Below are 142,604 nucleotides of genomic sequence, written 5' to 3'. Positions count from 1 at the left end.
TAGGCTCCAGCAGCCCCCGTGACCCTTGTGAGGAGTAAGTGGTAAAGAAAATGGATGGATGGATAATATATTTAAAAAAATATATAAATAATAATGATAATATCACACGACGTACCATCACAAAAACTACAAGTCGACTACTGAGCACATCAAATCCCATGCAGCACAGATAGGCCAATCAATGAAGTGTGATCACCTGCAGGCAATGATGGCGTTTCATCACAAATCATGAGTCGGGTGTGTGTCTTGACCTCCACCAAACCAGACTCAGCTAACCCGGGGTTCGATCGAAACCAGCTTAAGAATCCCTGCTTTAGAACCCGCCACTGCTCACCCCGCCATCCAACCCCAGGGCCAATATGGCGAGTACATATTTCAAGTCATGGGCAGACAAAGTCAGGAGGGGGTTATTATTATGTAAATGAGCTGAACTGTGATATTACAGTACAGTACTATTTGTGTACAAGTGATTTTAAAGTACATTTCTCCATAGTATGTATGCGACCTACCATAGCAAAAGTGACGCACGCGTATTTCAGAAATGACATTTTGGCATAATTAAAAAACTGTTTATTCCACAATGTTTATTTCATGAAACTCAGACTTTTAATCGATAAAAAAGGGTTGACCTTTCACCTACTGAATGAAGCATTACTGCATCCGCCTGAGTGAGTTTGGGCTCATTTTACTATGGCGGTCACATATCTCCCCTTAAAAATGCTCATTATAATAAAAAGAAATAACGTTCCATCTGACTTCAAGATCCAGAGGAAAATTTGTTTGGGCGTTTTTTATTCCCACAAGGTTGCATTGGTTGAGGCCTGTGAGCACACTGACAGGCGAAGAGCACAGAAAAGAGGAAGCATGTGCTGTAAGGCGGAGCTTGGAGAGGCCATGTGAGTGTCACCTGACTGCCCCTTCCTCTCCTTTCTGCTCTCAGGCACAGGACTTGACCTGCGGTCAAATTTATGTTCAAGGAGTCCGGTCTATTTGACAAGAAGAAGAAAATCCAGGCGAGACCTAAGATGGGTTTGCAAGTGACACACTTCGGCACTATTTGGATGTGGGTCACATAAATTAAAATGTTACATTAGAGGTTTATAAAATAAATAGATAAATGTGATTTATCGTAAATATGTTCTACTGGTGCTGTAAAGAACATTAAGTTGTAAATATGGTACATTAGGGTTAGATAGAACTTGCTTTTCTCAACTGGCAGGTAAATGAGCTCATGTTGAGTAGAAGCAACTGTGGATAAAACCAAACTGTTTCAGGGTTTAGGGTCGCCCCCCCCCAAAAAAAAATCTTGACTACAACATGTTATATGTGACCTCACAGCTTAGCTTCAGAAAACAGGTGCGCTGTGATTGGTCGTTGCCTGAGCCCTGAGTAACTATGATGTCATCTTCAGTTGACACAGCAAGTGTCAAAATGGCTGCCGTCTGATATTGATTAAAACGGCTGGATTTTGCTTCTTAATTAACTCATATTCCACAAATGTTTTATTAATCAGAATGTCATGTTTAGACTAGTGAGGTCACATATAACATACTGCTATCAAGAAATGTTTAAGGTTGACTTAAATAAATGTGGACCATCAGCAGTGTATGGAGTCTATGGACCATTAATATGATGTAAATATGCTCCAATGGAGTTGTATTGAATGTTACATGTATATATAGTACATAAAAAGGGTATAGACATTAATATGTAAATATTGTCCATTGTGATGTAAATATGGCACAATAGAAATACACATAATATACATTAGGGGTGTGCTAAAAAAAAATAGATATATCGCAATATATCGTTGCGGGCCTCATTACAATACACGTATCGATACGCAGGCATCAGAATCGATATTGCTCGTTAACGTTAAATAGGCAGTTAACGTTTTCCTTTGCAGCTGGCATTGTACCTAAAAAATAAAAACCAGCAGCGTCTTTGAAGTTAATTGCCTTCAATTAATGCAAAAATAGCTCACCGGTGACCGGACACTGTGTCTTGCTAAGATAAATGAAAGCAGAGGAAGAATATCAACATTTATTTACTTATAAACTTAACATGGCACATGTGTCTTAATGGACCAATTTTCCTATATTTTGTTTTAAAAAACGAAATAGAATTTGTTACATGAAAAAAATGCTGTTTTTATTTCCCCAAATATTTCTAATAAGCACATTTTAGAGCTGTAATTTTAATACTTTGATATTTTTGCTCATATCGCCTCATGCCTATTAATACATTTTCCCGGTGTGTCTGTGAAAACTGCTCCTTGCTCTGCAGTGCATACACATTTAGGCCAGGCATGTCGCTTGGTGGTAAGCCAGAAGAGCTACAAACAAAAACATTTTTGTCAACCAGCATAATAAACATATCCTTTAGGTATACATATGACTGTTATTATAAAATGCAACAAAATTAATGTAAAATATCGGGATGCTTATCGCCTTGAAGATCAAGTATTGGGATACATATGTATCGCGATACGTATTGTATCATGACACCTGTATCGTGATACGTACCATATCGTGAGGTTTGCAGCAACACCCAGCCCTAATATACATTGAATATGAGGTGGTATGGTTCAGTGCAGGTGTCTTGAACATGATGTAATAGTACATATACGAGAGGATTATATAAGATTAAATATGGTATTTTTTATAGCAGTAACAATCACATCGATCAGTGGACCTTAACCTTCATTTAAATCAATGGTAGGTGAAAAACTGGTCCTAGACCATTAAACCTATGTTTAACATAGAATGAATTTTTTCATTATTGTACAGTTGATGTTGGCACTTGTGTAGTGCTCACATTCATTTTCCGCAGGCAACATGGATATTGGATACGGGTCACTTGAAAAATACTGTGCATTTAAAAAAAAAAAAAAAAAAGGTTGTACACTTAGACCTACATTGTAAATCCACTAAAAGTAAGTCACTGATTAAGTGCGCCTTTGACCGAACCCTGCCAGATAAAGGCAGCCAACCTTTGTGACGGGGAGGGGACACAATTGGCCTGCGCATGTCCTCACTCTCACCAACAAGTCAAATCGGACTACATGAAGACGAAAGCTTCTTTTTTTACAGGCACGTGGTGGCACTACAACAGCCTCCCAAACATCAGCACCGGCCTTGCCACACACTGCACTTATTATCAGTATTTCCAAACAGCGTCAGGAGTTGTACAACTGTTTGGAATAAAAAAAGTTTTTTTTTTTTTTAAAAAAAACAGTCTGTACAGGTGCTGGGCCAAAAAAAACATGGTGACCCACATCCGCTTTTGTCCCACTGGGATGTGGCAATTCATAGTAGATAGATTTTCAATGGATTTTCTTTTTAACATACACGGTACACAAGTCATCAACCGCGACAAAGTAAAGTTCTACTTAAGTCCGGTAGGTGTCGCTAGCGCGCACTTAAAACTACCAACACATGTCAAAAAACACTGCTTACATTTTGAAAGCAACATTCCCAACTAACTAAAGAACTAACGTACTGGGACGCTGTTACACTTACGCTCCACACACAGCCAAGCTTTCTCCCCATCTGCTGGAACTTGCGGGTCACTGCCCCACTTGGCCCTAATGCAAGTGGACTGTAATTGGTACACGTGAAAATCCCTTCCTAGCACTGTGCACGCAGACATTGAATGGCTTTGTCCTTCCCGAGTGTGTAGCTACATTGTTGTGACTTTCAGCTTGTCCTAAACAGAGGTCACCACAGCGAGTCCCCATGAAAGCTGGTCGAAATATTCAAATCAGCTAAGGCTGTCACTATGGAATATTTTTACAATCGATTGTTCAATTGATTGACCAATTAATCTAATAACATTTTGGATTTTTTAGGTTTATATTTGTATGAATTAGTGCCGTCACTATCGAATATTTTTAGAATCAATTAATCGATCGATTATTCAACCGATTCATTGGATTCCTAATTAAAATTATGTTACCGGTTCAGTCATTGCTTTCCAAAGTAAAAACAGATGTTTGCAAGTGTCTTATTTTGATTAAAGACAGAAGACAATCATTCTTCTTTCATGAAGGACTACAGAAATCAGTGAACAATTACTATGGATATATATTAAAATAGTTGTCAATTAAATTGATAAATTGGTAATCGATTACTCAATTAATTTTGACAGCTCTAGTATGAATGGAGAAAATAATTAATAAATGTACTATGGGGGGAAAACTGTTGTCTATTAATTTGCTAATCGATTAGCTGTTGATGAATCAATTAATTTTAAACCCCTTTGGAACCAGCCACTACCAATCTATTAAAAACCTTCTTGGTTATCTTTGTAAAGAAGACTACATTGGAATGTATTGGGTTGTGCAGGTGTACCTTACAAGGTGTCTGGTGTGTGTATTTACAGTAAATGGGGGAGGGGTGTCTTTACATAATGTAGGCCAGCTCAGACTTTGCAAATGTCATACACACACACACACGCACACTTGTATAATTTTTCCAGAGGACAAACGCTCGACCCGTCGCTTGTCTTGCCACACCAAGAACAAATACGCGGCTGTCATATTCTTACATGGCACGACAACGGTGCACAAAGCAGGGCTTTTCTTTTGCCACACAAGGACTACAGACGATGATGCCTTTTCATTAGAAGAAAAAAAAAAACAACACACACACAGGATATTGAAAATTGTGTAACCTATGTAGAAACAAGAGTCAAACTCACTATTGTGCGCAGTCGATAAGCTGGTACTCGTTGGACCTCTCGAAGCACGCCTTTACCCCTTCATCGTCCCACAGCTTCTTTGCGTGATCAAAGAACTCCTATGGGGGGGAAAAAATAGAGAGGAAGTGGCAGTGAGTGAGGCATGATGGGAAATAGATGGAGTCTTCTGTGGCAATATCATTCCGAAATGTTTTAGAGAGGCTATATTTATTAGCTACATACTGTAATGACATAGCTACATAGTGCATCACAATCTACGGGAACTCTATTTGTCTTTCAAGACATCTTCTCCACATTCTGTAGCACAAAATTCTCCATTACAGAGGAGGCAGATTTGTCAGAACAATGGGCTATATGCCACGGAAGAGGCGGGACGTGATTTTGCACATCAGTTTATTTCCGTTCCGGGTCGCGAACGCGCAACCGAGGGGCACAAAGTCGGAAGCAAAAGTATTTTTGACGCAGCCCACACGTCGCAAACCGAACCGGAAACAAACTGATGTGCAAAAAAACAGTCCCGCCTCTTCCGTGGCATATACCCCATTAAGTAATAGAGCAACACTTGGCACATAGACACAAATGCACACAACATTGTGGAGCGGCCACATGTCAGCGTCTACTACAGCCCCACAGTGGAAAAAGATGCCATCGTGACATGATGAAAGAGCGTCTATTATGAAGCACGCAGACTCAGTGGAACTAATTAAGTCACCATGAAAGATAAATTCGGAAGCACACAACATTGTGGAAGGACCACATGGTCTACTCGAACCCGAATCGCTGTGAAAGACGGCGTTGTAAAATAAGGCAAGATTCATTACTGAGGAAACAGACTGGGTAAAACCGAGTCGAGTATCTCCTCAGAACATAAACATGGCCATGCACAACATAATGGAGCGAATACATGTCAACGTCTACTGCGTTAACTCAACCTTTACGCCGCTGATTCACCCAATTAGAATACACTGGCGTGCACACCTTGTCACACTGTCTCACCTCCTTGCATCACAAATTTCCGCTTGCAAGTCAAAACAGCAACAAAAAAAAAGGACCCAAGAACAATTTGTAACTGAAAAATTTGGGTGGGTCACTTAAATTTGGGCTGCTTACGATCGACTATATTAGAATTGATTAATTAATATCGACCCTGATCATAAGCTGTGTGATGGATGGATGGATGGAGTGTGGCGACGTCTCCTCTTGGAAAGCATCCTAATACAACCGATATGTCACCGATATGTCACTTTATCGTAAATGCAGTGTAAATAGCGTCTCCTTTCTAAAAAGCAAAAAGCCCAAACATAGAGAGCCTTCCTGTTGTTGGAGACGATGCAGTAAATAACGTCGTCGTCTTTTAGTCATCATCCTGCTGCGGGACAATGGGGCGCATTATGAGAGGCGATCCCCCCTTATCAATGACTTTGAGACATTTCCCAGGACTCTCTGTTGTGTGTTTGCCTTTGCGCAAGACGATTGGGCGAGCGAATGGCCCCTCGTCCTCCTGTGCTCCTCCCTCTGCCAGAACCACCACATGACCGTGTGCGCTTCTCGCTGGCTATGTGCTGCTCGCGCTGTGCAAAGAGGCTCAAAGTAGCTCCCAACCGGAGGCAGATAAATGATCACATGCTCTGGGAGACGTCCTCTCGGCAGATCCGGTGATTGAGTTCAGCGGGGAAGACAACCAATAACTGTTCACTGCACACTTATCAGAGAGCAGACCTCTGCCAAGGCAGTGAACATAAATTGTGAGTAGCCTGGTTCTGAAATATCATCAGAAGTGGCTATTGTTCCACTCCAGGCCTGTAGGTGGAGGAAATGTGCAGTTTCACAAAGCGGTGGACACCTTAAAAAGGAAGAAAACTCAGGCGCCATCTTCTTCAAATATGTTCATAACTTTTTCACAAGTCAAACTGTTTTGTTTTTTTCAGTTACAATTGTGCCCGCAAAGATTCAACAAGGGTGTATATTTACTAGGGATGTTCGATCCCACTTCTTTTCAGACCGATACCGATACTCAGACCCTCAGTACTCACAGATACCGATACCAACTGCCGATACCAGTAGTACATTTTGACAAATACAAAAAATCACTAAAAGATATTTCTAAACAAATATATTTCCTTTAATTTTGACCAAAAAACACACAGCACAGTCACTCTTCAATAGTCTTACTCTTAACGCTCAAAAATAAAACACAAAAATGCTCTTTTAGTTTAAGATTCACAATTTTGAAGTATTTCCAAACCGGTGAAGTTTTGGTGAAAAACTGCTGCACGCTAGCGCCACTTACAGGCAAGGAGGACTCACTTAACGTCTTCCCCCTCTGCCATCGCTCGCTTGTACTCGTCTGCGTCGCGAGTACTCGAGTACTTGAAAAAAGTATTTACTCACATGAAGATGTGGGAGGTACACTTTATTTTTGGAATAATAATACAAACAGAAAACAACATCTACAAGATAAAGCAGCACTAGCGTATTTGCACAGACTCACTGCTCACAGCCCTTTTTGCTAAAAAGTAGCGGTAGCAACTCCTGCGCTGTCCGAGCGCCACCAACTCGGGCTTTGAAGCCACACCGCAACACATCACAGGCTTGGGACCCCTGCTGCCAAATCGGCGACTTTGAGACTCCGAGGAGTGACGTTTTACTAACGTACACTCACGCAGCCAAACGTATCCCATGTGAGTGTTCGCAAAGGTACTGAATGTTGATTTCTCGTCAGGGTCCTTTCAGGGTCGCAAACAGTTTTCATGGATTTTCTTGTTCAAAATTTCCTTGTGATAAGAAAAACTGTCGGTGAACATTAAAACTGGTGCCGAACATCTGGTGAACATTGTGACCTTGAACGAAGCCTGAGGTAAAATCAATATCCGCTACCGCTATTGTTATCTTAATACGAGTGTTACTCCAATACATTTTTTGACCCGCGATACCGATTCTGATACCCAGTATTGCAGTAGTGCCGTTTTGCAGAGTCATGTTTGCCTTTGTGCTGTGCGACTGGTTGGCGACCACTCCAGAGTGTCCCAGACCGCTCGTCCCAAGTTAGCTGGGATTGGCTCCAGCTCAACCATGACACTAATGAGGATAAGATGGTGGATGGATGGTGGATGGATGGATGGATGGACGGATGGAACTTGAAAGTGCTCCTTTTAAAAAACACCTATGTGAAACACAGAAATTATTTGAGGAAATAAATTGTTGTCGCTAACACGTTAGCTTCACTTGCTGAGGGCTCCCACTCATGACCAACATGAACTTGCTAGTCTTTTTCACGACTTTCTTTTTTTTTTTTTTTTTACCAGCACGGTTGCTGCGTTCAACCGCACAAAAGGAACGGTAGCGTGTTTGCTTTCTTTTCAGCTGCTCTGAATAAGATTTCCTGATTACATTGCGCCGCTTCTTGCCAAATCTCACAACGAAGGAGGGGCTCAAAGTCCGAGGACGGGCCGGATGCCGGGTGTGGGGTGCAAGAAGCAAGGGCGCCGATGGTGGAAGTGGTTTTGGGGTTGTCGGGGGATTGTTGGAGGCTGCGTGTGCTCCTCGGGGCTCTTTTCCAGGGAGAGACGTGTGACACTGGGCCTTTGAATAAATGCAGTGTGTGCTGCAGTGCCCTACAGAGCAACTGATAACACTCAAAAGAACAGGAGGGAATTTGCTTCAACACTTTTTTTTTTTTTTTTTTTTTTTTAACCCTTTCCTGTGATGGGTATTATCGAGCCTGGGTGACTGATCGTTGACCGTGATGGGCTTGTGTGATTTATTATTGAAAATTAATTTCAATGGCGTGTACACAAAATACAAATAGGTGCGTCGAGTGTGTAATTAAAAGGTAAGCATAGCTGTAGCGGTCTTGAAGTGGGGTTCTCCAATGAAAATTGAAATGAATCTTTATGGGGGTGATATCAGGGTGCGCGCTCCCAGTTCCCCACGTCGCCAATGACGAGGTGAAATGTGCAGAAAGTGGCGAGGTAAATATTCCCCATGCTCGCCAATTTGTCTGTCAATATTGCACTGGGGGAAATATCGCTATACCAGGCATAAGTGTCCTTACGCAAAACAAAACAAAAAACATGGCCGTATGAAAATTGCATGCAATAACCCCACAATCCTTAATGCGGCCAGTGATGCACACGATTGGTTACAGTATAATCAACGGCATCGCTCCAAGGCCAATGACAGCATTGTTTCCATCTGCTGGTAGCAAGCATGCTGATGCTAGCGAGCATTAGCAACATTAACAAGCAAGCAGTTCTGTCGCGACCTGAAAAAAAAAAAAAAGATTGCGTCTGTTACTGCACCAAAACGTAACTATATTGCCCCTGAGTCACGTAAAACAACTTTGAATTACCCCCTGGGCTCGCTCACATGTTGGGGGGGGGAGAGGGATCACACGAAAGAGTGCAGACGCACTCTTTAACCATGTAATCCAGATGCAAATTGTTAAATCTTCCTGGTTTGACGTTTTTGTTTTGTTTTGTTTTTTTGTAAAGTGTGTAAAAAGAAGGATAACCAGATGCTTTCACGAGTGGGAAGTCAGATAGAGCTGCGGAGGGACCGGGTAATTCTAATGCAAGGCTGACACATGCACGACTTTTGGCCACGATCTTGTCGTGGCAAGTCGTGCCATTTTGGGGCACGAACTGGGAGGTTCCCGCACTGTTCAAGCATAGTTCACGACGAGTTCACGAATGCGTGACCATTCGTGTCCCCATTGACACGAACTGGCACGACGGGTTCACGCATCCTTCCCGTATTGTCGCGACGAGTTCGCGAACAGTTTGCGCATAGTTCACGACCCGGTCGCGAAATTTTGTCATGACAAAAATTTTGAACATTTCAAAATTTCCCCCCCCGACATGGCACGCAGTCACGACGGGTTTACGCAAACTTCACTCCCCTTTATGACTAGTTCGTGCACTCGGCACGACTCGAGTCGTGCCAATCCGTGCCACAAAATCGTTCAAGTGTCAGCCTTGCATACGTTAGAAGAACATCACAGGTACGTGGACTGTTTTTTGTAACCCATTTCATGTTATTTTCATGTTTCTTCAAGTGCCCACATTTACCCATGTAGTCAAGTCAAGTGATTTATGTGACGTAACTGATTGTCATTTTGCAGAGGTTGAGGTTTTATTCCTAAAATACACTTGTATTATTACCGTCGGCCACTGCATCCCTATGCACAGTTCAAACATCAACACTTTACTTGAATGTAGAAAAATAAAAGTGTTTTTAAGTAATGAATGATTACATTTGGATATATTGAGAATATTGAATGAAAATCACACTCCAGTAAATGTAAAAAAATAAATAAATAAATCCTAAACATAAATTAACCTGTAATATTTTGGAAGGGAAAAAAAAACGTGCAAAGAATTTAGATCAGTTTAGTGCAGAATTGCTGATGTATTTCGGGAAACTTGTTCATCCTGTCAATTGTTGTTGATTTTTTGCGTGGGCTAAAACGGTGACGAGCTGATGCAACCACGGAACAGGATATAAGTGCCCTCATTTCTTTCATCTGTCACCATTTGGCAGTTGCCACTTTTATTGAAAAGAACTTTACCCATTTCTACCACTACAATATGCAATTAGCCATCAAGCTATGCCTAGAACACCCCCCAAAATCCATCTTCCCAGAAGGGATGTGTGTTTATTCGTTGGGCTACAATGTCTCTGCCGCGTGCATGCATGAGTGGTGCACGTAGTGAGATAGCGGCAAAATAGGTGGCACTGCCACCACAAACGTGATGTCTTGGCTAGCTGCACTGAAATGTGGCTAGGAGATTTTTATACTGTTTAGCCGCCTTGGCTAAAAGATTTCATGACCCAGCGCCAATCCTGTGATGTGGTTAAAATTAGCCAGTGATGGCTTCATACAAAAAAACATTCATTTGTAGTCTGGATCCGGAGGGGTGAACACTTGCCCTGGAGTGAGTCTCAGAGTCTCCAATAGCCACCAATGACACCACAAAAAAGCCGTTCGATAGTTGCTAGTCAATTTTGTGGAAAATAATTGCTCACAGGGTCAGAGAAGTCGCTAAATATAGCAACAAAGTCGCCAAGTTGGCAACATGGAATCACCTCGCATTGCCACTATGCTTTAGCTCCGCCCCCAGTCATCACGCTAATGGAAGCTGTACTACGCATTTTCAGGAGATCGAATCCCAAAAATTGAGTGGTCTCAACCAGTAACGCGTGAATCTTAATTATACTGTAATTCTTTATCCTTTGTGTATTTTGACGGAAGAATATCAGAGAGGGTCTTCTCCGGGTACTCCGGTCTCCTCCCACTTTCCAAAGACATGCATGGCAGGTTAATTGGGCGCTCCGAATTGTCCCTAGGTGTGCGTGTGAGTGTGGATGGTTGTTTGTCTCTGTGTGCCCTGCGATTGACTGGCAACCAGTTCAGGGTGTACCCTGCCTACTCCCCGAAGCCGGCAGGGATAGGCTCCAGCACACCCCGTGACCCTTGTGAGGAATAAGCGGTCAAGAAACTGGATGGATGGAATATCAGAGAGGCCCTTTATTAATTAAGACTCGTAGTACTCCTGATCGGCCAATTTCAAGTACCAGATTAGCAACATATGTCAATCAATACTTTTGAATGCAAATCACAAAAAACCTGCAGCTCATACTTTGCAACAAGCCCGTGTACAGTGTAGCATCCCAAATTAGGATAGCATGTTTTTTGTTTTTTGTTTTTTTGTAAATTTGAGTCATCAGTTAATTGAAAAACATTGACCGATTAATCAATTATTAAAATAATCATTAGTGAGCAGCTCCAAAATTGAAAAATTTGCGGCTAATCCATGTGATCAGAATTGGTATCATGCATGTGTTTATTGTATTGGAATCTGCAGCATAAAACCCTTTTAAATCATGGAAGAAAAAAAAAAAAAAAAGAAAAAAAAAACCATACATCTGGCACCATAAAACAAACTTAGAGGAGCGAGCGGCCTTTCCCGTCATAAGGAAATTCCTTTGGGTCAAGTTATTAAAAGATCAACAACAATAACCGCAAACTCCTCCAGCTAATGTTCACCAATATAATAAAAGATTGTCATGGGAAGTTATTACTGCCATATGATTTTGCGATATTCTGGAAGAAAATAAACTGCAATGCACCACCAAATCTAGGAAAGAAAACTTGTAGAGCATATACAAACATCTGGGATATGGAAATCAAGAAAAGATTAAGCTAAATTTTGTCAATCATCTGTGCACGCTGCTTTCAAAAATTTCCGACATTTGTTTACTAAAACTAAGTTGGAAAATATGGCCGTCTTTTCGCTACTTACAGGTTAAATTATTTTTACCCATGAATTTTAAAGCAAAAAAAAAAAAAAACAACCTAGAAGAGCACATTCATTTTTGGTGATTCGCTTGTGAAATTAGTTATATGCTTGCATTCCTGAACAGAAATATAAACTTGGTAGTTTAATGCTGCGCGTGATTGATTTGTGACTTCACGGAGAAGCCCAGTTTCCTCTTCCCTGTTCAAAATGGCAAAACTGTGCCAGCGCACTAGAACTGAATCTGGATCGGAGGAAATCCAATTCATTTTTTATCTCTTCTTCTTACAATGCCATAAAGTGTATCAGAATGGGCCACGTTGGAATTATGTCACTTGCCAGGTGTGGTGTAAAAATTAGCACTACTTGCACTACAAGTAACTGCACCTGCACACAAAGTAGAGCAGTGGGCGTGGCTAGTGTGAAGTTGAAGCTCACCTGCCACACGGCACTGTAACTTTAGCTCTGGGGCAAACAAACACAAGACAAACGCTAACCTTTTTTTTTTTTTGAACCAGCTGCATAGCCCTCAGCGGGCCTTCGCTCAATATTGACGACGGGTTAACGGCCAAAAGGTTGATGTGGGGCTTCCATATGGAAATGCACTGGGCTAGTAGCAAGGCTAGCATAGCAGCAGTGCTCATAATTGTTTGCATTTGCATCAGCGAGCACATGTAACTAAATATTCTAGTCGTTTCCATAAAAAAAAAAAAAAAAAAAAAAAAAAAAAAAAAAAAAAAAAAAACTTATCCAAAAGTCAACATTGTGTTTGCTATGACATGTATTAAAAACTTTAACTTTACCATATTTTATTTCATCCACTTAAAGCCGTACAAACTTGAAAAGACAACAAACATCCTTTTCTCATCCAAAAAAAATAAAGTATTGATTTTAGAGCCACTGACGTTCACACGTGGACATTAAAGAAGTGAGCCCATTTCAACGCTGTTGCTAACCAAATGGGTAGCACCAAAGCGCATAGTATCTCAGATGAAATTGATAGCTAAGAATAAATTAGTGACTTTTAGGAACTGGTAACTTTTTAACTTATTATTAGGCTTAAAAAAAAAAAAAAAAAAAAAAAAAATACACAACATCAAACCGGTAACTTCTCGTCTGGTAACTTTCCAGCATGAATAAGTCATGCTACCAAGGTAATAAGAAATTTGTAAAAATTTTACTTTGGAAAACAATGACCATACAGGTAACATGTAACAGGTAAGATCAAGCCTTCCTTTTTCCAAAACTGTATGAGTACAAATTACAAAATAAACACCAATCACTGCAAAATAAAGTAATCAGGGGGGTCCAGAATGAATTTGATAACTTCATTATGTTTCATGTACAATTAATACCTTTAAAAACTATTTTTTCCACTTGTTGTCAACTGAAGATGACATCACCTGTACTGAGGAAGTAGGTAGCAACCAATCGTGCCTCAGTTTGCTGACCAAACCCAGAAAACAGGTGAGCCATGATTGGTACAGCAAGTGGCAAAATTAATTTTTAAAAGTATTAATTGTATAAGAATAATAATGAAATTACCAAATTCATTCTGGACAAAATATTAACTTTTTACTACTGAAAATGGCTCAATGAGTCAAGTATCTCTTGAAACATTTCTTGACAATAATATGTTCTATGTGACCTCACTCGTCTAAACATGACGTTGTGATTAATATTACATTTACGGAAATTAGTTATGAAGCAAAATTCAGCCATTTTTATCCATCTCAGGAGGCGGCCATTTTGCTACTTGCTGGCGGCTGAAGATGACAATGTTGCTCAATGCTCAGGCAACGACCAATCACAGCTCACCTGTTTTCTGAAGCTGCGCCGTGATTGGTTGTTACCTGAGACCGGAGCAACATTGATGTCATCTTCAGTTGACAGCAAGTGGCAAAACGGCCACCCTTCGAGATGGACAAAAACAGCTGGATTTTGCTGCTGAACTCATATTGCACTAATGCAATATTAACCATTATACCATATTTAGACCAGTGGGGTTGCATAGAACATTTTATTGTTTAAAAAAAAAAAAATGGGTGGACTTCTCCATTAAGCAACCGTCTAACTGAATGGCTAATAAATAAACAAACTGATTAGCAGACTAACTCAGATAAATTGAAGTGTGGACTACCATTTATCCATAATAGTATGTATGTGACATAAATTGTAACATACTGTCAATAATATTCATGATGAAATGCAAACAAATGCACAAAACAGGCTCCTCCTCCAATCTATAGTCGAGTAAATAAAGGCCCCAAGTAACTGTGGAAATACTGCATTTACATTTCATTGTATTTTTGTTTTTCCAATAGTATTTGCAATGTTTCATATTACTGTACACACACAGTAATTCATTTTTGTTTCTTTTTAAGTGGACGTCAAAGAATAAAGACTTGTCTAGGGAGCGAAAAGAAAGACATACTCAGTTTTGTGCTCAAGTAGCCCAAGGAAGAACACTCAAGTTTGCAGTCGACCTCGTGAAAGAAAGGAAATTGCTGGCGGGGGAAAAGTTTTATGGTCGGATGAGGCAAAGGTTGAGAGTGCGGCCGGCGGCAACATGGTGGTGGCCGCCTTCGCGTTCAGCTGCTGCTGTTTGGGCTTTCACACTGTCGCAAATGCGGGTAACCCGCCGTGAAAGAGAAACATACAAACACACTGGTGAGATGGCTTCATAATGTTTTGCAAGTGGGACTGCAAGTCCATACAAGGAAGGTACTTATTGCAACAGTAAGATCCACCCGTTTATTTGCTAGCGGGCTACTTCCTGGTTCATGGAGGTTGACCTGACCTGACTTAGTGCCACTGACCATTTTGATGGCCTGGCATTATATTAAATAAAAACAAAAGATTCAAATAACACTCTCCATGAGCTACGTCTCAACGGGACCGATCATATGCCGTGTTCCGGCAAGTGTTACGATAGTAATGACACAGTGCCGTAAAGTATCTTGGTGGTAAAACTTCCATGACGAATAACGGTCTCAATAGCACACAGCTATATTATTGTGGGAATGCTGAAAGCATTCTTTATTATACTTATTATTAGGGGTGTGAATTGCCTAGTACCTGACGATTCGATTCGTATCACGATTCACAGGTCACGATTCGATTCGATACCGATTAATCCCGATACGAATTTATAAGTCGATTGTTGCGATTTTTTTTCATTCAAATTGAGAAAATACTAATCAGTAAGCTTGTAGAGTGTAAGATTTATATGAAAATGTATTATTTATCTGAAATTTCAGTCTTATACAGGTTGTAATCTGTTTCATGTTTGAACAGCATTAAAATAAAATATTAAGGCTTAATGTTCCATTCATATAACATTCTTCCATGCTCAAGGTGTGAATCCTAACCCGAAGTCAGACGTTTTGTTGAATATTTTTCCATTAAAAATGGAAGTTTAAAAATCGATTCACACACACAAAAAAAAAAAAAAAAAAAAAAGGCAATGATGATAAGACGTTGAATCGGTAAGACTACCGAATGAACAATTCTGAGCTCTTAAAAAAAAAAAAAAAAAAAAAAAAAAAAAAAATCGATTTTTTTTTATTGAATCGATTCGAGAATCGCGCGATGTTCAACTTGTTGAAAAAAATTGGTGTAATTGATGTGAATGAGGAGTACAGGCATTGCTTATAAATAGATGAATTAAAAAAAAACTGTACTAACAGTAATTTATGGTAGGTGACTTGCTGACTACTGAAGGAGAATGGGTGGATGGCTTTGTATTTGTTATTTAACTACAAGTTACTAAATGAATAGTAATACTAGTACTACTACTACTACTACTACTACTACTAGTAATTAATAGTTCATTACTTTGTATTTTTCATGGAATTTATCTTTTTATTTCCTTCATTAGCATTCTGCAATTAGCATTCAGCTATTAGCATTCAGCTATTAGCATTCAGCTATTAGCATTCAGCTTTCAGCCTTCCCACGCAATTTCTTCAGAAATCTAGTTTGATATAATAATCTGGCGACAAAGCATCAGTTTTCATCGCAGCGCTTCTTGTTCTATTCCGTGCTTCCGCTGCCGCTGGTGTGAATCCATTTAGGCTTGTGGCGATCGGGCTCACTAAAGCTAATCGACGAGAGACTAGCTAGAGTCCCAGGGATGGGCAATCTCGGCCCTCGAGGGCCGGTGTCCCTGCAGGTTTTCGATGTTTCCGTTTTCCAACACAAGCTGATTCCAATCAACGGGATCGTTATCAGTCTTGTGCAGAGCTTGCTGATGAGCTGATCATATATCAGCTGTGTTGGAAAACGGAAACATCGAAAACCTGCAGGGACACCGGCCCTCGAGGGCCGAGATTGCCCATCCCTAGACCCAAGTCACGTCAGTCACGTTTTTTCTTGAATCGTCACAACATCCCGTTTCCGCTAGTCCGAAACAAATGTGCACTTGTAGTGGCTCGGTCAGGCCAGCGTCTGAAGGTGGGCAGTGGCTCGACATTTCGGTACAGTGGCACCGGGCCATCGGGCTACCGTTCTGGCAAGCTGATTAACTGTCTAACTAAATGTCTAACTCCACTAACTATATGACTATCTAAACCTAATGGAAGGTGAACAGACAAACAAACTTCCTGATTAACTGACATACTAAATATGTGACTCACTAACAAAAAACACTCCAACCTACTCACTAACTGAATGACAGACAAACTGACTGACTAGCTTCATACGTAACTAAAATGACTATATAATTAACAGATTAAGCATCTGACTTAATAACCGACTGACAGATTGACTATTTGATGAAATAATTACAACACAACCATCCTATCCAACTTCTCTAGCTCTATAACAAAGAATAAATAAAAAAAAATAAAAGCATTGTGGGACATGGCCGTCCATTTCCCGCCAGCTTCCAGATAGCGTAACTCGCTTTAACAGCAAAAGAGATGGAGCCATTCAACACTGTTGAGAAACCAACGTTTTAAAGAAATGCTGCCGACTTTTGAGAGGCAGGACAAATTGCGTAAAATATCGTTACAGTTCCCAAGCATCCATTCCAGTTTTGTACGCAGGTGACAGACTAGAGGACATTCTGAAGGACAGAAGAGACATCTAATTTCACTCTGCCGGTACGGATATGTGAATGTACGTTTATTTTATGTACTAACATTTATTTAAGTGCAATTTTTGTGAACAAAACTTTTATTTGTTGTTCTAAATTTCAATTCCAGTGTTCAATATTCTTGAGAATTAAGTCAATTGCTCTTAGAAAGGATGTTGTTGGATTATTATGCTCTAATACCATTATATCAGTGGCATAAAAAAATGTATAACCTGATAGTAAAAAAAAAAAAAAAAAAAAAGTGTTATCGTGATAGGCCTATTCATGACATCGTGGCAGCGTACGTTGAGGTAGAACTACGCAATCCGTTACGCAAAATTTGGATCATGAAAACTTCAAGCGGATACCGTTTACAGCGAGCGAAAGTGCTAACCAAATGTGGCAAATGGAGAATTCCATCAAAGATGTTGAAGTTGATAATAGTTTCTTTAGCCCACAATTCTGCTGCTGACAACAACAAACACAACAACAAGGAAACGTTCGAACCCCCAGCGGTCTTATTCTCAAGATCGGCGCTCATCTGCAGCCACGCTGCATATCCGGCGTCCTAAGGAGGGGGCGGGGGCTTGGGGGCTTTCGCACACGTGACCACGTGTGCGCAACGGTGAAACTGAAACTTCAAACTGCGTTTGGGAAGAACCGAGAAGCATCTTACCTGTGAGTAGTCAAAGTCAGAGAGAGGTGCTATGCTCTTGATGTATTCGATCCTGAATTGGTCCTCTGGGTTGGCTAGCGGGACAGGGGGTATTAAAGTGCTCATCGCCGACACTATCGTCTGTACAGAGATTGGGAGCGAGAGAGAGGAAAAAACACAAGTAGCACGAAAAATTAGTTATTGTGACTGATACAGCATTGTTTAATGTTGCATATGTAAAGGAGGTATCAGCCAGCTATAGACTACCTGAGACAGTGATTCTCAGTGTGGTAAAAGTACCACTGTTGGTACATAGGCTCCCTCTAGTGGTACATGAAAGAATCACTGAATTAAATATTGTGCGTCTTGCAAGTGATTGAAACTTTTTATTAATCTAGTTCAGTACATTTAATTCAGTTTTACTAGCAAGTACAATCCATTTGCATTTAATCATTTAGAAAGATTTGCATTTTCACATTTATTTATGTACAATTTTACACGTACAAGTGCCACTGGTGGTTCAAGGGCTCCCTCTAGTGGTACGTGAAAGAATCACTGGATTAAATGTTCAATTTCTATGTGTTGCAGTCGTTTAAACTTTTTATTAATCCACTGCAGTACATTTAATTCAGTTTTACTTTAAGTAGAATGCATTGGCATTTAATCATTTAGAATTTTTTGAAAAATGTATTTACGTACAATTTCACTTTGCTTATTTACATTTTAATCGATTATCAATTCATTTTGTATTTGTATCTTTTGAGGTGGTACAGATGGGTTTTCTTACAATATATTGCACCATTCTTGCTATGAAAACTATGTTTTATAATGTATTACATACAGCTCAATTCTGCTTAAACATTAGCATACAATATGCTTTGTGTTTTTAATTAGTCAAACAAACACCTAGCTGCGAAATGTTAGTAAACTAGAGATTCAATCTCAGTTTGTACACCTAATGTGCTTCTGAAAAGTTTGCCTTGCTTCTGATCCATCACTGCCAGATGTAATTTTTTTTTCCTATCATAAATATTTTCCCTTCTTTCATGACCTATATAATCGGATGGTTCTCTTCCCATGTATCAAACAATCGCTGTGCAGGGGGTGCTTGGATTACGGAGTGACCTAACCCAAATTTGTACCAAGTCGGAATACGTAGCCTATCGCTAACCTGCGCTATCATAGGAGTATATTCTTTTATCATTGTTAGGGCTGTGCGCGAATTGGTGGTAAATTGAACAGCGTTGCGAACTGGCTGCTCAAAATGAATGGTGAATCAGAATTTTCAAGTCAGAATGGGTCATAGCATATTGTTATCAGAGATGAGCGTTGCGATGGCACTCACGTCTCCATACAAGTTAGACCCCCCCCCGACCTGAGGGACAAACTAGCTTAGCACTAGGTAGGATGAGACTAGAGCAAAACAACGGGGATGGATTTAAAATGAGACCAAGGAGGAAAAAAAAACAAAAAACAAAAAACAAAAAAACCCGTCCTGGATTCAACTTCTGTCAATGGCCAGTGTACAGCACGGGATCCGGAAGATTCAAGTTATGTTAAACTAAGAAGGGAAACCTTGATCTACTGAATCACCACACAGTGCAAGATGAATCAATTTGAACGTCTGACATTAACACAAATGGAAAATGGAGACTTTGGATGCAAGTGTGAGCTCTCAAAGTTGCATACGAAAAACTCTTCTATGCCATAAATAAAAAACAACCCAAAACAGCGGTAACTTCGCATGCCTTCTTGAACCACGCCCGCGACTGCACAAACTAGTTCATTGCTCGCCTTTAACTCATTTCAACCAAAAAACATATAAGTACGTTTTTTAGTTCTTTGTCCTTCACTCCCCAAAACATCTCCCTAAGTTTATGGGGTTTTTTTTTTTAACTAGAGCATACAAAAGGCTTTGCTGCAGCTTCAGGCCTTAAGAGGTCACTTAAAGCAATGGTAGTTATTACTAAAAAATAAAAAATTAAATAAAAAAAATGGTTAGCAGGTGGCAGCAGAGTATAAGAGATCAGCCATGGCCATGTTGCAATAAGCTCTTTTTGCCATTGTTTTTAACAGGTGTGTGAATAATGATGAAACTTAGCTATACTCTAATGCTAATTGCTGCGATACAGAAACAAATGTACTTTTTTTCGTGATGAAAGAAGAGACTTATCTTTCTTTTGGTAGGTTCACTGTTTTTATAGCAATAGAACACAATCTGTGGGCCTTGAAAAATCCGTCAAAATCCAGTAAAACAGTCGAGAGCGAAGGGGGTTGCTTCAGTGAAAATTGCTGGGAGTGAATGAGCTAAAAACCTTTCAAACGTTGCATGTTGTGCCATCCTAAACCAAGGACCCCCTATAATAAAATGGGGCGAAATGAAACTGCACGGCCAACTCACCACTATGGCATCCTTGACGTTTTTCCGGATGTCCTGGATTTTCTGTTTCTTTTCCCTGCATGGGAAGACAACGAGAGAGCAGGTTATGAAAAGCGTGACGCACGGCAGGCCACAAAAGATTGGTCATCTGAGCATTTTGGGACCAGATAGCAAGATGGGTTGAACTGGACAAAAGATAGTAACTGTTGGGAGCGGTCGCTGGAGGTACTTCTTTTACAATTTGCCTCTGTTTTTGTTGATGCCTGGCATGCGTCCCATGACGGGTGTGACAAAGAGGATCGTTCTGTAGTGCGCCAAAACTCTGCGGACATCTGTGAGTTTGTGAGTTAGCAGGCTACTTCCTGGTTCCTGGAGGGCACCCGAAGACGCCAGGACGGAGCCAGTTTGCATTCAAGGGGAGGTCAGCAGCTCCACTCACAGTGGAAATTGAACCGTGCACACCATCTACTAGCCAGATTCTTGAAAACAAATTGAATTATCCTTAAAAATGACCACGTTAAATCCGGTCTTAAAGATGACAGATTGATAGATTTTCTTTGGAAAGCTTTGTAAATAATATGTTGATTCGATTTATAAACAACATCATGGTCATATTTAGTAAATGAGGCGTTAAATTGCATTTAGGTGGTCTGAAAATGTGACTTTGTTCAAACCTGCAGCTGTACAAAACGGCTCAATCAGTAATAGATTTTGATCAACTAACAAACTCACTGTTGATATTTGTGCAAGAAAGAGGTGAAAAAAATACAGCACAGCACAGGACACCACAGTCCCAAACTTAAAAGTCCCAAAAGGCACATCGTTTTCTGGTTATCAGCAGACTGATGATGGAAACAATGGAACTTGGGAAAAAAAATATTGGAGAAATATGACCTAAAATGTGACCATACATTATTTAAAATGATAATTTTGAAGGCAAAAAGGAGTGGGACGGCACCAACTGATGTCTCTTGCACAATGTTTTCATATTATCAGTATCAGTAAAGTGATAACAAAACAATTGAACTAGTAAAAGAAAAAAGCTAATTGCCAAAATGTGACTTAAAATTATTATTTATGATGACAAAGGGGCCTGGGACAGACAGCATCGGCTGATCTCCTTAGCGCATCGTTTTTAGGTTATCAGTATCATTAAAATGAGGACAAACATGATAACTAGGGGGGAAAAAACAACTTCTTAACATGGAAATATGAATTACAATGTGACCTGTACTGTGTATTTCAAATCACCATTTATGATGAAAGTGCCATTATGTGATCTCCTTTGCATGTTTTTTAGTCAGTACAAGCAAAAAAAAATAAATAAAATTAGGATAACCACATAACTAGAAAAAATAAACTTATCATGGCAATACAACTTAAAACGTGAGTTTTACTGGATTTAAAGTATTACTTGAGATGACAAGAGGTCTCCTTTGTGTGTAATTTGAGTTTATCAGTAGTTATGAAAATAATGGCTTAAATTTCAATACAACCTGTACTTTATTTATAATTAGAGACATTGATACCACTTTTGTTTAGACCGATACAATACTCAACACTCTTGAGTAGTCAGTGATACCGAGTGCTGATAACACTCATACTTTTAAATCCAAAACATTATCAAGAAAAACAACAGGGCTATACATCCCAATATAATTTTTTTCCTTAAAATTGCATGAAATTAACGGCAATTTTCTATTATTCTAATTTCTCTTCTAGCTTCTGATCACAAAATGTCCACAAGAGGGCATCGGCCTTCCATCGCGAGTACGACAATTTTATATAACATTTAAAATATCAGTATATGGCAGCAAATGTGCCTGGGTTCCAATTTCCTGGGGCAAACAAACTCAAAATCACAACAAACGACCCACGTCCGGCTTCCGGGTGTTCGCATTTAATCGCTTTGCGCTGAAATTGCTGTTTTGCGATTGCAAACCGAGCACTGGCCCGATCAATGGTGTGCGCCAGGCCCTCGCAGCAAAAACAAATCATCGATAGGCACCCCCACCCTCCTCACATCGATGGCAACCTTTAACCCCCCCCCCACACCCGCGCCCGTGGACTAGGAAGCAGTGAATTATTTGACATGTGCGTGACATGGCCGTGCCAATCCTCGCATATGCATGGCGCCATGCGTGGCGAGAGAGGCGAGAGAAATTCAGAGAGAGCGAGCGAGAGAGGAGAGGAGAGAGAGAGGAGGGGAGGGGATAGATGGGATGTAACTGCCCAACAGGCGCTGCAGTGCTTGGGGAAGGAAGAACCGCTGGGCTGGCGCTTCGCATGGTGTGGCCTCCTCCTCGGGCTGGCGGGTGATGATGGGTCATGAAAATGAGCCTCATCCATCCATCCATCATCCATCCATTCAACACTTACTCTGCATTGAAGCCGTTGACGTGGAGAATCTTCATCTGCTTCACTATGGTGCTCTTTCCCGACTCCCCAGCACCTTTGAATAAACACATAAATAAATACACATTAGGGGTGGTTTGGTGGGGGCTACACATTTTCTGAGCCTTGCATCAATCCCCCCCCCCCCCCCCCCCCTCTCTCTCTCCACCTTCCCATGACATGCTAGCAAGGCGCTGCTGTCATAGACGTGTTGGCTAATAAACGAGGAGCAAAATGGGGGTAGCGGGGGTTTACTAGCTCACATTTCATCATCCCAAGACGACTCTTACCGAGTAATAAGAGCCTGTGCGTGGCTTTGTACGCTTGTCGCTCCTTCTGCAACTGTTTCTCGATCTTTTTATTCGCCTCTCGCTGAGCCTTCTCGTCGATGCGCTGGTCTTCAGTCTTGCTGTTGCCCAAACAACCCATCTTCCGTCGCCCCCGAAAAAAAAAAGCCCTTCCTTCGCCGACAAAAACAAAATACAACGCCAGGGACGTTCCTTTAAAATGGTGACGGAATGGTCAAGTGTTTTTTCTTAATGATAATAATAAATTAAAAGAAGAAGAAAGAAAGAAAGAAACCAATCTCTCGAGAGGCTTCTCGGGAAGGGAGGAATCCGTCCCCCGTTATGATTCCGCTTTTAGCCGCAGCCGAGCGTCATCCAATACGCCTGGTATTGACGGAGCAGCCGCGAAAAGGGGGTTAAAGACCGAAATATGGTTTTGGGGAGGGGGGGGGGGAACTAAAAATAAATAAAAGAGAGAGAGAGGGGAGGCCTTTGTAATGTCCGTGAATGTAGCCAAACGTTGCTATCTCCGGCCCCTCTCTCTCTTTTCTCCCTCTCTCTGTCTCTCTCGCTCTGTCTCCCTCCTCTATCTATCAAGATTTGTGTCTCCTCAACTCAGCACTGCCTCTCGCTGTGGCACCAGGAAGTAGCCGTGGCCCGCAGAGGTGGAAAAGCAACGCGCGTGCTAAAGCGTTCCATTAAATAGCCCGCAGCGACACGGCGCTTCCAAAACCCGCGCGTCCGAGGCGACAGGAGCCATTCCCCGACTTTTTAGTCCCTCGCTGTGCTTGCTGCCACACCAGTCGGCGGAGGGGTGGAAACCTGGACGCCTGTAACCGCTGCCTGACAAGAGGGGATGGGCACAGCGGCCTTGACCTGAACTAGCAACGAGCTGTAGTGCCGGGATTTACCATCCTCCGCTGCCTTTAAAAAATACCATCACGGTAGTCCATGAACGCACCTCGCCTCTCAGTAATCAACCCTACATTGTCGACTGCTTCTAAAAAAAAACGACAGTCGTGGTCGTCATTGAACGCCTCTAGCTTTTTCTCCAGACCGTTACGCCCGCCCTCTGCTTTGATTAAAAACTACAAACATGGCGACTCGCGAGCACCTAAACTCAACCGCAGCTGAAAGCCTGAAACACATTGTTGAACGTTATAAAAATAAATAATAAAAACAATATTAACTTTTCTTTGTAAATTGTTGTGACTGTACCGTTTTCAATTGTCCACATTAATTAATATTAGCTTCTAGGGGTTATGCAGGCAGTAATACTAAACACTTGAAAAATTTTTAACATTCTGCAAAATGGACACACGCTCGCGCGCGCGCACACGCACGGTCCCAAATCCCAACCCCAGTAAAGTCACCAAGCGAAGCTGTGCAACACTACCCTCGAGTGGTAAGATGTGGTAGTGCACACTGCTCGGCGTTGCAACCACCATCACGTGTGATGTTAACGAATCTCGCGAGACTATAACTCTGAGCATTGCGCAAAAGGATTCATTTATTTGAAGACCCCAAAAAATAAAAGGAGGAAAATTTGATAAATAACCGGGGGGAGGGGGAATCTATAGTTTTTGTGTCAAGCTACTTATTTCTTTAAATGCAAGGATAAGTGATACCGAAAATGGCTGGCTATGATAAACTTGAACAAACCAAAATGTCCCCGAACAAATTATTGTAAACAAGAACAAAGCTGCACGTGACATGAGTGTGTGACAGGAAGATAAAATGGATGGATGCCTTGTGTTGTGCTACATATGAAACCCTGAGGGAATGAGCATATAATATCCACAATACATTGAGAAAAATGTATTAATTACACATCCAATTAAACCATAAGTCACATTTTTCAGTCAGTAGGTTAGTCTGTTCATGTTGAAACGTCTTTTCTTTTTCTTTTTTAATATCTATTTGGGGATTTTTCATCTAATATTAATGTTATTTAGTTTCATTGTGTAGTTTCTAATACGTGAATAATATTAATTTAGGATTTTTCAACGTTGATAAAAAACACAAAAATGGTCACAAAAATAACTTGAATCTGACAAAAGTGAAAATAAATAAAATGAACCAATGAAAACCAGACATTGCTATTTAATTGCATTTTAACAGACAATTTAATTTAAACAAACTGGAAACAAGCCCAGACAAAAATGATGTCACCCCTAGAAAGTTTTTTTTAAAGGATGAAAATTAAAGGCTCAGTATGCCGGTTTCACTCAGGAAAAGGCACTTTTAAATACAGGATGTACACACTTTAACTTTCTCTCAGTCCACACATCTGTGTTTATGTTCATCTTTGGTGGTGATTTCGTCCTAAACCCCCCAAAGCCTGTATTTTGTCATTTTGTGTTTGTTTTGTAAACAGTGGGACGTTTCTGTGGCAAGACAGTGTTTACACTCCTCCAGCCAATCGCAGAGCAGGGGGGTGGCGTGTCGCAAACGGGGCCAGGCGAACGCGTCGGCTGTGTGACGTCACTCCCGCGGCAATTTGAAAGCACGCACGGATTATTGTTTTTTTTCACTCACTCACTCACTCACTCACTCACTCACAGACAGAAGCTTACGTGTGTGAATGAGAAAAATACAGGCTGGGGGGGTGGGGGTTTAGGACAAAATCACCACCAAAGATTAACATAAACACAGATGTGTAGACTGAGAGAAAGTTAGTGTGTACATCCTGAATTTAAAAAGTGCATTTTCCTGAGTGAATCCAGCCGACTGCGCCTTTAACTTCACAAGGACACGTGAAAACTTAGGTGTGTCCTCTAATTAGCATCACAGGTGTCTTCAAATTTGCAATCAGTCAGTCGGCCTATTTAAAGGGTAGCAAGTCGTCCCTGTGCTGTGGTGTGTACTATACTATGCACCATAGGAAGTAAATAGAGAATTGTCACAGATTAGAAACAAAACTACAGGCAAGCATGTTAAAGGTGAATCCCATGATACCATCTGCAAGCAGCGAGCTTTCCCAGTGACCTAAGATGCACATATTCAGAAATGTCAGAAACGTGTCAGCAGGAGGTAAATGGTTGACACAATGAAGACCACGAATGGCAACAAAAGCGCTAAGAACAGCCAAAAAGATATTCAAGGACAACTCCAAGGTCAAGCGACATCAGTGTCAGATCACATCATCTGTCATTGCTTGAGCAAAGTGGACTTTATGGGAGATGGCCAAGCAGGACACCTTGGTTGAAAATTAATCATATTAAAAAAAAAAAAAAAAATAGATCATGACAATGTTGTGCATATCTGTAAATTGAAGCAGAAATCATTTGTCAATTAAAATAATTTTGAATCGAAAATCGTTTAAATCAAGAATCGAAAATCGATTCTGAATCGAATCGTAGACCCAAAAATCATAATCGAATCGTAAGACAGTCAGATTCCCAGCCCTAATATATATATATATATATATATATATATATATATTTTAGGGGTGTGAATTGCCTAGTACCTGACGATTCGATTCGTATCACGATTCACAGGTCACGATTAGATTCGATGCCGATTAATCCCGATACGAATTTATAAGTCGATTGTTGCGATTTTTTTTCATTCAAATTTAGAAAATACTAATCAGTAAACTTGTAGAGTGTATGTAGATTTGTATGAAAATGTATTATTTATTTATCTGAAATTTCAGTCTTATACAGGTTGTAATCTGTTTCATGTTTGAACAGCATTAAAATAAAATATTAAGGCTTAATGTTCCATTCATATAACATTCTTCCACGCTTAAGGTGTGAACCCTAACCCGAAGTAAGACGTTTTGTTGAATATTTTTCCATTAAAAATGGAAGTTTAAAAATCGATTCAGCCGCCTATTGAATCGATTCGAGAATTGCACGATGTAGTATCGCGATATATCAGAAAGCTTGGTCTTCATCGCAGGTTATGGGTCTTTTATTGCCGTAAAAGGTTTCGCAACATATTATGTCATTTTGGTTAATTTTCATTAGATCTTTATTTATTATTACTATATTCAGATTGAAGTTATGTATGCGACCACTGTGGGGTACGAACAATTTTGTCGATGTGATTATTTTTTAGTTTTTGTGAGGTTTTCATCAAGTAATTATGTATGAAGATGTGTTTTTTGGGGGTATTTTACAATAAATATTTATGTCTCATAGTTTGTTATTTTTTCGGAAGTTATAATCTGATGTAATTTTGGTGTATATTTTTTTAAAATATATTTTTGTCTAATTATTAGGACCCAATTGTATCTGTAAAAATTATTTTTTCTCCTAATTAAATCAAAAAGTATAAGAAACCTCATCAAATTCTGCACACTCACCGGGCCTGGTGAAAAATGTAATATTTTAAAGTTTTCATAAACGACTCAACTCATTCAACTTTATTGATAAAGCGCTTTAAGAACAGACATTGCTGTATACAAAGTGCTGTACATAAACATAAATATCAGTTTTGCAGTAAGCAAGAACAAAGCAAACATTTTGAAGTGCAATACAAGTTTTTTTTGTGGGTCATCTAATCCAAAAATGTTATATTTTTCATCTAATACTTTCATATTTTTTGTAAATGTCTGTGTCATTTCTCCAATGTATTTTCATTTATAATAAAATATTTTTTCCATTTAATTCTAATATTTTCCTTTTTTTTCTTTATCTAATATTGTTCCACGTTAAGCAGAATTAAACAGAATAATCCACCCATTTTCAGCCATCCAAGGAGGCTAACATTTTATGCAGCATCGCCCCCTGCTGTCAACTCAAAGAGTGGTCAAAGTGCTCTTAGTAGGCTCGCATTGTGAGCCTCGCCGTCATGTGGCCAAACCCAGAAAACAGGTGACGCCAATTTCAATAAACGGGGGCGGGCTAACATAAAACTACTACTAAACTTGGATGGCTGTAAACGGCGGATTAATTCTGCTTAATTCGTGGGTGGCACATAAAACATACTGCAAAGAAAATTTTGGAATTTGTACTCGTCTTCCGCTTGAAAGCAGCTCATTTTGTCTGGAGGGTTATTAAACTACATAAACATGTGCAAACAGTGGAAGTTCCTTTTTAATTTTGGCTGCAAGTTTCATTTGACGTGACCTATAAAACGAGAGCGTCTTGTCGATGACATCATGTGAAGTTATGCAATCCGACAATATCGCACGGTGAGAGAGCTGCTTCTTATCTGCGACTGCTGTCCGTTCATATAATAGCCTCCACCATAAAAAGCTTTAAATAAAAAAAAAATAAAAAAAATGAGGCTGATTAGTCGCATGAATTTACAACACACGCTCCAGTGCAAATACACAATAAAGACATAAAGATAAAGACGGTAGTCACACAGTCCAGCGTCCTTCCGGGATTGTTCCCTTGAACCCTCATGCTTCGTGACAGGTCGACTTGACACAATTTAAAAGAGAGGAAAAAAAAATAATAATAAAAAAAAATAAAAGACTGGTGGGGTACACATTAAAACAAACAAGTATTCACAGTCACACATTCATACCTAGCAGCAGTTTTACAGATACAACTACGAAAAAAAACCCATAAAAAAAAAATAAAAATAGAGTATTTTAGCTGTTTATTGCCACTCCCAGATAAAGTTTACTGTCAAATTAAATTTAAAACCAATAATAAACCTTCTGTGTCCAGAACAACCACAGAGCTGAGCCGTTCAGTCCGCTAGCTTAATGCTAATCTAGCTAGCATCTATGAACTAGTAGTGTGACCAGACGTCGTTGCTGCATACGAGGATGGTCGGAAGTCGGAAATATCCGAGTTCAAACCAGGAAGTGCGTCGGGGAACTCGGAAATTGCACTTGCGAAGTCGGGAAAAAAAACAAGGACCGACTTCACCGGCGGACTGCAATGTGACGTCACTCTGAATGGCAAAACACAATTTACTCGAGTATAAAACTAGATAGCTTTTTCTTCATTCATAAATATTCACCATAACTTCATGTAACGCAACGTACGTGACAGTATTGCCGCTATATCCCTGCATGAAATTATACAGTAAACTACTTAACTGTATGGAATGTTTTTGAAATAAGATTGAAACAATAAATGAAGCAAAATTGCAAAAAGTTAATTTTTCTGGAGGTCAAATTGAGTTTTGAGGACCAAAATAAAAAACAATTTATCACTAACCGCCATTTTGGTTGTTTACGTTCACCTCGAACGCTTTGAGGTCGGAACTGGGAAGTTTCAACTCTGTTATTTCCGACTTCCGACCATCCTCGAACGCAGCATGTGTTTTGGCTTGGACAGTTCCGTTATCAGGGTCCCGCATTCAAGCGGATATCGCCAACCTCATTGTTTTGTCCCGATATTCTGCAAGTCTTGTCCTAGCGTCTCGTGTTTTTGCCATGTGCATGTCAATCACACGGCTGACAATAGCAATTCATATGCTAAACGCATTAAAATGGAAGTGAAAATCCTTCCTGTTTACTCCCAAATTCACATTTGCGTTCTCATTCGAATCACCATCTAAGCAGTAACAGCCGTTGAACGGAACTAGAACTACTTCCTGCTTTTGCATCTAAGAATCATGGGTAATGTAGTCCTGCTATCGACTGCGGTCGCTACTTGCCGGTCAGACAACGCAAGCTGAGCTTTCTAGCGGTATAATCCAATGTTACAATGTGTTGACCGACGTGAGGTAAACGGCACAGACAGCTTCCAATAGCTTCCAATCGCAAAAAAAACAAACAAAAAACAAGTATAATATTGCGTGTGTTGCCTTCTTTAACGCTGTCGTCAAAGATAACATTTAGCTAGATAGCATTAGCCATATTGAAATCAGATGATAAACCCATCAAAGAAATTGGGCTTTTTTTTGTGTTGGAAAAATTTGGGAGGGGTTTTTGCAATAGTGAATCTGCAAAAACATATTTTAAATTAAGAGTAAAAAAATAAAAAATAAATAGCTTCATTATTGTTCAACATATCTCCATGACCATATTTGTAAAACATCCACCTTAAATGTTCCGAAATTAAGAAAGTTTCTTCAGAATTACAGGATTTTTGAAGCATTTCAAGTATTCCATGGGCACTTGTAACTTTGCTATACATTCTATATTCTTTATCCTCTGCGTAGAATGACTACAATTAGTGCAGTACTGATGAACTGAGAGTAGATGAGACGTCTCAATGAACAGATTGTCTTATACTGCCCCTATAGGTGACAAAGGCGGGCACAGCAGAAGAAGAAGAAGTACAAGTTATTAAATTGATGCAGTGTGACAAAAATTGTTTAATTCTTGTTTTTATTGTTTTGTTGTATTTTTGTTTTTAGTTGTCAGTTTTTATATTTGTGTTTTTCATCTGATATCTATGTATTTTGTTGCATTTTAAAAAATTATTTTCTCTTGTTTGAACTTTGTATAATATTTGGGGATTTTGTGTGCCATTTCCTTCAGATGATGGATTGATGGATGGATGGATTAGATAGATAGATAGATAGATAGATAGATAGATAGATAGATAGATAGATACTGTTTTTGTTAGACCCCTACTTTACAACAATTCCATTCATGCTAACAACGCTACTGCTAAATGCTAACAGCGGGAAGATGATTCATGCACCGGCCCGGCCCGGCCCACCGGGGAGCCACAATAATGTGGCTTCCTGTCCGAGATATAAAAGCCACTTCCTGTTCCTATCATCCCCGTCGGTTAACCACAAAAGGAATTATGCAATTTCACAGACAAAAGTGCTGTGGCTTTCGTGCTATTTTGGCAGCAAAATAATCACATTTTTGTATCATATTGAGGAAAAAAACCCATCTTAATTTATTTGAAAAAATATCATAATCATACTTTTTATTACTTAATTTCATTTAAATTCGATTTTCCTTCGAGATTAACCATGAGTCCCAATTTTACAAGAACGAAATCCAGAAAGAAGTCATGATGATGTCATAACATTTTGAGTTTAAACAAAAATCACAATTTTAGGACAACTATGTCGTCAGGGAAAAAATATTTTTTGAGGAAATCCGAGATAGGTTACAAATTTCTTGTGCTTGGGGTGGGGGTCGAAAAAATGAATTGCAATATATTATGTCATATTTTAAAAGACGCTTGTCACGTATGAGGCCATACTAAACAAATTAAATTCACATGGCATTATGGGGAAAAAAATGATGGAAATCATTCACTGGAGACATAACAAGAAATCATACAAATTACAAAAAAAAAAAAAAAAAAAAATATATATATGGTTCCAACATATTGATGTAATGTGGGACAAATTAGAAAAAAAAATATTTTTTGTTTGTTTTTTTTTCCTTTCAATTTAGCTTGATTTAATTACTTTTCAGAGGGTTTTTATTAGTTTTACTTTTTCCGAAAATGCTTTGCTTTATCTTAGTTTTTATAAGTTTCAGTATTTAGTGTTTTTTAATTGCCTTTTTATTATTAGATTTAAAAAAAAACACTATTTTCAGTTGCAAAAATTTATCAGAAATATTATTTTATGACCATTATAAAAACACTGCGATTGGCTGGCAAGCAGTCCAGGGTGTCCCCCGCCGACTGCCCAAAGCCAGCTGAGATAGGCTCCAGCACCCCCCGCGAGGAATAAACGGTCAAGAAAATGGATGGATGGACATTATAAAAAACAACCATCCATGCATACACTTTTGCAGCCATTATAAGAATCCAATTCCTGCAAGCAAACAATACAAATTGAGAAGAAAAAATGTTTGATGATGGAGGATGCAATACACAACGTGACGCTCATGTGTGCGGCGATGACGCAGTTGGTCAGTCAAGAGTGAGAGTGCGACTAATAAGCAATGAGCTCCGCTTCTTTACTCAGTGGCCGACGCATAAGACAGTAAACTACTACACTGGACCATATAACCTGGCTGCGTATGAATAATAAGTTGGAATATTTAAGACAAAGTCTTAGCTTTTTTTCTTTTCTTTTTTTTTTCTAGGGGGGGAATCACAGTTGGACAAAAATAAAGTCTAACATTGCAACAATACAAATATTTCCAGGAAAAAAAAATATGAGAATAAATTTCATTTTTATGAAAATAGAGTTGTGATTGTATAACGATAATGTCGAGAATAATGATGTTCTTTTATAAGAATAAAGTTGAAATTTCATGAGTTATAATACAGTATGAAAATAAACTTGCAATTTTTGCGGAAAAATAAGTCAATTTTCTGAGTAGAAAGTTGCAATTTTTATAAGGGAATAAAGTTGTCATTTTATAATAAAGAAGTTCTAATAAGTCTAAGTCATAATTCTATGAGAAGAAAGTCAAAATTAGTCATTAAAAAGCTGTTATGGGGAGGTAATTTATGAGAAGAACAACAAAATATTTGTGGAAATTGTAACTTTAAGAGGATAATGTAATATCAGTCATATAGCATAATTGCAAAGGTAATTTTTTTTTTGTCTTATACTGTTACAAAATGAATACAAAAACAATAGTCACCCTTGCATCATTAATGCGCAAATTGTTTTAACTTTGTTTTAAAATAACACAATGCTTGTTAAAAATAAACATCTCGTTTTCCAAAATCGTTCAAATAGGACATATGCGTATAAATATGAAAAATGTTCAGTTTATAGAAAATGATGCAGTTTTCTCAAGGATTCAATTGCAACATTGTGAGCCTCATTATTGTCTAAGTTGTTTTTAATTTAGAAAACAGACAAAAATGCTTGATTAAAAACTGTTTCCCCCCCTCTTTAGTGTTCTAAACTCGTGTAAATATGACGGGCAGTTATGCTATAAAGATGTAAATGATATGACAAAGTAATGGAGTTTTGAGAAAATTAAGCAGTTTTACGAGGATTAAATGATTCACTATTAAAACATGTCTTAAAGTACATCTCCGTTCTTTGGCTTTTGACTCAGCATCGTTTCAGTGTTTTATGGTGTCTGCTGTATTTTGTGCTATCAATTTATTGATACTTATTTTATTACTTATTTAATCATTCACTTACCTACTTCTTGTGTTAATTTATTATTAATTTTATTTAATAATAATAATACATGTATTTATTTATAAAGCACTTTTTCATTTACCTACTTATATTTAATAAATTATTTTGTTTTACTGTAAAACTGTTTTTTTTATTCCTGCATGGTTGTTTTAAAGTGCTTTATTAATAAAGTTGAGTCTTAGTAGTAGTGAGACAAAGTTTTTAACTCAACTTAGACAACAGCAAAATGCTTGACCCCAAAAAAAAAAAAAAAAACATTTTATTGTCAGAAACCCTTCAAATGCAACACAGGCAATTATCCTATCATGATTATGATATGAGAAGTTGTAGAGTTTTGAACTTTTGAGACTATAGTTATCCTTATGTCATTATTGCCTAGGTAATTTTTAACTCACTGTTACAAAACCAATAAAAAAAAAAAAACAGCAATATGGTTGCTAAAAATGTTACCCTCCTTTTATGAAGTCAAAATACTGCAGTGCAATTTTGCGTGACTATAAAGTGTCGTCAACACAAAAATACAGATGATAGTCTAAATATTAAGTACACAATTATTTGACCATAGTGTGTGTCAGTATATTGTAGTACGTATATTCCAGTGTGTGATGTCATACTGTAAGTGGCAGGCCCAACGTTCATGATGACAGCCCGCGTGTGGCACAAGGCCTCCCCGGCGAACTAGTGACATCACCCGGCTACAGGCTACGTTGTCTGGCCGCTGTCACAAAACAGAAAGAAGCCGAGGTGGAGGTGGAGGAGGGCCGGTGGTCTTACCGAGAAGCAGGAGCCGGTGCGTCTGCTTGTATTCCCGCTTGAGCTCCTTGAGGGCCCGGTCGATGCTCTTGCTGACTTTCCTCGCCTCCTTCTCGGCCTCCTTCTCCTCCAGGAGGAGCTTGTCCCAATTTTTCTGCTTGTTGCCGCTATTGTTGCTTTTGTGCGGCAGCTGCAGGCGGCGTCCTCCTCGCTCCTTGGCCGCCGCCGCTGTCGTCGCCGCCGCCGCGGACGACGACGTCCCTTTGCCGCCTCCGTTCTGGATGAGGACGCCGTCCCCGGCCGAGCCGTGCTCCCGACCGGGCTCGCATCCACCACCACCGCCGTCCTCCGCGGAGCGAGCTCCGTGGGCGCGGGTCGGCGCGGAAACGGCGGCCGCCTCCGGATGCGGCTCCGAGTCCGAGGCGGCGTTGGAGATGGAGCCGCTCAGCTCGCCGAAGAGCCGCGGCCGCAGACTATAGCACAGCCCCATGCTGAACCAGATATGTGCCAAAGGGGATCGCTCATAAAGGAATGATATGCGCCAGCGGCCCTAGCGAGCCATCGTCACACACATGCGCGTACACACACGGCCGTAAAGTCCGTCGGTCGCTAAGATGTCGCTCCGGAGACGAGGCGGAAATGAAGACCACCGGGTGGGCGCCGACATTCGCTACATGACATCGTGCCTTCGAGGCACCCCTGTATGGTGTTTGTGTGTGCGCGCGCGCGAGTCTCCCCTCCTCCGGTGGGCTCGCTCGGTCTACGATCACCTGATCGTGTCCGTGGACACTGCGGGTGCACACCAGCGTTTACCGTAAAGTGGACGCCAAGGACGCAAAACGTGATTTGCGGTGCGTTTGTGGGCGACATTACGGTAATGGTCATTCCGAACATCCGGGCATTTCTGTTATTTTCGTAATGCAACGCAACGTAAATGCTAAACAAACGGCGGATTGTATTGCTTTTGCCCGTGACAAATCATGCAAATTGTTATAGCCGCCAAACGACATTTCATCACACTTTGAAAAAATATATAATCAAATTACAACGATCCGAAGTACAATCCTTTTCAATGGACGGAGAGGGTCATTTTACCAGGAAAGACCGCCATTTTGAGTTGTGACGTAAACTTGGAATTCGAAAACACCACACAAAAGTTTCTTTTTTCCCTCCTCAAGATGGTAATATGCATTAGCATATTACATTATAAATATTAACATGAATATTATCAGAATTGATGTAAATCCTTATTTTCTCCTTCATAAAATGTTGACCTTTTTGCACCTTCCAAATTGATATTACATTTTTCTCATAAAATAACACAAAAACTGTCTTAAAAACAAAATGTGATATCCTTCCTGCTCAGTTTTTTCTCATCTAAAACATTTTTTTTTTAAATGTTGAATTCTGTACCTTTGTAGTATTACTGTTTTGTATTTCTACCTTGATTTAAACTGTGCTATATTACATTTATCCAATAAACATGACCATTTATGTGAGTATGTATATATATATATATATATATATATATATATATATATATATATATATATATATATATATATATATATATATATATATATATATATATTAGGGGTGTTAAAAAAATCGATTCGGCGATATATCGCGATACTACATCGCGCGATTCTCGAATCGATTCAATAAAAAAAAATCTATTTTTTGTTTTTATTTTATTTATTTTTTAAGAGCTCAGAATTGTTCATTCGGTAGTCTTACCGATTCAACGTCTATCATCATTGCCTTTTTTTTTTTTTTGTGTGTGTGTGTGTGTGAATCGATTTTTAAACTTCCATTTTTAATGGAAAAATATTCAACAAAACGTCTGACTTCGGGTTAGGATTCACACCTTGAGCATGGAAGAATGTTATATGAACGGAACATTAAGCCTTAATATTTTATTTTAATGCTGTTTAAACATGAAACAGATTACAACCTCTATAAGACTGAAATTTCAGATAAATAAATAATACATTTTCATATAAATCTTACACTCTACAAGCGTACTGATTAGTATTTTCTAAATTTGAATGAAAAAAAATCGCAACAATCGACTTATAAATTCGTATCGGGATTAATCGGTGTCGAATCGAATCGTGACCTGTGAATCGTGATACGAATCGAATCGTCAGGTACTAGGCAATTCACACCCCTAATATATATATATAAATATATATATATATATATATATATATATATATAAAACACACACACAATATTGGGCTTTTGTACATAACAGCAACGCATATAAACAACCTAAACTCTTTAACAACACTTAATATTGAGGCACTTGCTTGCTAATGCACATATTGAGTTCCTCCACATATTGACTCGCTTCACAATCATATTTCAATTAGCGTAGATTTTAAACATAGAAGTGCCAAAACATCCCTAATGAAAATTAAACTGCACTATAAAACTAGCCATCAGAGGGTGCTAGAACTGCACAAATGGAAATCAACCTGACTTTTGTTAACAGATGTCGCTTTTAAATATCATGAACATGACGACGGCGAGATTGTGGCAGTTTAAATGTCACGATATTTCCGTTATCGTTGTATCCCTACTTATTCGATGACTTAAAATTGTTTAAAGAAAATGACAAATAAACAATCCATCCATTTTCTGAACAGCTTGCTCCTCACAAGGGTCGTGGGGGTGCTGGAGCCTATCCCAGCAGACTATGGGTAGTAGGCGGGGTATACCCTGAACTGGTTGCCAGCCAATCGCAGGGCACACAGAGACGGACAACCATCCACACTCACAAGCACGCCTCGGGACAATTCGGAGTGCCCAATTAACCAGGTTTGCCATGCATGTCTTTGTAATGTGGGAGGAGACCGGAGTACCCGGAGAAGACCCACACAGGCACAGGCAGGCTTAGGGTTAAATAAATAAAAAAGAAAAGAAAAAGAAAAAAAAAATCACCTCATAAAATTGAGAAATTTTCTTTAAATTTTAACACATTTTAATTGCAATATTACTATATTCTTGTCAAATTGATGAGTCCAACTTTATCATATCACATCTTCTCTAAAGTTTCACTTGATTCTGATAATTACTTCTCTCACAATTCTTACTTCTATTTCCCTCTTTACAGCAATATTGGTAAAATGTCAAGAAAAGTTCCTTATTTAACAAGAATATCATTTTAAGGAAAGCGAAAATATCACAATGTTGAACAATTTTGAGAAAGCTGTTTAGCAGAGAGATTAAATTTTCCAAAGATAGTTGAATTATTGCATCAATAGTGGTCAAATGGTGAGTCAGTCGTAAAACATTAAGTAACTCAATAAGACAATATTTTAAAACACATTGAACATTTTTAGCTTGACCACCTTTATATGTAGTCTACAAAAATAAAATAAGTATTGCTAAAATAGTTATTGTTTGTCTAATTTTTAAATAACCATTTGTGAAGTGTCCAGCCAAAGGAGCCACAAATCAAAGAATTTTTTTTTTTTTTTTTCTTTTTTAAATGTTTTATTTTGTTTCTTCCTGTCGGCCACCGACCTTTCCCTTCTTCCTCCTCTTCTTTGGTTTGCTTTCATCTTCCAGAATGACTTCTTCATGTGCGAGAATGCGCACTCGCTTCGTCTTCAAAAGTGCCTCAGCCACCTCTGCAGGAAAGAAATGGAAAAAAAAAATAGATTAATGGAACAAAATTTGGCAAGATTATGAAGAGAACAGACGTTTTCAGAAAATTGTCATTTTACAACAACGTCTTCATGAGAATGAATGTTTTAAGAATTTTTAAGACTAGATAAAGTTACATTTTTAGTTAAAGGTGCACAGGCATGATTTGAAAAATAAAATTCTAATCATTAAGAGAAGGAATCATAACGCATTTGGTTTACCTTTTCTAAATATACACACAATTCTCATTTCATAAGATTGCATTTTAAAAAATATGTCATATGATGTGAATAAGATTGCCACATCACTCCCATAGCAAAATGATTTTTCCTCTTTTCAAGTGTAGCTCTTATACTACTTTGGGAAAAAAAAAAAAATCCAAACAAACTAGTCCCGTGCGAATCAAGAATGCACTTTGCTGGCTCCACCTCGTGACGTCGTCGAGGCCTTGTCTCCTTTTTCATCATCTTCTGTGGTTTGCTGTGGCGTGGAAGGTTTCCACACGGCCAGACACGTCAGCCTGGCCGTGGTGTTGACTTCCCCCAGGAGGGTGGGACACTCCAGCTCCTGTCAAGGTGACATGTTTGCTTAACAGGCACGAGCGCTCAGTGACGGTGCACTTTGGAGGCTGACTGACGTCATTCAGACGGAGCTTCCACATTTTGATGAAGCCGTCGTTGGAGGCCGTGACCAACACGCGGTCGTCGTCCATCTCGAAACTCTCCACCGCTTTCACCCTGCAAAAGGAAAGCAACGCGCCTTTGCATTTACGCCATTGTTAAATATGTTTCTCTACTCCAACGGACCCCCGCACGCTCGTGGTTCGGCCGCCGTGGATTATCGACTCGCTTCACAAGCATATTTCAATTAGCGTAGATTTTAAACATAGAAGTGCCAAAACATCCCTAATGAAAATTAAACTGCACTAGAAAACTAGCCACCAGAGGGTGCTAGAACTGCACAAATGGAAATCAACCTGACTTTTGTTAAAGGGGACTTATTTAGTCCTTTTTGGCAGTCAAACATTAATATTTTGCCTATAATATATTTGATATTTTCCATTATTTTTCATGTACAATTAGTACCTTCAAAAACACATTTTACAACTTGCTGTCGACTGAAAATGACATCACTAGGGCTCAGGTAACCAATCACAGCTCAGCTTGTGAATGTCACATGACTAAACCTAGAAAACAGTTGAGCTGTGATTGGTTACCGGAGCCCCTGTGATGTCATTTTCAGTCAACAGCAAGTTGCAAAATGCGTTTTTAACTCATTCACTGCCTTTGACAAGTATACTTGTCAATTGTATTTTTTAGAGCGGTGCTAAATGGGGGCGAATCTGCGCATGCTCCACTGTAAATATCAAACTTGGAAACAACTTTACTGATGCCCAACCACCGGTAGATGACATCATTGCCCCATTTTATAGGAAATAAACACAGTTTCAGAGTCCATGGGAGAAATGGCTGTATTTTGGCAAACCTACATTTTTCTGCTGTCAATTATAAAAGAACGGGACGGGACAAAAAGTAGGGAGTCTATTCTGTTATTTGGTAGATTCGGTTTATATATAATTATTGAATGGAATATCACGTGAGTATTGGAAATGTAAAAATTTTCTATAATGACTGGCAGTGAATGAGTTGGTACTAATTGTACATGGAAAAATAATGAAAATATCAAATTTATTATAGGCAAAATATTCATGTTTGACTGACAAAAATGGCTAAATAAGTAAAGTTTCTCTTTAACAGATGTTGCTTTTAAATATCGTGAACATGACAACGGCGATATTGTGGTAGTTTTAATATCATGATATTGCCGTTATCGTTGCATCCCTACTTATTTGATGACTTAAAACTGTTTGAAAATTAAATAAATAAATAAATAATCCATCCATTTTATCCTTCACATATTTTGTCAATAGTTAAAAAAAAAAAAAAAAACTTTTTTTTCCTTTGGGTGTGTGGTTGTTTTTTTGATTTCCCAAAAAATTTACCAAAAAAAAAAAAAAAAAAATATTTTTATTGCCCAACTTTCGCAATGCATTTCAATTGCCGTCAATTGTACACAAATTTTTCGCTATCCAGAGGTTTCCACATATCTTGCCCATATCTATATTATTGTTATATATTTGGTAATAGTGCAAATGAAAAATTGTGGCCTCCTCAATTATTTAAGATGCCCATCTCTGCTTTAGGCTCTACTTCCGCAAGTTCCCATGGTCATTACTTTATCAAAAGCCAGACTCCTTCTTGGCTGGAATTTTTTTTGTCCTTGGGCTATTTTGACAAAAGCATGTCACATAGATGTTTTTAAGAGTGCAAATTGCAATTCACTTGTTTTCATTTTGTACCTGGTTTCATGAGCCTTGAACTCGCACACCCATTTCTCCTTGGCGACATCACACAGTCGCACTATTTCGTCATCACCGGCAACAGCCAGGATGGAGTTCTGGAAGAAAATAAACACCCAAAAGAATAAAAATTTATAGAAAACAAAAAGTGCAATTGGGAGAAGAAAAAAAACAGACGTTTAAGAAGTTGATGGCCGAGATCCTCTTGGGGTTCTTGAGCGTGCTGGTCAGCGAAGCCGTTTGTAGGTCATACAGGTCAAGTTTGTCGTGACTGACCACCACGTATTTATTGCCGTCCGGAGACCACCGTACAATGTGTGCATCTAAACACAAACATTTTCACCTCAAATGTGTGGCAGGAATAAAATGTTACATTTTATGGGGGGGAAAACTGACTTTGTTTGATGTTTTTGATGAAGGCTGATCGTCCAGTAATGAGATTCCATGTACTATTAAAGATAAAAATCAAACATTACATCAGCGGTTTTGACATCGATTGCATGGATGTAATTATGTATGTGTGTCTCACCGCAGAGTTTTATCGGTGCCCACCGTCAGTGCGAGTTTACCAGACGGGTGTACAGACAGTGACGTCACATGACCTCTGGAGAAAGAAGAAAACATACGTGAGAATAAACTTTCTGCGAAAACAGGTGCGAGAAGAAAATCAGAACTTTAAACGAGTATTCCTTATTTTTTTCCACAATTTCCTACATTATTAGGAATAAAGTTGGACTACAAATAAAATCTCAAATTATAAGAATCTACAAATGTTTTCATAATATTGCCGCTTATTTGTATGAAATGGTTATTTTTTCATGACATTGCAAGTTTTTTCTCATAATTTTATGACTACATATGCAACAAATTAATTTTCTTCAAATATTGTCTTTCATTACAAATTTTTTCATAAGAATAATTTAGAAGGACTTTTTTGCATTAGTGCCACTATTTGCATGAACTGACAATTGTTCTATAAAATGTCACTCACAGTACGATTTGATTATGGTGAAATGTTGAGTTTTCTTCAGAAAAACACGACTTTACAACATCAAAACATTTCGTAATATTCAATTTTACACATAAAGATGCTTTATATCTCATACTACTAGAAGAGTCATCAATGTCACAATGAATTAACACTTTGAAAACAGTCATATATTTGTTAGGATTTTTTTTTTAATACCCCAACTTTATTCACTTGATTTGTTTTCTTGAAATGTTTTGGTTCAGAAGGTGAAATTACATATAACAATGTAAATTATTAAAGATGAAAATGCAATTAAGTCAAAGTTACATTAAAAACATTTTAGTCACCATTTTTTTAAATTGCAACTTTATTCAACTAAGTTTTTCTCAGAAAATTTTTTTAAAAAACATTTTAAAAAAATTAATAAAATTATAAAAACATTAGATAGTAATAAAACATTTTCTTTCTAAACGAACGTACTTAGAAGAATAACGCTTTGATATTATGCATTTTCTCTAAAAAGACTTCAAACACATTGAAAAAATTTTGGATATATTATTACATACAAAAATGGTGTTTGTTAAAAAAAAAACATAGCTACAAGAATAAAGTTATATAGTGCAAATATTCGTTAAATCTATTTTTTTGTAACTTTTTCTTTTACTATTATTCAACATACAAAATGAAAGTCATACAAATAAACAAGAAGACTTTCAAGCAAAGAAGCACTCAACATTACGAGAAATTTCTAAATACAAAAAAATAATAAAATACGAAAGGAAAAAAAAAAAAAGGGGGGGGGGTGTTATCGAGAAATAATAAAAAAATTGCCTAATCAAAAATATACCTTGAAAGACATCCTTACAGACAATCTGCAGCATTGCTCAGATATGCGTGCCATTTCTGCCATTAAATCTATTTTTAATATTGCAATTTTTGTCATTCGAGTTTCTTGGAAATGAAACATTTTAAACAGTAAGAAAAAAATTGCAAAGTTTTTTTCACAAAATGTCATTAAAGGCACATGAATAAAGCCTGATATTACACAAATATATTCGAAAAATATATTTTTGTCATAAAGTTTAAAAATAATATAGCTGTTCAAAAAGTGTCAATTGAAAGAATAAATATTTGAGATTTTGAAATTCGACTTTTGAAATATTGAGACTTTATTCAAAATAATTTTTCTCTTGGGGGGGGAATTATTAACATGACTTTTGGAAAATATTACGATTACTTGAATGACTTATTTAAATTAATATTTTGTTCACAGTATTATAACACCTAGTCTTCCAACATTTCCCCCCTCAAGACTGTATATTTCCTTTTCCTTGACAACCACCCCTATCATGACTCAACACTGACTTGTGTGCTTTGATGGACTTGAGGCACTCCCACTTCTTGGTGCTCCACACACACAAGAGTCCGTCTTCTCCTCCGCTCAGCAAATGTGTCGCACCGTAAAACTCCAGGCAGGTGATGGAGCCTGAAGAATACACGTGGTCAGGAGACAACGTCATCACGGCAACCGGCGACACCGTCACCACTCACCGTCGTGGTGCAGCAGAGCGCCATGTTCCACCTTCTTGTCCATGTCGTACAGGAGCATGGTCTCGTCTTTGCTACCAGTCACCACAAACCTGTTGCTGGCCGCCACTGCTGACACCGACGCCATGTGAGCGTGATGCGTGAAGTCTGGCTTCGCCGTCCACTCCTAAAAGATCAACACCACAAAGTATACATTTGTTTACATATATATAAACGTATATAATAAATTCAGGTAAATACTATTATATTGTATTGTACAGTATGGCGGCTTACTACGAACTGATTCTTGCCAAGATTGAACATTTTGAATTGATGTGATTTTTTTCCTTCAAAAATACAAGTTTTATTGTAAAATTACCAATTATTCATATCTTAATACTACAAACACTAACCATGGTTTCAGTTGAAAGCATAATACAGTCTTGAAACCTTTTTCTGACATACTATATGCTCCACGAAAAAACAAAACTTGCCTTAAACGTTGATTTGAAACAATAAGCAGCCATGAAATCACTTACATTAAAACCCCAACCAAGGAGGTTTAAAGCCATACTTTGAAAACCGAAAATTGTCTCGCTTGAAACCCTTTTTTGAAAGACCAACGCTGGCTCCTTGAGACCACACTGAGTAGGGTTTAAAGGAGGGTCTACTTTGAAAACCCAAAACCTGTCTTGAAACCCAATTTTAAACCCCAATTCCTATCTTGAAATCATAACCTCGCTTAGTACGACAACATTTTAAAGTGTACTCAGTGGCTAGCAGCCGACATTGTTTTCTTTAAGATAACGTGAAAATCCACTCACGTTCTGGTCAGTTCGAACACGGTAACCAAACACAATTTGCTCGTAGCAGCCAGCTATTAGCTCCACGAAGGCGGCCATGACGCCAAGCTAGCTAGTGTCTTGTCGCGTCTTTTCGTCTTCGTCTCAAGCTCTGCCACCTTCTCAAAATAATAGTAAATGTTCCAGGACTGTTAAAAACAAAATACACGTGGAAAACAAGCGCAGTAGAGCAACTTGACGACCGACTAAGGACACATTGTCGCCCTGTGCGTGCTAACAGACACACGTGAGGAACCAAAACAATCCAAGTGGACCCGAAGAACTTCAACTGCGCGTGCGCGTCTGTCGTCCTCTTCGTCGTCGTCGTGGTACACCAAAATGTCTCACTGGCGCCACCCAAAGGTAAGGATGACTCAAAGTTAACACCATCGCACGTAACATCTGAAATGGACGAAAGTGTATGGAATAAGTAAATCTACATGTACCCTCAGAAACTGAATCGGGTACATAAACAAGGGTTTTCAAAAAAAAAGTGCAATCAAGAGATGCGTGGAGAGAAGCAAAAGAAAATCAAGCACGTCATTCGCGTTCAGGAGTAAACTCATGCTGCATTCAATGACCAATGACCACTCACACAGTTGGACATTCCAAACATACATAGACAAAACCCATTCAGTGTATCAAACAGAAATCAATACCACGTGATCATAATGCAGAGGGTACAATTTACAATTTATTTCCCAGATCAAAAATCTCTGTTATAGGTCGCTTGCACATCGTAATGCATCATGGGAGTTTTTCCTTCGGGCGCCATATTGGGTGTCCGCCGGTTCACAAGGTACACTCGCGAGTTACACGGTAGAGCTTATCAACCTGATGTAATTTTCGCAGTATTTTCACGATTTACCGGAAGATCAAAAACAACGATACAGGCAGAAGGTGTCTCTGTGTGGCGGGATTGATCCTAATTACGTCCTGACCAAGGGTGATTTTTTTTTGACGGAGAAAGCTTGCTGGCCAAATGTGACATCTCTGGACATCTTTCCCTACCTCGTGTTGACAACATGCTCCATAACACGCCAACAAATCCCTGGAGGCTTACAATTATTTTGTAAGCGGGTGGATACAGAGTGTAAACTTTAACATCGCATCAGAAGAAACGGTTGCTGTTGCACGTAAGTAAACCACATGGTGTTGGTAATTCTGCACACAAAAATGTTGATTTGTTCTCAGGCTTCCTGTTATCATTGTGTTTACATGCACAGCTGGGTTTACCTGATGTGGTTTTTCTAACAATTTTATAACAGGCAAATATGGCAGAGCGTATAAGAATAAAAAGTAACTATGCACAGCCTCCCAGTGGCTTAATTAAATTTAATGCTACCCTTTCACTAGTTACATGTTACTTAATCAACTTATTCTAAATGGTTAAGGTTAACCACTCTCAGAGGACGTATTTTTAGTTTCAGTTTCCAGTACAATAAAACGTGTTCATGGTAACTACTGAGCATACTGACAGCTTTTCTTATGATCTCACGGTTAAGGAGGCTGTCACAACACCAAATTTCTGTCTGGTGCCAGATGGCAACAATTCCCATCACTTGTCACGACAACACCAATAGTATTACCAGGTATGTATGGCTTTACTTTTTGTAGTTTCTTATTTAATTCTATGTTTCATATTTTCATTACAATGTTTGTAATATTTTCAGATTCAGGCACAGATGAGTTTAACTGGACGGACTTCTGCGACTTTGTGGTGTGGACAAAGTGTGATTGAGCGAGTCCACCCAGATCGCTCGTTTTGGCCAGCTGGAAAAGCCAGAGTTTTTTTTTCCCAAAATCCCCTCCTTACCTGAACTGCTCGGGAGAGCATTTACTAGATCAGCAGTGGACTTCCAGTGTTCCTGCTCAGCCGCTGTCACCTACCACTTGCTCATGTACTTCAAAGATGCGGAATAAAGTAGTTTTTTGTGCTGCAGCAGATTGTAAAATCAAATGATATCACTTGAAGTGTGCCAATCTAGACTGCCAAAAGGACAGTGGTTTTGTGGCAAGTGTGAAACAAGGATTATTGGGAAAACTGTAACACAGTACTGGTACTTGTCTTACATTAAACAAATTTAAAAGAGAGCAACTTTTTCCTCTGTACATAGCATAATGAAAGTCATTGCGTACCCCATCAACATTACATCATACCGTCATCTCAGGATGGTAGGCACCTGTGCTAAAATAAACAACATTAATTAACAGTTCAATTTTTAACCCTGAAATTACTACATCTAATCATTATTCACTTCATTTTTTGTGCTTTTAGAAATAATAGAGATTTATGCCATTACTTTAAGAGGGACCATATTGCACATTGAGTCAAATCCTGTCATTTGTCTTATGTATAGCTTTGTAAACAAACCCAACAATAGAATTTGTATAAACGCTGCCTTTATTAGCGCCAAACAAACAGTCGCATGTTGTCCTCCTCCAATGCTTTGATGCTCGCCTTCGTTTCCATCATGTCATTGGCAATCAAGTCGGTGTGGCATGAGATCCCTAAAGAAAAAAATAAAGAAAAAAATAACAAAAAAATACGGTACCAGTAATAGGTTTAATATAGTAAAGTAGTATAGTTTTTTTGTCAGTGTAAAAGAAATGTACACATTTTGTTGCATTTTTTAATGTATGAACATTGCTACAGGCAAATACTTATTTCTATAAACACTTCCAAATGTCTCTAAAATATAAGGTGCGTGTACACACACAAACAAACACATACATTCACTCATGCATACAATATATCATGTAATGAATTCTGAGTGGCATACCAGAGTCAATGATGTCAGCAGTACTTGAGGGTACAGGTTACTGGAGCCATCTGGCTGCATAACTGCAACAATCTCTGCCACTTCGAGTCGTCTTTTCTTTGCTTGTCTCTCCTGTGCACGTTCATATCTTGGCACCGACTGGGCTGAGACATAGATGTTGTAACTTGGGACCCAACTTTAATGTTGGAGCCCAGTCGGGATGATTGGACAGAAAAACGGGCGCAGGGCGACCTGTTAAAATAAACAAATATATAAACAAATAAAATATGGAAAGACTGGTTATTTTACCGCAGTAGGGTGGCCGTGAATAAGTTCTTTAGCATGATGTGTAGGTTACCGGGGGTCTGTTTTCTTGCATCACCCCCTTCTGTCTCTTTTTTTTCCAAGTTTACATTTTGCCACCAAAAAACATGTTATCGGCATTAAAAGCCCAAGACTAATCAATCCAATTTCAGCAGTAAACACTTTGCACTGGCACTACTTGGGTGAAAATGTTCGATGTTAGCTTTCGGCTAACGTCCGCTAGCCAGCTTGTACTACCGAACTTGCTTGCTCATGAATCCAAAACATAAGCAACTTGCCCATATATGGGCGGTCGAAACGTTATTAATCCTCATGCATTAAATAAAGGTAAACAAGCTTACCGCTCACAAAGTGATCGCTGCACACACGAGCCCAAAGTAACGACTTCCCTCCGGAGTCCGCACTCCTCTGTCTCCAGGCCCTGGTTCCTAATTATTTTCGGAATTCGGAAAAAAGACCGACCATTTTCCCCCTTGGCTTTGTTCGAACAGCCAACGATGCAGCAACAATGTACCATTTTAAACGCAGAAAACAAACGTGATAGATACGTGTTAGACCGAATCGCTACGTAAATGGAGGCCACCCAGCATGGCGACTACGAGAAATCCGAGGCGGAAGTGACGACATGTGCAAGCGACCTATAGACGCACCAAAATCAGAACAGCCGCAACACTAAAATTATCATAGAGCGAGAGGCGATGGAAATGTGCGTGACATCAGCCAATTAGAGTGCAGTTTTCCTTCTCTTCTGGGGTTTGCAAGTTGAAGACGTCAACAAAAAGTAAAAGAAACAAGAAGTAAACCACAACCGAACGCACAGCTAAACAAGTCATGCCTTGACGTCATCTTCCCAAGATGAAACAGTTTCGACAAGATCGTTCTTGTTCTTCTTTGTTGCTTTTGGGGCGGTACCTCGTGGAGTAAATGAACATGTTGTGCGAGGTAAGTACTCAAAAAAAGTTACCACAACAATCCAGGTGAATCATTAGGACAAGCTATAGTGGAGCAACATGTGGAAAGCATGCCAGTGCGAGAGGGGTTTGCACAGCACAGGTTGTTGACGTACCATTAGCAGTTTAGCCGCTACAGCCGTGCAGCCACCAGACCAAATTAAGCAGCAATCGATTCTGTCATCTTTTGATCACCACAAGTTACAACCCGTGTGAATTGTGAAAGATTGCCGGTATGAGAAAACTTGTTTGAACAGCCCCCGGCGCAGAAAAAAAGGTTGCAAACTATTATCATTGAATGAGAAATGTCCCCCACCCCAACCTGTAAAATAAATAAATAAATAATCCCCTGAGGCACATGAGTAGCGGCGCACTAATCTGAATCATTTAGATTTGAATTTGAATCGCTAAACCTGAATAATTGTATATTGTAAAAACTATATCTGAATTACATAAATTGCATTTGTGCTGTTCATTTTGAATAACGATTTAAAAACTGAATTTGTATTATATAAATTGAATTTGTATTTTTTTTTTTAAGTTTGAATCACTAATTTGAAACACTGACTCTACGGAAGTAAATCTGTGCCATCAGAAACTGATTACTTCCATATTATTTAAATAAGGCAAATTCAAAACAATAAACCTTTGTGTGTGTGCGTGTGTGAACATTACTAAGTTAACACAACCGCATTAATAAACTGATCACGAGTTTGGATCCGCCCTGTCAAGGTGGGCGGTGGACGGTAAATTTGTCCCTCTCGTCATTGGCTGCATCCCTATGACGTAACATGATTGACAGATAAACTAACTGCGCACAAAACGGTACTTTTTCCGCTCCAGTCAAAGGATGTGAGTCAAGTCTGTCTCCTCTGGACGCAAAAAATGGCAAGACGGTGAGTAAAATAATTAGACTTACCAATTTTTAAATGTATTTCTGTCATGTGTTCTGTAGTTGGAGGTTGTCTGTCAACACTCGAAGTGAACGTTACTGACACTCTAAATACTTGTCGAAGGTATTTACTCAAAACAAGCCTGCGGGCTGGAAGGAGAAACTCGCTCTGGTGTGCTTATTCTTGCAGTGGGAAAGAGTTTCATTTCAATGTTTGTTTGTTTTTTTGCACTTTTTCTTGCAGTGTGTGGGGGGTGGGGCACATGCAGCTGCTTTGTGCAATGCATTGCATTGAGCGTGTGTTATTTGTTGAAGGTCTGCATGATTAGTGCAACACAAACAAGAGACAGTTTAAAAAAAATAAAAAATAAAAAAAACTCCGCCCCCTCGAAATGTTGAAGGAAGCGGTTATGTAAAAAAAGGAAACTGCGACATTTGGATATATTTGTTGGGTAATGCTTCAGCTAGAAACAAGAAAATAAACACTGTATCCAACCAAGGAAAAAACACATTTATGAAGTAAAAAAAACAACAACAACAACAACAAAACAACTTTTTACGTGGCTAAAGTTGTAACATTTTATACCGGTAAGAAACTCCGCCCACCCCCTACGTCATTTTTCGCAAAACATAGAACAAAATGTTAAAGCGATACTTTACTTATTTAGCCATTTTTAGCGGTCAAATATTAATATTTTGTCTATAATTAATTTGATACTTTCATTATTTTTCATGTACAATTAGTACCTTTAAAAACACATTTCGCAACTTGCTGTCGACTGAAAATGACATCACAAGGGCTCAAGTAACCAATCACAGCTCAGCTTCTGAATGTCACATGACCAAAACCTAGAAAACAGGTCACGAAAGTTTAAAAGTAGTATTTCCAAGGAACAAAATAGTTGAATGCAAATAAAGTCGTATTTTATTCAATTTGTTATTTAGAAATTTCACTCAACTTTTTCATGTATTTTTTAAAGTCCACTTTCACCGTTTTCAGTAAAGTGGCCAATCAGGAGTTGTCTGAGGTGTTAAATGAACTGTGGCATTTGGATGTCAACCGCCTCAAGCCGGGGACTGATTACATCATTGACCCTCAGGTGAGACAATCTTCTGTATACGGCAAGTGGATTCTTAGCAGCATTTTCTTAACTTTATTTTGTGTACACAACTTTCTATAGGGCCGTCACAGTAAATTCCTTATCTTATTCTGTGGTTATATCATCCCTACTTCACAGGGGCGCGCAGGCTACGTGGCAAAGGGCAGCCATTATGCCAGGGATCGTGCCCGTGCTCCGCTCTTCGTGTACGTCGACGAGGACAAACTGAAGAGCATCGAGACATATGCACGTACGGCTTAAAAAAAAATAAAAAATATGCAGGAAAGCCTGTAATGGGGGAATTCCAGTTGCAACGCAGCAGACACGTAAAATTTAGCAGTAACACATTTAATAATAATGCATGTATTTGTGGAGACAAGGGTCAAGTTGTATTTTGCAATTTTTAAAATGTGCATAATTTCACAAGCTACTTCATGTCAAAGATTAGATTAGCCCTTAATATGAAAAGAAAAATGGACTGAGCTGTCACCATCTTATAAATGCAATTCTGCCATCTAGTGGCAGAAATGTGACCAAGACAAATTAATATCACACTTATTTTTTTTTATAGTCCATCTTTTTAATTTGATGAATTATGAAATTATTTTATCAGTGACTAAAAGATGGGGCCATAATTTCTATTAGTTTAACATTTTTCCACTTTATGATAAGAGCATGAAACTTAGAAAATATATTTTACTGCACATTTAGAACACATAAAAATGCGATTAATTGTGAGTTAACTATTGAAGTAATTCGATTAATTGCGATTAAAATTTTAATTACCTCCATCTATCCATCCATCCTCTACCGCTTATCCGAGGTCGGGTCGCGGGGGCAGTAGCTTTAGGAGGGAAGCCCAGACTTCCCTCTCCCCAGCCACTTCAACCAGCTCCACCGGCAGGATCCCAAGGTGTTCCCAGGCCAGCCGAGAGACAGTCTCTCCAGAGTGTCCTGGGTCATCCCTGGGGCCTCCTGCCAGTGGGACATGCCCGGAACACCTCTCCAGGGAGGCGTCCAAACCAGATGCCCGAGCCACCTCAGCTGGCTCCTCTCAATGTGGAGGAGCGGCTCGACTTTGAGACCCTCCCGGATTTGAGCCCGGACACCCTGCGGAGGAAACTCATTTCGGCCGCTTATCTCCGGGCTCAGCTCTTTCTTCACCACGGCGGACCGATACAGAGTCCGCATCACTGCAGACACTGCACCGATCCGCCTGTCAGTCTCCCGCTCCATCCTGCCCTCACTCGTGAACAAGACCCCAAGATATTCTGTTTGTAGCATATGCTATGTTAGCATCGGTTTTCACGTTCTCTGTGAATGGCAGACTTCATCAACTTGCTGGACAACTACGAGATGTCGACAGGCGTGTCAGAGTCGGTGACCTACGAGGAGCTTCACGAGAACCGCAAGTTCCTGGATGCCATCCTGGAGACGGACGTCATGAAGGTACAAAAGGTGGACAAGAATGCTGATAGAGACGTTAGCATGTTGTTTTGCCCTCACAGCACGCTCACAAGTACCTGGTCAAGAAGAGACGGTCACCAACAGATGTGGGGCGCTTCAAGAAGCAGCTCTACAACATCTGGTTCCGCCTGTACCACCGTGACAGGAGAGGAGGGTGAGTTTTTGGCCCCAGCACACACATTATTTCAGAATGAGACACTCTGACAAAACCTACCAAAATAAAGTGAGTACCAGCACAAACAGATGGACTCAAATACAGAGCGATACTATCAACATATCAGCATTTCATAGCTATTCCATTGTTCACAGTAAATTGGTTAAAGCTGGTTCTGGATGAGTCCCATCAAGGGAAGAAAAAAAACGTATAACATATATAAGAAACATATAATAAGAAAAATATCGATGAGTACTCAAAAGAGGGGAAAAAAGTACACTGTAAAAAAAAACAAACTATTACCAAAGAATTTTACTTTTTTTTCTTTTCTATATTTTAAAAATATTTAATTTCCAAAATTAAACTGATTTTACATGTCAAATGTAAAATAACATGAAATTACTAACTGTAAAGACGCTATTTGTTCTTTTACAAAAAAAAAAAATCAATTTGAAATACATATATTGGTTGTTAAAATACATTCACAAATGTATCGTAATTTCACAAATATTTATTTCATGGAATAAAACGCCAAATTCAACTTTAAAACCCTAAAAAAATGAAAAACATTTATATGTACTGAGAAATTAACAGTAAAAATTTAACTTGACCATAATTTGTGAAATAAAAATAAGTGAAAATAACTACAATGTCTGTAATGTCCTATACATGGTAGCATTTCTTGTATAATTTACTTTGCAAGCACATCTAATGAGATATATACATTAAAAAAAAAAAAAAAGAAAAAAAAAAGTTGAAAATAGCCCTGCAATTGGCTGGCAACCGGTTCAGGGTGTACCCCACCTACTGCCCATAGCCAGCTGGGATAGGCTCCAGCACCCCCCCATGATCCTTGTGAGGAGCAAGCGTTTCTGAAAATGGATGGATGGAAGGTTGAAAATACTGTGAAATAACAGAAAATGACGTTCTCGTGTATAAAAAAAAAAAAAAAAAAGAAAAGAAAAAAAAACCCCCCCGGTAATTTTCCAGCAGCTGGGGCGTCAGAAAAATACTGTGAAATAACAGAAAATGATTTTCTCGTGTAAAAAAAAATAAAAAAAATCCAGAACTAAAATAAATAAAAATACAGTTTTTAACTGTCTTGCCAAGATTGTATGTAATATAACAGGGGAAAGCTTGAGATGGTGAATAATACGCAAAGCAAACAATTGAACTTACGGGTGCGGTAGTGTTAATGCCTCAGCAAAGTATACATTTCATGAAGTCTAAAATTATAAACACCAGTGGCAGCATGGCTCAGTGGTAGAGCAGTCTGGTATCCCTGAGGTCATGGGTTCAACCCCCTTGGTGAACATGTTGAAGTTTCTTTGAGCAAAATACTCAACACTTAATGCTATGTCAAAATGTTTTTCATGTTATTGGCCATATTTTGACAGATTAATCACATTTTTTCGTTATATACTGTTTTATTCCCCACAATGTTAAAAATTACAGTTAACTATAAAATGGAAAAAAAAAATGTTTTTACGAGAAGTAGGAATCTGTTATTTCACAGTATATCCTGGCGCCCCAGCTGCCGGAAAATTACTGTTTTTTGTTTTTTAAACAAGAAAGTAATTTTCCGTTATTTCACAGTATTTTTTGGCGCCCCAGCTGCCGGAAAATTACTGTTTTTTTTGTTTTTTAAACGAGAAAGTAATTTTCCATTATTTCCTGACGCCCTAGCTGCCGGGAAAATTACTGTTTTTTTGTTTTGTTTGTTTTTTTAATAAAACAAGAATGTAATTTTCTGTTATTTTACAGTATTTTTCTGGCCTCCCAGCTGCCGGAAAATTAGTTTTTTGTTGTTTTTTTAATTAAAATAAAACAAGAATCAGAATGCAATTTTCTGTTTTTTCACAGTATTTTTCTGGCCTCCCAGCTGCCAGAAAATTAGTTTTTTTTTTTTTAAATAAAACAATGTAATTTTCTGTTATTTTAGAGTATTTTTCCTGGTGCCCCAGCCGCTGCAAAATTACCCGTTTTTTTTTTGTTTTTTTTAACAGTGTAGTATCAAACTATTCCCCTACTTGTGATAATCTGCTGCTGTCCAAGTGATCTAGTGAGGCGCCATGTGGTTCCACGCAGGAAGGATTCGTGCGGGTTCGAGCACGTGTTCGTAGGCGAGACCAAGCAGGGCCAGGAAATAACAGGCCTTCACAATTGGGTGCAGTTCTACCTACAAGAGAAGCACGGCCACATCGACTACAAAGGTTACAAAGCCAGGGATAACAAAAACACCGTAAGACATCCATGCAGTCGTCACAGCGACCAAGCGCTTCCGTCCACTTACAGGAAGTTCTGTTTGTCTTTTTTTCTGTAGCCCGACGAGGACGACCACGTGCTCAACCTGCAGTTCAGCTGGAAGGGACTGGTCAAGCCGGTGGGCGGGTCGTTCGTGGGGGTCAGTCCCGAGTTGGAGGTGGCGCTGTTCACCATCCTCTTCCTGTCGTCCCGCCACAAGAGCACCACGCTGGAGGTGAAGGTGGACGAGTACGTGTTGGAGCTGGTCGTCCACAGGCACGGACGCTCCATCGGGTCGTCCTACCCCAAGCTCCTCAGCAGCAACCACCGCGATTTGTAACTTGTTTTGGTTGCAAAATGTATTATGTTCAGTTTTTTTCTTTTTTACATTTTTTTATTTTTACAATCATATAGTGCCTTGCAAAAGTATTAGCACCGCTGTGAACTTTTGTCACATTTGACAATTCAAACAAAGCCGTGGGTTCAGCTTGTGAATGTCACATGACCAAACTCCAAAAACGGGTGAGCCGTGATGCTCGTTATCTGAGCCCTTTAGGCACTGTGATGACAATTTCAGTTGACAGCAAGTAACAAAATGGCCACCTTCCGAGGTGGATAAAAATGGGTGGATTTTTCTGCTTAATTCATATTTCACAAACGCACTATTAATCAGAATGCTGTGTTTAGACTAGTGGGGTATAGTACATATTTTATATATTACATAGTACATATAGTGTACGCATAGTACATAGTTTGTAAAAAAAAAAAAAAAAAAAAAAATTGAAATTACGTTTAGATACTCAGGGAACAATAAAACAGGAAGTAAAATCCTAAAATAAAAACAGCAGCACAAGTAGATGACTCAAATGCATAAAAACAAGTTACATCAGACCAAAAATAATAATTTACAAAAATACTTAATATTGGCTCCAGCTCAGAGGGAATGGGGAGAAAAGTAGAAAAACAAACAAACTTACTTTCCAAAATAAAAGCATCAGCACACAAGCAGATAGATGAAAATAATTGTTTACAAAAAGATGATACCAGCTCCAGTAGTGAGAGCCCTATCCAGGGAAGACAGGAAGTAAAAACTGTACATACCAAAATAAAAGCAGTTGGACTCAATCTCATAAAAACAAGTCACGCGCGATCAAAAACATTTTACAAAAGTGGGTTAATAATAGCTATTCCTATCAACGGGACCAAAATGGATAACAGAAGCCCCACTTAAAATAAAACAGGAAGTAGTAACCTTACCTATCAAAATAAAGGCAGTTATAGTATAAGCAGATGGACTGAGACAAGTCACAGGAGAGAAACATTTTTTTTTTTTCCTTTTACAAAAAAATTAATATCGGCTCCAAAAGAGTCCCATTAAATAAGTAAATACAGAAAGTATAAAACTACCAAAATAATAGTAGTGAAGCCACAAACTGGACTCTTATGTTCCAAGTAAGTTGAAGTATTTCAAAAAGCATTTCATGCAATGTACGGCCTGATAAAGAACAGTACAGTAACCAACCACCCCCGCCAAATCCCCCAAGTCAAGTCAAACATGACCAATTCAAAAAGCACAGAATAAAAGAAAAGACAAAAGGAACAGAGTAAAATCAGATTTATTTAGGATTTTCAAGATGACTAACTGACATCTCTGACCTTTGTAAACAAACGTGAACATTCTTTTTTTATATATATAAAATAAAGAGCATTGCAATGTTCATGCACGCTTTTGACTGTTGCAGCAGATATCTGACAGGCTCAATTTGCCAATATGGTTTCTACTTGCATTGTACACCAAGTGCCTCACAGCAGCAGGGCCCCTTACACACTGCCTTTTTTTTTTTTTTTTTTTTTTTTATTGTTCTGAATCATGGGTGTAACTGGTGCTAGTGTGTGAGAATTCTCGTTTGTGCGTTTTGAGGCATAAACGACATGGATTTAACTCCTACAGTGGGACCTCCTACAAGGCAATAATTTCAAGCTTCACTGTCATAAAAGTGGGAAAACACAATAGATATGTAACAGAATAAAAGTACCGGTAATTAGTCACATGCTATTTTCTTGGTAAATTGTTTGAAATTATGTCATTAATTGTATTCTAATATTTCAACTTTTCATTGATCATCCTTTAATCCAGTCATATTGTTAGCCTAATCACATAATTGTCTAAGTCATTTAACTTACTGTCACAGTAGCAATAATAAAAAAAAAAACAAAAAAAAAAAAGAACAATGTGCTGGGTAAAAACTGTTCAATTTGTTGTGTTTTTTCCCCCCTCGTTTCCCCTAAATGTTCACATATGAGTAAGGCAACTATGCTCCATATTAGGCTAAAGATATTCCAAAACCAATTTACTTTGTTCTCCCCCAAAAACATTCCACAGAAAATACAGTATCAAGTCAAAGAGAAAACAAATATTTTAATAAATTTACTGGTAGTCGAAATAAAAAAATTTTTAAAAAACTTTTTGCTGCAACGATTTATAAATGGCATTCATGTGTGTACCCATGTCTAACAGCTTCCCTGCCATCATGCTCAGCTAAAAGCTAATTATGTTCAGTTCATTTTTTATTTATTTATTTTGAATTGTACCTCTGCTCATCAAACTTTTTTTTTTAGTTTTTTGTTCTTTTCATGGTGACATATCTGTACCAAAATCACAATTTTTCTTAACCTTTTACAGATAAGACAAGGATTTCTGATCACTACAATCTCTTTTTAAACAACATAGGAGGTTCCACTGTCAGTTTTCTGCAGAGTTTGCTTACTTATTATTGTTTGTATTTGAAGAAATGCTGCGTGCTAATATATTACGATGAGCCTTGGCTATAAATATCTTGAGATTTTTTTTTTTTTACAGCAACAACGATTACTTTGGTATATTAGTGCATAGACAGCACTTGAGCTTCTCCAGTCTTAAACATGAGCGGAAGTCCCACACTCAGCCAGCAGATGTCGCTAAATGCCTTATGACTGACCTGGCCAAGCAGCTTGGGTGTCTTTCCAATGTGCAAATCCAAACGTCTCCAAAGAGGTCCAAGGGGTATCAGGGGGAAACGCCTCCTGAGTACAATCGAACGCTTTCCATCCGCAAGTCCATGAAGCGTTGTCAAACTAAGTAGCGTAGCTTCATGGCAGATGTGGTGGTGTTCTTACGTCTGTCTAGACGAGAAGCTTTGAGAGAGAGAAAAAGGACGAGATGAGAAGCGGCGTGGATGGAAATTGGCGGCGGTATAATGAACGCGTACCTGCGACCTCTCCACTACCAGCCAGCGCTCGGTGCTCGCCTGCATGTCCTGCCCGTTTAGAGGCTCCCGGAGGCGGACGCGGACTTCCACGCGACCACCGGTAGGCTTGCGGCCATCCATCACCTGGCAGGGAAGAGGCCATTTACATTAAAAGGAGACATACGATATTTTTTTTTTCCACAATTAAAAACAGTTCCTACGTATTTTAACAACTTCTTGGCGCAGTCAAGTAGGTGCCACGATTTTTAATTTTTTTTTTTTTTCTTTTTATGTTAGATCGCCTTACCTCGACAATCTCCCTGATTTCACTGTGGGACTCCAGCTGTTCCAGCTTCACGTGCGCCGTCCCAATGGGCTTATCGCTTCGCAGGAAGCCACTTTGCATCACACACAGGAAATGTTAGGCGGACAAGTCCATCATCAAAATAAAAGTTACCGTCACATCTGCTGATCCTACTTTTATTTTTGTAGGTTTCGACCGCCAGTTTTCTGCCGTAGAACCTTTCTGGAGATAAAATTGGGCAACTTTTATGGACAAAAGGGCCTTCATTTCAGTCTTCAAGACTGGTGTGTGCATATGGCTCCATTTGTTTAAGATTTTTATGCTTTTACATTGGTGGGCATCTCCTTCCTGTCATGTACTTGAGTTAATATTGTTACCATCCAGCAGAAATGCCCTATGTCCAAACATGGTCAAATTTATATTTACACAAATTGATACTACCATCCCCACTTACTCTGTAATTTATAACGCGGTATTAAGCAATTCAGAGTGGTGAGAATAGCGTGTGAAGATAATAGTGGATCACAAAACTCACGATTCGGATCAGATCACGGATCGGATTGTTTTCTGGGGCAGAAAAAGAAAAAGAAAAAAAAAAAGAGACAAATATTACTTTGTCTTCATTTATTTTGTAAAAACGTTTTTTCCCATTATTTAAAAAAAAAAAAAAAAAAAAAAAAAATCAATTCAAAATGTCCCATATAGACGTTTATGATTTAGGAACACAACTTTTAGTGCAATAATGTTTTTTTTATGAATGGGCAAAAGTGTTTTATAAAATAAATGAAGACAAAGTTATATTTACTGGTATCTTTTATTTATTTATTTATTTATTTATTTTTAAAGACCTCAAAGTGCAATTTAAGGCACATTCCCTTCCTTTAAACATAGAGTTGAATTACAAAGTAGCCTTGGTCCAGAATATTGAAAAATAAATCTAATAAGCCAAGTACCATCTGTCAAACTCATTTACAGCCACTAACCAGGCACGCATTGATAATGCTAACAGCTAGCGACTAGCCACTTACGTTGGAGACTTCTGCTGTATCATACAATGACGATGTAATTAAATAGCGGATTCTTGGCGTCCTGAATTAGCGATTTAGTTTGGGATAGCGTTGTGTTGATGTTGGTCGCAACTACAATGTCAGTCAACTTTGATAAAGAAATCCTAAACATCTAAAAGGGATAAGCAAGCTAGCCATCATGCCACGATGTGGGCCAACTTCAAAGTAAAAGTACTCTAAGGCTATTTCAATTGCCGTCAATGTATTATTTGGCAAACTTTATTTTGAAGTTAGCCTGATCGTAGGCGGTGTTACGTTGAGCATGTTCCAGTTTCCTTTATAATGCGCACCTTTTTTGTTGTTGTTTTGTTTTTTACCAACCAATTCCCAGTTAATACGAGATCCGAACCATGGGGCTTGAGCCGAACCGACTAGGGATCAATGCTGATCCGTTGCACCACTAGAAGCTATATATTGATGCTCTTGAATGCACAGGACTCACCCTTTGTGCAGCAGCTCGAGCTTGAGGCCTTTGGACGTCACCACCCTCCTGAAGCCGCGGTGGTTGCGGTTGATTGACAGGCTGAAGCTCTGGTTATATTCTGGTCCAAAACAATGACGTTGCAGCAGGTGTGGGTAGTGTCGCAATATGAAGAGAAATCACATGTGAGCAGTCTCACCTGGACAGTTTGTGTTCTTGATGACGTTCGTTTTGTGTCTCTGGGGTTGCTCCTGGGGGGCACAAACGGCAAACAAATGTGAAACAAGTGAGAAAACTGCTAGGAGGAGCTAATGAAGATCCGAGACGGCTCACCGTGCTGGGGTAAGGGAAGTCGAACTTGACGTAAGCGTCGAGGTCGTTTGTTTGGATGCCTGCAGAGAGAGGTTTCACACGCTTCATCAACAACTTACATATAAAGTGCGTGTGCGCGTGCGTACGTGCATATACCACTGGGAGCAGGAAGATTCATCCCTTTCACAATAACCACCACCATCTCGGTGCTGCTGAGATCGGGGAACATCCTGTAAGAAATGAACATGCACAGCTATCAATAATTCTAAGTCTAAGTATCAGCTATCAATAAGTAGCAGCTATTCATATGTATAAATGGAATGTTTGCTCACCTGACCGTGTGGAAGGTTCTGTCCTCAAAGTGATGTTTGGGGGGAGGCAGACCCTTGGCTTGAGACATCTTTAGTAGCTCCATACTCTTTTTACATGACTCGGCCATCTTCTCGAATCTGACGCAGTCAAAAAACAACAAAAACAAAAAACAAACAAAAAAACAAAAAAAAAAAAAAAAAAAAAACGAAGGCATTTTTATCCAGTGGAAGTATTGTGAGCATGCTAATTCTTATTCCTTACTTGGTGGTCTCCGTAATGTTCCCCAGGTGGGTGAATTGCTTGGAGTAAGTCAAACATTTCTAACAGGAAATATAAAAAGCGATTCAGAATGGTGCCAGAACTAGCAATAGAAGGGTCGGTGTCATAACTGCTGTACCTCGCGCTGCTCTTTGAGTATCTTGGCCAACTGTGCGTAGAGCTGCTCTGCTTTCTCCGAAATCCCCACGTCGCTGTGGTGCACCAGGACAAAGTCTTCGTCCTCGTCACCGGGGGGCGACGGCACCTGTCCGCCATCATTGTCGTTTACATCTGAAGTCTATTACTTGCGTTATTATTAGTAGCTTCTCACCGTACTAACGTCCACGGCTTTCCCACTTCGCGCCGCCTCCACCATGGCCTCCAGACCCTTGGCGGTGCGCAGAAAGCTCTTGGCCTGCTCCATGTCGTTCTTCTGCTTGGCGTGCAGCGCCGCTTTCATGTACTGCTTGCGACGGCCCTCAATGAACTCCAGCTGCTGTGACGCTAGAGGATCAAGAAATAGAGTAGTAGCAGGAGTATAATTGAAGCAGAAACAGAAAAGATACAAACAGAAAAAATATGTCAGTCAGGTCAAGTTTATTTATATAGCCCTTAATCACAAAATAGTCTCTAAGGCAAACTCGGTCCTCGAGGGCCGGAGTCCTGCAGGTTTTGGATGTTTCCCTTCCTCAACCCAGCTGATATGTGATCAGCTCATCAGGCTCTGCATGAGCCCAATAACGATCCTGTTGATTGGAATCAGCTTGTTGGAAGAGGGAACTCTCCAAAACATGCAGGACTCCGGCCCTCGAGGACGGAGTTTGCCCGCCCCTGCTCTAAGGACATCACCCACCCGCAGCGGACAAATTTTTAACGACATCCCCCGATCTTGGGGAAAAAAAAAAAAATCAAAAACAACATATGATAAATAAGAAAAAAATAGAGTAGTCAAAGAAGTAGTAGCAGGAGAGTAGAGGAAAAAGTAGTTGTTGAAGAACATACCCCAAATAGAAATAACTGAAGTACACGTGCAGGCGGAAGAAAAAAAAAAAAAAAGTAACACAAGTAGTGGAAAACAGCTGAAGATGCAGCAGAAATAGCAAAGAAGAAGGGTAGATGTAGAGGTGGAAGAAAAGGGAGCAGAGGAAGTACAGGGAGTAGAAAAAGTAGCAGAAGAGGTAGAAACAGAAGAACCGTAAGTAAACAAAGTAGTAGAAGAATTAAAAGTGGAAGAAATAGATGTAAAAGAAGCAAATGCACATACAATCAAAAGATAGAAGTAAAAGTACAAGTAAAATTGGTTTAAGATAGAAGGAGACAAACTAGAAGTAGCAGTACAACAAGACTGAAAAGAAGGTTTTAAGAAGTCGAGGTAGTAGAAGTCGTAGGAAAAGAATAAAGAAGAAATTTTGAAGTAAAAGTAGAAGTAATCGTAGAAGTAGTGGAAGCAGCTTAATCATCAGAAAGGATGCTGTGTGTCCCAGCACGTAGTAGGACTGACCTGCAGGTGAGAGATCTCTGGTGGATCTTCTTTCAGGTGAAGCAGACGGAGATCTTCTCCGACCTTGTGACACAGCCGGGACACTTAGTGTGCTCTTTGGCTACAAAACATACACCTGACATTAGGCTCAATTACACATGATGCTGCAAAATTACATCGTCAGAGCTGTAATAGAACATATTGCATTGTCAACTTTTGCCTTTTACACAGAATCCAGTCAATTTTCACAAACTGTGTGCACTTTTGCTTTCAATTGCTTTCAAAACAAGAGGGCAGAGAGAAGTGAGTGTTACCGTTTTAAACGTCATACTTCATTGCTGGCATTTTTTAGCCTTTTTTTTTTTCCTGTGATGCAGTTCTCATTAAATGGTCTTGTAGACAATACCCTACCTCATATGTAGGATGAGACACCTGACACTCACTCCTCCTCCCTGTTGTGTTGAAATCCATTATCATAACTATTTTAAGCACCAGTCGTGTGGTGTCAGTATTTGAAAGTGCACACAATGGTGTTAACAACCTGTTTGGCTGGCTTGTATGTAAAAGTCACAGGGAGACAAAATCAAATTTTGATCTCTGTGTAAAAAAACAAACAAACAAAAAAAACAGGCTACCTCCACTTCCTTCTCCTCTTCTTCCTCATCTGCACTCACAGCAGCAGCATCATCAGTAGCAGAGAGCTTGGAGGCGGCCTCCAGCGCGGCGACCAATCCTTGCTCGGCCGTCGTGGCCTTCTGGCCCGGGATGGGAGGAAAGCCTGTTCAAAAACATACCAGAAAAAGAAAAAAAATCCCTGGTCATTTCTTAACTGCTACAAAAAGACATTTCGGACTCGTCACCGAAGAAGGTCACCTGGTGGAACGGGAAGCTCGTCAAAGTTGACCGGTTTTCCTGCTTTGTGAGATCTGATGGCGCTCTGGTATTGCTGGCGGAGAAGTAAGTTTACGAAAAGCATATGTAAATTTTTGCTAAGAAACTCAGAAGCATGTGTTTGTTATTTGCACCTTAGCGATGCGGTCATGCATGCGGGACTTGCGCTCATCCCCGGTGGCTTTGGCTTGAGCCGACGCCTCCAGGTACTTGGCTCGCCTCTGCTCCATTGCCTCCAGTGCATCCCTGGGAGCCGGTGGGGCTTGCGGGCGGAATGACAACAGTCAGTATGGACATTTGAGATTCAAGTTGTTGTATTACTATAATGTGTAATCAAGGCACCTGCAGCTGCTGCGGCCGGTTGAGGGACTTGGGCGTTTTGCTTGACTGACGTTGTGCTTCCACCTGTGCCATGTGACAAGAAAGCAGGAACTAAAGCATCTTAAATATGATTTTGATTTGATATGATTTTACTATAATAATGATGCGTAAACCAACCTGGAGGTGGAGGTAGACCACTCAGGTCGACCGCTTTTCCTTGTTTCAAGGCCTCGATCACGGAATCAAACTTCTGCATTAAAACGAGCAAAAAGGACATTCGTTTCAGCCATCATATCATCATACCAACAAACTAATTACATTTGGAAAGCCCTTGTTAACAACTTTGATTTGAGACACGAGTTGTTTGTCGGAATTTTTATTTTTATTTTTTTACCTTGGAAGTCGTGAAAAATAGTGAGAGAAGTGCCGATTTCATGCTTAGTTCTGACTTTAATTTAAAAACAAAAAAAAAAAAAACATTTTTGGTAATTGTGTCAAATGAAACCTCATTTGACACAATTACCAAAAATGTTTTTTAACTGGACAAAAAAAGTGACAGATGAGGCAAGCCCTCACAGAGATGTTTCAACTGAGGCGTGACTCGATGCAGTTTGTCACAAATGCAGTTTTTTCCTTGACATTGTTCATAACAATCAAAACCTCTTACTTTGGGTGGAGGTAACAACAATGTGCAGCAAGCTCACTGGATAAATTCAACTGCGAATGTGTCTTATTCGTATGCACCTTGCTGGTCCTGAAGTAGACCATGGCTTGCTCCGCCTCTCCCGCCTTCTTGGATGCCAGGGCGGCCATTTTGTATTCTCGCTGCCTTTGCAGCAACAGTGTCGCAACTCGCTCGTTCGCTGCGAATGCAATGAAAAGCAGGTGTCACTTTTTGTGTCGTCAATTAGATGCTAGTAGTCGTGACCGGATTTCAGTTACAGCTACATTTCTAGCTCAACAGTTACTCATCACAGTTTTTCTCTTTGTCATCACTGGTACCATTCTGAGTTGGTGGTGTCACCACAAAATAAGAATAAAGGCACTTCCTGGTGGACTTGAGCTTTTCCATGCACATTGAGTTCAAGTCGTCCTGGTTTACTCACCCCTGGTTTGGAACTTCCTTACTAGCTTTTATTTTTGAGAAGTCCAGAAACATTTGGGGTTTGGGTGCAACTCTTAACACATATTGGACACTTTTTAGGTCTGGTTCATACCAAGAACTAGTTTTTAGTAATTTACGAGGTCAAAATTCTGTTCTAGCTTATTGTTTTCTTGCTTTATTTGAATCAACCTGACACTGACCATTTGTATTAGCAGTTGGTGAGGTGGCTGCCTGCTCCTGTGAAGGATCCGCCTGCTCCTGTGAAGGATCCGCCTGCTCCTGTGAAGGATCCGCCTGCTCCTGTGAAGGATCCGCCAGCTCCTGTGAAGGATCCGCCAGCTCCTGTGAAGGATCCGCCAGCTCCTGTGAAGGATCCGCCAGCTCCTGTGAAGGATCCGTCAGCTCCTGTGAAGGATCCGCCAGCTCCTGTGAAGGATCCGCCAGCTCCTGAGAGGGTTCAACAGCAAGCGTTGGCATGGAGGCGGACGCGTGCTGTTCTTCTTCTTTGCCATCAGATGTGACGATCTCAGGAGGCGAGGGGAGAGCCGGGGTGGCGCTAGGGTCTGCACTCGGCACAGCGCTCGGTTCGGCACGCTGGGTTCCCGTGGCGACGGGCGGAGGAATCTCCGCCTCGCTAACCTGACGGCCTTTCTTGACTGCAACCAGCATGGTCTCCAGTGTCTGTTAGGGCAGTATATGTGAAACATTTTAGTCATAACTTACCAATGGGACTATATGATGTTATATTGGAATGGTGGTCACCTTGAGCCCGCGTTCGATCCGCCGGGCTTTGGCGCCCTCGCCCGCCGTCTTGGCGTTGTACAGTGCAGTCTTGTACATGGCGAGCCTCTCCTCTAATGTGTGCTGCAAGCTGCCAGGTACGGTAGCCACTGCAGGCATGCTCATTTCCTGTCAAAATAAGTGGAGGAAAGTTATTTTTTTGGGGGGTGGAGAGCACCAGTGGTGATTAGGAGGAAGTGTGGTTATCAAGACTGCCTAGCAGTCCTGAATTTTAAACAACACCGTATATCAAGTCTTGCAATTTCACTTACAATTTGAAGCAGGCCTTTATTGTCCTCAAGTTTTATTTGTATACAGATAATATGTTCATCGGGTTGAGTAATTTCCATTTTCAAACCAACCCTGCCACTTGCCGCTCCTTGCAAGTATTATGTTTATTACTTTGATGATACCTTACTGTAGCAACGGTTGAAATGATGAAAAGTTTACTGTTAGTCTGGAGTTTTCTTTTAATCCGTTTTTGAGTAATACAAAAAACATTTTACACCAATGAGCTAGAAAATAAAACAAACATAATGGCGTCAGTCATACATCTTTAGCAGTTATTGCCATACAAGTGAGGCATGATTAATTAACTCAAAACTTAATCACAAACAAATCAATTGACAGTTAAGTATAAATCTTTACCTTATCGCCACTTTCAACCGGGTAAAGTTCAAACTGAGCACGTCACATATCAGTGAATGTCGTGCAAGACACAAGATGCTGCATCCAAAATCCTATATTAGCGTTGGAATTAATGGTATCAGCATGTTACTTGTGAGTACTCACCGATACCACTGTTTTAATGCAGTTTCGGCGCCTCTGCCGATAACAGTATTGGTATCGGAACAACACTATTTATTGATATAACTCATTTTCTTTTCATACGTTAGGAAGAATATACCGGTATGCATGCATTGCAAATAATTGAAATAATGCATTTTGTTTTAATGAAAGCACTCTCATAACAAGACACAGTGACCAATCAGTGCCGAGCTGGTTAAAAATAGTCACATCCAAATTACGCAGTCACCCATCCTCCCTGTCTTTGCTTTCCACCAGGCTGCTCTCAAACAATACGCCCCAGCAGGTACAAGCTACTCAGGGCAGTAACTAATCCCCGCCTCCGTGGCGGAAAATAAAATGGAATTCCATAGTAGAATTTAGAATCTGTACTTTCCTGCGCCTACTCTGTGATGAGGAATACATAAAAATTATAGTTGGAAAGTGACCGCCTCGGCGCCTAGACAGTACATGTTCCCTTTTCATTTTATGGACAACACACACACATCAAACTTTGTGCTTGCGTTACGCACAACAAACCACCGGATAAGAATCCTCGGGTGAATGAACAACAGGTATGAGTTTCATGTGAATGGGGACACAACACTTACCACAATTGTTAAATGATTCAATTTTTTATTTTCACCTCCATTAATATTGTTGCTTGCATTACGTACCAGGTGGTGCTTTGTTTTTGAAGCACATAATGTGATGTGGTTACCAGGCAGCGGGAAATAGTGGACTTGATATAAGATAAAAATGTTTGACTACCTACAGTACTTCTGCTTTAAGTTAAATAAGACTGACAAAACATGACCAGCTTTATTAATAGGTAAGCTACTGATGCACATCAGAGCTTTTGAGATTCCTCATTGCCTCAATGTCTGAAAGAAAGTACCGGGAGCAAAAAATGGCGATATTGTCACTGGTCACTTTTTTTATATTTAATATTGTATACTATTTATTTTGGTTTTTTTCAATATACACAAAAAAAATCATCAGTTATCAGTATTGGTGGCCGTAAAAACGGCACCCCAACTTAAAAGGTTACAACTACTGCAATTTGGTGCTAATTTCATTAGCCCACCAATGGCATTTTATATTCTTTCAGCTTTAAGCTAGCATACTTCCATGAATTGTTCTTTGGTTAAATCATTATAATTAGCTGCTTGTTGTTAAGATTGATACTTACCATTTAGCGCCCGTTCTTATGTTTAAAAAAAATAAAATAAAATAATTCAGCATTCAAGTTGCTACTAAGTCGAAGTACCACTGCACCTAAAATACCTGAAGGGTTAAATTAAAGCTTTTCAAAGTCAAGTCAACAGTGTGTACCTGACGCGAAGTTTCAACAGCCGCCACCGCAGATGAAGAAGAAACAACATCAGCCGCCCCGCCACCCTCGCCCACCACTTCCTCTAGCTCAGCCTGTCAGGGAAAAAAAGCAGACAATGCAATGAGAAAACAAGGTTCGAGATAACTTAAGTGACTTCCGAGCAACCCCCCAAAAAAAAGGCCAACCAGGAGGTCTTCATCGTCCTCCAAATTGTCATCATCTTCATCATCATTGTCCACGTCTCGCATACACTCATCTGCCATTTTGGCGATGTCTTCCATGGGCAGGGGGCCTGTAACCCAAAACATGTGAAATCACAAGTACTATTCGGAGTGTAAATCACACAACAACAACAATGCTGCGATACTGCCTCAAAGAAATAAGGGTAAACTCAAAAGGAACACAAACAAACAATACAAATATCATAGTGGTATTAATATGTACTCTACCATGAGACATTTTTTGCATAAACTTGTATGCCATACAAAAATCTGATGTGGATGTATCAATCAGGGCTGAACAATTAACCAAATTCAAATTGACATCACATTGTAGTAGAATGCAATTTTCAAATCGCAAAGGTTGTAATTTGGGGGGGAAACAACAACTTGTGCTTCATTTCATTCCCTCAGTAGTATATTTTAATTCATTTATTCATTAATTTATTTATATAGATTCTAGAAATATTCAGTCCTTGAGAAGTGAAACACATGTTTACATATAATTGTTTCATGAAACATAATGTTGAATTTATAAAGCCACAGCCTTGTTTGCATTATTGTTGTAATTTATGACTTACCGACTCATGTTCAAACCACACTGGTTTGGTAAAAGTTTGCGATACTGGTGCAATGTGCTGGAATTTACATATGATCCGATTTATGAACTAATTGTAACTGCTATCAGTGACTCGTCTAGCAAAATAATCATTTGTGACAGCACAAGTTGAGAACTGTTATAGCATACACCATACATGGGCCGTGCTCGACATTAAAATACAACTATAAGCTGTCTTGCTTCAGCCTACTCCTTTTGGGATTCAACACAATGTACTAATTTTTGTTTGTTTGAAATGTAATGTATCATGCCCAGACAAACTACTACTAACACAATGCCAGTTCTGTAGTTCTCACTTTTTCCCTTGTGCTTGGCTCTTCCCTCAGCAGAAGAGGCCGCTTTGCCTCCGGTGATGGCAGCCAGTTCAGCCTCCAAGTCGGGGTCGCCCAAACCCTCTTCGGCACCCATCGTCATCATGTCCTCGGGGTCCATGCCGATGAACAGGCCCATCTAAGCAGGAGTGAAAGAGATGTGCTGCAGAAGCTTTTGCAAAAGGGCCTGTGCGTCACTCTTGTTGTTGTTGATACCTGCTTGGCAGCGGCGGCGCCCCTGCCTCTTGGGAGGGGCTCTCTCCTCTTCTTGCCGAACATGTTTGTTCGTTGAAAGTTGCTCGTCAACGATATGGCGCTGAAACAAACTGAAAGACGCAACGTGTTAAAGTGTATGTAAACTATTCTTCCGCCAGCACAGCCTCGCTGTTTTACAATTAAAATCATGTGAGCGGCTGTCAGGTGCCTCTCCCCAAGCACACACACACACATACATTGAGTGATGACGTTAGCCCAGCGGCTAGCTGTTAGCTTACTTAATAGCCTGCGCCTGGACACGTGTATTCGTGACCTAAGTAAAGGTAGCGGATAGCGAGAATAACTAACACTTCGATAACAGTCGAATTATGCACTTTACCTGGTCGTCCACCATTTTATCAGCACTAACTGTACTTTCTTCTGAGACGAACTTGTTCTTCGTCGGCGTTTCAAGTATGACAAGTTAGAGGGTGACTTTGGCGCACTGCTGCCCCCTGCAGTTCGTTACTCTTATTGCACATTAGCGCCCTCTTTTTTTATTTTTTTATTTTTATTTTTTATGATCGTTTGTTTTGTTTTCATACCCGGAAGGTTTTAAGTGGCGCACAGTGTATTGTATGCGCCGGCCTTGTTGGGGCAGCGTTAATAATGCTAATTAAAAAACGAACTTTATAAAGTCAACTTTTAGTGAGACACACACACACCACCACCATCCCCAAACCACCAGGGGGCCCCACCCCCTGTTTGCGGACTGCTTCATAAACATTCACCTCTCTGAACGTGTGAGATATCGGCTCAGCTCACATTCTTCACATTGATCATCATGCTAGGCAAGAGGAAACCACGCACAAAGACGAAGGCAATTGCGAAGGTCTTGGACGTTCATGCCGAGGAAGAACTCACCACAAATTCCGAAGATGACTCCTCTTCCGAAATTTCTGATGAAGGTGAGAAAAAGAAGTGGTCAAACTATGCTTGGACATCGGCCGACAACACGTTGGCTGTTGCTTCTTTTAGGTGCTTTGCTTTACAGCGCATGTAGATTAGTTTCTTATAGTAAAAGAGAGGTGCTAAAGCAATTCGTGAAAAAGAAATCTGAAGACTGCACCATAAATACTCTAAAAGATTTTCTGTTATATTTTACGAGTTGCACGTGTAAAAAACTGCAGGAATTTTTTATTCCTATTTTTTCCATGTATGTATGAAGGCAACATTTCTTTTTTTTATTCTAAATGAAACGAAGTTTAATTTACAAAGTAATTAAACCAAATGTGTTATTGTGACTATAATGCATATATGTGGCAATATAGATAAGCACAGGTTCCAGAAAAATTACAAGACCACGTTCGTCAAGCGAAAAAGCAAAAAGTCTGGACAGGCAGATGTCAGCCCACAAATCAAGAGACGCGGCAGAGTAACACACAAGGTAGGAGTCGTAAAAACATGAATTGAATATTTACTTCTTTTTTTTTTTCCAAAAACATTTTTTCTTGTACTATGTGCATACATTCATATTTTTTGTGTTGCAGTTCCCTTCTTCCAAGGCGCTCCCTGCAGCACAATCACATCAGCAGCCATCGTCAACTGCCTCTGAAAGTAAGTTGGATGATTCCATCCCATCCACCAGCGCTGTTCCTGGGCACAAGAGAGCGGACGAGGGCAGCAGGCAGTGTAGCCAGGCCAGCTGGGATGCCACGACCATCCATGGAGATGCTGATGAGATGCTTTTAAAGGTGACACACTTGTACCTTTTCTTTCTTTTTTCAGTATCTACAAACCTGCATTTGTCTGTGAATTAATCCACCGTTGGAATGTGGTATCGTTTTGGGATGCAAACTACCGTCGTTAGGGTAACTAAAAACAAATTATAAAATAAAAAAAAGTGCGGAAAATCCCTCATTAATATTCCATTCAGTTGTAAAAAAGGTAGTAGAGCTAGGAGAGCTGTTTTTGTTTATTGGGAGAAAAATCAATGAGTTTCTTGGGAATGTCTGAAAGGACAGTATTGTATTGGTGGTGTCATAAGCCCCCTTCTCTGTTTCAAATATGTACGAGTGATTTTTCCATACAAGTACTTGTTCACCAGCCTCTCGTCTGCAACCCAAAAGAATGATACCACATTTTGGTGGTGGGCAAATCGGCTACTTATCGGAAAAGTAAACATTAAACATTTCTTGACAATAATATGTTATATGTGACCTCACTAGTCTAAACATGACATTCTGAATAAAATTACATTTGTAGAATCCGAGTTATGAAGCAAAATCCAGCCGTTTTTATGGATCTCAGGGGGCGGCCACTTTTCAACTTGCTGTCGACTGAAGATGACATCACAGTTGTACAGGTCTCAGGCAACGACCAATCACAGCTCACCTGTTTTCTGAAGCTGAGCTGTGATTGGTTGTAACTTATTACCCGAAATCTGAGCAACTGTGACGTTATCTTCAGTGGCGAAATGGCCGCCTTCTGATATTGATTAAAAACTGCTGGATTTTGTTGCTTAACTCATTCCACGAACGCAACATTAACCAAAATACTGTCATTGGAAGGTTTGGGCTGCATAGAACATATTAAGATTTTTTTGGGGGGTGGAGGGTTGACTTCCCCTTTAATTGAGAACAACCACCGATGCAAACTGTTATTTTCCGTGTTGTAGATTTTGGCCAGAGGTAATCAAGCTATTGAGCGGATCCCGGGACAAAACGCGAGCCACGAGGAAGAAGTTAAGAGCTTCGCCCAGTATCTGGCAACTCTCATGATGAAGATTCCACAAGGCCAAGCTTGGAAATCCTACAGCAAGCAGCTTCTGGCCCTTACTATGGACTTTGGTAGTAGGCATGGCCTTGAGCAGCAGAAACCCAGCCAGCAGCTCAACTGCTCAGGAAGTGAATCCCTGCCGAGCCTGGCCACGGGCCTGACCAATATGCCAAATTCACAAACCACCAACACCACTCACAGAGACTGAATAGTTTGTGCCCATTTTTTTTTCAACTTTATTCATTGTCTATAAAATATCCATCTGATATCATCTGCGTTGTCAACAATGCATGTAAATTGCAAGTGAACGTTTTCAAACTTTTTTTTTTTGGGAGGGGGGGCGAGAAACTTGATGCTACGTTGAATGTATCATTCATCAGCTAACTATTTACATTTATTTCATTCTGTGGCCAATCCGCACGAGCGACAACCAAGCTTGAGCGCCATCTAGTGGACCACAACGGTATAGTGGCGATTGCGTTTTAAAAGCGCATTCCTTTTATTAGCCTGCAAATCGCGCAAAATAATGTATGCTAATGTGAATTAAAAACCTCTACTGCTCTTTTTTTTTTTTTTTTTTTTTTTAAACACCAGTTTCTTGGGGGCAAAAGACCCTACATTCACCTCTGCCTACACAGCTGACATGATGGTGCGAAGACCAATAATGACACAGAAAAAAAAATGTCACGTCAGCAGCAAATGGAAAATCTGCGGGAACAATCCTATTGGTGTAAATTTTCAGCTACATCAAAATTTGGGAGAAATATTATTCAAATATAACATCCGGAAAATAGATTAAGGCAATGAAGAGAAATTAAGTTTTTTGCTTGTTTTGTGCCACGACGAAAGTCCTAATTGTGGATTGTTGAAGGTTTCAAGATGCTCAAAAAAACATTTTTTTCATGTGCGGGAGGTTTCCCATTAGTCCAAGTTAAAAATTCTCTAGATGCTCAAAATCATTTTTTGGTGAGGGGCACCGGGAAACCTTCCACCACACACACGCAGATGCAGGACAGACTGCATGAATAATCTTGGGACTTGGATGTGCAAACTTAAGCTTATCTCTGATCTTATCTGTGGAAACTGAGCCTGGGTCCGGAAAATTAATTCCAATATTTGATCTTGTCAAAATGTCACGTCAAGACAAAAAGAGAAGAAATGTACCACGTCTGGTCAAGTATTAACATTTATATTATGCCAGTATTTGTTGCTCATAACGATATCTTGTTGCTGTTTATAACCATGTTATTTGCACAATGACAAATTAATAAATACTGAATATATCATAAAATGTCACCTTTTCAGTAGTGTTGTTCCGATACCGTTTTTTGGCCCCCGATTCCGATACCCAGCTTTGCAGCATCGGCCGATACCTTTTTTTTTTTTTTTTTTTTCCCCTCAACATGAAAAAGCTGTCCTGCCATTGGTTCAGAGCATTCAAGGGCCATTAGGACATCTTAGGTCGGCATGCAGTGAGCATGTCACATACCAGTGACTGTCGTGCACGAGCAAGACACAAGATGCTGCATCCAAAATCCTATATTAGCGTTGGAATTAATGGTATCGGCATGTTACTTGTGAGTAGTCACCGATACCACTGCTTTAATGCAGTATCGGCGCCTCTGCCGATACCAGTATCGGTATCGGAACAACACTACTTTTCAGTGACAGCTCCTTGTGTCCAGACGAGTGTTGTGGCACATTACATCGCCAGATCACGATTGTCTCCCAGCAACTGTCACATTTTGTGTACAGAAAACACAAAAGAACACATTTACATATTAGATTAAAAAGCATGCTGCAATTTTACCAAATGAGAGCGAAACTGAATCTGACACATTTGTGTATTTTAGGTGCATATTTTTGCTATATTTGCTGAATCAGGTCACCACAATAGATTCTATGATGTATTTCCCCGTGCTTTTGTGTCATACTGCAGAGTTCTTCCACTGACCATTCACTTTTGATCATATTAATGACTAATAAGGTCACGTGGTATAGTAATGGCACTAAAAGTTTGTGAAAGATGTTTCAAAACAACCCCTTTTGATGGTAAGCTGAAAATTGAAACCTGAGAATCCATCTTTTCCTCTCTTCAAACCTGCAAACATCTATGTGTGTCCCAAAATACAACCACACATTAGTCTTTGTCACTTTTAGCATAAGCAAAGAGGTAAACATGGCTCCTTCAAAAAAAAAAAAAAAAAACAAGTCGACCCCAGCGCCATTCTCTCTGCGCGGGAGTCACGAGGCTCAAGAGAGAGGACGCAATGACACACCTCCACTTGTACTGTGCCTCATTTGCATTTGTCCTTGATGGGTGCTTTTGCCTGCGCTCCAGTTGGAGCTGAGGGAAGGCCCAGCCACAGACAGAGGAGAATGATGAGGTGACACACGTGAAGGGCTATGGAGCTGCTGCAAGTCGAGGGGTAGGTGTTCCACGAAAGCTCAACGAGACCCAGGATGAGGACCCTAAAAGTCGAGCAGAACTGTGTGACATCATATCATTTCTCTGTCGTGTTGAATTACTTGTATTGTGCCTTACCTGAGCAGATGAGCCATCTTTTTAACTCCCCCACTCCACAACAGGTAGGGCAGCGTGTGGAAGTACCACACGTAGAACTGGTAATGCAATGAGCGACTGAAGCACATGCCGATGAAGTTGGAGGTAAACAGGATGAGCACGATTTGTGATTGGTTGTTAAGGTATGACCAAACTTCTTCAACTGAGGAAAATGTGATGAAAAAAAACCCCAATGTAATAGCAGGGCCACTTTACATGATGTTTAGGAAACGGCAGTTGGGTATATTTAAAAAACGAAAATCTAAATATCAGCTAGGTATTATACAATATTCAGAAAATCTTCATGGATAGACAAGGACTGAAAAAGAGTCAAAATATTAAGGACTTTAAGTATAGATACAAATGGTCATTTATGGTCATGTATGTGGCTCTGGAAAGCCGATTTATTTATTCTGAAATATTATTACTATTTGTGTATGCACAGTCTGTATATGTATGCAATTGTTGTTGTTTTTTTTTTATTTAAGTTTCTGAGTGAAACAAGTTGTTAGCGGTAATTGTAAGGAGGGGGTAGGACAAGATAAGCTTTGGCTTCCTTCTGCCCCTTCTCGAACCCAACACTTTGTATGAGCTTTTTTTTATTTTTATTTTCATCTTACTGAGGGGTGCGCAACATAAAATCATTGCAAAAATACTGACCTAGAGATGTTTCAATTCTAAAAATACTCAGTAAATGTACCTTAATGCAACGTTTAACGCACTTGAGCATAAGTTAATCCTGACCAACTTTTATGAAAGAAAATAAAATATTTGTACAAAATATCAAGTACTATATAATAGCAGTAACATTTAAAGCAAGAGGCTATCGACAAAGTTGACCGACTTTACATGAAGACGCTCAAGAGTATGTGGGCAGAAGAAAATAAAACACTAGCTTATGTCATTCTTGCTGTTGGCTGACTGAAAAAATAGGGCAAGAATACACTGATCGAAATGATTCTTTTGTTGTAGTCCGTTTTAGTTCAAGTCCAGAGAGTTACATCACCAAAACAGCATGATGATGTCAGTTCAGTTGAGAAAAACAGACTTGAATTTTAAATAGTTCTGTCTTTTCCTGTGTTTCATTTTGTCCTGACCCGATGACGTTCCCCTCCACAGAGGTTTAGGAACGGTATTGGAGATATGACTTTTCGTGTGGAGTAAAGCTGACTAGTTGCACACTGTTCAAACTCCCTACACAGATACATGAAGGATATGGTTGACGGTGTTCTTCTGAGCTGGGACTTTCCTCTTGCTAGGCTCCCTCAAGAGTTCCAATGGGCTTTCTCCAGATCTTAGAAGAAAGACAGCCCAACTATTATACAGTGGTACTTGAACACAATTCAAAATGCACCGTTGTCCAGCACTAAACCTATACTACCGAAGTAGTAGTTCTATTTCGTTTCAAGTTATATATTGTCATAATTCTAGTCAAATTTATGAAAAACGCTTAAAACAATCGCATGAACCAAAGTACTAGTACATTTATACTTTGCACTATTTTATCCATCCATTTTCTTAACCGCTTGCTCCTCACAAGGGTCGCGGGGGTGCTGGAGCCTATCTCAGCTGGCTTCGGGTAGTAGGCGGGGTACAACCTGAACTGATTGCCAGCCAATTGCAGGGCACACAGAGACGAACATCCACCCACACGCACAAGCACACCTAGGGACAATTCGGAGTGCCCAATTAACCTGTCGCTTTGCACTATTTTATAAAATATTATTTATAAAATGAAGTGACTTAATTTTCCCTAATTTTCAGTCAAGGAAATTCAGAGCATGTTTGCATGTGAAACAACAAGATTAAATCAGATAACAGTTATTAAGCTGTCTACAGTTAAAAAAAAAAAGAAAAGAAAAAAAGATGGATGTCCTCTGTTTACTTTGCCACTTGCTTGTTCCAATAACTGTGCTTGTGTTATGCTCCCCTCGCCGCATTAATTTGAACAATACGCTTGGCCTGAGTTTGTCTCACCTCTTCCAGCGGCGGAGGGCAAAGAGCAGCAGGCTCAGCAGGTGAGCCGCCAGCAGGAGGAAGTGGAAGTAGCGGTTCAAAAAGAGCCACTCGGGCAGGAAGCGCCAGTTGACGGTCCACTTGAACATAAACTGACGCCCCAGGTCGAAAGCCCGACTCATGTAGCCGACGGGATTCTCCAGCAGGAAAGGCAGACCCAGCATGAGCTGTAATCGACACTGGTCAGAAATGAGACTTGGCAATAGTAAATGTAAGGCGGTGCACATTATTTACCTGTATGCCAGCACATAGACCAAGTTTTGGGATTGTCCTGATTAAACCAAACTCAGACAGCAGGAGGAAAAGTAGTCCCGGAGCAAAAAGGAGCACGTTCATTTTCACAGACACTGCTAAACTGTCAGAAAGAGAGGAAGACTGGACTGTAAATTGAAAATACCCCTAACGTCACAGGTAGGCAATACAGAAGGAAATGCATTTAAAGAGCCCACACTTGCCTGTAAACGGCACAGCCCAGAGACCAGTGTCCATCCATGAAAAGGTTCACAGCTGCAAACAGCAGCATCATGGCCACCGGATCGTTGAACAAACGTAAAACGAAGATGGAGTGGATCCGATAGGAGGCGCAGCACATGAAGAAGAACACATATGGAGGAACCTGGGAAACCGACAGGAACTTAATAAAGAAACATTTTCAATGATACAGTGGCTCTAAATGGAAAATGTATCTGTATTGACAAGTCTCTCCAGAAAGTCTCTGCAGCAGGTGCAAAATGCTGCTGCTTGAGTGGATGACAGACTGGACAAGCTTATCAGGCGGGCCGGCTCTGTGGTCGGCATGAAGCTAGACTCTCTGGTGACAGTGGCAGAGAAGAGGACTCTGGAAAAACTGCTGGATATTATGGACAATACCAGCCACCCTCTGCACACTGTCATCAGCAGTCAGAGGAGCCTGTTCAGTGGAAGGCTGATGCTCCCCAAGTGCCGGACCAAGAGACTAAAGAACTCCTTTGTCCACCGTGCCATTGTACTCTACAACTCCTCACTCCTTATTGATTGATCGAATTTTTATTTTATTATCATTATTATTAATAATAATAATAATAATAATAATAATAATAATAATAATAATAATAATTCGATATCTGATATAATAACCTTATTTATTGATTGATTGAATTCTTATTTTTCATTTTATTATTATTATTATTATTATTTCAATCTCTGGTGTAATAACCTTATTTATTGATCGGTTGAATTATTTTTTATTTTATTATCTGTTCTCATTGCTGCTGGACATGTACATTTCCCAGAGGGAGCCATCCCAAAGGGATCAATAAAGTCAAGTCTAAGTCTAAGTCTAAGTCTCAGAACATGATATGATTAGATTATTCTAACTAATTTAAAAAAGGCTTCTCCAACAAGTATCAGAAGATCCTCCATCTGAGTCGTAATTATGATGTTCTGATGAGAACTAGGAAAAGGCATATGAAGGAGTCCATGCTTTTGAGAGATGACTGGATTACTCTGTAACTCTATAAAAGGCTGCTTCAAGTCTCTCAAGACTCTCCAGTTGCTGATGCTCGAGAGCAGACAAGAATTTGGAGAAGAGAACATTTGAACATTTGATGCTACGCTGGATTATTCCACCGGCTTTATGAAGAACAAGTATCCAGCAAAGCCAAAATGCTGCTGCTCGAGTGCCGACAAGAACTTGGGAGATGAGAACACTTGATGCTTTTGTGATCTCTATGCTGGATTATCCCAACACTTTATTGAGTGACTGCTCCAACAAATGTTCAGCTAGGTCAAATTGCTGATACTCCAGGGCTGACCAAAACTTGGAGAGAACATTTCAAGCTTTTGTGACCTCTATGCTGGATGATGCCAACACTTCATGAAGAGACTGTTCCAAAGTATCCAGCTATGCCAAAATACTGCTACTGGAGTGCCGACAACAATGTAGAGAAGACAACATCTGATGCTTTTTGTGACCTCTATGCTGGATTATTCCACCCGTTTTAGAAAGAAACTATTCCAACAAGTGTCCAGCAAAGCCAAAATGCTGCTGCTTGAGTGCCGACAAGAACTTGGGAGATGAGAACACTTTATGCTTTTGTGAGCTCTATGATGGATTATTCCAACTGTTTATGAAGAGACTGCTAGGCCAAAATGCTGCTGCTCGAGTGCCAACAAGAACTTGGAGAAGAGAACATTTGATGTTGAACTAGTTCCATTCTCTTGTGTCCATTAGGCTGCATTAACGTTTGACAGACTGATCCACAAAATCTCTCAAGAACCCAGTGCCAGTCCGAAATTATGCTGCTCAAGTGCAAATGAGAACTTGTAGAAAGAACACTTGATACCAAAAAAAGTATTCCAGGTCTAAGACAAATAATTCTAATTCTACATTAAAACAATGTTACAACAAGTCTTGGTCTAAAATGTTGCTGCCCGAGGTCTGACGAGAACAAGAAGAGATCATATGAATCTGTGTACATAATAAAGAGCCTTTCACTCAAACTTACCTTCTTGGTACGGCAGTATATTCTGAAGACCAGAAGCAGCGTGATGAGGTAGAACACAGCAAAAAGATATTGGCCCAGGCGGATGTTTGTCCCAGAGCTGGTGATGTAGTAAAGGGCTGTGAAGATGTATACAAAACCGGCCGGGTACCTGCAAAAACAAGGAAGTACTTTCTCGATTCTGCATTGTTGAATACATAAATCACAACAGCAAAGTAGGACTTACACCAAGGGGCCAGTGTCTCCTTTGAGCTGGGTGTAGTCATAGGTGCCATTGATGACTCCCTCCACTTCGTCCATGTAAGCCTTCCAGTCGATTTCAGTGTCTGTGGGATAACGGGTTCATTATTTTTAGAAAAAAAAACTGCACCAGTGTCCTGTGTTTTTCCCAAAATAGAGATTTTTCACATGTAAAATATGTGTCAGGGCCGAAGAAAGCTTGGAAAACTGTAACGTTTATGAACACCAATGACATGGAATATTGTTTACTCATAAACAAACTACTACTGTAGAGATTTGTCAACCTTGGAACCCCAACATTATAATACAGCAGTGATTCTCAAGTGTAGAACCCACAGTGCTACATTAGCTCCCTCTAGTATTACGAAAATAATCACTGAAATAAATGTTCAAACTGCGCAGAACTTTTCAGTGGCTTAAACTTTTTTTTTTAAACCAGTGCAGAACAATTGTCAGGTACAGTTCAGTTGTATTTAATAAATTGGCATTTAATCTTTAGGAACTGCTTATTTAGATACACATTTCATTTAACTTTTGTGTGCAATACATTTTAATAATGATCATTCAAGTGGAGTTATTTTTAAGAGTAGTGTTAATGTTGATTGTAATCAGTCATTGACAATTAAATGTGTCCGAAAATGTTTTGGCGTTTAGTTGCCTACTTTGTTCCTAATTAGCCCGTATCCACTTGTTCTCACTCATAAAATAAAACAATTTATTAGTGTTCAACTACAGGTACATATTTCACATTAAGCAAATTTGTGAATAAATTAAGTTACTATCATTATTATCATCATCATCATCATCATCATTATCATCATCATCATCATTTTTTTCAGTTGGTATATATATATATATATATATATGTATATATATATATATGTATATATATATATATATATATACACATACACACACACTACTGGAATGTAAATAAACATGACGCTTTTGAAACATTCTAGACAGTTTAAAAAAAATCGATAAGTCCACATTTTAACTCTGCACGTTAGTGAGCCATGCGTCGGCTGTAAATTCCAGTTGACAGGTGGTTGCCTCCGTGCTCGTGCTAGGCTAACCTTGTAGCATTCAGATACGTCCGTTAAGAGGGCACTGTGCCATAACATGCTAACTAGCACCGAGCTACTTACATGCCACTTTCTGAATGACCCACACATTGATCCCGATTTCTAAGAGCCACAAGACCGACACCACAAAGAAGGTGTATTCGGTCTTGAAGAGGACTAAATGTTTTTCCTGCCAAAATGTTTGAAGCGTCGCCCACAGAGGAGACGCGGAGCCGGGAGGCTTTTTCCTCGCTACTCCGCCAGCCATTGCTAAGCTAGCTGCGGAGTTGACGCGAAACGTTCATGCGCATGTGCAGTCGGTCTTTATCCGTGACGTCACGGCTCGACCTGTGTCACGTGACGCTGAGTACATGACCACGAGGTGTTTTCATTTCAGATATCGGTGATACTTGGGAGTTTATTTTGCAAGTGATTGTAATAAATTTTAACACTTTGGGTATTATTCATTTTTAGAGAGAGAGTATGAGAGAGAGAGAGAGAGAGAGAGAGAGAGAGAGAGAGAGAGAGAGAGAGAGAGAGAGAGAGAGAGAGAGTTGTACTTACATATACAGGGAAGCATGACGTTAATATGCGTATAAATGTGACAGTACAGTAGCTCTAAATGTACTGTAATGAAATAATTATACTATCTACTAGTAAGGTATCAATGTTACAGTATTGTATTCAAAGTTCAAACCCCGTAGTGCAACTGAGTGAAATAATAACATCTAATGTGATAAAATTGACGGCAACAATGTTAGAATGACAGTAAGAATATGAAAGAGTGCAAATGATGGGAAAATGTAAAGATAATCAAATAATATGAATATGACCATAAGTAAAATGTCTCAGATGTATTTTCAAAACAAACTTTTTTTTTGTGTGAGGAAGTCCAAGAAATGTGACTCCAGTACAAGCAACCATTGTTTCTTGGGCACGCATTTTAGCCACCAACGCTCTTTCCTCGCTTCAAACAAATGATTTCGATCATGGGTGGATGGATGGATGGATGGATGGATGGATGGATGGATGGATGGATGGATGGATGGATGGATGGATGGATGAATGGATGGATGCATGGATGGATGGATGGATGGATGGATGCATAGATGGATGGATGGATGGATGGAAGATTTAAAAGTGCTTTAGTTGCCTCAGGTGTGCAGCTAGTGCAACAACTGAACAGCAGAGGGACACAGTCTTCTGTCACATACTGCAAATGGAAACTGCTTAATGCATTTAAAGAGCCCTCAGGGTCTAGGCAGCTTCTCTTAGTCATCTAAATAAATAACGAAGTTCCGTCCTCACTTGTAAATGGAAATCAGATTAACTGACTAGAATACAAGAATTTTTTATTCGTGCCACAAAGGAATTTTGAAATTTCATATCAGCAAAGTAAACAACTGTAGCAGCACAAAGAACACTAATTACAACATAGTGTAGTGATTCAACCACCTTGCCCTTGTGGGGGCATTCAGCAATGTACGAATATCTATATAAGCAGTTGTGATATAAAAACAGCATAAGTCGTATCTTTTCTGAAACGAGAATTTGATAAATCTCCCATTTTTTTTAATATGTATTTTTGTGTTTTCAAAAGCAACTGAGTTAGATTTGAAGGCCTCAACATATTTTCAGTATTATTTGCCTGCTTATTCAATCGCCACAGTAATTTTCCATTGTTTTTATAAACAGTTCTTGACAGTTGTGGTTTTGAAAATTATGTTAAGTGGGGGACCTAAAAACATGATCGAGGACTAATTCGGGGAACTCAGAGAGGAACTCTCAGAAATATGTTGCAACGAGCCAAGGAAGTTATGACGTCTTTTATTTTTGCCAGGCTGCGCTCCTCCTACTCACCCTTACCTGAAAAGGGGACAAGTATTATTTTATTTTTTTTCAATGAGTTCCCAGTACTTTCAGGCCACTTAAAACGCATTTCACGTTTTTTTGTTTGTTTGTTTTTAGACAGGATTCGACTCCAATAACGACTAAGTAACTACAAAATGTTTTAAAAATAAAAATCAAAATACAAAATGTGTTTTTAAAATATCAGATTTCGACTGTGTTAGCTCACGCAAAGTTTTGTAACACGCTCATCCATACCGTGACAATTAGTTTTATTTCCTTCTTATATCGTGACCATTTGTGCTTTATTCATGCTGCGTTTCTTCTCCGAAACTCGAGTTTGTTTGCAAACAAAAGCGAGCCACGTGGAGACTCGTGCTTACCTGGGTAGTGTAGTTTATAATAAAGTCAAAGAGACGGCGACGAAACATTGCATAAACTACATTACCCACAATGCACCGGCGACCCAGCTGAGTGGGCGCTCTGGGCAAGGAACTTTTTTTTCGTGACAAGTATAAATAGCTTGTGTGTTTACAGTTAGCTAGAGTTCTTTGTTAGTCGCATCGTTTTGGTGTAAAAAATGTGCGGGCTGCGAAACAGCCTACTTATTGTCCCGTAATTCCACCCGGGGAGTTATTAAAAATATATCCATAAACGTTTTTGGGTTTTTTTTTGTGACTGCGAGGTTTTTTTTTTTTCTCCTTTAGCCCTTTTGTGTCCACTTGAAACCGAGAAGGAAGCTTCAATTGGAAACCATCCTAAGGTAATAGCTGTTTTGTAGAACTGATGGGAAGATAATTTCAAATAATAACGGTATGTGTTATGTCTTTGTTATATTTTGACTGCATAGAGTGAAATGACAGCAAATGTGGTTGTTTTTGAGTGTCGGAGGCTGACGGTCGGCACGAGACCTGTCCCCTTTGTTTACGACATGCACGTTTTCCTGTATTTCATGACATGATTGACCAGCATTTATTGAACGTCTACTTTATGATACATTTAACACTTAGTTACTCATTCAAATGTTTTCATATTGGAGCTGTGAGTGGACATTTTCCAAAAATTGTATTGTGATATTTTAATGTTTTTTGTTTTGTTTTTTGTTTTGTTTTTGTTTTTTGTTTTTTTTAAACTCACAAAATTTAATATCACTAATACTCTTATTTAAAACGTTAAATGACACAAACTACGTCTGTTTTGTGTTATCTGTGATTTTATGCAGATTTATTTCATAGGTGATGGGGAGTCTGCACTGAAGTACTGTAGCTACATGCAGTGTACTTATGTAAAAAAACAAAACAAAACAAAAAAACAAAAAAAAATTGGCCAAAGGAGAAGGACTGATTCAACTGATGTACTTAATAGAAACAATTAAAAAAAAAAAATACAGACTCTCAACTTTACTTCGGTATAAAAGTTGGAATGTGCTCCTACTGATGATGATGATGATGATGATAATAATAATAACAATAATAATAATAATCACAATCACATTATATGTTGCTTGTGTTGGCTTTGATGGTATCAAAACATTTTCTCATAGCCTTGTTAACATTGTGAACAACTGAGTAACAAAAAAGGCTACATTTGCTAACAACTTAATAATTAAACGTGTTTGGATGCATTTTTTTTACATTTTAATTATGAAGCTGGTGTTTTGTGTGTTTTTTTTTCAGCTCACATAACTAAGACAATTGCTGCTCAATATTTATGCCTTATAAGCCCCAAGAACTCTTATCAATTAAGATTGACTAACCACAATTGACTTTACCTCTCTCTATTGATGTCTTTTTTACAATGTGCCATCCTCAGTTTTTTTTTTTTTTTTTTTTTTTAAAGTAACAAGCCTATATATATGTGTAGAAAGTACAGATGTCTGTTTTCAAATGTAGGGAGTAAAGTTAAATAAATAAACAAATAAATAAATCAAGTGCAGTTATTCATTAATTCCCACTACTGCCAGTGGCCTTATTTAACAAACAAAAATAAATTCTATATCTCTTGAGTGATGTAAGTAATATTCCACTTAATTCAGGTGTTATGTGTCACCTGAATTCAGTCAGGAGCATTGTGGCCCAACCAGTCCTTTTGTCTCGATGAGGTGCTTGTTCGCATGCTGGTGGCAGGTTGACTTATTTACCTCACACACGTGAAAAGAGATTGACTGTGTTGAACGTGAGCCAAAGTTTAAAAATAACCTGCAATAAATGACCTCACTGCTGCAGCTGTCAATCAGCAGCTCCATTTTTTTTTTAAACCTGGATAAATCTCCGCAGGAAGTTATATTCAGGTCAAAAGTGATTCTGACTATTGTGCGGAATTGATTGTTGTTGAATTGTGTCTTGACCTGAGGTGAAATTGAGTGCACTGCTACAACTGCAACCAGTAGGGGCGCTGTTGAACATGCAAAAACATACTGTAAAATAATTAAGTTTAATTAATTAATTAGTTACTGGTTTGTTCTGTAACATGTCAGAAATCAATTCTTCCATCTTCTATGAGTTTTTTTCCCCCCTTTTTTTTTTAACTTTCTTATATTTTAGCACAGTCTTACTATTGCCTATTGCTGCCTATTACCTTGTTTTGATTACCAGGTGGACCTATTTCTGCTATTACATTTTAATGTTGATCATGATGGTGGTACTTGGAGAGCCAAGTATTTTTTTTGAAGTGGTGCTACTTGGTGTAAAAAGTTTGAAAAGCACTGTAGCATAAGAGGAAATCTACAAGGTCCTAAATGGATCCCTATTTATTTTTTATTTTTTACTTTGTACAGTGTTGACTTTATTAATTGACAGTTGAGGTGCTCCATTGTACAAACTTATTTGAATAACGCTCTGAGGATTTGTCACATCTTTTCAAGTCTCAATCCAAGTTGCGCACCTGTGTTGTTTCAGTGTTGATGATGTGCCGTCCCTCCCCCCACTGTTTCAAAACAAACCTGACTGACATGTAGGTTGGTCCTTCCAACGGTTGCTCAACCCGTCTCCCGCCTCTTCCGCTCTTCCACCTCGCGGAGTCCATTGTGCTCCAGGGCACAACTGTTCAGTGCCAGTGATGAGCTAGAGGAAGTGTCGACACACTAATGTGTGTGCCGGTCACTTATATTTTCAACAGAATAGCCTTTCTGTGATGTAAGTGATGTAAGACTTTTGAATGTCACCCCACGCCTCTCGTGTGTTCTCATTGTGGTTTTTGTCTTTGTTTGCCTTTTGGTGACTGTTTTTAAACCACAGTGATTCAAACAGGTTGCTATGTACTGTATAATTCATAGATACAGCTTCACAGTAACCCTCATATATACAGTGAAAAAATATAAACAACATTTTGGGTTTTGCTTCCATTTAGTATGAGGTGAACTCAAAGTTCTAAGATTTGTCTATGCACACAAAGCTTGTTTCTCGCAAATATTGTTCAATGTTCACTCATTTGTCTGGATTGGTGCTTTCCTACAGGTCACCTTTGATTCTCCTTTAAAAGCTTCAGCCATGGTGTTGATTCTGGGAAGACGGATGAACAGGGAGGACACTGGCGTCAGAGACTCACCGGCTGTAAAACGCAAGGTGTGTTGGAAAGTAGGGATGTAACGATATCCAAATATCACGATACAATATTATCGCGATATGAAGCTCACGATATGATAATTATCACGATATTGTGGGGAGGTTGGCGATATTTAAAAAAAGGTCACAATATTGTAAAAAAAATAATAAAAAATAGCTCATACTAAAAAAAAAGCACAATATTGTGCTTTTATACATAACAGCAATACATATAAAACTACCTTCAATCTCTAATCGCACTTAATATTGAGGCACTTAATCGCTAACGCAAGCCCACATTGAGTTCCTCCGCATATTGACTCGCTTCAAAGCATTTTATAATCCCCTTCATTTGACAATTAGTGTATTTTAAACATAGAAGGGTCAAAACATACCTAATAAAAATTAAACTGCACTAAAAAAAAACTAGTCACCAGAGGGTGCTATAACTGCATAAATGGAAATCAACCTGACTTTTATAACAGATGTGTAGCTTTTAAATATCGTGAACATGATGACGACGATATTGTGGCAGTTTTAATATCACAATATTGCCGGTATTGTTAAATCCCTATTGGAAAGAGTCCGCCTCTTATTTTTGGTAACCGAGAAAAGGGCACACCTTTCACAACAGGGGTTCTAGTTTTTGTTTTTGTTTTTTTAAATCAAGGATTGATTAATCGATTAGTTTTGATCAATCTATGCTCCACAAAGCATTATATTGCAGCAACGCCAACAGACTGACGAGTCAAAGGTCCTCTGTAATTGGGATAATTGGAAGACAAGATGCTAAAAACACATGATTAGCGTACGTCAATGCAGACTAGTTGACTGATGGTTCAACCCAATTTGTTTTTTATTCTTATTGGCACACTAGTCCCCATATGTACCTTCAAACTTTAAAAAAAATGATAATAGATAATTGCAAAAGATTTCTCTGAATCCAATTTATGGCTACTGTACTTGAGATCCACTTTTTTTAGAATTCTGAAACCCAACCAGTTGTTTCCACAGGTGTTTGAGGTGGAATCCAAGACCTCAGCCAGCCAGGAAGTATTGGACTTCTGCTCGGGCTCCTCCCACTCGGAGGGCATCCTGCAGGTGTTCAACGAGTTCCGCGACTGCCGCCTGTTCACGGACGTGGTCATCAGCGTGCAAGGTCGCGAGTTCCCCTGCCACCGGGCCGTGCTCTCGGCGTGCTCCTCCTACTTCCGAGCCATGTTCTGCAACGACCACCGCGAGAGCCGCGAGATGCTGGTGGAGATCAACGGCATCCTGGCCGAAGCCATGGAATCCTTCCTCGCTTACGTTTACACCGGCCGCGCCAAGATCACCACGGAGAACGTGCAGTTCCTCTTCGAGACCTCCAGCCTCTTCCAGATCGCCACGTTACGCGACGCCTGCGCAAAGTTCCTGGAGGACCAGCTGGACCCGTGCAACTGCCTGGGTATCCAGCGCTTCGCCGACGCCCACTCCCTCAAGCAGCTCGCCAGCCGCTGCCGCAGTTACGCCCTGGCCACTTTCTCCGAGGTGGCTCAACACGAGGAGTTCCTCGACCTCCGCAGGGAAGAGCTGGAAGAGTACATCGACAGCGACGAGCTGTCCATCGGCAAGGAGGAGTTGGTGTTTGAGGCCGTGATGCGCTGGGTGTACCACGGCGTGGAGCAGCGGAAACCCTTGCTGAAGGCCTTGCTCCACCACGTGCGCCTGCCGCTTTTGCACCCCAACTACTTCGTTCAGACAGTGGAGGGAGACCAGCTCATCCAGAACGCTCCCGAGTGCTACCATCTCCTCCACGAGGCCAGGCGCTACCACGTGCTCGGAAACGAGATGATGTCACCCAGGACCCGGCCCCGCAGGTAATGTGTGTCTTCTGGTTATTGCTTATGTGAGGTAAAACCGGTTTGCGCAGGGAAACACATGCAAAAAATAGGGATGGGCATTTGATTAAGTTGCCCTCATCAACTTTAAGGAAAGTAAATAATTCAATTAATTGGATTTATTGATTGCTTATAAAGTGGAGCCTTGAGGGAGTTTTAATGTTCTCCCACATTAATCATATTCAAATTGACATCGTAATGTGTTAAGATGCACTTTTCAAATTGCAAAGGCTACAATTTTGGAAAGAAAAAAAAATCTGATAAGTCAATATTTATTTATTTATTACCAGTATGTGTATTTTATATTTTATTTATTTGTTTATATTGTGTGTAGATAAGGTATGGACTTGTGGTCCATATTTTCATGTATCATTTATTAGGGGTGTGAATTGCCTAGTACCTGACGATTCGATTCGTATCACGATTCACAGGTCACGATTCGATTCGATACCGATTAATCCCGATACGAATTTATAAGTCGATTGTTGCGATTTTTTTTCCTTCAAATTTAGAAAATACTAATCAGTAAGCTTGTAGAGTGTAAGATTTATATGAAAATGTATTATTTATTTATCTGAAATTTCAGTCTTATAGAGGTTGTAATCTGTTTCATGTTTGAACAGCATTAAAATAAAATATTAAGGCTTAATGTTCCGTTCATATAACATTCTTCCATGCTCAAGGTGTGAATCCTAAAAAAAATAAAAAAATAAAAAAAATAAATAAAAATCGATTCTGCCGATTATTGAATCGATTCGAGAATCGCGCGATGTAGTATCGCGATATATCGCCGAATCGATTTTTTTTAACACCCCTATCATTTATCATGAATCATGAAAAGTTGAAGTGATAAAACCACAGATTTAAAATTTTTCATTAACTCAACTCAACTTTATTTATAAAGCACTTTAAAACAAGCATTGCTGTATACAAAGTGCTGTACATGGAACAGAAATCGGTCATGCAGTAAAGAACAAGATAAGTAAAGCAAGAACAACTCTCAACTCAACTTTATCTGCCGGCCCAGTAATCATGGATCTTTGACGTCTATAACCGTCAATGGCAATGAATGAGTTAATTTTTTTGTGTGTGTTTTTTTTTTTTTGTGTATGCAAGATCAAGTGACAGGGAGGATTACTTGCTAAGTACAGCATGTCTGTGTTTCCAAGTACACCTGTTTTTGTACTCCTTTTCAAGTATAATTTATAAAAGAGGAAGCAAGGCATGTTGGTACACAGACTCAGTAGCCGGAGAGTGGAAAGAAACTAATAACCTGATGCAACAGACGACCACAAAGAAATGTTGGGTCTTGTATTTCATACCTGCAGTACAATATACTTCACTTGAATCTGCCATATTTGGTTTTCATTGAAGTGTGTCCGTCTGTCCGATAGGACAAAGGCCAGCGCTGATTGAGGCCTCATTAATGACATTTAAAACGGAGCACATGGTGGGCAGCTGTACAGCACGCAGCAGCAGCTGCTCCATTGAGCTAGATGACCTGCTGTAACGGCTCGTGTTTTGAAGTCGTGGAAGCTGCGTGGTGTCTATTTGAGCTGTATTGTGTCCGTATCCAGGCAGGTTTGTTATGAGCGGGAAGCAAAGCAGGCAGTTGGTCTCACTTTTTTTTTTTTTTTTTTTTTTGTTCCTTACAGTTTTCCCTGGGGGGGATCAATTCTCTTCTGCTCAAAATAGTTGATTGATTTTCTCCTTCTGTGGCTGTGGAGTTGGGAAGCTTCCAGAACATGCAGACAACATCACGTGAACAAATTATTATTAATAACACGAGCCACGCCTGGTTTAGACTGTCTCATACATGTACACAACACACGCACGGGGAATCCACACTAATCTGCCTGGCCTGCCTTAATTCTCTCACTTCACACACATTTTGGGCCTTCCACAACAAAGGGAATCTCCAACTAGCAGTTTTGAGCACGACAACTATGAGATCATGGAAATGGAGCTCAAGTCTTGCGCCGAGTTTTGTTTTTGTTGAGGCGGAGACTGATAGAAATGAACTTTGCCTTGGAGATAAGTGAAGCTACTCCTGTAGGAACGTCATGTCACCGTCTTCTTCCCTGTCATAATAAATCCCTCAAAACGTTGACGTGCGCGTGTATTTGCGTGCGCATGTGTTTACACCTTGGCTCAAGTCAACTTTAAACTGAACGGAAAACAGATTCCAATTTGATACGTTTTTAATGTGGGACATTCCTCCTTTCATCAGCCACAACATTAAGTAAAACTGCAACAAGTACACATTCAAGTGAAAATAAATGTCTTCTAAATTTGACACAGCACAAACGAATGTTAACTAATCTGCTAAATCTTGAATGATTTAGTAAACCACCACATATATAAAACAGGGTTAAAAAAAAAAGTGGAAAAAAAAAATCAAGCAAGTTGTATGCGGTGCTTTCCACGCTGCCATAAGAAGCGCTGGCTAGTCCATAGCTAGCTAGCTCATGAGCTAACAGGCTGTCGGTGCTCCTCTCGGTTGATGAACAAGCGGCTGGATAATTTGCCATGTCACGTCTTCACTTGGGAAATTAGATAACAACAATGAGTTGTTCTGTAAATTGTGGCATCCAGGGAAGATGCATTTTCGGGATGTAGACATAGCTAGCTAGTTAGCTGTATTGTTTAGTGGTAGAGTTATCGGGTGCCATTTTAGACCTCCCCCCGGTGTAGGCATAGCTAGCTAGTTAGCTTTTAGACCCCGGGTGTAGGCATAGCTAGCTAGTTAGCTATGTTGTTTAGTGGTAGAGTTATAGTGTGCCATTTTAGACCCCCCCGGTGTAGGCATAGCTAGAGCCCCCCCCCCCCCCCCCAAAAAAAAATCTAGAAACTGACATGGTGAAAAACAGTTGAACTCTTTATCGCCACAATTCAGTACTACATAGTTCCTCAGTCTTTGACCGTTTTCAGCAGTTAACTTGAAACATATCTAATATATTTGGAAGCAAATCTGAATTGACTTTACAGGGGCTTAAATATTCAGTACTGTAGTCAAATTCAGTCTTCTACACTATCCAGCCCACAATATCCACCACGACTTTATGTGGCTTTGTTATAACCCCTTGGACACTTGGCAGAAAGCCTTCACGTCATTTGTCTATTCATGTAACAACGTGAATATAACATTTGTTTTAAACTGTTCTTTGCCAAGAATCCTTTGTGTTGATAAAGACCATGTCTTTCCGCATTGGCAAAACCCGATGCTCTGCTCGAGTGCCTTTCTCGTTATTGTTGCGAGGGCAGAATTATTGATTCAGCTCTCTTCTGGGCCCTATTAAATCATTTGATTATTCCAACATATTTACCTTCCTGTATCAACCTCAAATGTTTTCCTGGTTCTAGGTCGACTGGCTACTCTGAGGTGATTGTGGTGGTGGGCGGTTGTGAGAGAATAGGGGGCTTCAACCTGCCCTACACCGAGTGCTACGATCCAGTGACGGGGGAGTGGAAGTCGCTGGCCAAATTGCCCGAGTTCACCAAGTCGGAATACGCCGTGTGCGCCCTCCGCAATGATATCCTGGTGTCAGGTAAGAGCCTGGTACAAGTGGAACATCAAATCAGTGCCATAAAGTTGTCGTCGTGAGTGAGCTGGGGTCTAACTGAGCAGACTTTGGCAGCGTACACCCTCAACTGGTCGCTAGCCGGTCAAAGGGCACTTAATAGACAAACAGCCAAAGAGGAGACATAGCAGTGAAACAGGCTAAGATTCATACGTAAGGGGGTGAATCGGGCAAGAGACAGTTTCATACTAAGTTTGGTTTTAGTGATGTGACGTTTACGAACGAATCGAGTCTTTTGAATGGCTCTTCAATGTGGACTATGTGAACAGAGTCTTTATAGAGAGCCGTTCAACATCCTAATGTCTTTAACTCCTATACACTTAAAGTATACTGTATACATTAACTATGACATGAACTGTAATGTATGACTAACCTCACTGCTGATTTTATGAGTAAAACATTGATGATTCAAATTAATCCGAAAAAGCATAAAAGAGCCAGTCTTTTGAACTTCTTTTGAATTAATGGTTACTGATTGAACGGCTCCCGTCAAAGAGCCTTAAGTCCCATCACTAGTGTGGTTTACCCAAATACAAGAGTATAAAAATAAGTCATAAATTGAGATTTAAACATTTCCACAGAGGTAGCTGCTCTAATTTCTGCAGGTTGGGCATTCCAGAGTAGTGGATCCCAAACAAAAACAAAGAAACAAAAAAAAAAATCCATGTAAACATCATAAAATTTCATTATTTCTTTAAAGATAATCATGGATCATTTCATTGGTCAGTTTACAGTGTAACCAAAATCATTATAGGCTTTTATTCCATATGCAGTCCCCACAATATTTGATCATACTTCATAAGTTAAATACTAGAAAGTATTCAATTTGTGTTAGTAAATTCTGCTGGCGAAGTGACCATGACTTCTTTCCGTCCAAGCTTATTTTTACCATCGCATCCCACTCGAATTGAAGGAAAATATGAGCATGCACTTGCCAGACTTCGTCACAGGCCTGGTCTCTTCTCTAGTAGACCACAAGGCCACCATTTTCCCATCATTCTGCACCCTTATAGGATGGCTACTGTATAATATTGCTATATATTTGATATCCTTTCAGGATTTGGTTTTATTTGCTGGGAGTTGCACTTTTAGATCCTTGTCTGTGTTAAGAATCATGTAAGCCTTCTTTGGTGACACTAGATAAGCACATTACATCATTCTTTTTTTTTTTTTTTTTTTTTTTTTTTTTTTTTTTTAACTTTAGAGCCAAACTTTCAATGTCTAAAGTTCAGTGTTTTTGTTGTTCCATGCTTTTGGATTGTGGAAGTTTTTTCTTCCAGTAATAAGCCGTTTTACATGTGCCTTCAAGCATAGGTCGTGCTCAAACATGCCCAGCATAAGCTGGAAACACATTGGACAAAAAACAAAAAAAACAAAAACAGCAGCAGCAGTTGAGAAAGAGGGGGGAAAAAAAAGAGGGCGGGGGGAAAACATGGTCTTTCTTTCAGTTGAGCGTGTCGTGTTTATGCTTCTTTTTTTTTTTTTTTTTTTTTTTTTAATGAGCTGACAGCCAAGTCCTCACGTGTGTGCGGTCTATCTACCCTCGAGAACCCGCCTGGAAAAGTCAACACATCCCTCCCTCCTCAATCTCAAAGACACACACACACGTTTGCACGCTTTCATTGACCCATTTCTATCTTTTTTCCGCTTTGTTATTGTACTTCCAGCTTTACTCGAGTTCTTGCCCTCCTCCACTTTGACTGTATGCCCCCTGGGGGGTTGGGGGGTCTTGGCGGCGTCCAGTTCATCCTTGCACAGCTGCAGTAAGCTGTGGTCTTAAATAGCCTGTGGCCCCCAATGTTTATCCAGACCAAGTCATGCTTTCTGTTCCAGGACAACAGCTCTCGATGCCGACTATCAAGATTTCATCGAAGTGCGACCAAATCAAACGTTTGTTTTGTACTTATGTACATTTGCCTTCACAGTAAATTCTGTAAAGTAATTTTGACTATTTAGAGTAGAACCAAATAGACTAGTTTAGAGTGATATTTATACTTGGAAGAGAGTAAAATAAATAATTGAAAAAAATAAAAGTCACTCAAGGGTCGTGGAATGAACTCATGACCTTCAGCTTGGGAGACAGCTGATCTACTCCCTGAGCCACGCAGCTCCTTCATGTTAGTATATTGCTCGTTTCAGCTGCAATCTTGCTAACTCTTAAGACCAAAAACATCGTTTTATCCTCTTGGAGCACACAGTATGAGTGGCATAACTCAGGTGGTAGTGTGGCAGTCTCCCAAGCTGACGGTCGCGACTTTGTTCCTCAACCCTTGAGTGACTTTTATTTTTATTTTTTTCTTTATTTTACTCTCTTCCGCGTATAAATATTAGCCTATTCTAAAACTGAGTCTATTTGGTCCCACTCTAAAAAGAGTCCAATTTACTCTGCAGTATTTACTGTGTAGTCATACGTTGCCTTACCGTTATCTCCTCAGGCAACAGGAATCTTTGGCATTCTGAACTATCCTTAACTGACTGTTAGCATTATTGTATACATTAATCTTTTATGTAAAACCTCCCATAACTTCCTTTCAACATTAGAAATAGTCACAAAAGGTTGTTGGGCAATACTTAAGAGCCGTGATTAGCAGCCCCATGTGAGCTAGTTGGACAACATCAACTGAGTTTTTAATAAGCACCATACCGTGCCTGCGGATTATAGAACTTTTTCAAAACACTTTTCCATGATTACAATGATGCCATTGTGGTAGCATCCCCTTATGCCTTTGTGACTTTTATGAAAATTGTGAAACTCCAAAACCTTTAGGGCAGCAGACTGGCTGGCTCTTTGACTTTGTACACAGTAGATAATTAATGACGGACACATCTGACTCACTTCCTTGACAATCTTTGGTGTCACCAAAAACATGTTCGCTCGATTGAAGACTCTTTTTCCATTGGTGTGGATGTGAATGGTTGTTTATCCATATCCATTAAAAAATAGATTGATGGATGTGCAAATGTGTATGTATTGTATGTATGGTATGCACATTGTAACTTTTTGTGAGTGGTGTATGCCAGGTTACATACTGGTAAATTGAAACTGTGGTACTATTTACCGTTTTACGTCAGTCACCATCCAACTCAGGTTGAACGTGAGTTGAATTGAGTGGATGTAGCTACTCATTATCTATACATGTGCATTATTGAACACCAACGAAATTAGCCTATGCTAAATGGTTAGCAATCGTGATTAGCATTAGCTAATTTAAGGTAAACAAATCCTAACCACCATTTAGTTCACATATATATCATATATCTACTTTAGTTTAATTGAGTGATAACCACTAATCATTTATCTTCTCTGCATGACCATTATTAAACACCAACAAAACTAGTCTATGCTAAACAGTTCGCAATCATGATTAGCATTAGCGATAAGGTAAACCCAAAACACTACCGACCATTTAGTTCACACGTACATTATAGCTACATTACACATATAAAAATGTTTTAAAAGTCACTTACAGACTATGCTTCAACAATAGTCCATGAGTAAAAATGGAGACGAGGTGCTTCTTAGCAAAAAATGAGCTCAATAACTTCCTGTCCACTGCGTGCATTTATTTAAAAAAAAAAAAAAAGTCTGTCTAGAAACATGGACGGTGGAGCAAACATGTTTCCGCTGGAACTATGAGGCAGACATTTTCAGTCGACCTATTTTAAAGTCGACTTATCCGACTTGATTTCATAAGGAGAAAAAAAAAATGTCTTATTAGACCCCATACAAAGGAGATAGTTCTGAATTGCTATATCATAGCATCAGTTTTCCATTGTCTGGACTTTTGTCTCTGCCACAGGTGGTCGCATCAACAGCAGGGACGTGTGGATGTATAACTCACAACTCAACCTGTGGATCAGAGTGGCTTCATTAAATAAAGGCCGTTGGAGACACAAGATGGGCGTCCTGCTGGGCAAGGTGAGTGGTCTTTTTTTTTAATCATTTATAATAACAAATTTGGATCATGCACCTTGTGTTAGTGACGCATATTGCTTGGCATGAATTTTTCATTCATGTTTGTGGTGACTTGTTAGTATGTGAAATCTGGTCTGAGCTTCAGATAACACACAAGTACAAATCCAGCATTAACATAATGAGTCATGGTTTAAAATAAATGGAATGATTGTTGGCCCAAGCGAACAACCCTGATGGAAAGTTACTAAAAGGCTCCCCAGAGCTTTCAGACTACTTTTAAAGTCATATACTTAACTTCCGAGTCATGCCTTATAGACATGCTGTATAAGTGTACAACATAGTGCCTTAAACTGCAGACGTACAACAAGAATCTGATTTAACATTCTGTTGCTTTGCTTTTTCATTGACAGTAATGAGCTAGTCACTGTTCTTCAGTGGCAAATAGGAAGTTACTTTAAATTCCTGTCACCTGTGTCAATAACCTGCATGTTGCTTATCAGTCATGTTGGGCAATGAGGGCGTCTTGTTTCAAGGAACAGCACTATGTCATCATTTAATTGTGTTTGTGTTCTCCATCAGTGTCCAGCTCCACTTCTTATAAAAAGGACTTTGAGTCATAGAATGGGGCTGTTAATCCTAAAGATACAATATCTGTTCTGTGTATACCACTCAGCACAGTAAGAGCATTTGACTTGATAGCCTATTTCTCACAAACGACCATCTTAATTTGCTTCATGAAAAAGCAAGTTCTTTTCCACAAATCTATTTTGATTTTGTCTTGATTAATTGTCTTGATTAATAATTCCCAGGAAAATGGCAGAAGGTACAATTAATTGTGTATCAAACTGTTGTCATTCATACAATAGAAGTAAGTCGTATTAAGTATATAAATTAGTGAGTCAATTGAGACCATAATTATTTTTGTTACTTTTTGCAAAAAAAAAAATGTTCTGTGGTGTGCCATGTAGGAGTGTGACAATATATCGATATCGCGATAAATCGTGATACTTTGTCTCCTGATAGATTATCAATACGTCTACGCAAGTATCGCGATATTTGGAGTTAATAACCAGCCACTATAACGGCTCCATTCTTCATGACTTATTGACCAATTACTGGGCTTGGCCACTAGGGGGAGTGCCTCATAAGAGTGGCGGGAAAATGGACAGAAGTCTTCAGGCGAAGAAGACTCATAAGCTTAATTTTTAAAATTGTTATTATTATTATTATTATTATTATTATTATTATTACTTATATTTTATATATATTATAGATATTTGTTATATGTATTTATATTATTTATACTTATTATTTATTGATATTTATTATTATTATTATTATTATTTTATGATTAGTTTTAGTATAGATTATCATGGATTTATTACCTGAGCAATACATCGATAATTGTGGTATCGTCATATCCTGAGATAATCGTTATCGTGAGCCTTGCATCGCATATCGTATCGTATCGTATCTTATCGTGATGTAGCCAGAGGTTCCCACCCCTAGTGCCATGAGATTCACCTAAGGTGTAATTTGCCTTATGATATACATAAATATGAGAAACCATTGACTTGAAAAATCGCACACCATGATGTTTGTTTTATTTTGAATCATTTAAATAAAAAGGTAGACACCTTTTTTTGAGTTTTTTTTCCTCATTAATTTTCACTCAATCAACATGAAATTGGTCAAGAACTGACCATGTACCAAAATGTCTCATCAGGCGCAGGGGCTTGGCAACTACGGTACTACTCGTTCTCTTAGATTTCAATGTCATGCTTTGACTAATACAGTAAATATAAACGTTTTGACTGAACCATCAGTACACGTGACCCGATGCCTAGATCCTCTATCTCTGCTTCCAGCTCTACTCGCTGTGCTATTTACGGTCTCTAATGCACAGTCAGGTGGACATTCCTCTTTAAGGGCAATTCAAGTTTCTTGGATCTGTGTCCATCGCCCATGTCTGCTAGGTGCATTCAACTGTAGCTTGGTAACGCATTCAAGGGAGGTCAGATAAGAATGAGCAGGTTGATATGTCTTGTTGTGTCTTAAATTGTTCTGGAACTGGATAGTCAAGTCTGTCTACGCAGCATTTACGGTTGGGAGCAACAAGAGAATGAAGAAACAATTGTTGACCACGGACATTGCAATTCATGAGTGGTTCTAATTATCTGAAAAAGAGAACAGCAATTGATGATCTTGGTTAAAGAAGCAGAAGTAAACAGGGGCATGGGTTCAGGCTTACACATGTTTTGTGTTTGTCTTCGTAGTGTGTACAAGTTCACACACTTGTTTACTGCTCTGTCCAAGGTGGCATTTTAAAGCCTTTGTTCTGTTTTTGTTTTTGTTTTTGGCCTGGTTTTCATTCGTAGCTATTGTGCATTAATCTAGTTATTATTTTGGGGGATGTCTCATCATGCTAGTAAACTGTATGGACATGCCATTATAAAAGTCAGTAATTAACTCCAAAGTCAGTTGTGGTCATTGAGATGCACCAGCACTCAGCTGTGTTTACTAAAGTGCATTCTAAACAGACTAGCGTGCTAAAGGGGTTACGAGCTCAGCTTGCCCTATTTACACAAGACAAACATGATATAGTGACACAGTTGTAGTGTTCACACATACTTACACACACATAAATGTCTCGTGAAGACACATGCCTTTTACTCCAAGAGAAGGTTCATGTCTCCTTACTGTCTGTTGCACATGAATGTTTTTCTCGCTTTCTGAGTTTTTGTCTCTTTTCATCTTTACAGTGTTGTTGTTTAGAATATGCTTTAATTTGACTCATATTATTATTTGTTAGTTCATTTTCCTAACGATGTGCATTTTGTAGGCATTGTGAAATCATATTTACTAGGGGTGTTAAAAAAAATTGATTCAGCAATATATCGCGATACTACATCGCGCAATTCTCGAATCGATTCAATAGGCGGCTGAATCGATTTTTAAACTTCCATTTTTAATGGAAAAATATTCAACAAAACGTCTTACTTTGCGTTAGGGTTCACACCTTAAGCGTGGAAGAATGTTATATGAACGGAACATTAAGCCTTAATATTTTATTTTAATGCTGTTCAAACATGAAACGGATTACAACCTGTATAAGATTGACGTTTCAGATAAATAAATAATACATTTTCATATAAATCTTACACTCTACAAGTTTACTGATTAGTATTTTCTAAATTTGAATGAAAAAGATCGCAACAATCGACTTATAAATTCGTATCGGGATTAATCGGTATCGAATCGAATCGTGACCTGTGAATCGTGATACGAATCGAATCGTCAGGTACTAGGCAATTCACACACCTAATATTTACCCATGTTCACTTCTCTTCTTTAGTGTTTTCTCTATATTCAGTGTTCAGTAAATCTTTGTGGATGATGGTTCCCACATACAGAGAGATTCAGTTCCTCATTCTAGTTTCCATTTCCTCATGTAATTTCCCATTTGAGCTGTCGCACAGATGCTCATATAAATACGCAGTACGTGTGTTGTAAACAAGTCCTTCACGCCACCGGCTATGCATTTTTAGGTCTTTTTACTATTCTTCACATAGGGAGAAATGTACTTTTTCAGTACAGGACAAAAGTTAGTTTTATATTACAGACTGCATGTTTATTGTAATTAACCCATCTCTCAATGGAAGCTCACTCAAACACAAACACACCTCTGTCCTGTTTATGATCCCCTGTTACAGTTGCACAAAAATAGGTCCTGTCCCTGTCATGTCAGGACTTGGTGACAGCTGTTCTCTTCCATCACTGTCTAATTTTTACCCTACTGTATTTGTATCAATTGCTCATTGAGTCAACTTTTTTTTTTTTTTGCAGGTACCTCTTATTATGCATATTTAACTATAATGTGCATTCAAAACTACAGTAGTTGGACTTTTTTTTTTTTTTGCCTACATAGACCACCAAAATCAATATATACAGCGATGCGTTGAGATACGAACGCTCATTAGTCATTTCACGACAGGCAGCAGTTTGGAAGATAAATGAACTATTCTTCAAAAAAAGATGCTTCAAGCCGTTTAAAGTCACTCTCAGCTGAAGTTTACTGTCAGGCCAAACATAAAAGAATGGGAATTACAATTTTGTGTTAGAGACTGCTGCTAGCTTAGTGCTAACAACACATAATGGGGGACACAATTGGCGGGCTAACAAATATCTGTGATCACATGATGGAACAACACGTGAAGACAGTTTATATAGCAATACTCATGTTTTCATCTAACATTGCTGAGACCACAACAGTATACAATACGGATTCATGGTATTTCCATTCATTTCAATGAGGAAAGCCGATTTAATCAAACTCACTGTACCCTATTTTTTATTCTTATGTATTTGCTTAAAGCGGAATCCATACACATCTTGATAAAATGCATTACTTCTTTGGCAGCAGTGTGGCAAGTGCTCACGATTGAATATGGATTGAATTGTTATGTTGCTACACGTAAACAACTCATTAACTGCCAAGCTCGGCAGTTGTTCCGTCAGGTTGGAAATGCAAATGTCAGCGTTCACTGTGCGTGTCCTGCCTTTTCTCTCCTTCTTCGTATGTCCCCCTCTTTCCTCCCTCTCTCCTCGCCTTCTTCACCGTACTTGTTTTCACCGTATATTTCTAGGAAGGACAAGAACAGCATGAGGGGGTTTTGATTGCATAAGACCTGCTGAATGACGTCATTTACATAAAGTAATACAAAGTATTGTATTGCAAACAAAATACTGCAACAGACACAGAACAGGTTCTGTGATTTTTTGTCATGACTCATGCTAGTCTACACAATCCAAACAGATGCTTATCAAAATGGACCTTTTTGAAGATGATAATCCTCAATTTGACACTGCCAAAAGGACCTCTGCTTTGAATGAGCTCATCGAACAGTATGGGATGTAGTTCTGGATTTGGTAAATATTAAATCACCTCTATGATGGAGTACAGTTGTACAACACTGTAAGCCACAACCAAACATGATTTACTTTTCTATAAAACTAAATATAATATTCTTCTTTTGTTAAGGACATTTTGTTAACGTTAAATTGAGCAGGTGTACCTAATATTATGTCCAGTGAATGTAACGCTTCAAGTGTCCTTTTCGAGCCTGACCTAGTCTTCTGGGCACTCCAAGAAGCGTGTCAACATGAAACAATGGCTCAAGACTCCAGACATGCTGAATTACAAGGGTTAGTCAATAACAATAGCCTGTGGGCCGGAGTTTACAGACGTCAATCAGGGGTTATGTGTTTAAAAGCAGTGCGTCATTTCTTTTCCTTTCCGCACCAGATAGACTGGTTCTCTTTGTGTTGATGTGCAATCACATGTTCACCTTTGTAATTAGAAGAGCTGTTTACCGTTTAACATTGTAAAACGGGCACGTTATGCTGTCTCGAAAGCTCGTGGTACACAAGTCATATATCCGCGTGGGTGTGTACTGTATATTCCAGGTCTACGCTGTGGGTGGCTACGATGGCCAGAGCCGCCTGAGCAGTGTGGAGTGTTATGACTCCTTCTCAAACCGCTGGACAGAGGTGGCACCCTTGAAGGAGGCGGTCAGCTCGCCGGCCGTGGCCAGCTGTGCCAGCAAGCTTTTTGTCATAGGAGGAGGGCCCGACGACAATACCTGTTCAGACAAGGTGGGAAACAGATGTTTTCCTTCCTCAAACATACACTCTTGATGACATCTGTGGTGCCTTTTTCATCACTGCTATCGTATATAGATTGCTAGTGTGTATGTCACCCTATAAATCCTGAACCGTGAAATATATGAGAGAAAATTCAGATTCTTTGTAAATAGAGTATTTATTGGTCCTTTTTGAGCAAATAAAAAATTATTTATTTATTTATTTTTTTCAATCAACTTCCACATACAACTTTTGATTTGTGTCATATTTGATACATCCGGTCACAGTGCTTCAAATTTGTACATTTATAACGGTAAAAAAATATAATAAATAGTAAAAAAATATTTCCAAAAATCAAAACATGTCTTACTAATAAGTATAGGTGTCTCTCCTTTATAAATAGAGATCCTGACGTTGGCGTAACATGTCCCAAAATGGCCATTAGCCATGGCCATTTTGGCATGATAGAAAACTTATCTGCCACTTTGAGTAAACGACAAACGCCACACTTGAAAAATGATTGACAGCTGTTGTGGACCAGCTGCTACAACGAGAAGAGGGGAAAAAAAAAAGAAGCTCAGCATGCTCCAGGCTACCAAAAGAAGAATCAATGCTAACTGTTAGAACACGCAAAATGTGGGGGAAATAATCTGTTTCGTTCATTTGTGCTGCTACGGTTTAGGAATTTAATAACTGACCAACACCATAAAGAAGACTTTTTACGGCATAAAAGATGGCAGCCGCGGCCGATTTAGCAGCTAAGTTGCTAACATATCCAAAATAACAAAGCAACACTTGCGTCAAACTGCTAGCTTTGATGGTATTTTGACCACACATAAAGGGGAATAAATCCGGATTGTACAAACTTGTCAAGCCTTTGTATGATCAGATTTGAAAGCCCTCACCGGCAAGAGAGGAGCTAATTCCACATAGCAGCGTTGCGCATGTATATAATGTCCTTTTCATCAAAGTGACTGTCAATGCTCTTGGGCAGAAAGTTGACGGATAAACGCTAGTATTTAGCCCTCCGTGACATTGGAGCCTATTAACAACGCTGTGCCAATAATCTCCTGCCATGGTTGGGGTGGGGGCATGTTCAGAGAAAGTCACGTGATGACAGGAGCTCTATGGGGGTGATCTTGCAAGGTCGCTGGAAAATCTATCAGCTGGGTGATACTGCCCTCTAATGGATTATCAGTGCAATGCATGTATCAGATCATATACGTCAGGGTTTTATTGTGAAAAAAATAATTATACTCATGACACAGAGAACTCAAAATGTCTTATATTTAATGATACATTTGGCTTTATTTGGCTAATGAAGTGCCCACTAGATGTTTTGTGTTCATACCGTGTCCATTTCATATTTACATCCACAGGTCCAGTGCTATGATCCCGAAACAGACACTTGGCTCCTCCGAGCCAACATCCCCATCGCCAAGCGCTGCATCACCGCCGTGTCGCTCAACAATCTCGTGTACGTGTGCGGCGGTCTCACCAGGTCCATATTCTGCTACGACCCAGTGGAGGACTACTGGATGCATGTGGTGCATACGTTCGCAAAACAGGTAGGACATTTTTATTTTTTTTGGCCAGTTTATTCGATACATGGTCCTCCCAAGTTAATTCACCACCACTGTCACATCACAGTTATTGGAAACCATCATCAATACTATACAAAACCGTACAGCAAAATCGCCAATGTTAGATGAATACTGTGGGGCATATTCACTAAGAATGCGCTGCGTCCGGTAATAGGGCGAAATATTGCACCACAACTGCACCCGCAGTCTGCGCCCAGTTACCCACACTAAGGATATTGCTCTAATCATATACCGGTGCAAACACGCCCACAAAACTGACAGCTTGGAGCAAATTTGCACCTGATTTACCACACATGGCAATGGATTTGCGCCAAGAACATGGTTGTTATAGTAACAGTTGCGAGAAAGATGACATTATCAGAAAGCAAGGTTGGACCGAGAGTAAGCGTTTATAGCGCCATTAACTGTACAGACCAGAGAGGACGACAACGACGTCATTCATTCATAAAGTACAAATTATTGCTGCTATCGTTTTTTAAAAATATATTTTCAGAGGTTGGCGTGGGCGTACAGTATGCATCTGGCACGTAAAAATTATCGTAAAATGCCTCCCCGCCATTGCCGATCAGCCCGGGTTACGTTATGTGTCCTAAACCAACATAGAAAAATGTCCCCCCCGCCCTCTCTCTCTCTCTCTCTCTCTCTCTCTCTCTCTCTCTCTCTCTCTCTCTCTCGCTCTCGCTCTCGCTCTCGCTCTCTCGCTCTCTCTCTCTCGCTCTCTCTCGCTCTCTCTCGCTCTCTCTCGCTCTCTCTCGCTCTCTCTCGCTCTCTCTCGCTCTCTCTCTCTCTCTCTCTCTCTCTCTCTCTCTCATATATCATCCAGAAAGGGATGTGCACCGTGCCACATGCACTGCTGTCATGATCCCGGGATCGAGGTTGCGTCAGGTTTATACATGCTTTTCCTAAACGTTATTCGCGTCACTCAAAATCCGTGTTGCTATTTGTGCTGGCGTAGTGAAATAGACGTTGTATATCAATGAGTCTCATTTGCATTGGGGTAGGCATATTTTGCGTCAATGTATGCAAATTACCTAATTTACATATGCGCAAATAACACCGGCGCACTGTGACGCAATCTGGTTGGCAGCGCATTTAGTGACGGATTACCCCATCTGGGCGAATTAGGCGCTCCCGGATTGCTCAATTTCTACTGGTTAGCGCCGTGCAAAGGCAACACAAACCTTTAGTGAATATGCCCCTGAGAGTGTTAAATCTAAGTGTTAAAATAACACTGCTTACTGCTTATGTGATGGAACACTGGAAATTTAACACTGACCAATTTGCTGTGCACAATACAACAGAATGTGATTTTGGTACGGTTCATCATCTAGAGAAGTTTAGAATCAATTCTTGATGACAAAAACAAATGGCTGCCTGAAGGTAATTACTATTTTTCTGCGTGTAGGAGAGTTGCGGCATGTCGGTGTGTAACGGTAAGATCTTCATCCTGGGCGGCCGGGGCGAAAACGGTGAAGCGACGGACACCATCATCTGTTATGACCCGGCCACAGGAATCATCACAGGGGTGGCTGCAATGCCACGTTGCATCTCCTACCACGGTTGTGTAACCATACATCGCTTCAATGATAAATACCACAGGCCGTGACCAGAAACGCACATGAGCGCACTCGCATAAAAACACATTACAAGCATCATTCAGTTAATTTATTTTGCCATAGCATTATGTAGCAACACTCAATGCAGTGCTGTGAACATTTAGCTTTAATGGAGGAATTGCTCTGTATTTAATCAGATGAATGGCAAAACTGAATGAAAATTAACAGTAAAACGTGGCCATTATGCATCATTTTGTTCATATTAGATTTCTTAAGAAAGGTCCAAGGAACATCCAGGTAATGTCACATGTTTTTTTTGTTTGTTTGTTTGTTTTACATATACATTGTGGCTAAAAAGTCACTATATACTTTGCATTTCCTATTTTGTCCCTGTTTTGTTTCAGATAATAATTTACATCTTAGGCTTTATGTTTTTCTGTCCCCAAAAAGTGGCAACTTGAAAAGCTTTATGTTGGAGACACAGCTTCAATGCGTCATGTAATTTATGCTATTTATGGCAAGTTTACCAAAATGGGATTTTTAAAAAAATTTTTTTATTTTTTTTTACTGTAAAACAACAAACTCCTAGAACAGGCGTTTGGAAAATTGCCACGCGGACAGCGTGAATTGTACTACACGCCAGAGCAGTGTGATGGCTTAAAGCTTCTCAAACTGATGGCAATTATGAAACGCTCCTCCAGTTTCAATTGGCCAGCCACAGAAAAAGAAATGATGCTTTCAAAAGTGCAAAGGCGAGATTGTCCAAATGCTGATGGCCTCGCATCTTTCCAACTGACACCTGAAATAAAAGAGCAAACAGGAATTGACTTGTGGGGCATCCTGTGCATAAATAAATACATGAATAAATGTCATCTGAAAACAGGACTTTAGAATGTATTTTTGAAGCTAGGTTAGACAATAAAAAAACACTTCAATGACATTCTGAAATTTGGCTATAAGTCAGGATGTGATGCAAAAATGTTGCTAATTTTTGTTCAGAAATCTCCGATCAATCTGCAATAAGATAATAATGAATGTGATTTTCAGAATGTACATTTAATTATTTGCACCAAGAAAAACTGAAACTATTTTGGCATTTTGTTATTTATAGCTCATTAAGCCACAGACATATTGGTCTGGCACACTTAAAATTAGTGTTGTTCCGATACCGTTTTTTGGCTCCCGATACCGATACCCAGCTTTGCAGTATCAGCCGATACCGATACCATAACGATACTTAAGGTTTTTTTTCCTCAACATGAAAAAGCTGTCCTGCTATTGGTTCAGAGCATTCAAGAGCCAATAGGATATCTTAGATCGGCATGCAGTGAACATGTCACACATCAGTGAATGTCGTACACCAGCAAGACACAAGATGCTGCATCCAAAATCCTATATTAGCGTTGGAATGAATGGTATCGGCATGTTACTTGTGAGTAGTCACCGATACCGATACCACTGTTTTAATGCAGTATCGGCACCTCTGCCGATACCAGTATTGGTATCGGAACAACACTACTTAAAACCCTTAGGCCTTATTGTGACCCGTTTTTGGCTTTTTGATGGTTCTGACCAAGTCATTTCAAAATAAGATAGGGGTTAAGATCAAATTTGGGTGAACGTGGCCCCTCAATTAAAATGAGTTTGACACTCCTGACAGCTGAATAACTGTTGAGTAACAATAAAAGATGGTTGCGTAATATAATTTCTTAATGTTCTTAAAATCTAAAAATATATCTCCCTTCATGAAAATGAATGATAGCAAACAAAAACAGAAGGCAATATCAAGTTACGGCAACACAATTAAACTTCACTTTTTAGAAATTGAGTTCCTTCCATTTCTACGCTGTACATTTTTATCTTTGCCACTTTGATTTACATTTATATTTTAAGCTTTATTTTGCTATGTTATCATCCATATTAATCTCATTACTGGTGTTGTTGTGAGAAATAAGTTATAATAAGTGTGTTTGTGTTTTTTTTATTTTTACAAAGTTCTTGTGTACACTCTTAGCTAAGTGCATTCTGATTGTTTAATAGTGTAGCAGGCATGTGGGTGATGTTGTAGATGTCGTGAGAGGCCTTTTTATAGACCAAACTCTTATCTAGAGTCTGCTCTTAATATGTGATGTGCCTGTACAGATTCGGTTGATGTGTGCGTTGACTTAATCGATGTAGTTTGGATGGTGTCAGCGATGCACGGCCGCGCCGTGTTAACTAAAAAGACACAAGATGTAACTCGGGTTAACCGTAGTATACCTCCGTGCGGGTTTGCAAGTGGGAGAATGTGTTTGAAGCACTAGCCCTGACTTGAGGTCAGTATTTTATTTTTTTTTAATATACAATAGGTGTTGTTGATAGACATGATGTTGCTGTGAAGTTTTTGTTTTTTTCTTATATTTAAATGTACCTTTTTATTTCTGTAACTGAGAGCCCCAATTGTGCACTTTGATAGAATCCTGTTAAATAGATGTCGACAAAATTTTTTCCTTTTTTTTTTTTTTTTTTTTTTTTTTTTACTGTATCAGTAAATGTTATTTGCGTTCACGTGAAACATGGAAAGGTATGAATGATTGCACGCCTCTTTTTTTTGGCACACAATGCCACAGTTCAGAGGGCATAGTTCAAAGAAAGGACTTTAGAAATTTGACAAAGTTGTGAGAGATTTGTCTTTGTTTCTGTTGAACTTTTGTTAACTTAACAGCACATAATCAAGCCATCAATCAGTTTTTCTCAAGGGCATCAAATCGCACAGGAAGCCAACGAGACGGTAAGAAAAAGTGTTTGTGTCTGGGATTTCACTATTTACTCAAATGCGATACAGCATGTCCACCAAAGTTGATTTGTTTTTCATTTGATTTTCTATTTAGAGACTTTCATACATGTTTGCTTTAATAAGATTTACATACATTTTGTGTTTTTATTCTGTTGTGGGATTGTGTGTTTTTGATCTCATGTGCAAAAGGTATCAAGAGCTGAGCTATTTTGTTTTAATATTTCGTTATGAACGGAGGTAAAAACCAACCTGCGTAAATTGGATTTGATTCTGATGTCATCTTGTGTGAGCTAATGTGCCTTTTAAAGATTAAACCAGCAGGGGAATATTGATTTTCTTTTTATATGAACCATTGCAAATGTTCGTGTGATGTTTGTTCGGATTCAAGAAAATGTTTTTGTAGCGGTTTACTTGTGTACAGTATCAATAAAGTTTTTCCTTTTTTATACCAAATACAGCCCAGTTTCTTGTTAGTGTTTTTCTTGAAAAGAATATGTTTGGATCTTAAAGTCATTCGTCACCATACATCTATTTTGTGGTGTGTGCGGTGGGGTACACCGTGGACCAGTTTCCAGGTAATTGGAGGGCACACCAATAACCATTTACACTCATTAAATGACAGGGGTAAAATGCACAAGAATGGTTCAAAACAGGCTCCTTGGTATTTGATTTTTTTTTTTTTTTTTTAAGAGCTGTCAAACGCAATTTTTTTTAATCAGATTAATCACATTTTAGAATTTGGATTAATCACTTGATTAAAAAGGATTTTATCAACATTTTTTTGCCCACCAAATTTGAAGAGCACCTGTTATGTGATAATTCTTTCTACATTTAATGTTATTTGTACGTCTTCAACATTTTTTGATCCACTGCACACTTTCATCCTCTTTTTTTTTTTTCCTGATCAGTTAATTACTTGCACAATATAAATTGAAAAAAAAAGACCCCAATAGTTTGACATGAACACATTTTCTGAATGTCATATTCAAACATTTATTCTATGCATGTGGTTATGTTTATTGCTCAAACACAACCTGTGCTATTTTTAATGTAACCATCTGCTGTCAGTTAAGGATCATCTGGGGTGAAAATTAATAGTGTAAATAATTGCGTTAATGCAATAAGTTTTTGTGATTAATTACTGAATGCTTTAACTTTGACAGTACTATTTTTTTTTTCATTTTCTGCCAATACATAAATTGATGACAGTACTGTATTTGTAATGTAGGCGTTGGACTGTCAGTAATTTGTAGAATAAAATTTTATAATAATAATAATAATAATAATAATTATTATTATTATTTAAACATAGGTCTGCTCGTAAATAGAATTAGAGAAACTTATTTTTGCAGTTGTCTCATTTGCACTATGCACATTCAAAAATCCAAACTGCATTTTAAACTATAATAAAGGTTTTGACCTCATACATGTACACTGTGGTAAGCGGCAGCTTTACAATACATTCAATTTAAAATATAACGACAAAGAACTATGCAATAAACAGTATAGTACTTTTTTTTTTTTTTTAACTACAAAAATTACAAAGGAATGCACCACAAATGAATACATTGTCTACAAGTAGTAAAATAAGTAAAATAACCTTTATTTTAAAAAAAAGTGCAACTTAAAATCCTTAAAATCGTGTATATGTAAAATAAAAATAATATATTTGAAAAGAACTATACTCCAAGTTCAACACTAATTATTCATTAGAAGAAAAAACTACTGTAAAAGACAGTACTGTACAGTACATTACATTAAAGTACAGAATTTGTACAATAGCGACTCCCAGTGGAGATTCTCACGAACTCCCAAGGCTAGCTATCCACAATTTAGCTTTCTTGTCCACATCGAGATTTAGCATTTTTTTTTTCCAAACACGAGTGTGAAACATGCAAAGTGTAACAGTTAAACGCCCCGCAGCCATTGAATAAGAACTAACGCGCCCTAAAGGAACCTTCCTCCACACTACAAGGCTTTCAAGTAAGTTTATATTATAGCTTGAAACGCGTTTGTTTCGTAAAACGCTGTGCTAGCCGTGGCTAGTCTGCTAGCACCGCGATGCTAACCTGCTAGAGCAACAAGAACCGATTTGCCCAACTTTGAGGTTATCAGACATGGAACGCGTGCTTCGCGATAAAGTTTACAATGTGCTTTTGTGTACACTTTGTTGTGGGATTTCATTCAAATCTAGAGCTAAACGTGTGTAACATTGCGGCACCGGTATGATGTGTTTTAAATGAACACCTCGTGTGTATGTGTGCATTTTTATTTTTTATTTTTGCTTCCTCAGGTGATAAAAAAAAAAAAAATCATGTCGGGCATTAAAAGGAAAATAGAAGATTGTGATCCTGACTATGAGGATGTTGCACAAGTCCAAAATAGTAAGAGAAACAAAGCTGCAGAGTTAAGTGGTAAGTCCATTAAAGCCATACACTGACTGTACACCTGACTTTTGTCATGCACAGTCTTGAGTCATGTCACTCTTGTTGCATTTAGTACAAAATGCACCGTGTCACCCTTTAACAGCACGAGATGCAACAGTCCAGAAGATAGAAGCCATCATTACTGAGCAGTTCTCTTTGGAGATGAAGAACAAAGAACATGAAATAGATATCATCAGTCAGGTAAACACTCAGTGGACATTGCAACTCTGTTCAGGGTAGCCTTTCCATCTCAACCTGTCTTCTGTAAGTCTTCCTAAATCTTTCCAGCATCCCAACTGCTTTTTTTTTTTTTTTTTTTAAATCTGTGATTTTACCTATATATATATATATATATATATATATATATATATATATATATATATATATATATATATATATATATATATATATATATGTATGTATGTGTGTGTATTTTTTGCAGACTCAGTACTTGTATTTGATAATTCATTACGGCGTGAGGAAAATTGATTTGATGATCATTTTTGCCACAAAAAAAACAACAACACCCGAACACTTCTTGAATATGGCATATGTTTCACTTCTACACTTTTTACAATAAGTATTTGCCATTGATGACATTTTAAAATCCACTTTCATGTTTTTCTAACAAGGTATTTTAGTTGTAAAATACATCAGTGGCATGACAACTGAAGTAATATATCGCTTACTTCTCTTAACTATGGACTGTTTTTTTTTTTTTTTTTTTTGGGGGGGGGTTTTAACATGAGGTGTCGTTTCTTTTTGGGGGTGGGGGTATTGAATTTCATTATTTTCGCCCCCTCTTATAATTTTTAATGTAACAAACAAACAAAAACAATTGGGCCGCTTCTAGAAGAGCTTCTATTGGCCGCCAGTTAATCGTTCGGGTCCTTCCATAGATGATGGATGATCTCTTCTTGTTATTGCAACAATTTTCAAACCATCCAACATGGCTGCTGTTATTCGCGTCCTATAAAGCTATCCTTTCACTCCAGCTTGTGCTCGTCTATCACAGATCACCCCTGACACGTTCTTCCACCAGCTTCAACCTGCCTGTACTCTTTACAGTCTACTTTGTGCAATGTGTAAAATTCTTCTTAAAATTTGTGAAGTACAAAACATTATTTTTCTTTTTCTTTTCTAGCGACTTAATGAAGCCCGAAGGATGATGGACAAGTTGAGAGCGTGCATAGTGGCCAATTTCTACGCCAACGCTGGCATGACAAAGCTCCAGGAGGTAATTTCCTCAATTTAAAAACAAAATCAAGCTGCAGTCAATATTATATCTATTTCCAATATGATTGTGTATGCTTACAGAGCTCTAAGAGTGACCCGGCAGCGCTCAACCATCCAGCCATCCGCAGATTCCTGGACTTTCCCTCTCGTTCCTCCTCCCCTCTCAACCAGGGCTCCGAGACGCCTTCGCTGGCCCAGTCCGAGTCGGAGTCTCTCTCGCAGCACGGGGACGCGACTGACAAGGATGGGGAGGGAGTGTGGAGAGAGGACAGTGGCAGGCATGAGCGCAGACCTGGTCGCAACACTGGAAAGGTGGGTTGAATTAATTGCGTGGCTATGGTTGTATTTTTATTACGTGATGGTTCAAGACGAAAATCTAAAGTAGTGATTCCCAACCAGGATACACATTAGTGTATGAGAGATCATCAGGTGTGAAATGATCATTGTTGCAATATATATATACTTTTTTTGTGAGATTACTATTCGTGTGATGTTTGATTAAGGTCAAATTTGCGCCTTGACTCAATAAAGGTGAGGAAACTCCGACCGAAAGAACGAGCCAGAAGTTCTGTTTTTTTTTTTTTTTTTTTTTTATTTATTTATTTATTTTTATTTTTTTCCTTTCGGACATATTATTACATTTTTTTCATTTGTACATTTGTACATAACTTCCCGAAAAATAGTATTGCTTTGAATAAAAAAAGCATACTTGTATAATAAATAATTACAAAAGTGTTTACTCTGCTATACATATATTTGTGAGGACTTGGGGTCAAGTTGTATTTTACAGTTTTAAAAATTTGTAGAATTTCACAAGTTACTTCATGTTAAAAATTACTCGGCTCTTAATATGAAAAGAAAAATGCACTGAGCTGTCACCATTGTCTGAGTTACAAACGCAATTATGCCATGTAGTGACAGAAAAATGACCAACACAAATCAACGTCACACTTTTTTTTTTTTTTTAACAGTACAGTACATATTTTTAATTAAATTAGTTTTTATGAATTGTTATGAAATTACTGTATCGCTGATTTAAAAAAATGCAACAATATTTCTATTAGGCCACTTTTGTGTTCAGAGTATGAAAAATTAGAGGAAAAAATAGTACATTTTATTGTAAATTTAGATTGAAATTGAGATATAAAATGTGCAATTTATTTGCGATTAATTGGGAGTTAATTATTGAAGTCATGCGATTAATTACGATTACAAATTTTAATTGACTGACACCTCCAGTAATAATCCTTGTGAAAATTCCCATTATGTAGAACCGGACCCGTCGCCATGGGCGGGCCTTGGGGGTCCGTGCCCGCCCTAGCAAGATGACTCACCAACTATTCGTCCTATCAGTCACGTAAACTTGCGCCTTCTGTTTTAAGTAAAGCATGGCGTGCCAGCCAACCACATACCTCCTTTCAAGTTTGGCTGTGATTGACAACTAAGCGAGCCAATGACAATCAGGATCAGGTGGGGTGGGGTGAGGGGAGACGCGCGCTCTGCAGACGTGCCTTAGCCAAATCTACTTCCGGGTAGATAGTGCGCATTTGCCGGCTGGCGCTGGGACAAAGACTGAGCAGTGAGCACGTCGTGACGCTTTAATGGAAGCCACCAAATGCCAAACTTAGATCCAGGATGACACAGTTGACATCAATGGGAATCCTGAGTCCACTGGTTACGTTTACAAGTGAGTGGCAAACTTTTATTTTAATTAGTCAAGCCACACAGCACGGATGAATTGTAGCAATACACAGTATGCTGTTAACAGACCCAAGCAGTCACACATACACAACAACAACTAAGGAGCATAAAATTATTTATCACTAAAGCAGTTGCAGTACAATGTGAGTTGAATTCTCTTTTTTATTGCCAAGTTTGTTCATGTTGATGACTGTCACTAAGTTCTAATAAAAAAAAAACAGCACTTTACACATCCTTTTGGATTGATATTCTGCTTAGTTTTTCACCAAACCCATATGTTGTTTCTGTATATCATCGACATAACTCAACCTTATTTCTAAATCACTTTAAAACAGCCATTGCTGCATACAAAGTGCTGTGCATGGAATAGAAATTAGTCTTTTAGTAGACACAAGTGAAATAAAATAACACAAAATAAAATTAATTAGAGTAAATATAAGTAGATAAGTATACACACAAATAAAATACTAAAAAAAAAAAATCTGTACGAGTATAGAAATAAAATAACACAAAATACAGAAGGCACCATAAAAAAAGTAAAATGATGTGAAGTCTCATGCTGAGTCAAAGATCAAAGAATAGAGATGTCTGGCAAAAATGAAAGGAAATTTTGTCCATATCGTACAGCCCTAATCCAACACGCAAATGAAGGCAACTGCTAGCCAATTCCAGATAGAAGGGGCTGGGTCACAGAGTCATTCATTCGGACATAGTTGTTTACAGAAGTGAAGAGTGGATTTGTTTCAAATGAACTTGTGAGTTGAATAAATGCAAAATGAACTACACATTTTTTTTTCAGTTTGTCTTTTAGATTTCAGAACAAACTGCCGCTTTTAAGTGACAGAAAATATTTCTGAACACTTTTGCAGTTGTCACAATGCCGCTGTTCAAACTGATGAACATTAGATTTAGGTTGATAAAGTGTGCCCCCCCCCAAAAAAAAGGTAATGCCCCCCCTACAATTTCTTTCTGGTGACGGGTCTGTGTAGAACACAACATAAATTCTATTTCCAAGTTTGATAGTTATTTTATTTATTTATTTATTTTTGAATATATTGCTTTCAAAAAGCAAATATATATATATATATATATATATATATATATATATATATATATATATATATATATCAAAAAAGTCAAGGTAATACACTTGTCAATTTTTTAGACAGTCACTGAGCTGATTTCAGGAGATTTGTTAACTTTTGAAATTTGTTTTTTCCAGAACGTTTTTGGTTAGTTTATTCCAATTTTTTTGGGAGGTTTGATTGTATTACATCATCTGTAAAGCCATAAGAACCAGGAATCTACCATGATCTGCCATTATTGTTCAGAGGTGACTTTTACTAAACTGAATTTATCTTCTATATTGGAATCTACCCGTTGAACCTGTCATTAGCCTATTAGCATAATCGCTTTCATCATTTTTAATGTTTCCAGAGAGTACAAATTCAAGAAATAATAAGGGTTCAGCTGGCTGACTCCATTCAACCTTTTTTGATTACTATGACCTGGATTTTTTATTTTTTTTTATTTTTTTTACAATTTATTGAACATATTAAGCAATAAGAATATGCTCTATTATTCCTTGTAGGACACATTTGGTGTGCCAACAATGCTGGGAAATGAGCAGAGGATGACGTGCCACACGAGTGGAGACGAGGCATCCAGACTCTATGCAAAGAAGACAATCGTCGTGGGAAACGTTTCCAAGTATGTGACTCGCTGAACTACACAAGTCCGAAGTTCCTCAGTTAGTTGATCAGCTCACAACTTTCAATGCGTGATCACGTCTCTAACGATTAACGGTACCTCACATTCTTCCTCGGCGTGGCAGTCGTATGGTTCGAAACGTCATCAACACGCCCACTGGCTCTTGTTGTCTTCGATCGGTGACTCACTCTAGCCGTTGCGTGCTCGGCGACGCAATCGCATTCAAAACTGAGCACCTGTGTGAGGAAGCGTATTGATGGATGGGGAAACGCAATAAGGAGACCTAAGTGAAATGTGAAAAAATTATTTTTTGTTTTGCAAGGTTTGAAATGTGCTTGAAATTACATTTACATTTCTTTTATAGATCAAAATCCGTAGTTATGAAGGAATTGAACATGGACGTTTTTTAAAATGACTTATCTCGGTCTCTTTTTTTTAATATATCAGCACTTGTACATGGGTGTGTAGACCTTTTTTTTTTTTTTATCCACTGTATGTATATACCCACTAGGGCTGATCGATTATGAAGAAAATATTAATCGCAATCATTATGAGCAAGAAAAACATCAAAAATATTAAGACAAATGCATTTCTTTGATGGAACACTAATTATGCAATTTCCTTTTGGACCAAAGAAGATTTATTAAATTAGTCATTTTAAAATAAAAAAAAAGGTGAAAGTTAAACAACGCAAAATTGGTATTAATAATTAGGGGTGTGAATTGCCTAATACCTGACGATTCGATTCGTATCACGATTCATAGGTCACGAGTCAACTTGATACAGATTAATCCCGATACGAGTTTATAAGTCGATTGTTGCGATTTTTAAACTCAAAATTTGAAAATACTAATCAGTAAACTTGTAAATGTACGCTGTAAGATTTGTATGAAAATGTACTGTGTTATTTATCTGACGCTTCAGTCTTATAACTATTTAACACACAGGTTGTAATCTGTTTCATGTTTGAACAGCATTGAAATTAAATATTAAGGCTTAATGTTCCATTAATATAACATTCTTCCATGATTCAGGTCATAAAGCCTAACCCTAAGTAAGATATTTTGTTGAATATTTTTCCATCAAAAATGGTTGTTTGAAAATCGATTTGGCCGACTATTGAATTGAATCGAGAATTGTAAGCTGTAATATCGCCATATATTGCCAAATTGATTTTTTTCAACACCTCTATTAATAATCTTTTATTTTTGTTTTGGATTATGCGGATTTTGTAATTGTGGAGCGTAATAATTAAAATTCCATTTCTCTATATGAACCCACTTTCCTATAATGTAATTTTTTGTACTTTTGCCCCTCCTCCCGTGCCCCCCTTAGATACATTCCTCCGGATAAGCGTGAGGAGAACGATCAATCGACGCACAAGTGGATGGTGTACGTCAGGGGCTCCAGGAAGGAGCCCAGCATCGACCACTTTGTCAAGAAAGTCTGGTTCTTCTTGCACCCCAGCTATAAACCCAACGACCTGGTGGAAGTCAGGTGAGTGCCAATCATTGCTGGCTTGCCGTTTTCAAGTGGTCGCCTCAGGCAGCTCAGGGACATCAAAACAAACTTGTTCCAATTAGAGTTTGCTGTAGCGTCACGCTCTTGTGTGTTTACGGGCAACGCTGTGTTTACTTCATTATTGTAGATCATTACTTTGCCCCACCTCTTTCCTAATATCCACAGCAACAAGGAAAACAAGATGCTTTTTATTAACTCATTCCTTTCTGGCCCGCTTAACTCTTTTACTGCCGCACGTTATTAAAAAAAAATAATAATAAAAAATAAAATAAAAATAATAATAATAATAATAATATGACAAAGGCTTTGATCATTTCCGTCATCCTTCAAAATGTTCTATTTCATCAGAGTTCATCATGTTTCATTGTAATTTCATACACCTGCATCCCATTGAAAAGAGGTACAATGCTGCCATCTGCTGGCCATAGTTAGTGGTTGTTTTTGATTCCACAACCCATTGACCAGGCAGCAGTGCACTTAGGCGTTGCACTGCCCATTGATTTAAAAAAAACAACAACAACAAAAAACGTAGTTGACGTCATTTAACTCTTTGACCGCCAAAAACCGATTTGTAAAATCACGATATATGCCGCCATAAACGTTAAATTACGTCAACTATGTTTTTTTAATTTTTTAATCAATGGGCAGTGCAACATCTTAGTGCAGCGTTGCCTGGTCAATACATTGTGGAATCAAAAACACTCACTAAATTTGGCCAGCAGATGGCAGTATTGTATCTCTTTTCAATGGACTGCCGGTGTATGAAATTACAATGAAACATGATGAAATCTGATGAAATCGAACCTTTTCAAGGATGATGTGAATGATCATATTAAAGTTTTTTTTTTTTTTATAACGTGTGGCAGTAAAAGAGTTAACGTTTATGGCGGCATATATTATGATTTTACTAATCGTTAAACGTTTTTGGTGCTCAAAGGGTTAAAATGGATATTTGACGAGCATAGCCGTCAATGGCAGTGAATGAGTGAATAATCATCAGCGGAAACATCCTTGATGATGTCGTTGCGGCGCTCTCAAACCTTCAATTAGCTGAGTGCTGTGTCTCGTTTCGTCCATCGTTTCCGCTTTTACACACCACAAACAAAAAAGTATACGTATGCTGTGATATGATATCACACAATGCCTCTCCTAGAAATTACATGCAAATTTTAGGGGCATGTCTAAACTCAAATGACAGAAGTTTGTACAGGAGATCGCTTCCTGTTTCAATCTGTTTCAAAAGTCACCAATGAAGTCGTCATGTGCGATGCCATGTGAGACGTCAAGTCAGAAAAAGGGTTGGCATATGCTACTTACACCGACACTGGCTTGCACAATCATTTCATAACGAACCGCAAATGTGTTCTCATGCTGTGTGCCAGCAAACACACTTTATTGATGCCATCAATATACTACTGTACAGTGTCTCACAAAAGTGAGTACTGTACACATCTCACATGTGTCCAGATATTTGATTATGTCTTCAGATGGGACAGCACTGAAGAAATGGCACATTGACACAATGAAATTTGTGCCGCTTATGTAACAGTGTACATTTATTGTTCCCTCAAAATGCAGCCATGAATAGCCAAACCCCTGGCAACAAAAGTAAATACACCCCATAAGGGAAAATGTCCAAATTGAGCACAGTTAGTCAGCCTGCAGAACGTGAAATAAAATTATGCGGAGGCAATAACTGCTCAAATGATTTTGGTTATTTTTGTCCATGAAAGTAACAGGTGTTATAATCGCTGAAGTGTTACACAACATTGACATCAACAAGGAGAGGATGAAAATACTGTTTTCGCAATTGTAATTCATCCATCCATTTTCTAAACCGCATATTCCTCACAAGGGTCGCTGGGGTGCTGGAGCCTATCCCAGCCGGCTTTGGCCAGTATGCGGGATACACCCTGAACTGGTTGCCAGCCAATTACAGAATTGTAATTCAGTAATTGTAAGTATAAATGCTAAATATTCTAAATTGTCTTAAAGTCTAATAAGAAAAAAAATCAGTGAACAGTACATTTCAAGAAAACAGCAAGATATAGCAAAATATACATGCATCCAAAAACAATTACCGTAATTATTTAAACGTCTATTTTCTCATGAATTCATGGGAACAATATATATATTAAAATAATAAATTTATAGTTTTATATGGACCGCCAAAAACGTTTAATGACGTATGCTAAAATCCTGATAAATGCCTCCATAAACGTTAGTTGACGTTTACTAAGGTGTTTTTTTTTTTTCCCTCTTTCTCTGTGGGCAGCGCAATGTCTTGTGCAGCACTGCCTGCTCAATGGGTTGTGGAATCAAAACACCCACTAACTATGGCCAGCAGATGGCAGCATTGTATCTCTTTTCAATGGGCTCACGGTGTATGAAATTACAATGAACCACGACTGATATGATGAAATTGAACGTTTTCAAGGATGACGTGAATGATCAAAGCCCTTGTCACATTAAATCTAATTCACAGAGCGTCAATAAACAAAAAAAAAAAGTCTAAGTCACTCTTGTGCCCTACATTGTACTGTAGCCTACTATATGTAATGGTGGTGTAGACTTGGTGGTTCTACTTTCGCTCTTTCACAAGAAGGGCTTGAAAAAAAAAGTCATGTTTTACTTTTATTTTGAAGCACTCGTCCCTCTATTAAACCTCCTGAGCTGATATGAGTCACCAGTGTACAAGCTTGTAAAATAACCACTCCCGTTCACGTGTACTGTGTATTCCCCGGAGGTTCAATCTCCTGGTAACGATGGCAAAAAAGTTCCAAATGGAGAGCAGTGAGTCACACAAAAGAAAGCTGTAATTATTTTCCAAGACAAAAGGATTACGTTATAGCTTCGTCATATTGGATGTGAGGCGCTTTTTTTTTTTTTTTTTTTTATGAATATCACACTGCAGGCTATCATCTGCTTTGGATAAAAAAACTAACCCAAACTTTTCAACACATGCACTTTCTCTTGTGTCTTTATCACATGCTTTTTTTGTGGTGGTGACCTACAGAATTAAAATGTCCGATCGTGAAGAATACTCTGACATCATGTGAATTCTTATGCTGCACCTCATTCCCATATTATCGTCGCACACGATGGCGCTCCTGGCCTAAGACCGAGGATTTGATTGTGCGCGTGACTTTTTAATAAACTATCAATTTTCTATGTCAGCAATCTAAATCCTTCTTGGACTGTTCAGCTGATAAGGTTTTTGCGTTGCTATGGGAACGTGGCGCATAAGCTCTACTGTCTGGTTCAAGTTTTCTTTTACATGCTGTGTTGGAAATTGTACATGCTGTAAAGTATTTAAATTAATGGCAAAAACAAACGATTAAATATCAAGCATGTGTTTGTCTACATGTGTGCATTTGAATGACAAATGAGGATTTTTGCATCTCTTCTCAGTGAGCCTCCATTTCATTTAACCCGTCGCGGTTGGGGCGAGTTTCCTGTCAGGATCCAGATCCACTTCAAAGACCATCGCAACAAACGTATTGACATCATCCATCAGCTGAAGGTCAGGCCATATCATACTTGAATGGGGTATGTGCCACGGAAGAGGCGGGACTGTTTTTGCTCATCAGTCTGGTTCCGGTTTGGTTTGCGACGTGTGGGCTGCGTCAAAATACTTGTGCTTCCGACTTTGTGCCCCTCGGTTGCGCTTTCGCAACCCGGACCGGAACCAAACTGATGTGCAAAATCACGTCCCGCCTCTTCCGTGGCATATACCCCATTCATAAATTTGATTGGTTTAATTAACTCATTTGCTCCCAATAACGTGTAAATACATTTTTTTTTTATGTTGTAAGTGTCCCAAAGACGTATTTATATGTTTTTTTCTTCTTTTTTTTTTTTTATGCTAGAGCATACAGAAGGCTTTGATGCAGCCTCTCAGCTGCAAAGAACGGTTGCACAAATGGTAGTTATTACACAAACGGCCAGCAGATGGCAGCAGAACAAAGGAGATCAACCAGAGCCATGTAGAAAAAAAACTAAATTACTTAGAATTTTAAATAGATTTGTGAAAACTGATGAAACTTAGCTCTCTTCTAATGCTAATTGCTGCAAAACGGAAACAGATAGAAACACACTTTTTTTTTTTCCTGATGAAAGAAAAGACTTTAATCTTTCTTTTGGTAGGATCCATGCTTTTATAACAATTGAACACATAATTCTGTGGGCCTTGCAAAATCAGTCAAAATCCAGTAAAACAGCCGGGAGCGAACTGGACTGGTTCTGTGAAAATGGCTGGGAGTGAATGAGTTAAAGGGGAAGTCAGCCATTTCTTGACAATAACACAACATTCTTATTAATATTACATTTGTGGAATATGAGTTATGTAGCAAAATTCAGCCGTTTTTACCCATCTCAGTTAAATACCACGGTGTTTTTATTTTCCTGCAGCTTGACCGAACTTACACTGGGCTGCAAACACTCGGGGCCGAGACAGTAAGACAACTTTTTTTTTTTTTCGTTGTATTTTATTATTTTTTTCAGAAACTCTTTACTGGCTATTTTTGGTTCTAGGTGGTAGACGTAGAGCTCCAAAGGAACTCTCTTGGCGAGGAATACGTCTTGCTGCCATCTTCCTCCAAGGTGACCCGCAGAGCGAACAGCCCAGTGACCTCTCAGCCTTGCGGACGTTCCAGTTCGCCCATCTCGTATGATTCCAGTTTCGATAAAGGTAAACCTCATTGAACACGATTCACTTAAATTTGTCGTGATATCATTCACTTTTTTCCCCCAAAGGTTTCTTATGAATAAAAAAAATTCAAGCTTTTAACTTTGTCCCAGCTTCAGTCAAAGCAGAAGCGTGTCGGTCAGCAGGGCGTCACAGCTCAGGCCTCACGGCGGGCGAACGCACGCCGACTCGACCTAAAGCCGCCGACAGGATCACTCTGGGTTGCCACGGCAACTCGGCCTTCCAGCCCATTACGGCAAGCTGCAAGATTGTCCCCCAAGGACAGCCGCCTAGCCCCGCTGACTCTCCTGGGAAGTCGTTCCAACCGATAACGATGAGCTGCAAAATTGTCTCAGGTATCTGTCGTCACCTGGTGGTCATTTCATTCACTGCCTTTCACAAGTATTCCAGTCAGTGATGTTTTTGAATGGTGATGGGTGTGAGAGCGTCTCGTGCTCCTCTACTGTAAATTTTAAGTTTGTGTCAACTTTAATGACACACAACCACCAGTAGATGACAGCAGTGCACCATTGTAGATATGAGATCAGCCCAGTTTGTGAATCCACTGTGAGAAATGGCAGTACTTGGTTCAACCTACCTTTGTAATACTGCTGATTTTCAAGAAAGGAGAAAGGCAGAATTTTCTTTACAATATTAAAACATTGTATGCGCTCCCACTATTTTAAACACAGCTGATTAACTCATTTGCTCCCAATAACGTGTAAATACGTTTTTTTTAAATGTCTTAAGTGTCCCAAAGACGTATATATATGTTTTTTTGTTGTTGTTGTTGTTGTTGTTTTTTATGCTAAAGCATACAGAAGGCTTTGATGCAGCCTCTCAACTCCAAAGAACATTTGCAGAAATGGTGGTTATTACACAAACGGCCAGCAGGTGGCAACAGAGCAAAGGAGATCAACCAGGGCCATGTAGAAAAAAAGCTAAATTACTTACAATTTTAAATAGATTTTTGAAAAGAGTCGGGCTACTTAGAAAATTGTCAGGCTACCTCAATTTCCCATGTTAGAAGCCCGGCTGGCTCGTTAGCCTGGCTGACTAAATCTCAGGTCTGTAACAACCAATCACGGCTCATCTTGTGACCAAACTAAAAAAAAAAAAAAAAAAAGTGAGCCGTGATTGTTTTTATCCATCTCAAGGGGTGGCCATTTTGCCACTTGGCGTCAACTGAAAATGACATCACAGTTGCTCAGGGCTCAGGTAACCACCAATCACGGCTCAGCTTGCAAACATCACATGACCAAACTCAAAAAATAGGTGAGCCATAATTGGTCATTACTTAAGCCCTGAGCAACTGTGATGTCATTTTCAGTCGACACCAAGTGGAAAAATGGCGCCCCCTGGGATGCATAAAAACTGTGGGTTTTGCTGCTTAATTCAATATTAACCGGAATATCATGTTTAGACTAGTCGAGCTACATAGAGCATATTATTGTACAGAAAGTGTTTGGGTTGACTTACCCACTTAATAGCACATTAAAAAAAAAGTATATCCGAACCTGTGATCCCATGCATTCTCTCCCTCGCTCAGGTTCTCCAATCTCTACGCCAAGCCACTCACCGCTGCCTCGCACGCCCACCTCCTCCACCCCTGTCCACAGCAAACAGAGTTCGTCCTCAGTGCTCAACAACCCTTACGTCATCGTGGATAAGCCGGGCCAAGTGACTGGCGTGGCGTCCTCGTCGGCAGCCTCCGCAGGTACGCGCTTTACTTCCTACTCACTGTGAAGTGAACCCGCAGAAGCGGTGTCTGGGCCGCCCACATACCAAGTTAAAAATGGCTGTGTATTATTGTAGTCTAAAGCCAAACATATGATAGCTATGACCCTACTGTGTACATTTTTCTTTCGTCGTTTCCCTCTGTATATCCTCTCTGTCCTTTTTCACCACCACAAATTTAGACTGCAAGCACTCGCACCCTTGTTTTTTTTTTTTTCTGCCTTGTTCCAACCATCAACATTCAATGTGTGATGAGGCAGCAAGGAAGGATGCTGGATGATAGGTTTCCATGGTGACGGAGCTCATGTTTCATGGTCATATTAGGAGGATGGTAAAAATTGGAAACCTAGTCAGCGTTCCTCACCTACTGACAAATTGTGTAATATATTCCCACCAGCATGACAACATCAACCTCACAATGAACTTGAAAATTATCTCAACCCCTTAAAGCCTGTGAACCTGATGTTGGTTGTGAGGAATAATAACACTCACTCAAAGACCAAGAAAAAAACTCTTGACGACACAGTTTGCTCAAAGTCTTTGAAGCAGATGTCAGGAACTGCATCCTTTGTCATATCGCTCATGACTTCCTGTGTTTATGAGGACATTTCTCCGCAGGAAGTCCCTCGGCCAAACAATCTGCTGCTCAAGGAACCCGCTCTCCAGCTCCCAAAGTTCACACAGGCACGTTCCTCTCGTCTGGAATGAAAGTGAGTCGAATACTGATTGTTTTAAGAATGACGTGGCCTTAAATTCCCTTATTCAATTGTAAAACATACAGCTGTATGTTTGTGTTTGTTTTTTAGGGGTGTCGAAATTAGTGTTAATTTTGAGTTACTTTAAAGTTCCTTTAACACCACTAATTTTTTTAATGCACTATTAACTCACTCACTCGCAGCCATTTTCACTGAAGCAGCCACCTTCATTCCCGGCTGGTTTACTGGATTTGGACTGATTTTGCAAGGTCCAGACTAGAGTATTCTGTTCTATTTCTATAAAAACATGGAATCTACGAAAAGAAAAATTAGAGTCTCTTCTTTCATCAGGAAGAACAGTATTTTATATCTGTTTCTGTTTTATATCAATTAGTATTAGAATATAGCTAAGTTTCACCATGATTCACAAATCTGTTGACAACAACCAAACACTGGCAAAAAGAGCTTGTTGCAACATGGCACTGTCTGATCGCTTATTCTCTGCTGCCACATGCTGGCCGTTTTTTGTAATAACTACCATTGCTTTAAGCGACCTCTTCAGGTCAGAGGCTGTATCAAAGCCTTCTGTGTGCTCTGGCATAAAAATAAATAAATAAATAAATAAATAAATACATTTAAAAATATTAATATTAAAATAATAAAATATAAAAAAATATTAAATATATTAAAATAAAATAATAAATAAAATGTAAAAATAATAGCAAAATATTAAAAAAACGTATTTATATGTTTTTGGGTTTGAATGAGATTTATTAATGACCGCCTCTTACTTGGAAAGCCTTTACTGGGGGGAAATCCAGTCACAACGCAGCAGACACGTCCACGTCAAAATTTAGCAGTAATAAATTTAACAAGCATGCATGTATTTGTGGATACTGGCGTCAAGTTGTATTTTACATTTTAAAAAATGTACAGAATTTTCACAAGTTACTTCATGTTAAAGATTAGATAGCTCTTAATATGAAAAGAAAAACAACTTGACTTGACACTGTCCTCTCACCGTCATACAAATGCAATTATGCCATCTAGTGGCAGAAAAATGACCAACACAAATTAATGTCACACACATTTTTACATACAGTATAGTACATCTTTTCAATTTTAACTCAATTTTTGTGAATTATTCTGAAATCACTGTATCAATGACTAAATGATGCAGCCATATTTGTATTAAACATTTTTTTCCACGTCTATGTTAACAAGAGTATGAAAACTTAGAAAAAAATGTTTTATTTAGAACAGATATAAAACTTGCGTTTAATCGTGAGCTATTTAAGTCATGCGATTAATTACGATTAAAAATTTTAATCGCTTGACACCCCTAGTTTTTTTAATTGAGCCAAGGCACATATGTTAATCTTTTATCATGTACAACTTTTTCGATACAATTTTGCAATTTCTGCAGATTTTGACCGATAGCAGGTGGGTCTGAAACGTATTCCTCCGCAATGATTGGGCATCATTTTATATATGTATTCTTTCAAAATTCTAATTTTGAAGTTCAAATCAGGTAAGATTATACACGTTATTGTTATTTTATCATTAGACATATTTGTGATATCCCACTAGAATACAATAGGCAGAATCTTTTTTTCCTTAGCGACACTTATTGATATTTATTAATGAGGTCTAAATATTGCAACGTGTATAATGTGTGCACCTAAATATTTCCTGCATGTGTTTGTTTACAGGTTATTATTAAGCAAGAGCCAGGGGAAGTCTCAACACATCAGCAGCAGCAACAACAGATGGCTTCGACAGTAACTACCCAACAGCAACCAGCTGCCACAGCGTCGCATCAATATGTTTCAGTCAAAGGAGGACACATGATCTCCATGTCAGCTCAGAAACAGGCGGGAGGGGGATCAGGAACTGCAACAAACAAGGTCAGTCGGTCTTACAATTTGTCATGTTTTGTGTTCAAAGTTAATTACAGAAGAGTTTTAGACACTATAGGCCTTTCAGGGGAAGAATCATCTGAACTCTTGGTGTTATTAGATGTTAGGTATTCCAGTGAGTTCAACGCTCCAGTCTGCAGTGAAACAGGTGGCCATCAGTAGCGGGCAGATTCTGGTCGCCAAGGGCAACCCCTCGGTCTCCAAGGTGGTGGGTGGGAAGCAGGTTTTGGCTCAGGGGGTAGCAAAAGCCATCGTCAGCGGAGCCAGTGGCATGTCTGGTCAGCAGGCTACAGCCAAGGCAGGCGGGGGTTCAAGTGGCAAGACTGGAGGTCAGAGTTCATTCGGTTGCGAAAAATTCCCTTTTCAGTGTATCAGCTTGCGTGTGAATCGCCTTTTGTATATTTTGCGTGTAGTGATGGCGACTCTTCAGCTGCCTGCCAACAACTTGGCGAATCTTGCCAATTTGCCTCCGGGCACGAAGCTCTACCTGACCACCAACAGCAAGAACCCCTCAGGGAAGGGCAAGCTGCTTCTCATCCCACAGGGAGCCATCCTCCGAGCCTCCAATGCAGGTTAGACACCTTGTGTTCTAATTTTGCTTCTCCGCAATACAGACATTTACGACGGTTTCATGAACTCATGACTCAATTGGTCTTTTGAAGTAACACACCATGACATTGGCTCTCCGTTATTACTGATGTGAGCAGCAGACCAAAATGAGAATCTTCTGAAATGTGGATATTTTGCAAGTCCTCACTTTTACTCAGTGGACACTTGATTGGATACGCTCACTGCTAAGATCCAATGCAAGAGGTTTATCATAGATTATATTTTTATAATGTCTCAATTAGCATTATTCTTATGAAAATGGTTTTATCATGTACAACGTTCTTTAACTCATTTGCTCCCAGTAACGAGTAAATACGTTTTTTGTGTGTCTTTTTTTTAATGTTGTAAGTGTCCCAAAAACACATTTTTTTGTTTTTTTATGCAAAAGCATACAGAAGGCTTTGATGCAGCCTCTCAATTGCAAAGAACGGTTGCAGAAATTGTAGTTATTATACAAACGGCCAGCAGGTGGCGAGCAAAGGAGATCAACCAGGGCCATCTAGATAAAAAGCTAAATTACAATTTTAAATAGATTTGTGAAAACTGATGAAACTTAGCTCTCTTCTAATGCTAATTGCTGCAAAACTGAAACAGATAGAAACATACTTTTTTTTTTTTTCCTCATGAAAGAAGATTTAATCTTTCTTTTGGTAGGTTCCATGCTTTTATAGCAATTGAACACAATGTTCTGTGGGTCTTGCAAAATCAGTCAAAATCTAGTAAAACAGCCGGGAGCGAACGGGATTGTTTCTGTGAAAATGGCTGGGAGTGAATGAGTTAAAGGGGAAGTCAGCCATAAACATTTCTTGACAATAACACAACATTCTTATTAATATTACATTTGTGGAATATGAGTTATGTAGCAAAATTCAGCCGTTTTTACCCATCTCAGGGAGCGGCCATTTTGCCACTTGCTGTTGACTAAAGATGACATCACAGTAAGTTGCTCAGGGCTCAGGCAACGACCAATCACAGCTCACCTGTCTTCTGAAGCTCAGCTGTGATTGGTTGTTACCTGAGACCTGAGCAACTGTGATGTCATCTTCAGTCGACAGCAAGTGGCAAAATGGCCGCCCCCTTAGTTGGATAGAAATGGCTGGATTTTGTTGCTTAACCACAAATCACAATATTAGACGAGTAGGGCTACATAGAACACGTTATTAAGAATTTGTGGGGGGTTGACTTCCCCTTTAGCTGTTTTTGTGAACCCTTCAAAAGCAATGTCAAGTCAATTGTATTTACATAGTTCAGTTCACAAAATGTATCTCAAGGCACTTTACACATTGAGGAGGTTAAGAACCACATCTCGTATGTACTGTATATAAGAAAACCAACTGAACCCCACATGAGCAAGCACTTGACAACGCAGGCAAGGAAAAATTCCCAATGGGCGCAGCAACAGTCATATCAACAATGGTTATAATCTCCTAATGACAGCAATGACAACAACTGCTGAGTATACAGGGTTAGCGTCCTAGCCATAAGCATTTTACCATGACATTACCCCTTGTATTAAATAAGTCACTGTTATCTAAAGTTAGGCCAGTTATCCCGGAGAAAAGCAACTTCCTAAATGACTACCACTTCTACAGGGTATTTTGGTGGTTCCACATTTAGATAGCTTTTTGTATCCTCTGGACTTTTGAGTCAATGTTGGTCGTCTTTTTTTTTTTTTTTTTTCCTCCTCAATTGCAAGCTAGAGGCTTAACTCTGCATTTCCATTGTCAAATTGTATTGAAATTGATTTGAAATGACTCAAATTGTTGTTTTTGATGAAAAGTAATGGGACGACTTTTGATGAGATTTGTGCCTGGTGTGCTCTTGTCTAATTAAGGTCAGCAGTCTCAGAGCAGCTCGTCTGCCGGCGCAGGGGGTGGCCAGACTTCCTCAGCTTCCTCATCCAGTTTGCCTTCCAACCTTTCCTACACATCATATATCCTTAAACAGACCCCTCAGGTAGGTAGAATTATTTCACAAACTTTAGACATCCTACATCATACCATGCATGTCTGTCACATTAGGCGACGCTAAACAGTACTATTCCATTCTATATTTCATCAAAACTTGTTGGGAAACTGCAATTCTATGAACATCAGCCATCTTTTACACATTGCAGGTGGGGGTGTGCTTTTTATACAACGGCAGGACATGCAACATTCATTCCCATGCTCTCAGATATTTTATTCTCGTCCACAGATGGTTACTTTCTAAAACCCTTGAAGCAGCACTGATCCAGGATCCACTTTTAGAACAGTGCTACCTTTGCATTGAGCCGTCAAATTCACAGTTCACAGAACTCCATTTGCTTAAATCAATGGATTTGATAAAAAAAAAAAAAGATTGTGGTGGTTTTGCATCCCATGTCTACTTTTAGGGTACATTTCTAGTGGGCCAGCCATCACAGGGCTCAGGGAAGCAGGGGAGTTCTGGTGCGGCAGCACATACTACGTCATCTCCATCGACCGCTCCTCAGCAGGCCATCAGGGTCACAGCTGGACAGAAAGCTGCCATTTTGGCTCAGGTAGGAAACTCCTGCTTCCTTATTAAACTTGAATATATTAACTTAGAGCATTAGTTCTGGACCCACTCACATGTCAAACTGACACATAAAACAAAAGAGGATTAAACAATGTATATTTAAAACAGTACAACGTCAAACCATATACGTAATTCCCTCGAACAAAAGTCACCCACTTGAGGTGTTGGAGACCTTCTCTGCCTTCTTTTTGATCTTAGTTATTGCTACATATCTGAAAGTAGATCTTGGTGCTACCTGGCATGTTGTGGTGGCACAATGTGGTACCACATTGAAGGCAACACTTAATTCAGACTTGTTTATAAACCCACAAAAAAAAAAAGCAATCGCACAAAAAAATCACAAGGTAGCGGGGGACACTTTACTGTCGAAAAAAGTATTAAATGTCTGTGTTACGACAACATCAGATGGTTGGCGGTTCCCAGGGTGCTCAAGTGAAGTTGTCAGACGGCTCGGTGAAGACGGTGACAGCGGCGGGCCATTTGTCCAAGCCGGGGATGACTACACTGAGAGTGAGCGGCGGAGTCATCACCGCCGCTAGCTCCACTCCCAGCGCCGTCAGCTCTGTGGCAGCCGGCAACCAGCAGCAGGTTAGTTCCTTGAGTCATTTTCTTTATTCCACTTAGATCAGCAAGCAACGGGTGCGGTCAAAGTACGTATAGAGTGACATGTTTACAATACTTCAAATGAAAAAATTGTTGACGTGTGAGAAGCTGGCTTGTGGTGATTCAACAAGAGGCAATGGGAAAACTTCATTAATCAAAAATCTAAAGTCAGCACAAGTCTCAGTGGTTTCTAGCACGAAAGAAGCACACTTTCTGATGCACAAAAGGATCACTGAGCAGCTTTTTCTTTTTGGCATAGTTAATGGAATTCTGTGGAGTGACTGTGAGAGGAATGAACAAATGCTTTGTCTTTGTGGATTCCATAAAACCAATGATCTGCAAACTTCCTTCACACAGATGCACGACACCAGGAAGCACAAAGAAAAGATGAACAAAAACAGGAAATGTGAACAGACTGATTGCTTTCAAAGCACACTGTACCTTCTGTCCCACTTAAACCTCAGCGTGACAGTGGCAAGCTTTGCATTAGCGTCTTACACATGAGAGCCTGCATATAAGCTGGAACAGACATGCTATTTATCTAACTGTGACTTTTAAAGAGGAAGTCAACTTTAAACATTTCCCGTCAATAATACGTTACATGAAACCTCACTAGTCTAAACCTGACATTCTGATTAACTCATTCACTGCCAATGACGACTATAGACGTCAAAATCCAAGCAAACAGCCAGTTTTAATTTTGAAAAAAAAGAAAAAAAGAAAAAATTTAAAATTAAAATTTTAATAAAAAAATAATAATTTAGTTTTAGTTATAGTCTTCTGACTAAATTTAATTAAAGCCTTAGTCATAACTCAGTCACCTGATTGTATTTTAGTTTTAATCCAACTTTAGTCAACAAAAATAAAGAGCAATTTTAGTCGACTAAAATTGGCTTTTGGAGGCCTCGACCCAGTATGTGGTCTCAGTAAGACCAAGACCGATAACAAGAACGTCAACGCCCGTGTTGTAGGGTAACAGGAATCCGTTCTACGCACAATGGTAGCACTTAGCAATGAAATTGTTGTCACCGTTGTTATTCATAACAACAATGATTAATAACTATGAATGAAAACAATGAATAACTAAAACTTCAATTCAAATTTCTTGTCAAAATTCGCACTGGCTGTTTGCTTGGATTTTTGATGTCTATAGTCGTCATTGGCAGTGAATGAGTTAATATTACATTTGTGGAATATGAGGTATGACGCAAAATCCAGCCATTTTTATCCATCTCAGGGGGCAGCCATTTTGCCACTTGCTGTCGACTGAAGATGACATCACTGTTTCTCAGGGCTGAGGCAATGACCATTCACAGCTCTCTTTTCTGAAGCTGCACTGGGATTGGTTGTCACGTGAGACCTGAGCAACACTGATGTCATCTTTAGTCGAGTTTGCAAGTAGCAAAATGGCCGCTGCCTGAGTTGGGTAAAAACGGCTGGATTTTGTTGCTTAACTCATAATATCAGGGGTCTCTAAGGATGACATTGCTCCCTGTACTGGTTGGCCGCCATCCTTCTCAGTGTGGATGAGCTCTTCATCGGTGTCTTTCCTCGCAGGGTTTCTCTGCGCCCCGCCATGTTATGTGCGTGTGTTTGTGGGTATGATCATGGGGATGTTGGGGGGGAGAGGTGGGTTTTCATTTTTTATTTTTTTTGTACTATGGATGTTTTAAGGCAAAAAATATTTTTTGTCAATTGAAGAGGGTGATGATATACTTATTATGTGCCACATGCTGTGTTTGATGCAGGCTTCTGAAGGTGGGAAGTCCGCCTCCCAGTACCACTCCCTCTTGATGGCAGCCAATCAAGCAGCAGTGATCAGTGCGGCTAAGAGCGCCAGTGCTGCAGGAGGCGGCGGCCTGTCGAAGACCGCCATGGCCACCTTGGTTAAAGGTGCCGCAAACTCTGCCGCAATGGCCAAAAATGCTGCTGGTTCAGCTGGTGCTGCGGTAAACATCGCCAAAGGCGTCGCCAACATGCCTGTCAGCATGGGAAAGGGTGCAGGCGCAGGCGGTGGCGCCGTTGTACCGAAAAGCGGTAGTACATCACTCGTCACAGCAGCATCATCGCTGGTCAGTGGCATGGCGACAGGAGGTGGAAAGACTTCTTCAACCCTATCAGGTAGGCTGAAAATGATCTTATGAAATATGATTTTGTTGATTTCATGAAAGAGCTTTTCATGTAAAAACAGGCATGCTGAAAGTCCACGCTGGAGGTTCCAACTCACAACAGACAGTCTTGACTATCCCTGCTAACCAGTTGAAACAGTTGGGGGTGACCAGTGGGTCTGGAGCAATGCAGACCATACTCATGCCTCTTGGCAAAGGTAAGATGCCATCTGAATTAAACAGCTGTGGAAGCTTATCTTCTAACTGGACTAGAATGGTGTTTGCCACATGTTAATTTTAGATTTAAGATTATGTATATATATGAATTCATCCCACAACATGTGATTGAGACAGTCTCAAGAAGGAGTCATGTCATATTGCCTATATCAAAACTTCTTCCAATTTTGAATTTCCTTACATCTATCATTGGTCATTTGATGTCATTGCACTGTGACTATTGGCGCTGTCCTCTCGTGGAAAAAGTTTTTTTTAGGAGTGTTGTCCCCAAGTTTTAAATGCAGTGTTATGCATGATGAGCAAGTAAATCCCATTCCCACATACTCAGGAGGAGTTAAATCGTATCCAAACTAGGTATTACTTATTGGTGTGCCACAAAGTATTGGAGCATAATGTCTTTTTTTGTAAACATTTATTTATCTTCCACTAACACTTCCAATTCCATCACTTTAAACTTCATTTTGCACTTAGGGTGCTCTCCCAAGTTGAAAACCGTCAGTTTCCTAAAGCATGAAACGCTCTTTCCTTTCAAAAGCACAAAATTCTCTTGCAAATATGGCCGTCTCCACCTCCTTTACACGTATTGCACACAGTGAGTGCAAACGCATATGATGACTGAACAGTGACCGCAATAATTAGCACCTGCTGTTTGGGATAATAAGCTTAACTCATTTGCTCCCAATAACGTGTAAATACGTTTGTTGTTGTTTTTTTTGTTTTTTTTATGTTTTAAGTGTCCCAAAGACGTATTTGTAAGTTTTTTTTAATTTTTTTTTATGCTAGAGCGTGCAGAAGGCTTTGATGCATCCTCTCAACTGCAAAGAACGGTTGCAAAAATGGTAGTTATTACACAAACAGCCAGCAGGTGGCAGCAGAGCAAAGGAGATCAACCAGGGCCATCTAGAAAAAAAGCTAAATTACTTTGAATTTTAAATAAATTTGTGAAAACTGATAAAACTTAGCTCTCTTCTAATGCTAATTGCTGCAGAACGAAAACAGATAGAAACATATTTTTTTTCCTGATGAAAGAAGAGACTTTAATCTTTCTTTGGATAGGTTCCATGCTTTTATAGCAATCGAACACAATATTCTGTGGGCCTTGCAAAATCAGTCAAAATTCAGTAAAACAGTCGGGAGCGAACGGGATTGCTTCTGTGAAAATGGCTGGGAGTGAATGAGTTAATCAACTAAATAATAAACTTCCATTTTGCCAGTATGTTCCTGTGATCTGATACCAAAAGAATAGTTCCAACTTCCCAGTAGTCTATGCTTTATAGTATCACAACATTGGTGTAAGTAAGTAGAGGATGCAGTAAAATTCTACATCATGACAGACTTCAACCAAAATAATAAACAATACAAAATGGTGTTGGTTTACCTGCAATTGAATAGTTATGTACAGTAAATAAATACCCTACTACATTCTGTACTACCGACATATCCAGGCCAGGGAATGCGCGCGTTTGATGACTGACGCTCGCTTTTTCTTTGCCACAGTGAAGACGGAGCCGTGTGCTGGCACAGCTGTCACAGCCGGTCCGTCACCCCCGGCAACAGCCCCCATCCCCACATCTGTCCACATTCCGTCTGCAGCCACCGCGGTCAAGCAAGAGCAAGGCGCCGATCATTCTATGCCTGACCTCATCAAGTATGGATGGCTGCTTCTTTTACACTCACAGAAAAAGAAAAAAAAAGGCTACTCTGCAGAAGCTTGTGCAGCCTAGTATGCATCAGAATGGGAAAGGAATTATCTCTGCTAATTACTTAATAATCTGCTCTTTCCTCAGCACGGAGTACATAGAGACAATGATGCAGCTGCTGACAGCTGTAGTGAAAAAGTTTCCTCTCATTGTGCCAGACAAGTGTAAGTGAGCATTACATTTGGCTGAATTAGATACTACACACTAAAAATACAAACTGCAGGGGCAGTCATTTGAGTCTGTTTCTTCCCGTGTAGCTGAAGACTCGCATCCATTCTGTGCCTCTTCAACAGAACAGTATTATTCCTGGAATATTGGAAAACGCAGGGCATCAGAGGTACGTTGCTATTTTCATCCCGGTCATTTTCCAATTATTTTGCATCAACACATCTACAGCTTAATTAACAACATTTTGTTTTTAGTAAACTGGAAATATGTTTTCAGATAGGTTTGTTTTGAGAAATCGTCATGGGGGAGCCTCCACACAGGGAGGGATGGCTGGTCTTCTCCTGCGGGCGTGCGGTTGTCCCGGGGGCCCCTTGGCCCCGAGGAGCTGTGGCTCGCTTCAGTCTGCATGGAGCAGGCTGCGGTCACTGTGGGCCGGCGGTCTCTGGGATGGTATTCCTCCCTGTGGCGGTTGATCGTTATCCCTCTCAGTGTGGACGAACTCCTCCTGGGTGCCTTTCCTTACAGGGTACTTCTGTGCCCCGCCATGTTGTGGTTTTCGTGTATCTGTTGTGTTTTGGCTGTGTCTGTGGGTACGATCATGGGGATGGGATTTATTATATTATGGATGTTCAGCACTTTGAGTTGCATTTTGAATGTATGAAAGGTGCTATACAAATAAAGATTGATTGATTGAAATGAGCATGGTCACAGAATAAAATGACCTCGTATCTCAAAGCAACATGACTTTTTTTTTTTTTTTGCTCAGTGTTGCATATCCTGAGTCAGCTACAGCAGCTTTCTGCTTGCCTCATGTCTTAACATCTACTCAGATGTGTATCCCTGCCTCGTCTCATCTCCTCTTAATTGTTTCATCGATCCTATGGTGTAGCACCCCCTGCCTCCAAGAATGCCTTTCAGACAAGCCCAGAAGGGAATATTTTATTTACATTTATTTTATACTGTATTCATAATCATAGAACATCATTAAGTAGGTCAAGGCGAAGTGGAATGGATAGATTAAATGTAAAAAAAAAAATCCCCACAAGAAATAGTCAAACAAGTAGTTTACTTGTTTGATAGAGAAAAATTCAAATCAAAACAAAATATCATGAATGACTCCTTCAATAAAACATTTTTTTTTCTGTAATTACACAAGAAACATTGCTAATGGCTTAAGGTGATATAAATCAAGTTTTCTACAACTTGCTAATTTATTGCAATGCTTTTCAACAGCTATATAGTAAGTTACTGGAAAAGCTTTAAAATGTGTTAATTTGTGTTAAGGTGTGTATGAATTGCTTAATTGTGTGAAAGAATTTGAATGTGCATTTAAAAATAAATAAGATGTATGTGTGTATGTAGCTTCAGCGGGCAGTGGCCGTCAAGCGGACCATCCAGAACGTGCTGGATCACTCGCCTCGCCTCCAGGCTCTGATGCCCCCAAAGACCAGGGAGGTCGTTCAGTGGTGTCGGCAGAGGGGCTACACCCCGCCCGACCCCGAACCCCAGCACAAGAATGACGACGAGTCCATCGAGGACGTCCTCACGCAGATTGACAGCGAGCCAGGTGCGTGTGTTTCTTTAATTGCAACAGTGTACATGCACTGTGGAACCATTTGAACTTGTTTAGGCTTGCTGATTAGGGTGGTTGACTTCCAATCGCAATGTTTTTTTTAATAGGAAATAATGCAAAGTGGCAGCACGTTTGCCCCTGAGTTGAGAGGTTCTGGATTCGAATCTCGGCACGAACCCTCGTGCGGAGTTTGTTGCCATGCTTGCGTTCATTTTTCTGGTTACACCGTCTTCCTCTCACAATTTAAAAACATTCTTCTTGGGTTCATTGAAGACAATTGTCCTTAAGTGTGACTGTGAATGATTGTTCATCAGGGCACCAGTCAAGACTGTATCTCCCATTTTACCCAAATTCAGCAGGGGTAGGCTACAGTTCAGCCAGGACCCTAATAAGGATAACCGACAGAATGGATAATATGAAGTGAATTCAAATGTCCCAGACTCATAGAACTTTTATTCGCTGTACAGGTACTGCTGCATTTAACATTTAACATTCTTAACTGCCATGCAATTGTAGAAGGGAAAGGGACCATAAAAACAAGGAAATAGATGACACCCTACCACTTAAAATGTTTATAATTGCCTCTATTACCTCATTCATTGCCAGCAGTTTTCAAAGCAGATTTCCCCATATTACCAGCTGTTTTATAACATTTTTATTTATTTTTTGAAAGAATTGTGTTGAATTGTGTTGAATTGTTGTTGTTTTTTTTTTTTAGCTTTTTCTGTTTTGTTTTTTGTTTTTTATTTCTAAATAAGCAGTAGAAAATGTAGCCATAAACATTGCTTCCTCACCAAAAAGCAGCTACAGTGGAGTGTTTTAAGTCCCGCCTTAAAGATACACTTTTATTCCTTGGCTTTTAGTACAATACTGTGAATTGTGTGGTCTTTTCTTGTTTTTATTTATTTATTTATTTATCTATTTTTAATGTATTTTTTTTATTTTGTATTTATTTTTTATTTTACTTGTTAATTTTAGAATTTAGGGACTTTTTTTTTTTAAATGGTTGGTTTGACTAGATTTTATGTTTATGATAGTGTGCGGATCTCAATGTGCAGCACTTTGGAAATGGTTGTTTATAAAATGTGCTATAGAAATTAAGTGGATTGTATTGGTTAAACAAACTTTTTGTGAAAAGAAACAAGCCAAGCAGAACAGTAATTTTGACACTCATGTCTGCTATAATAATGACACCTCAAACTATAAAACACCCCAAAAAAAAGACTGGAAAAGGCTATTTTATTTTTTTTCTTTGGCAAATATACTTAATTCAGAAACGTTCAAGGAGAAATTCTTAACCTCATGAATGACGTGTCAAGCTAAGATTCACCCCCTAATCGCTTTTACCCAAAAGATGTGATAATCTTGAATCCAAAGCGATGCAACGCCGCCATCTGCAGGGCTCTGCAAGTGCTGCTCATGACGAATATATCCGTCTGTGGCAGTGAACGTTTGGATTCCAGTTGAGAAATTTTAACATCAGTGACAGTAAATGAGTCAATAGTTCAATCTCTTAATACCACAATCATGATCCCAAAACACTTCATTATCATTTCAAGCTCATTTTATAAAATTATTAATCTGTAATCAAGACATAATTTCCACTAAGTAGAAGGAAGTGCAACGTTTTTCTGTCTGGGATGTTGCTGCTAATGAGATGATGTGACTGACGTACGATGGAATCTATCCGCAGAGTGTCCCACCACGCTGAGCAGCAGCGACGAGCTGGTGCTGCGGTTGGAGCAGATGCAAGCCCTGCTGAAGACCGAACCGGAGGAGGCCGACGACGAGATCGTCGACATCGTCACTGTGACACCGCCGCCGAAACTCAAAGTCAAGGAGGAGGAGCAGGAGGCCGACACGGAGCCCAAATTCTTCTTGGGGCCTTGCTTGACGGCCCAGTTTGTCAATGAAGCAGCTCAGCAGGTTAGGAACGTCTTAACTCTTTTACTGCCAGGCGTTATCAAAGAAAAACTTTGATGTGCCAGAGGCTTTGATCAATGTGACGAAAAAAGATACAATGCTTCCATCTGCTGGCCATAGTTTAGAGTGTTTTAGATTCCACAATCCATTGACCAGGCAGTGCTGCACTTAGACGTTGCATTGAGAAAAAAATAATAAAAAAAATTGTTGACGTAATTTAACGTTTATGGCAATATACGTCATAATTTTACTGATCGTTATTAAACGTTTTTGGCGGTCAAAGACTTAACCATTTTTTTCATAGTGGTTGGATGTTGGATATGGTCAAATAATATTGTTTTGCTTTATAGAGGGGTGATGCCATTTTTTTTTTCTTTGTTCAGTTCAAGCTATATTCTCTTCTTTATGTATAAGTCCTGTTTTGTATCCTTGGGCTTGCACAAATCATCTATATGCACATTCTCCCGTTTCTTCTGACACAACCAGCATGCTTAACCTGGGAATTTGTGAGCAACCGCCAAAGAGGCGCGATTCTTTGAAGTCTGAAACTGGCTGTAAATCATGATGCATGAAATTTTCCTGAGGCTTGAGATTGAGAGTGTCATTCAAATCCATTAAAAAATATATAGCACACTTCAAATATGAAAAGAACTTGCATAGCCACATAGACACATTTGGCAACTAGCATAGAAGCAAATAAAAACAAATGATTAAAGGGAACTTAAGTTAAGTAATTTGGAAAATTTTTAACCACCATTTTGACATTCTACTGCCCTCTTCTGGCAGCTTAAATAGACGTCAAAGTGCATTGAGAACATCCCGGCTCACCTGTTTTCTGGGTTTGGTCACGTGACATTCGCAACGCGAGCCCGAGGGCACTTTGCTGTCGACTGAAATTGATGTCAGAGGGGGGTAGAATGTCAAAATGCCCCCTAAGATGTTTGGAAACGGGGTGACTCAGCCTAATTTTTATCCCATCAACAGAATATTAAATGGATACTTAACTTGACTCATTGAGCCTTTTTCAGCAGTGAGAAGGTACTAATTTGTCCATTATTTTTCATGCGCTATTAATACTTTGAAAAACGCAAGGGCTCAGGAAGCGGGTAGCGACCAATCGTGGCTCAGTTTGCTGACCAAACCCGGAAAACAGATGAGCTGTGATTGGTCGTTACCTATTTCCTCAGCATGCGTGATGTCATCTTCAGTCGACAGGAAGTGGAAAAATTAGGTTTTAATGGGATTAATTGTTCATGAAAAATAATGAAGTTATGAAATTAATTTTGGACAAAGTATTAACTTTTTTTTACTGATGAAGGTGGCGAAATGAGTCAAGTATCCCTTTCAATCAGAATACTGTGTTGAGACTAATGGGGACACGTACAACAAACCTTTGACCCTTTATATGTCTAACTCACCATTGTTGTCATAGTGGCAGTTGTGCGCTTTCAAAAACAGAAAGAGGAGAATTCTGCTGTGAGCTTTTCTTCAGCACACGGGAGAATAATGACCTTTATGGCTGGAATTTGTGCTTCTCAGATTGGAATCACCTTCCAGCCGGTGGAGGTGGAGAAGAACCTCTTTGCTCCGGTGATTGAAGACATGATTGTGAAGGTCAGTCACATGTTCCTGCAGAGCTTCCATTTTCCTTCACTCAACTTGGATTGAAGAAATGAATTATGCAGTGTGCCCTCGCAGTTCTGCACATTTCACCTTGCGCTGTGCAGAGATGTGTGTTCTTTCGTCTCGTGACTAAAGTGTGTGTGTGTGTGTGTGTTTGTACACTGCAGGCAACAGAGCAGTTGGCCAGTGACATCCTGAGAGAAGCTCTGGCCGGTGCCTTCGCCAAATCTCCTCACAACAGGTCAGTTCCAGTATGCCTTTAACACGCAATCTTCGCCATTCTTCATCTACACTACCTGTGTATTTTTTCTGAACATGTTTTGCATGTTTAACACTCATTCACTGCCAGCCATTTTAGAAAATTTCAAAATTTTCAATACCCGTGCGATATTTCGTTCAGTAATTATATATATAAGCGGAATCTACCAAATGACAGAATAGAATAGAATACTTTTTGCTTCGTCCCGTTCTTTTATAATTGACAGTAGAAAAATGTAGGTTTGCCAAAATACAGCCATTTCTCCCATGGACTCTGAAACTGTTTATTTCGTATAAAAATGGGGCAATGATGTCATCTACCGGTGGTTGGGCATCAGTAAAGTTGTTTCCAAGTTTGACATTTACAGTGGAGCATAATCAGATTCTCCCCACACCTATCCCTGCTCTAAAAAATATGTAATTGACAAGTATACTTGTCAAAGGCAGTGAATGAGTTTAAAAAAAATAATAATAATACAGGAGGCACATTTTTTTTTTACAGTTTAAAACTGTTTCCCGGTGTCTTAACATGTCTGTGATATGCTTTCATCAATAGATCCCAATAATCAAGAAATACAGCTGAGTTACATGATCCATAGATTGGTAATAAAGTTCATTCTTACATATAAGTACTGGCATACCAAGTGCTCCTCAATACCCTACCTAGCCTTGAGCCAAAAACATAAGCCAGTATGAGTGGCTCCTTGATAAATTTTCAAAATATTTCGTCACTAAAAGTTTTTATTTTTATTTTTTAAGAACACATTAACTCATTCACTCCCAGCCATTTTCACATTTCGCAATCCCGTTCACTCCCGGCTGTTTTATTGGATTTTGACTGATTTTGCAAGGCCCACGGAATATTGTGTTCTATTGCTATAAAAGCATGGAACCTACCAAAAGAAAGATTAAAGTCTCTTCTTTCATCAGGAAAAAAAAGTATGTTTCTATCTGTTTCCGTTTTGCAGCAGTTAGCATTAGAAAAGAGCTAACTTTCATCAGTTTTCACAAATCTCTTTAAAATTCTAAGTAATTTAGCTTTTTTTTTCTACATGGCCCTGGTTGATCTCCTTTGCTCTGCTGCCACCTGCTGGCCGTTTGTGTAATAACTACCATTTCTATTACCGTTCTTTGCAGTTGAGTGGCTGCATCAAAGCCTTCTGTATGCTCTATCATGAAAAAACAAAACAAAAAAAACCCGTATAAATACGTCTTTGGGACACTTAAAACATAAAAAAAAAAAAAAAAAAAACATATTTACATGTTATTGGGAGCAAATGAGTTAAAGTATTGTTTGAATTATTTTAACTGTATTTGAGCCTAGCATTTAAGTTTAAAAAAAAATGTCCTCTGTAGTGGACATATCATAGCTTAAAAAAAAAAAAAAATTCTTTTGCAGTATTCCAGTTACTTCACAAAGATTGGGGAATGTCAAAATAAACATGATTGGACAATATATTTGTTTTTCCTGGTAGTCAGGAGGATAAACAAATATTAATTTAAATTCCTTTCAATTAAGCAGATCAAGCAGATCATTAATGTTTAGGTTGAAACATAAAAAAAAATGTATAAATACGTTCAGGAGTATGCATGGTTAATTGTGTAAAAATGTCTCCGCTGTTCCCTGATCTAAAAAGTTTGAGAACTCCCGCAGCAGGCAAGCGTCCTCTCATAGATTTATTTTTTTGTTTGTTTTTGTTCTCCAGGGCTCCAAGAGAAATCACAGCCATGAACATCCACCAAGCCATCTGTAGCATCCCAACCTGCGACTTCCTCACCAACGCGCACATGGGTTACCTGACTAAGGACAACTGACGCCGAGAAGGAGGTCTGTCGGATCCGGATCCACATTCCCACCAGAAAGGTCCTCTCGCTTAATGATCTCATTGACTTGATCACTGAAGGGCTTCACCACCTCGCTGCTCCTAGACGCCACACGAACGTGGCTCTTTTGTTTTACGCAGATAGTTGCACTCTGGCTTTACCTCGGCAGCAGATTATTATTATTTTTTTTTAGAATGATTGAAAAAGTTTCCTGTCACAAATCAACCACACAGACTGACACTACTTTATGAATTCCAATTCTTCTAATTCACCTTCGTAGTTCCTGCCCTCCCTTGAGCACGGACGGGAAAGCAAATCTGCTGTTGCCATGGTAACCATGGACCTGCTATGATGAGCATCCTTTCATGTTGTACTGTACGGTGTTACCCCGCAGGGGTAATTATGCTCACATGATTTTTGCCGGTTTTACTCACTTTCCAAACCTTTTTAATTCACACCACGATCGTATCAATTGGAAAGATTCATATGTTCACATCATTATTTTTATGATGGTATGTGTTCTAGTCACCAGTCTCAGTATTTATATCAGTCAACTCGTGTTGTTGTGATCAACGTGAAATAGATGCCATTTGCAAGTCTCTTTTATATTTTTAGCCAGAATCATACCCTGACAACAGTGTGTGCGCGGGTGTGAGAATGCGTGTGCGTGTGTGGTCTGTGAATGTGTACTGGACCGATACGGTGTTGATCATGTCGTTGTTCAGTAAAACACGCAGTTGTTGTACACTCAAGTGTTGGTCTGAGTGGATGTTGAGGCTATTGAACCAAACGAGAGTGGACAATACCCCCAGTGTTGTTGTTTTTTTTCATGTTTCAGTGAAAACCAAAAATATGATCATTATTCTTGTAATAAACAGCAAAAAAAAAAAACCAAGCAAGTCCCATCTAATTCTGGCATGCAAAAAATCGCCAACAATGCATGCGCACACACCTCATTAAAAGAACTTCAGTACAATAGGTTGAAGGTTTTCCTATTTTTATTGATACGTAAAGCAAAGCATATATTTTTTTTAATTTCCAGCCCAGAATTGAATCCCATGGACCACCATATGTTCCATGTGAATTCACATTGCACATATTCCTCCAACCACTTCCTTTTTTTTTTTTTGCTTGACATAGTATGAAGGGATTACAGTAATAAAGAAATCACACCAGCCGTAGGTCGACTACTGAGCACCGAATTCCTTGTGGCACAGATAGGACAGCTCAGAATTGTTCCTTCGGTAGTCCTACCGATTCAACGTCTTATCATCATTGCTCTCTCTCTCTGTTTTTTTTTTTTTTACGTGTTTGTGTGCGTGTGCGCGTGCATGTGTGTGCGTGCGCATGCGTGCAAATACGTGTAAATTTATACTCATTAATTCACCTAAAACCTAATAAAAATCCCATTACCCTTCACCTTAACCGGATACTTCAGAGTCTCGCCAGAGTCGTGAGGTTCAAACGGTCAGGAGACCAGAGAAAAGGTCAGAAAAGATAAAAAGAAAAGAAAGATAAATCAAAGTAAAATCCAGCACCGACCAAACACTTCCTGCCTTCCCCATGGTTACAAAATCAAAGTCTTACGCCAACCCCAGAAGCCTCTAAATTCCAACAAATTAAAAAGATCTCAAGAGACCAGAGGAAAAACTAAAGAGAGGAAGGGGGGAGGGATAGATGAGGCAGAGTGAGATCCACAGAAACCAGTGCATCCAGTCCATCAAAGTGAAATCCAGCACCAACCAAACACCTCCTGCGTGGTTACAAAACCAGACTCTTACGCCAACCCCAGAAACAAAATTCACAAAATAAATTCCAACAAATTAAGGAGATTTCAAGAGACCAGAGGAAAAACTAAAGAGAGGAAGGAGGGAAGGATAGATAAAACAGAGTGAGATTCACAGACACCAGCACCCACTGATTCATCACAACTCATTTGAGGCGGGTGTGTGCCTTGACCTCCGCCGAACCCCCGAGACTGACTCACCGAACCGCTGGGGTTCGAGCAAACGGTGACAAAATGACGTGTACCGGTAATGTTGTTTCTCTAATGTGTGTCGTCTGATTAATGTCACACTGCGCTGCACAAATCTTTACTCATTGGCTGTTAATTATGTTTACATTGTTGTTGATGATGTTTTCCTACTCCATTAAGGGACTGCTTTTAGGATTCCTTCTACCTCTGTCTGAGGCCCCCAGTTCCGACTCAAGTAAGTAGTAATAAGTAAGTTCTTTGTCAGATGAAACTGGGGGCTTCAACAAGGTGGAAGGAATTATGAACAGTTCAAATTAGCAGTAGTTAGCAGTAGGGGTGGGAACCTCTGGGTACCTCACGATACGATACGATATGCGTTTCAAAGCTCACGATAACGATTATGTCACAATATAATGATACTGCGATTATCGATATATTGGTCAGGTAATTAATCTACGATAAAACTAATCCTATAATAATAATATTAATAATAATAATAATAATAATAATAATAATAATAATAATAATAAAATAATATAAATATAATATAAATACATAATATATAAATATGTATAATGTACATATACAAAAATATAAATACAATAATAAAAACTAAAAATAAATTATATATATATATATATATATATATATATATATATATATATATATATATATATATATATATATATTATATATAATATATATATAATATATACAGTGTTCCCTCGTTTTCCGCTGGGGTTAGGTTCCAAAAAATACCCGCAAAAAATATATCCGCGAAGTAGTTAGCAACTCTTATAAATGTTTTAAGGCTCTAAAATCCCCGACCGCACAATTTATACACTTTTCTCATTGAGGCATTTACATGTTCTCATATTTCTCTCTTGTTCAAACATTGACAATGTTCAGACCTTCATAAATTTTATTAAATGGGTATATTACTGTAAAAAAAATATGCAAAATTGCACTTAAAAAAAAATCCGCGATACAGCGAGACCGCGAAAAGTGAACCGCGTTATATCGAGGGAAGACTGTATAATAATTAAAAAAAAAAACAAGCTAATGAGTCTTCTTCGCCTGAAGACTTGTCCATTTCCCCGCCACTCTTATAAGGCGCTCCCCCGAGTGGCCCGCCAAGTAATTTCTCAATAAGTCATGAACAGTGGAGCCGACAATAGTAGCTAGTTATTAACTACAAACATCCCGATACTTGCGCGGACGTATGCAGTTAAGAGGCTGCATCAAAGCCTAGCATAAAAAAAAACAAACAAACGTATAAGTACGTCTTTGGGACACTTAAAACATTTTAAATAGAACATATTTATAGGTTTTTGGGAGCAAATTAGTTAATGGTGGGAAAAAGTTGATTTGCTAAATTATTACGGTCACTTTTTTTTTTTTTTTCCCCTCAATGTGTCGACTTTTTCATCCACTGTATGGCTTTTTGAGGAGTTTGACTTTCCACTGTAAGCAACTCTGTTCATTCATATTTTTTAGTGTAAGCAGTACTTTGAAAAAAATAGAAGGACAAGTGCTCAGAAGAACCTAATCGTTTTTATTTCATCCACATCATACTTAGATTTTTCCAATAGATTGACAAAATCATAGTTCTGCGACAAGTTCCCAAACAAAGAAATGAAATAACAAATTTTTTAACTGCTAAAACCCCAAACCAAATTAAGAGCATACACATGTTTATACAGGAAACACACAGTTTTGATTTCTTGTTGTGTCAAAACAAAACAGGCTAGTCACTCACATGCATATTCAATTCCATAGCAACTGGAGCAGACTTTAAAGGGGGCGGGGTCACCGTGTGATGTCATCATCTTCCAGCGCGCTCTGCAGGGGTCTCTCCTGACGCGTTCCCTTGCATAGATTTCCAAAGACATTCTTCTGTCCCGTGTTAAAAGGCTCGCGGTCCGCTTTGGAAAACGGCAGAAGGGTTTGGTGGCAGCTTGGTCCTCACCAGATGCTCCTGCTTTGGAGAAACACCACAAACATCAAGACGCATTCTCTTTTCCTTCTCGCCATGATCAAATGTGTCGCAGTCAAATTGGGTCAAAGTTATTTTAACTTCATTGCTGCCGAGTTCGTTTCATGTGAGCATCAGAGAGGCGGCGTGGTGGGCTCGCGGTCCCGGAAGCCCTTGGGTGGGTGGTGAGGGAAGGCTTGATAAAAAAGCACAGTGTGTGCGCGTGTTAGTGTAGTCACCCCCTCCCACACATACACACAAACCCCCATCTTTTGTGCTTTCAATGCAGCAGCCTGTTCTGCCTCTCCACTTTGTCCCGATCCGTTATTCCTCTCATTGCTTCGCAAACTTTTTACACCTCCAAAAATACTTAGCTCTCCAAGTACCATCATCATGATGAGGGATGTTCGATACCGCTAGTACTGATACATAAAATTTCAATGACAAATGATTGCAAAACTCTTTGCAATAATATTTTGTGTGCAAAACACGGTGTCTAAACACAGACCTTCTGATTAGGGATGTAACGATAAAGGGCAATATCGTGATATCGTGATATTAAAACTGCCACAATATCGTCGTCGTCAGGTTCACAATATTTAAAAGGAGCACGTCTGCTTAAAACAGGGGTGTCAAACAAAAGGCCCGCGGGCCGGATCAGGCCCGCAAAGGGGTTTAATCCGGCCCGCAAAGGGGTTTAATCCGGCCCGCAAGATGATTTTGTAAAGCATAAAAAAATAAAAAATAAATAAAAAATGTAATGTCGGACTAATTCATCAGCCGGGCCACAATCAAAATATATAAAATTTGTAATTTCACAAACAGTCCTCAGATGAGCAATGCAACTTGTACGGGGGCACTTTTTTTTTTTTTTTTAACAATATTGTGATCTTATTTAAATATTGCCCCCCCTCCCAACAATATCGTGATAATGTTGTAATCGTATTGTGACCTTCATATCGTAAAAATATTGTATTGTGATGTTTGGATGTTTACATTCCTCATTCTGATTAATGCTGCGTTTGTGGAATATGAATTAAGCAGCAAAATCCAGCTGTTATTATCCATCTCAGTGGGCGGCCAGTTTGCCACTTGCTGTGGACTGAAAATGACATTAGTTACTCAGGGATCAGGTAACGAACGACCAATCGTTGCTTAGCTTATGAATGTTACATGAACAAACTCAGAAAACAGCTGAGTCGTGATTGGTTGTTACCTGAGTAACTGTGATGTCATTTTCAGTTGACAGCAAGTAGCAAAATGGCCGCCCTTTGAGAAGGATAAAAACAGCGGTAATTTTTGGTGTTTTTTTTTTTCAATTTTAGTTTTAGTTATTTCTAGGGGTGTCAAAATTAGTGCGTTAATTTAAAGTTCCTTTTAACGCCACCACTATTTTCTTTTTTAATGCACGATTTAATGACCGCCCCTGACTTGAGGAAGCCTTTACTGGGGGAATTCCAGTCGCAACGCAGCAGACACGTCCACATCAAAATTTAGCAGTAAATTAATGTAATATTAATGCATATATTTGTGGAGACTGGGGGCAAGTTGTATTTTACAATTTTAAAAATGTGCAGAATTTCACAAGTTATGTCATGTTCAAGATAGATAGCTCTTAATATGCAACAAAAATACACTGAGCTGTCAGTCTTACAAATGAAATTCTGCCATCTAGTGGCAGAAAACGACC

General features: G+C 39.2%; 9 protein-coding genes and 2 long non-coding RNA genes across 18 annotated transcripts in view; 5 read left to right on the top strand and 6 right to left on the bottom strand.

Moving 5' to 3' along the window:
* Positions 1 to 34,275, bottom strand: part of LOC144015575 (guanine nucleotide-binding protein G(olf) subunit alpha) — a 57,637-nt gene extending 23,362 nt beyond the window's left edge. Inside the window, exons 1-5 of one of the 2 annotated variants that reach the window (XM_077515685.1) lie at positions 33,512 to 34,275; positions 22,491 to 22,563; positions 20,133 to 20,187; positions 17,753 to 17,872; positions 4,702 to 4,799 (exon numbers count right to left, since the gene is read on the bottom strand). In XM_077515685.1, the coding sequence (XP_077371811.1) occupies positions 4,702 to 4,799; positions 17,753 to 17,872; positions 20,133 to 20,187; positions 22,491 to 22,563; positions 33,512 to 33,980 (815 nt within the window). In that variant the 5' untranslated portion in view covers positions 33,981 to 34,275. Of the gene's footprint in view, positions 1 to 4,701; positions 4,800 to 17,752; positions 17,873 to 20,132; positions 20,188 to 22,490; positions 22,564 to 22,795; positions 23,816 to 33,511 lie in introns of those variants that run through there. The other variant, XM_077515696.1, reaches the window with a different exon arrangement.
* A 2,203-nt stretch (positions 34,276 to 36,478) lies between these two features.
* Positions 36,479 to 47,156, bottom strand: pak1ip1 (PAK1 interacting protein 1). 3 transcript variants are annotated; one of them, XM_077515629.1, is made up of 11 exons: positions 46,995 to 47,142; positions 42,825 to 43,244; positions 42,025 to 42,187; positions 41,839 to 41,959; positions 40,033 to 40,107; positions 39,900 to 39,952; positions 39,681 to 39,826; positions 39,504 to 39,601; positions 37,782 to 37,881; positions 37,573 to 37,711; positions 36,486 to 37,128 (listed from the first exon to the last, which is right to left on the bottom strand). In XM_077515629.1, exons 2-11 carry the CDS (start codon positions 42,900 to 42,902, stop codon positions 36,992 to 36,994), a joined length of 1,110 nt encoding a protein of 369 aa, XP_077371755.1. In that variant the 5' UTR covers positions 42,903 to 43,244; positions 46,995 to 47,142; the 3' UTR covers positions 36,486 to 36,991. The 3 variants fall into 3 exon arrangements, with proteins under 3 accessions (XP_077371763.1, XP_077371772.1, XP_077371755.1); XM_077515637.1 differs by lacking the exon at positions 42,825 to 43,244 and having other exon boundaries at positions 36,479 to 37,128; positions 46,995 to 47,156; XM_077515646.1 differs by lacking the exon at positions 42,825 to 43,244 and having other exon boundaries at positions 36,480 to 37,128; positions 46,893 to 47,003.
* LOC144015569 (uncharacterized) lies at positions 43,574 to 45,370 on the top strand. The gene is made up of 3 exons (XR_013282753.1): positions 43,574 to 43,978; positions 44,348 to 44,434; positions 44,516 to 45,370. It is a non-coding gene; the product is annotated as an uncharacterized LOC144015569 (long non-coding RNA).
* On the bottom strand, positions 45,229 to 46,868 carry LOC144015564 (uncharacterized). Its single transcript, XR_013282752.1, has 3 exons — positions 46,270 to 46,868; positions 45,626 to 45,856; positions 45,229 to 45,353 (listed from the first exon to the last, which is right to left on the bottom strand). It is a non-coding gene; the product is annotated as an uncharacterized LOC144015564 (long non-coding RNA).
* Positions 46,578 to 54,453, top strand: LOC144015559 (uridylate-specific endoribonuclease C-like). The gene is made up of 8 exons (XM_077515660.1): positions 46,578 to 46,870; positions 47,722 to 47,774; positions 48,771 to 48,870; positions 49,009 to 49,120; positions 50,198 to 50,319; positions 50,379 to 50,491; positions 52,580 to 52,733; positions 52,815 to 54,453. The coding sequence occupies exons 1-8, from the start codon at positions 46,853 to 46,855 to the stop codon at positions 53,073 to 53,075; spliced, it is 933 nt and encodes a 310-aa protein (XP_077371786.1). The 5' UTR covers positions 46,578 to 46,852; the 3' UTR covers positions 53,076 to 54,453.
* On the bottom strand, positions 54,336 to 67,226 carry cc2d1b (coiled-coil and C2 domain containing 1B). Its single transcript, XM_077515616.1, has 25 exons — positions 67,079 to 67,226; positions 66,700 to 66,809; positions 66,469 to 66,622; positions 65,521 to 65,627; positions 65,335 to 65,427; positions 63,196 to 63,342; positions 62,634 to 63,114; positions 62,073 to 62,191; positions 61,506 to 61,578; positions 61,350 to 61,412; positions 61,142 to 61,269; positions 60,990 to 61,062; positions 60,752 to 60,894; positions 60,138 to 60,237; positions 58,968 to 59,140; positions 58,776 to 58,901; positions 58,640 to 58,698; positions 58,399 to 58,515; positions 58,223 to 58,296; positions 58,088 to 58,146; positions 57,954 to 58,005; positions 57,776 to 57,875; positions 56,270 to 56,360; positions 55,984 to 56,106; positions 54,336 to 55,909 (listed from the first exon to the last, which is right to left on the bottom strand). Exons 2-25 carry the CDS (start codon positions 66,760 to 66,762, stop codon positions 55,898 to 55,900), a joined length of 2,730 nt encoding a protein of 909 aa, XP_077371742.1. The 5' UTR covers positions 66,763 to 66,809; positions 67,079 to 67,226; the 3' UTR covers positions 54,336 to 55,897.
* Positions 67,227 to 67,322: 96 nt separating this feature from the next.
* On the top strand, positions 67,323 to 70,017 carry LOC144015532 (uncharacterized). Its single transcript, XM_077515603.1, has 4 exons — positions 67,323 to 67,646; positions 68,010 to 68,125; positions 68,229 to 68,432; positions 69,356 to 70,017. The coding sequence occupies exons 1-4, from the start codon at positions 67,523 to 67,525 to the stop codon at positions 69,662 to 69,664; spliced, it is 753 nt and encodes a 250-aa protein (XP_077371729.1). The 5' UTR covers positions 67,323 to 67,522; the 3' UTR covers positions 69,665 to 70,017.
* alg3 (ALG3 alpha-1,3- mannosyltransferase) lies at positions 69,668 to 78,116 on the bottom strand. Its single transcript, XM_077515591.1, has 9 exons — positions 77,907 to 78,116; positions 76,745 to 76,844; positions 76,522 to 76,669; positions 74,491 to 74,651; positions 74,270 to 74,390; positions 73,997 to 74,202; positions 73,238 to 73,313; positions 72,002 to 72,147; positions 69,668 to 71,928 (listed from the first exon to the last, which is right to left on the bottom strand). Exons 1-9 carry the CDS (start codon positions 78,088 to 78,090, stop codon positions 71,754 to 71,756), a joined length of 1,317 nt encoding a protein of 438 aa, XP_077371717.1. The 5' UTR covers positions 78,091 to 78,116; the 3' UTR covers positions 69,668 to 71,753.
* Positions 78,117 to 80,172: 2,056 nt separating this feature from the next.
* On the top strand, positions 80,173 to 104,625 carry klhl24a (kelch-like family member 24a). 2 transcript variants are annotated; one of them, XM_077515578.1, is made up of 8 exons: positions 80,173 to 80,433; positions 83,126 to 83,233; positions 84,227 to 85,071; positions 88,456 to 88,640; positions 92,474 to 92,592; positions 98,056 to 98,244; positions 99,612 to 99,800; positions 101,242 to 104,625. In XM_077515578.1, the coding sequence occupies exons 2-8, from the start codon at positions 83,159 to 83,161 to the stop codon at positions 101,440 to 101,442; spliced, it is 1,803 nt and encodes a 600-aa protein (XP_077371704.1). In that variant the 5' UTR covers positions 80,173 to 80,433; positions 83,126 to 83,158; the 3' UTR covers positions 101,443 to 104,625. The 2 variants fall into 2 exon arrangements, with proteins under 2 accessions (XP_077371704.1, XP_077371698.1); XM_077515572.1 differs by having other exon boundaries at positions 84,215 to 85,071.
* Positions 104,626 to 105,979: 1,354 nt separating this feature from the next.
* Positions 105,980 to 137,877, top strand: yeats2 (YEATS domain containing 2). Of its 3 annotated transcripts, none has more exons than XM_077515551.1 (29): positions 105,980 to 106,151; positions 106,462 to 106,582; positions 106,698 to 106,795; positions 107,739 to 107,831; positions 107,912 to 108,142; positions 111,123 to 111,241; positions 112,577 to 112,738; positions 116,174 to 116,285; positions 117,173 to 117,217; positions 117,296 to 117,452; positions 117,563 to 117,805; positions 118,999 to 119,166; positions 119,805 to 119,896; positions 121,594 to 121,788; positions 121,901 to 122,129; positions 122,214 to 122,372; positions 124,244 to 124,365; positions 124,784 to 124,930; positions 125,371 to 125,535; positions 127,299 to 127,671; positions 127,742 to 127,876; positions 129,393 to 129,543; positions 129,683 to 129,759; positions 129,853 to 129,932; positions 131,126 to 131,330; positions 133,030 to 133,262; positions 134,799 to 134,873; positions 135,050 to 135,123; positions 136,847 to 137,877. In XM_077515551.1, the coding sequence occupies exons 2-29, from the start codon at positions 106,483 to 106,485 to the stop codon at positions 136,953 to 136,955; spliced, it is 4,149 nt and encodes a 1,382-aa protein (XP_077371677.1). In that variant the 5' UTR covers positions 105,980 to 106,151; positions 106,462 to 106,482; the 3' UTR covers positions 136,956 to 137,877. The 3 variants fall into 3 exon arrangements, with proteins under 3 accessions (XP_077371677.1, XP_077371669.1, XP_077371687.1); XM_077515543.1 differs by having other exon boundaries at positions 125,353 to 125,535; positions 136,847 to 137,876; XM_077515561.1 differs by lacking the exons at positions 105,980 to 106,151; positions 106,462 to 106,582; positions 106,698 to 106,795; positions 107,739 to 107,831; positions 107,912 to 108,142 and adding an exon at positions 109,338 to 109,517 and having other exon boundaries at positions 125,353 to 125,535; positions 136,847 to 137,875.
* Positions 137,878 to 140,474: 2,597 nt separating this feature from the next.
* map6d1 (MAP6 domain containing 1) overlaps positions 140,475 to 142,604 on the bottom strand; it is a 13,140-nt gene continuing 11,010 nt past the window's right edge. The window contains exon 3 of one of the 2 annotated variants that reach the window (XM_077515524.1): positions 140,475 to 140,920. In XM_077515524.1, coding sequence (XP_077371650.1) covers positions 140,846 to 140,920 — 75 coding nt within the window. In that variant the 3' untranslated portion in view covers positions 140,475 to 140,845. The remainder of the gene's footprint in view (positions 140,921 to 142,604) is intronic. The other variant, XM_077515532.1, reaches the window with a different exon arrangement.

The sequence above is a fragment of the Festucalex cinctus genome, chromosome 1 (assembly GCF_051991245.1).
Source record: "Festucalex cinctus isolate MCC-2025b chromosome 1, RoL_Fcin_1.0, whole genome shotgun sequence".
NCBI classification, from domain to species: Eukaryota; Metazoa; Chordata; class Actinopteri; order Syngnathiformes; family Syngnathidae; genus Festucalex; species Festucalex cinctus.
This window is presented reverse-complemented; position numbering and strand designations above follow the sequence as displayed.

Bases quoted from the DNA above. Each gene is read 5' to 3' on its own strand.
- cc2d1b (XM_077515616.1), bottom strand. From the start codon at position 66,762: ATGTTCGGCAAGAAGAGGAGAGAGCCCCTCCCAAGAGGCAGGGGCGCC. The intron at 61,413-61,505 runs GTTGGTTTACGC...CACATGGCACAG, and splicing joins TGGTCTACCTCCACCTCCAG to GTGGAAGCACAACGTCAGTC. The intron at 60,238-60,751 runs GTAGCCTGTTTT...TATGTTTTGTAG, and splicing joins AAGAGGAGAAGGAAGTGGAG to CCAAAGAGCACACTAAGTGT.
- pak1ip1 (XM_077515629.1), bottom strand. From the start codon at position 42,902: ATGGCCGCCTTCGTGGAGCTAATAGCTGGCTGCTACGAGCAAATTGTG. The intron at 42,188-42,824 runs GTGAGTGGATTT...TTGATCTTTTAG, and splicing joins GTGTTCGAACTGACCAGAAC to GAGTGGACGGCGAAGCCAGA. The intron at 40,108-41,838 runs GTCAGTGTTGAG...TTCTTTCTCCAG, and splicing joins AAGTCCATCAAAGCACACAA to AGGTCATGTGACGTCACTGT.
- alg3 (XM_077515591.1), bottom strand. From the start codon at position 78,090: ATGGCTGGCGGAGTAGCGAGGAAAAAGCCTCCCGGCTCCGCGTCTCCT. The intron at 74,391-74,490 runs GCAAGTGTGGGC...TCTTTCTGACAG, and splicing joins CTGGGCTGTGCCGTTTACAG to TTTAGCAGTGTCTGTGAAAA. The intron at 72,148-73,237 runs CATATCCTTCAT...AACAACCAATCA, and splicing joins CTCAGAAGAACACCGTCAAC to CAAATCGTGCTCATCCTGTT.
- LOC144015559 (XM_077515660.1), top strand. The intron at 49,121-50,197 runs GTACGGCTTAAA...TGTGAATGGCAG, and splicing joins GAGCATCGAGACATATGCAC to ACTTCATCAACTTGCTGGAC. The intron at 52,734-52,814 runs GTAAGACATCCA...TTTTTTCTGTAG, and splicing joins CCAGGGATAACAAAAACACC to CCCGACGAGGACGACCACGT.
- yeats2 (XM_077515543.1), top strand. From the start codon at position 106,483: ATGTCGGGCATTAAAAGGAAAATAGAAGATTGTGATCCTGACTATGAG. The intron at 119,897-121,593 runs GTGAGTCGAATA...GTTTGTTTACAG, and splicing joins TCCTCTCGTCTGGAATGAAA to GTTATTATTAAGCAAGAGCC. The intron at 122,373-124,243 runs GTTAGACACCTT...TGTCTAATTAAG, and splicing joins CCTCCGAGCCTCCAATGCAG to GTCAGCAGTCTCAGAGCAGC.
- klhl24a (XM_077515572.1), top strand. From the start codon at position 83,159: ATGGTGTTGATTCTGGGAAGACGGATGAACAGGGAGGACACTGGCGTC. The intron at 85,072-88,455 runs GTAATGTGTGTC...TCCTGGTTCTAG, and splicing joins CCCAGGACCCGGCCCCGCAG to GTCGACTGGCTACTCTGAGG. The intron at 99,801-101,241 runs GTAGGACATTTT...TTCTGCGTGTAG, and splicing joins TGCATACGTTCGCAAAACAG to GAGAGTTGCGGCATGTCGGT.
- LOC144015532 (XM_077515603.1), top strand. From the start codon at position 67,523: ATGCTAGGCAAGAGGAAACCACGCACAAAGACGAAGGCAATTGCGAAG. The intron at 68,126-68,228 runs GTAGGAGTCGTA...TTTGTGTTGCAG, and splicing joins GCGGCAGAGTAACACACAAG to TTCCCTTCTTCCAAGGCGCT. The intron at 68,433-69,355 runs GTGACACACTTG...TCCGTGTTGTAG, and splicing joins CTGATGAGATGCTTTTAAAG to ATTTTGGCCAGAGGTAATCA.